Raw genomic sequence first — 144,179 nt, 5'->3', positions numbered from 1 at the left:
GGGGACACTCAACAGGAGGGAGGTGCCAGGAGAGCCGAAGAGGGACCCGAGAAGAGAAGGATCTGGGCTGCTATCTGCAAAGCCAACTGCATAGAGCAGGTAAGTATAACATGCTTGGTATTTAAAAAAAAAAAAAAAAACAAGACTTTACTATTACTTTAAATCTCAGCTTTTACATCTTTTCAAAAGGTCCAACAGCTCCACATCCTACAATTTGAAGTAGTGGTCCTAGTGACCGGCAGAGAGGCCACTGCTTAAAATTTTGGACTACATATCACTATAGTGAATAAACAATAGTGAAAAGACAAATAAATAAATACATATTAATTTAAATGATAGAGAATACATTAAAAATTGTGAAGTACATATATAATCCCACATGTGAATAATGTCCTCAGTGAGTATAGGAAAGGTTCCTCTCCACTAGCATGCAGATGCACTATACACTCATCAGACTTAATTGTTCCCTATTACGGAGTCAAATTGCGCATATAGGGAAAATCCAAGATGTCATACGTGAGGTCACAGGCATGAATTCAAACAGCTGCTGTCATCCATTCAATATGTATAAAAATAGCATATTCAAAGCTCCAGTGTTGCCATATAGATAGGGAGAGGAAGAAACACTCTCACGGTGCAGTATTTCAAATCATTTTTTTAAAAAAGAAGGTTGTATTGCACTTACAACAAAGACAGGGATCAGCATGTATTGTATAGGAATCGCCGGTCTGCACTCCACCTGTGTTCCAGCTGTATAGGAATCGCCGGTTTGACGAAACGGCGTTGGGTGGTGATTGACATACGTCATTTCCGGTCAGCTGCAACACAGGTGGAGTGCAGACCGGCGATTCCTATAAAATACATGCTGATTCCTGTCTTCTTTGATGTAAGTGCAATACAACCTTCTTTTTTAAATAAATTATTTGAAATACTGCACCATGAGAGTGTTTCTTCCTCTCCTTCTCTATATGGCAACACGGGAGCTTTGAATACGCTATTTATATACATATTGAATGGATGACAGCAGCGGTTTGAATTCATTGCTGTAAATAAATTTCACTTAAAGCATACACAGTCTGGTCCCAGTTTCCTGAGTGTAATCACGCAGATCTGGCCATCCACTGCTGCTGATTTCATGACAAATTGTGTATAATGTATACACAGTTGTGGTCAAAAGTTTGCATTCCCTTGGAGAATTGGTAATATACACTATGTACCATTTTTAAAGAAAACATGAGTGAGCCGGCAAAACACATCTCTTTTATTTGTTATGGGATTCCTATTCTGTAACTAGGTCATAGAAGAATGGCACAATCAAAATAAAACATGGAAAGAAGTAAACCAATGAAATTCCCCCTCTGTTCAAAAGTCTAAATGCCCTTAGTACTTAATACTGTTTAAAAACCCACTTTAGCTTCAATGACAGCATGCAGTCTTTTGTAATAGTTGTCCGAGGAACCAAAATTCTTGCAGGTGGTAGAGCTGTCCATTCGTCTTGGCAAAACGCCTCCAGGTCATGCAAAGTCTTTGGTCGTCTTGCAGGAGCCGCATGTTTAATTTCTCCACAGAGTGGCTATTAAGGTCAGGAGACTGTGATGGCCACTCCAAAACCTTCACCTTTTTCTGCTGTAATCACTGGAGGGTCAGCCTGGCCTTGTGCTTTGGGTCATTGTGGTGCTGGAAAGTCCAAGAGCGTTGCATGTGCAGATTTCTTGCAGAAGAATGCAAATTGTCTGCCAGTATTTTCTGATAACATACTGCATTCATCTTGCCATACATTTTCACAAGATTCCCCTTGGCTTTAGAGCTCACACACCCCCAAATTATCAGTGAGCCACCAGCATGCTTCACAGTTGGGATGGTAATCTTGTCACTATAGATCTTATTGACGCCTCTTCAAACATCATGGATGTGACCATAAAGCTCTATTTTGGTCTCGTCACCCTAGATTAGAGTGTTACAGAAGCTGTGAGGCATATCAAGGTTTTGTTGTGCATATTGTGATTGGGCTTTTTTGTGGCATTGTGGCAGTAGAGGCTTCTTTCTGGCAAGTCAACCATGCAGCTGATTTGTGTTCAAGTATCATCGTATTGTGCTCCTTGAAACCACCACACTGTCTTTTTCCAGAGCAGCCTGTATTTCTCCTGAGGTTACCTGTGGGTTTTTCTTTGTATCCCGAACAATTCTTCTGGCAGTTGTGGTTGCAATCTTTCTTGGTCTACCTGACCTTGGCTTGGTATCAAGAGATCCCCAAATTTTCTACTTCTTGATTGAACAGTACTGACTGGCATATTCAAGACTTTGGATATATTTTTATATCCTTTTTCCATCATTATAAAGTTCCATTACCCTGTTACGCAGGTCTTTTGAAATTTCTTTTCTGCTCTGCATGGCTCAGTATCTAGCCTGTTCAGTGCATTCACGTGAGAGCCAACAAACTCATTGACTAATTATACACAAACACTAATTGCAATTTAAAAAGCCGCAGATGTGGGAAATTAGACTTTAATTGCCATTTTAAGCTGTGCATGTCACCTTATGTGTCTGTACCAAGGCCAAACATTCCAGGGGAGTGGAAACTTTTGATTAGGGCCATTTTGATAATTTCTGTTATTATGATTTAAAAAGGAGCCAAACAACTATGTGATAATAAAATGGTTTCATATGATCACTATCTTTAAATAAAAGAGTTTTTTTGGCATGATCAGTCATATTTTGAATATCAATGCCAACATTTCTCAAATTCTGGCAGGGTATGCAAACTTTTTGAGCACAACTGTGTATATACACTCACCGGCCACTTTATTTAGGTCTATCTGTTCAATTACTTGGTAACCCAAACTGCCAATCAGCCAATCACATGATAGCAACTCAATGCATGTAGGCATCAAGACGTAGTGAATATGACTTGCTGAAGTTTAAATTGAGCAACAAAATGGGAAAGAAAGGGGATTTTAGTGACTTTGAACATGGCATGGTTGAAAGCGTGGATCCATCCTGCCTTTTATCAATGGTTCAGGCTGGTGGTGTAATGGTGTGGGGGATATTTTCTTGGCACACTTTGGGCCCCTTAGTACCAATTGAGCATTGTTTAAACGCCTCGGCCTACCTGAGTATTGTTGCTGACCATGTCAATCCCTTTATAACTACAGTGTCCCCATCTTCTGATGGCTCCTTCCAGCAGGATAATGCACCATGTCACAAAGCTCCAATCATCACCACTGCTTTCTTCACCATGACATTGAGGTCACTGTACTCCAATTGCCTCCACACTCACCACATCTCATCCAATAGAGCATCTTTGGGATGTGGTGGCATCATGGATGTGCAACCAACAAATCTGCAGCAACTGCGTGATGTGATCATGTCACTATGGACCAAAATCTCTGAGGGATGTTTCCAACACCTTGTTGAATCTATGCCATGAAGAATGAAGGCAGTTCTAAAGTCAAAAGAGAGTCCAACCCGGTACTAGCAAGGTGTACCTAATAAAGTGGCCAATGAGTGTATATATCTACATACACGCACAAACAATTTAAAAACAATTTAGAAAAAAAGCCTAAAATTGAGCCTAAACCATTACAGTTTCCCTTTAGGTCAGCTACTCACCTGTCATGAATTGTACTGTGTCCAGCACCTTGCAGGTCTTCTCTCGCTCCAATTTGTTGGGTTGATCTCTGTGCGGGGCTGAGGGGCTACTCCAGTATACTCGTACTTGGCACTGCCTCTTTATAAACACCCCTTCAGGTGCCACCCACAGTAGCACCCCTTTGTCCAGGTGCCGAAGCAGCTTTTTGAGCACCTGGTAGACCTCAGGTTTCAGGAGACCCATCACTTCTTGAGGAGAAGGGAAAGGGATTTCCTCCAACAGGATAGGTGAATACGGGCTGTAATTCCACTGGCATGATGACTGGGAGGCAATGCGGCAACCTTCTGCAGTTTGTGTGGTGACCTCAGTCACCAGTTTGCCCTGGTAGTACAGGCGTATGTGAAGCCAGAAGTCTGCCATAAAAAAAAAAGAAAAAATACAGTAAACCATAACAAAAATCAAAGATTAAAGTACATGTTCACCCTTAGGCTCCATTCACATATAGGCTTTTCGGATTGCAGGCAGAATTGCCACGATTCTGCCAAAGATTCCGAACCATTGCAAGTCGCAGGACGCCCAAGCAATTCCCGTGACTTGCAATGGCACCCCGAACGTGGCGCTATTTTGCCACAATTGTCGCCCAACGAATCACGGTAAAATAGCGCAAACAGAATCGCGGGACGCCCGATGCTCAAAAGAAGTACAAGAACTTATTTTGGGCGTCAGGCGTTCCGCGATTCTGTTTGCGCAATTTTACGCGATTCGTCGGTGAGAATCGCAGCAAAAACACGCCGCATTTGGGGTGCTATTGGAAGTCACGGGAATCGCTCGGGCATCCCGCGACTTGCGATGTTTCAGAACGGCCTATATGTGAATGGAGCCTTATTGAACAGCATTTTGTAACACTACCAATTCCTATTTTTCTTTATTTCAAATAAAATTGTTATTTTCCCATCTTTTTATGCTTTTTTTACATCTCAGTGTCACTCAAATAAAGTTAAAAAAAGTAAGCAGTACGATGTGTTGCACCGCTCCCTGCCAAGGTTCACATTGTCAGCTGCTCGCATAGTGAACACTGTGTTTTACCATGCTGGCTAGTGTGAATATAGCCACAATTAAAGCTACAGATTTAAAAATGTATTTATTTATTTATACCAGTATATCAGTATATAGCACCATCACTTACAGTATATAGCACCATCAATTTAAACAGCGCATTACACATACACTATATTACCAAAAGTATTGGGACGCCTGCCTTTACACGCACATGAACTTTAATAACATCCCAGTCTTAGTCTGTAGGGTTCAATATTGAGTTGGCCCACCCTTTGCAGCTATAAAGGGAGTTTAGGAGATATTCAATGTTCCTACAGGTAAGCCTTACTACAGGTAAGTTAAAAAGGGGACTTTACTTTCACTTTATCCAAAGTCATTTGACAAATAGCTCCTATGCAGTGGCGGCTGGTGCTCCATGGGCCAGGGGGGGCGGCAGACGGACTGCACCATCCTTCACCCCCCCCCCGACCCCCACCAGGCCGCTCACCAGGACCCCGGACCCGCCCCCCAGGACCCCCCACGGCTCACTCACCCTCGGCGGCGGCGGCAGCTTCAGCTTGGGCTTTTTCCACCTCAGTAGAAGCATCTCCTCCCCCATGCCCAATGGCATGGCTTCTACTTTCTGCCAATCAGGAAATAGGTCTCAGGACCCGCTTTCTGATTGGCCAGGAGGCGGATCCGTGTGACAATAGCGAATATTCATTAGCTATTGTCACACAAGTGGGTGGACTCAGGGCGCACTGCTCGGCACCCCGAGCCCACCATTTTTTTTAGCCTGTGAGAGCCACTGGCTCTCGTCACATGGCTAAAAAAATAAATAAAAAGCCCCATTTAACTCCATGCGTCTGGCGCCCTGCATGTAGATTAGGGGGCCGGACGCATGGATGGGGGGGCGGCGCCCCCAATACACCAGCCGCCACTGCTCCTATGTGGGCTTTCCATCTAACAAAACTCTTGATACATTCAGCCAATCAGAAATGCAATGACTAATTTGCTGTACCTGTTTAAACACAGGTAAAGATGCTACTTTACAACAGTTGTGAATATCCACATATGTCAGGCCCACAGCCAATGACAACAAAGGTGAGGTACTGACCTGAGGACGAAGATGACAGTTGCACAAACGCATCTTGCTCTGGTATTTCTGCCACTTTATGGTCACTATTGGGGTCCTTCATAATGAGTGCACCTGATGCACCTTATCAGGGGAACAAAAGTAATTGAATTAATGAAAGTAAAAATGAGCAGTTCCAGCATAGGAGTCTTGATTGTTAAAGCACTGGAGAGACAAGTCCTCATTGTGGGAAATGGCTGAATTGCCAACCCATTAAAAGTAAAGCTTAACTCTAGGCAAACCCCTAAATACATACCTGGGAGCAGTCCCGGGACAAGGTCATTCAGTGCCCAGTGTGAAGATGCCAAACTGGCTTCCCAAATCATAAAAGAATGTGGAAAATTTTGAATTTCAATTGGAAATCGAGGTCCCAGAGTCTGGAGGAGGAGTGGAGAGGCACAGAATCCAAGTTGCATGAGGTCCAGTGTGAAGTTTCCACAGTCTGTGATGATTTGGGGAGCCGTGTCACCTTCTGGTGTTGGTCCACTGTGTTTTATCAAGTCCAAAGTCAGCGCAGCCCTCTACCAGGAAATTCTAGAGTACTTCATGCTTCCCTCTGCTGTCCAGCTTGATGGAGATGCTGGTGTCATTTTCTAGCAGGACTTGGCACCTGACCACACTTCCAAAACTACCAATACCTGGTTTAAGGATCATGGTATCACTGTGCTTGATTAGCCAGCAAACTCGCCTGTCCTAAAACCCATAAAGAATCTGTGGGGTATTGTTAAGAGGAAGATGAGAGACACCAGACCCAACAATGCAAATGAGCTGAAAGCTGCTATCTTTTTCCAATGACCTTTGGCCACACACTCCCTGGTGGGTACCTTTCTTCAGGGTGTCCACCATTTGGTTCCTCCAGTGCGGGCTCCATTGGGATCTTAGTTTGGTGCTTTCAGCTCTCCAGAAGCCTGCCTTTGAAAATATTCTGGAGATTCCCCTGCTTACACTGTCCCTAAAGGGGGCCTTTTTGGTGGCTGTCCCTTGTGCGCAGGGTGTCGCAACTGGGGCCGTTATCCTGTCGTTCACCTTATCTGGTGATTCACAAGGATAAGGTGGTGCTTTGCCCTTGACCGTCATTTCTTCCTAAGGTGGTCTCTGACTTTCATTTGAATAAGGACATTGTGTTGCCTTCCCTGAGTCCCAGGCCTAAACATCCGAAGGAAATTGCCTTGCATGCCTTGGATGTGGTCCGGGCGATTAGGGTGTACCTGGCAGCTACGGAGTCTTTTAGGAAGTCAAACTCCCTATTTGTGCTCACAGATGGACCTCACAAAGGGTTCTCCGCTTCCTTTGCTACCATTTCCAGATGGATCAGACAGACGGTGGTTCAGGCCTATTCCATCAAAGGTCAGGTTCCTCCTTTCCCTGTTAAGGCGCACTCTACTAGGGCACTCAGTGCCTCCTGGGCCTTCTGTCATCAAGCGTCAGTGACGCAGGTTTGCAAGGAAGCCACCTGGTCGTCGGTGCACACTTTTACAAAGTTTTATAATATGTGTTGGCATCTGCGGATGCTTCCTTTGGCCGCAAGGTTTTGCAGGCTGTTATTAAGAGGACCTGATCCTCTTTGAGGGTGTATTGTTTTTTTCAGGTGGGCTCCAGTTGTTTTGGTTGAGCCCTGTCGCCTGTTTGGCTACTTTAGCCTTGGGAATTTTTTGCTGTTTCCCACCCCTCATGTTTGACACTGCTTTGGGATGTCCCAATGGTCAAAAATGACGGAGCTGTGTCCGTCAATGAACGAAAGAGAAATTTTTGACTTACCGTAAAATCCATTTCTCTGATGTTCATTGATGGACACAGCACCCAACCCTCTGTGGGGTTACTCTCCTGACACTGCTTGTAACAAAACTGAGTGACTATAGCAGGAAAAGAGAGTATACCCCCTGGGACTGCCCATGAGTATAGCCAGATTTTTTTTCTGCCTAGTGTCCTACTCCTGTAGGGGGCAGCAGAACCCAATGGTCAAGAATGACAGGAGCTGTGTCCGTCAATGAACATCAGAGAAATGGATTTTACGCAAAGTCAAAAATCCTATTTTCTTTATTGGTGTTATGTAATATTCTAATTTTCTGAGATACTGAATTTTGGGTTTTCACTAGCTGTAAGCCATAATCATTAAATTTAGAAGAAAGAAATACTTGAAATATATCACTCTGCGTGTAACACATCTATATATAATATATGAGTTTCAATTTTTGAATTGATTTACTGAAATAAATGAACTTTTTGATGATATTCTTTTATGAGTTGCACACACACACACACATATATCTATATATATATATACCTATATATATAAAAGTACAAAAATTCAGCCCAGCGCTCACTCCGAATGGGAAGACTGGCGTGCTGCTCTCCTAAGGCAGGGAACTCCAAAACGGGTACATAGAAAAGAGAAGAAGAGGAGGCGCAAACACCTAGTGCATTACCCGTGGTCACTGTTGCAAAAAGTTTAATTAAAAAATGCCAAATGCATACTCACAGACGCAGAGATAAAAACATGTTACAAGAATCCACCATGTAAGAACTGGAACAAGTCCTTCAGTCAGGACCGCTAACGCGTTTCGGGGGTCAGGCCCCCTTCCTCAGAGCTGGTCTTACCACGTGCAGATCACAACTATATATGACAACTTTAATTGCATCAATTCAATCACCCTCCCTCCCTCCTCCCCCCAGGGGAAGGTGGGCGGGATCATCCAGTGCTTCTGATATTGGCTCTCTCAGCCTTAGATGGAAGTTAACCCCTTGCTCCTCTTGACCTAGAGAACATATAGCATCCTTCATGAACTCTGTACCCTACAGTGTGCATATGTGGACACATGACCCGTTAGGATGACTGTTATTATTACTTTTACTTTTACTGGTGTGTATGTGTTCCGAGTGGGCATTTATCAACAGGAAGCTGGATGGTTAACAATACTCATGGAGACTGCACACAGTCCGCACATACCCCGCCATGATTGCCGGTCCATGTCCTCCCACTTCACGCTGCAGCGGCATCGGCAGTGTGACTGTCTCCCCCTGTTGCGCACACGTGTCCGCAGCCTCCCGATGCCTCCCGATCGGCATCGGCGTTGGTTCCGGGTCTCAGGACGCTCACACGTCATTCTGCGCCCTGGGACCCGTGTCACCACACTTCCGGGATTGTGATGCGATGTGGGGCCCGCCTCTGCTGGTTTCCGTGGGAACCTGTAAACAATCCCCACTCGTTTGTCATTTGCTGCCGCCACCTAGCGGCTGCAGTGGTGTACTGCACCCCGAAGATGTTATCTAACAGTGTTAAGTTAGTGTAAGTTTGCCTGCAGGAAAAGCAACAAACGTGGGGGTGGGAGGACCCCTTTTCATCACTGAACAGACTAGTTGTGCAGGGATAGTGTCCTCCAATACCCACCACTTCACATGAGTGTAGGGGCCAATCCCGGATCTCACTTTCAGTGCACAAAACTCATATACTCCAATGGTGTCGGTGTGACACCCACCCTTTACAACCATCATATGGCTGGAAAGGCTTCACCCAAGTGTGGTGCCTATATGAGGCCCTTTGTGTTAACCCTCTCCCCAAATTAGGAAGGGGGTATTAATTCAACACCTGATGTCACACCGGCGAATGTATAAATGGAACTCGAAATCCATAAACATGTCATCTGTTCATTCCAATCATAACTTGACCGTGTACATGAATTGTGTGCGTATACCTATAATTGTATATATATATACACACACCCATATACATGTATCGAGCACTGAATAATCACTCCCCCTCCCCTCATGGCATATATTTAAGAACAAGCATCTTATAGCTGTCACATGTACAAGTATATAAAATATGTACAAGTATATAAAATATATATAAAATGTATAAATTATGGGACTAAGGTTAGTTGGAAAACATTAGTTTGTATATGCATCCAACCCGTATAAAGTCCATTCCAATGTGGATGCAACTAAAAACAATTAAAACCATTTCTTGATTGGTCTGCTGTGGTACAATAACAGTTATAATTATAATACTTTCCATATAAAATATATTATTTAGTAAATTTATATAAAAAAAAAAACCACAGAGAATTGTGGACCAAGTCCACCCGAGGTGCTCCTGCCCAAATGATGTCTCATTTAATAGAAAACCTGACTGCTGTCACTGCCTAACACTAGGAACTCTTCAGTGAACCCCTGAAATCTCTTCCACCTCGTCCCCCCCCCTCCCTCCTCCCTGATCTCGTCATCGCTCTATATTTTTTCATGACTACGGTACTGGGAGGCGCGCGGCCTACATCAACGTATCACAGCTGAGATGTCTAAGCCCTCATTCAATCCCCTGGGAGCTAAAGAACCCAGTAGGTGAATCCAGTATGTTTCTCTACTGCACAGCTTTTGGAACCTAAGGCCGGCATCTGTGTAGCCTGTAATGGACTCTATTCCAAAGGCTCTCAGACCTATGGATTTTTTGTCATGTACATCCCGGAAGTGGCAAGAGAGGGAATGTTTGTCAAAGCCTTTGTGGATGTTTCTTTTGTGTTCACCAAACCTAGTTCTAAAGGTACGTGAGGTTCGTCCTACATAAAGAAATCCGCAGGGGCAGACCAGGCCATATACCACAAACTCGGTGGAACAGTTAATAAACTGTTTAGTGGCATGTACTCTCCCATCTATCCCCATGACCTCTTTTTTCCGGTGCCACATATATTGGCATAATCCGCAATTGGACACTCCACATCTGTAGGATCCCTTCTGGTCGAAGATGGTCTTCCACATTGGTGCCAGCTCTTTCTTGTCTGGTTTAACTCGACTAGGTGCTATGACGCTCTTCAAGTCTCTCGGTCTGCGATAGATAACCTTAGGTTTCTTTGGAATTGCTCCTGAGAGTAGAGGGTCTTTTTCTAGGATGCCCCAATGCTTTTCCAAGATGTTCTTAATAGCAAATGCCTTTTGATTGTACTTGGTGCAGAAAGTCACTTGATGGTCTTCTTTTTTATGACTATGTCTGCCTCTCCTGGGTTCCCTCCCATCAGTGTATTCCTGCCTATATTTTATATAGGCCGTATTTATACATTGGTTATCGTATCCCTTCTGTTGGAATTTTTTGAACAAGGTAGAGCTCTGTTCTTCAAAGTCCTCGAGTTTGCTACATGTGCGTCTCAGCCTGCAAAATTGTCCCAAAGGGACGTTGCGTATCCACCTGGGATGATGGTGACTCCGAGCGTGCAGATAAGAATTTCCTGCTGTAGGCTTGAAGTGGGTTTTTGATGTAATGCGTCCATCTGGTTCCGCCTTAAGTTCTAGGTCCAAAAAGATCAATTTTTCCTTGTCCACCACATGTGTGAACTGAATCTCATATGGGTTATTCTGGCAGTATTGGAAGAATCCCTCTAACTCCAAATCCGATCCGTCCCAGATAACAATTATATCGTCAATGTAGCGGGCAAAGAGAACCAGGTTCGCCCCGTAAGGGTTGTTCTTCCAAATGTACTGTTGTTCCCACCAACCCATGAACAAATTTGCATAACTGGGGGCGAACCTGGCTCCCATAGCTGTGCCCCTAAGTTGCCTGTAGAATTCTCCTACAAACGTGAAATAGTTGTGCGTCAGGGTGAAGTCGATACACCTTATTAGAAAGTCTATTTGGGTATGATGTAATGTCTGATTTTGGAACAAGAATTGTTGTACCGCCTGTAGCCCATGTTCGTGCTGAATGGAGGTGTATAAAGAGCATACATCCAGAGAGACCCATCTGTAACTCTCTTGCCACTCATAGTTGGTCAGGACTTCAAGCATATGGCCTGAATCACGTATGTAGGAAGGCAACTGCACTACCATATCCTGTAGGAAAAAATCTATGTAATTCCCCAAATTGCATGTGAGGCTGTCTATGCCCGCTATTATGGGCCTGCCTGGAGGGTTCAAAACGTCCTTATGTATTTTAGGGATGTGGTAGAAGTGGGGTATGACTGGAAAGGGTCTTAGAAGGAAGCTTTTTTCTTGTTTCGTGAGGATTTTTGTCTCCACTGCCTGGTCTAACATCTTTTTATAGACCGCCGTGTATGTGGCTGTTGGGTCTCCTGGTAGTTTCTCGTATGTGTCAGAGTCACTCAGCAGCCTGTATGCCTCTGTCATATATTGCTCCTTATCTTGTACCACCAGCCCCCCCCCCTTATCGGCCTGCCTGAATATTAAGTCAGGGTTTTTCTTCAGATTCTTTAGCGCCTCACGTTCACCTTGAGGCATGGCCGCCGAGTACTCTCCCCTGGCCTTTTGGCATAATTTGTCAAAATCCGAATAGACCATCTCATAAAATGTAGATATATAGTTGCCCTTGGCCCAGTGGGGGTGAAAAATTGACCTCGGTTTGAATGAGGTGTGTTTGATCTGTCCAATATGGATTTGGCATAATCTTTCAAATTCCATCATACCTTCATTGTCTTCCTCACACCCTCCTTCCACCCAAAGATCCTCTAGAGCACATATGGCTCCTTCTTCCAATGATTCACTCTCCAAGGCTTCTGGTCCCTGAGTCTCAATATTGTTAGATGTATTTTTGCTCTCCTTTTTAGCAAAGAATCTCTTTAGTGTCAAATTTCGTGTGAACTTGTTTAAGTCCACAAAAAGTTCAAAAAGATTCGGAGAAGCTGGAGGAGCAAAATTTAGACCCTTCCGTAATAAGGTTAGTTCTGATTCAGAGAACACTTTATGGGACAGATTAAATATTTTGATGGTATCATGTCCTTCGGTTACACCTTCCCTCTTTTTATGGTTCTTTCCTCCTCTTCTTCCTCTTCTTGTACGCCTTAACTTTTTCCGCCTGTTTTTGTTCCCCGACGGAAGGCCCTCTCCTAAAAAAGGAGAGGCTGGCTTGGATGGAGGTGACCCTGAGGGGTCGTTGTTTTTAGTGGTAGCCTCCCCCAAGGGGGTGGCTGATTGAGACTCAAAATTCTTGGGGACGGGCTCATTTGGTAGCCCTAATGCATTTTCTCCCCCAAGAGAGGTCGCCACTTTTGTGTGGGGATTGTTTACAGGTTCCCACGGCAACCAGCAGAGGCGGGCCCCACATCGCATCACAATCCCGGAAGTGTGGTGACACGGGTCCCAGGGCGCAGAATGACGTGTGAGCGTCCTGAGACCCGGAACCAACGCCGATGCCGATCGGGAGGCATCGGGAGGCTGCGGACACGTGTGCGCAACAGGGGGAGACAGTCACACTGCTGATGCCGCTGCAGCGTGAAGTGGGAGGACATGGACCGGCAATCATGGCGGGGTATGTGCGGACTGTGTGCAGTCTCCATGAGTATTGTTAACCATCCAGCTTCCTGTTGATAAATGCCCACTCGGAACACATACACACCAGTAAAAGTAAAAGTAATAATAACAGTCATCCTAACGGGTCATGTGTCCACATATGCACACTGTAGGGTACAGAGTTCATGAAGGATGCTATATGTTCTCTAGGTCAAGAGGAGCAAGGGGTTAACTTCCATCTAAGGCTGAGAGAGCCAATATCAGCACTGGATGATCCCGCCCACCTTCCCCTGGGGGGAGGAGGGAGGGAGGGTGATTGAATTGATGCAATTAAAGTTGTCATATATAGTTGTGATCTGCACGTGGTAAGACCAGCTCTGAGGAAGGGGGCCTGACCCCCGAAACGCGTTAGCGGTCCTGACTGAAGGACTTGTTCCAGTTCTTACATGGTGGATTCTTGTAACATGTTTTTATCTCTGCGTCTGTGAGTATGCATTTGGCATTTTTTAATTAAACTTTTTGCAACAGTGACCACGGGTAATGCACTAGGTGTTTGCGCCTCCTCTTCTGCTCTTTTCTATATACCTATATATATATATATATATATACCTATATATATATATATATATATATATATATATATATATATATATATATATATATATATATATACGTATATATACACCTATACACATATATATATTTATATATATATATATATATATATATATATATATATATTTATATGTACACAAACACATACACACAGGCATGTGTGTTTGATGTGTTTGAGCTTTGGGGTGCACACACGAAAGCAATAGACTGTGCACACCTATGATGTTACCTATGGGAAAATCTTTAGACAAGCATCAGTTTTGTACTGCTGGAAACAGGATTGTTGGAGGATACCAACCCCATCACTGAAGATTTTCCAAAATGATTGCTTCCTTTCAATTATACCCCCCCCCCCCCAAAAAAAAAAAATAATAATAATAATAATAATGTACAAATCCCCACACACCTGTATCTGTTGAGATCGAGATCTGGTGGGTTTCCAACCTCGGTAGTTTGGGTGGAGTATCTCTCTCTGAAGATCCTTCTCTCTTTGGTTCCACAATCTATAAGACAGGTATTCTTTAAAACAAAAATGCCAACTTGTACAGAATATTATATTATTAATGTGATTTTAGAGGAATGATCACCTGAAGTTGGTCTTCTGGAGAGCTTGGAGGGTGTTCATTAGCAGGGCTCATAGAACTTTCTTTGTGTGTGTCATCTGTAATACAAAGGAGCCATCATAACACCACTCTACTCTAATGGGTTTGTTAAGAAAGAAAATGTAAAAACATGAAAGCTGAATTTTAGGGCGAAAGCATTTGCAGTTTTGTTCAGCCAGTCTTGTGATCTAGGCACTCTTGCCAAGACAATGGAGGTAGGTAGGTCACAGACCTCCTTGTATACTTCACTAGAGCTCCAGGTCCAGTCTGTGCTTGGAAAATGAAGGTGTAGCACACTGATAATCCCTGAGCCAAGCCTACCTGTAACCATAATCTCAGACAGCAGCAGAACATGATTAGCTTAAAGTACTGACATTCCCTCTCCTTGTGCACAGGGTGAGAAGAGAGCTGCTGTGAACTTTGAGGATGAATTTATCCGCAAAGCTTGCAGTTACAGAGGTCACTGGGGACTTGTTTACTGCTTCTGCTTGTTAAGAATATGTAAACATTAAATATCCGTATCCTGGCCACAGATTCGCTTTAAATATCTCCTCTATGTATTTTTATTAGCTTCTCATAATATTTTGAGGACTAGTAGTGTGAGCCAATCAGGCCTGTATGGCATTGCAGGGTGCTGTCTATCTAGCAGTGGGAGCTTGCTGACAGAAAGAGAGAGCACATGTACCATCTTACAGGTGGCAGGAAGGCAACGCTGCCATATCCTTTAAAAGAGAGGTTCAGGATTACAAAAAACAAACATTTATACCTGGGTGGATGCCGCATCAACCTGATGCTGCATCTGTGCCCCCCCCCCCTCCCCCATACCAAGAACTGAGTTATCAAACACCGCTGATTGCTCAGTTATCAGTCTTCAATGAGCAGAGAGCCGGTGACTGGTCAGGGTCTCTGCTCTGCCCCTGCTCAGCCCAGTGCTGGGCTGAGGTGGAGGCAGGAGTGGCTGGCAGCTTGCTGGTCAGGCATTTGGGTGGATCCCGACTTTAAAGTTAGTATCTCTCCAGAGTCCTGAGTGACGTCAGAAGGAATTGCACTTCTGTGATCCCCAGGAGAAGAAGGGCCAAGAAAGTTTTGGTCCTACTTCTCCTTTAAAGCCCAACTCTCAAGTTTGTTTTAGAGAAAGTGGTAAAGGCATAATCAGGTTTTTACTGCTGTGTCCCCATGAGGGAGATTTCCCTTCACTTCCTGTCTTTTTCTGTTTTAATATTTTTTATTGATGTTTTTCACAAGGAGTAGAAAACAAATGACATTAAAGATTTCAAGCAATACACAAATTCCTGTCTGTTTAATGGGTGTCAGACAGAAGAGGAATGAGGGAGATCTCCCCGGTGGGAATGCAGAAAGCACTAAGAACAGCTTTATGTAGAGTGGGCGAGGGTTTTCATTGCTGTCTGTGTGCCCCCCTGCCACAGGGATATCCTCTGACTTCATGTCTAGGTGATGGATGTCAGACAAAATGGTAATCTATCCAACCAGGTCATGATCAATATTGAAATCCTGACCGTATTTCTAACCCTTCCCGCTGTATAGAAAATAATGACTGGAATTTAAAGTGTTATTAAACCCACAATAGTACAATGTCTGTATATGCAGTAAAGCATGCTTGTTATACTCACTGTAGAACCTAAGGGTTAACCCAGCACATTGTGTAAAAAAAAAAAAAAGGCTGTTTGATCCTATCTTCTCTAATCCTCCCATACTTTTACTGTCCCCAATTCATCAGCTGATAGAACAGAGCCTTGGAGGTAACTCTGCACATGCTCAGTTTGCTAGAAAGGTGGTTTTTTTTTTTTGTTTTTTTGTTTTTTTGGGAGGGTGCATGTGATCAGCACAGGGCCAGACACGGGATCAGGGGTCATGCAGCCTTATAGAACAGTCAGAGGAGAATGAAAGTTCTTCCTATAAGCTTTATCCAGACATTGAGTCCCAAAACTACTATATACTGCTGATGAGAAAAGGTATTTAGCAGTTTATATTTACTAAAACGATTGCATTTCTATGTTCTGTGTACTGTGGGAGACCAGATAAAGTGAATGCAGAGTGCTGGGTTTAGTAACAATTTAACTATAACAGTACTTGAGAAAAGTGGTGAAACTCTCATGGTTATCTGCTGTGTCAAGGCAGAGGGAATCACAGGACTGGCTGAACATAATCACCAATATTGTGTTTGCAGCTACCGTATATACTCGAGTATAAGCCGACACGAATATAAGCCGAGGCACCTAATTTTACCACAAAAAAACTGGGAAAACTTATTGTCTAGAGTATAAGCATAGGGTGGGAAATGCAGCCGCTACTGGACCCAACTGGACCACCACGAGACCCAAAACAGGGGCTGCAGGCATTGTGCAGGGGCTGTGGGCATGGTATAGAAGATGCCGGGCTGTGGGCATGGTACAGGAGATGGTACAGGCATGGTAAAGGAGATTGTTCAGGCATGGCACAGGAGATGGCTCAGGCATGGCACAGGAGATGGCTCAGGCATGGCACAGGAGATGGCTCAGGCATGGCACAGGAGATGGTTCAGGCATGGCACAGGAGATGGTTCAGGCATGGTACAGGAGATGGTACAGGGATAGCACAGGAGATGGTACAGGCCTGGCACAGGAGATGGTTCAGGCATGGCACAGGAGATGGTTCAGGCATGGCACAGGAGATGGTTCAGGCATGGCACAGATGGTACAGGAGATGCAGTGCTGTTGGGCATGGTACAGGAGGAGGAGGATTTAGGGGCTGCGGAGGAGTCTCACTTACCTTTCCGCCTTCCATTTAAAAATGGCACCCCCCCCCCCCTTACACCTGCATGCTTTTTCAGCCAATGGCCGTGTGTGGTAAGGCTGTTTGGTAAACCTTTCGCACCAGTTGTTTGTATGTTGGTAATTTTGTTGAAACAATAAAAAGATTTAAAAATGGCACCTCCTGGCTCCAACCACTCCCCGCGCATGCGCCATCTGCCCGGGAATAGCCTAACATGTACAGGCTTTCCCGAGCGGTGGCCGCGCATGTGCACTGACCAGGGAAAAGGTAAGTGAGACTGTGACTCGATAAGCCAAGGGGGGCTTTTTCAGCATAAAAAAAACTGCTTATACTCGAGTATATATGGTATTTGGTCATAGTTCAGCATTATCTGAGATAGGCTTGTGTTTATTCCAAGCATGTTATGGCCCCACTCTATACGTTTTCCCTATGATTTCAGGTTAGCCACGTGAGATCACAGGACCTTTCTCCTATAAATTGCTTACTGTTACTGTCTTGCGGTTCGGACACAATCCTGTAGATTTTGTAGGGTTCCCCTCCATCCTGACAGCTCTCCGGGACCTCCTGGAAATCAGGGCTCTTGTTGAGTGCGCATCTTAGTCTGGTCTTCCATACAGAAGGATCCGCCTTTGAAGACCCTTCTCGAAACTTCCCCTTATACATCGCCCAGGCCTGTAGAAGGGATGGAGATATGACCTGTAAGTGTAACACTGGTGAAATCAAAACTGTCTGAGGACTTTTTTTTTTTTTAATGTTTTAAGAGCTACATAGAAAGGCTTCAATATGTTTAGTACCAAGTTCCATCAATAAAAAATTTGGTATTCAACCTCAGGATGAAATGCTGGAGCAGGGCTGCTGTTAGAAATCATGGAGCCCCGTACAGCCTTTCTGACAGTACCCCCCCCCCCCCCCAGCCATGTGGGTGCAGGTGTACAGTACCAAACACAGACAGTGTGCATTTGAGCCGCTTACCCGCACCTGCATACCTGTCAAATTAGGACCTGTGGCTGTGTTTGTAGAGCCGCTGCGTTCCCATAGAGTACCAGGTGGCTCTAGCTGCATGAACAAACCACTCATTCCCACGGCCAGAGAATTAAGAGATTGAGGACATAGATTCCTTAATCCCTTTTTTTTTTTTTTTTTGGAGCCTCAGCTGCACTGCAGAATGAAAGAATAGGAAAAAAGTTCTGTACAGAAGATCCTTCATTCACAAACTGAAGCATAGTAAACACAGATTACTATGCTTCAGTTATAAATGAACACAGGGGCAATTATTATACATTGCTTACAGTGTTCATTCAAGAAATTAAGGGGCCAGTATATATGACTTGTGTACTGCTCCCCCCCCCCCCTGCCACTCTCCATCATGGACACCCAGCAGGTGTCCATGGGGGGACTGGAGCTTCAGGAAGGTTAGGTCTGATTGTGGGAAGGGTGATTAGAATAGCGGGGGGGGACACAATTACTGGAACCAAGCAGGAGAGAGGAGGAGAAGATGGTTGTGATGCAGGGGGAGTCACAGGGAATCGGTTCCAGTTATTGCTCCCTCCTCCCCTCCCACCAGTCTAGTGAACTGCCACAAAGCTGTGTGGGACCCTCGTTGAACATACAGAGCCACTAAACTTTCTAAGCAAAGGGCAAATTTACTGTCCTTCAGACTTTAGGAAGCCGGACTGTGGCCAGTGGGAGGAGAAAATGTCCTGGTGTCCAGTGGGAGTAAAAAATGCTCTATCTTTGTAGTCTGTGAGAAGACTAGTGCTGTTTATGTCAGTGGAAGGAATAGTGCCCCATTGTTGGAGTCAGTTGAAGGAATAGCGCCCCATCATTGGTGTCAGTTGAAGGAATAGTGCCCCATTGTTGGTGTCAGTTGAAGGAATAGCGCATCATTGTTGGTGTCAGTTGAAGGAATAGCGCATCATTGTTGGTGTCAGTTGAAGGAATAGCGCCCCATTGTTGGTGTCAGTTGAAGGAATCGTGCCCCATTGTTGGTGTCAGTTGAAGGAATCGTGCCCCATTGTTGGTGTCAGTTGAAGGAATCGTGCCCCATTGTTGGTGTCAGTTGAAGGAATAGCGTCCCATTGTTGGTGTCAATGGAAAACATTCCGTCTTATCTTTGGTGTCAGTGGGAGGAATTGTGCCCCATTGTTGGTGTCAGCAGGAGGAATGGTGGCCCATCGTTGGTATCAATGGACGGAGTTATGCCCCATTGTTGGTGTCAGTGGGAGGAATTGTGCCCTTTTGATGGGGTCAATGGGAGAAATAAACAAACATGTATCTGCTGCGCTAGGTAATAATTACAAATTAAACACAATACCTGATTAAGTTGCTGGCACAATATTGCTGGACAAAAACAAGAATAAAAAAATAGTAAAAGTGTGCCATTGCAGGGGTATTCTCCTTTCCTTAGATATTCATAAGGCTTTTGACTCCCTGTCATGGGACTACCTCTTCGACGTGTTGACCCGCTTCGGCGCTCCCTTTCTTACTCTGTTACGGGCCCTATATAGTACACCCAGGGCTGTACTTAGGCTGAAGGGTTATTCATCGGACTCTATCCCTATCTGTAGAGGCACACGACAGGGCTGCCCCTTGTCCCCTCTCCTTTTTGTTTTAGCGCTGGAACCGTTGGCCATCAAAATTCGCGCTTCACCGGACGTCCGGGGGGTCGAATGCGGGGGCGTCGAGCACAAGTGCGTCCTTTTTGCGGACGATCTTTTAGCCATTGTCTCTTCACCTGTCACGACCTTACCCAACTTATTTGCGCTGCTGGATACTTTTGCACATATCTCAGGGTTGCACACGAATCAAACGAAATCCCAGGCATTAAACATCTCCCTAGATGGTCGCACAGTGGAGATGCTGAGGAAATCTTTCAAGTTCGAATGGCGTACAGACTCACTACCCTACTTAGGCATTAATTTAACACCTTCCTTGTCTACACTGTACACGAAGAACTTCCCTCCTCTGTTTACACGCCTGAAGGGTGACATGGACAGGTGGTCGATTCAGCCCCCCTCATGGTTTGGCAGATTGTACTCCGTCAAGATGAACATCCTTCCGAGGGTGTTATATCTATTCCTCACTCTGCCAGTCGCGCTGAAACGGTCTGACTTGCTCAAATTTCAGGGTCACATCCTCTCATTTATCTGGGGGAACAAGAGACCTAGGGTGAACAAAAGAACACTGTATACCCCTAAAGCCAGGGGTGGTCTAGGGGTGCCGGACCTGCTGAACTACTATTATGCGGCACAACTGTCCCAGTTGGTGCGATTTCACTCTGAAGGGTCCCCGACGGCCTGGATGGAGTTGGAAGCTAGCTCAGTCCCTGGCCTGGCGGTCTCACATGTTATGTGGCTGTCGCCTAGGGATCGCCCTCCCATTCTGTGCCCGGCCTTGTCTCATTCCTTGGCCATTTGGGATCGCTTGTCCAGGACACGTGGCTTTAAATCCCTGCACGCCCCCTTGGCCCCCATTCTTACCAACAGCGGGTTCCCCCCAGGTCTCTCCCCCAGATCCTTTCAGTGGTGGACAAATAAGGGGCTGCTCCGCATAGCGGACTTTTGTGACCATAGGGGTATCCTCAAACGTCAGCAGTTGATAGATAAATATGCCCTGCCTGTATCTGAATATTATCAGTTTGCACAAATTGATCATTACCTGCGGTCCCTGTCTCACCTGTCCGACCTGACCACCATGACTTCCATGGAATATTTGTGCCGTAAATATGACAAACTACGGGGGTATATATCTATGATTTACAATATACTCGCGGACTCGCCTCTGAAGCTTCCTTATATGGAACGGTTGGAGACGGATGTCCAGGAGGTCGTGGAGTTGGCGGACTGGCATGCCATGGCCCAGGAGGCTTCCAGGTCTCTAGTTAATACTTCCATCATTGAGGCTAATTATAAAGTACTCCTGTGTTGGTACATGGTACCAGCCAGGATTGCATCCTTTTTACCAGGCGCATCCCCTCTGTGTTTTCGGGGTTGTGGCCAAGAAGGCACGATGTTTCATGTTTGGTGGCAATGCCCTAATGTCAGACGCTTTTGGATTAGAGTGTATAATTCCATCTACACTCTCACACATGTGAATTTGATCAAGTCCCCTCAGCAGGCCCTATTGGGCAGAAAGGTGGACGCAGCCACTAGAGTGCAGAGGCAGCTCATTACGTTCATATTTACTGCAGCGAAAATAACAATAGCGAGATCCTGGAAGTCTCCTACTATACCATTTGAGCAACTTGGGCACAAACTGAACTGGATCATGGTTAACGAGCGCTTAACCACTTAAGCCCCGGAAGATTTTACCCCCTTCCTGACCAGGGGGTATTTTGCGATTCGGCACTGACTTTAACGGACAATTGCGCGGTCGTGCGACGCTGTACCTAAACGAATTTGACGTCCTTTTTTTCCCACAAACAGAGCTTTCTTTTGGTGGTATTTGATCACCTGTGCGATTTTTTTTTTTTTTTTTTTTTTTTATCACGCACTATAAACAAAAAAAGAGCGTCAATTTTGCAAAAATAACAATATTTTTCACATTTTTTTTATATGAAATTCCCAAAAAAAAAAAAGTAAAAATCAAAATTTTTTAACCTTTTCGGCCAATTTGTTTTATGCTACATATATTTGGTAAAAAAAAAACGCAAAAAAGCGTATTTTGATTGGTTTGCGCAAAAGTTATCGCGTTTACTAACAAAGGGAAAGATTTTTGTCATTTTTTTTTTTTTTTTTAACGCGTAATGGCGGCGATCTGCGATTTTTATTTTTTTTTCGGTACTGCGACATTGCGGCGGACAGATCGGACCCTTGACTGATATTTTTGACACTTTTGGGGTTACCAGTGACATTACTGCAGTAATCAGTGCTATATATATGCACTGTTACTGTAAAAATACACTGGCAGTGAAGGGGTTAACTTTATTTGAGAGGGAGGGGCTGTGTGTGTCCCTAGGGGCGTGATTCTAACTGTGATTGGCTGTGGCTTGAGGTGTAGTTACACTGATCAACGGTTCTACATAGTAGATCCGTATGATCAGTGTCTCTACACAGGGAGAACTGACAGGCAGCTTGTTTACACAAGCTGCCTGCCTTTCTCCCTCTCCCCTGACGATCGCAGAGTGACCGGCGGACATCAGGACCGCTGGTCACACGCGCGGGGGGGTGCGTGACCACGCGGGAGCGCGCCGCCGGCGGCGCGTGCTCGCTCCCCAGACCCTCCCAGGCTAGTGACGTACCGATACGTCACTCTGCCTGTGAGGGGCTGACCGCCGCCGTATATAGTCGGGCGGCGGTCGGCAAGTGGTTAACAGCACAATTGGAAGACAAAATGTGCGGGTTTGACAAGGTTTGGGAATCGTGGATTAACTATCTCACGGGGGGTGCCTGAGAGATTCGAGGGGGGGGCGGGGCACGGGGTTGGGTCCGATTCTATTTCTTCTTTCTTCTCTTCTTTTTTCCTCCTTTCTTCTCTTCTTTTTTCCTCCTTTCTTCTCTAGGCTCTCTTTCCACTTCTCTCTCTGTACAACTTCTCACCACTGCTTATATGAGGTTTTCAGTGGTAATGTCTCCTAACGGCTTTGTTACTCCTGTTCCCGGCTTCAGGCTGGGGCAGGACTCTGCAGGGTCACAATCTTGCCACTAGCCCTGGGTTTGCATCACGAGGGGCCAAATATTTGGGTCAGCAGGACCTGTCTATCCATGGTAATGGTCTCTCCTGATACCTTATGGTTCCTGTTTTCTGTTACTTAGGTTATAGGCCTTTACCATGTTATTGTGCTGACCTCCTAGGGCCGTGTTGGCTGTTGTTTGCTACTGATGTACCACTGCTCACAGTTATTTTGCACTGATTTTTATGTGTATTTTGCACTAATTTTATGTGTATTTTGTAAAATTTTCAATAAAAATCATTGAAAACAAAAAAAATAGTAAAAGTGCAGCGTTAAAATATAACTAAAAATGATAAAAGTCCGTATCCACAAAGGTCTGTGTGAGATATCCAGAGGAGGTAATGATACTATGGTGCAGCTACGTAGAATAAGCATTAGTTGACCAACACCCGATCACGCTGCCTCTTACCCTCCAATTGAGACCCTCATAACAAAGGTCAAATATGCAGTGGGCAGCAATCCAGTGATATCTCCAGTATCAATATATCCTCTCCAACTTTCTCAAATGTTTCCACTGGGGCTTTGTAAATCTCATGAAGGGACAAAAGAGACACTCATCATGGTGTAGAAATCTCAAATAGGTTTATTAAATAAAAAGAATAACACTCACATGCTAATGGCGTAAGCTCGCATATCTGGACATAACATCCAGCATTCCCAACCAGCAAGATGGCTGCCGCATCCCAGCATGCAGTAGCGTCATGGACCTTTGTGGATATGGACTTTTATGATTTTTAGTTATTACATTTTAGCACTGCACTTATACTCTTTTTTTTTATTAATGGGAGGAATAGTTCCCCATTGTTGGTGTCACAACAGGAATTATGCCCCATTGTTGGTGTCAGTGGATGGAATGGTGCCCCAAGAGCCAGATAAAGGCATGCAAAGGGCCACAGTTTTGAGACCGTTATTATAGAGCCTTGTACTGGAGGACCGGTGTAACGTGAGAATTACCTACCCCGTGAGAAAAACCTACCCTCGTCACTTCCGGCCAGGAACAGCTGAGCAGCGCAGCAGTGCGCATGCTCACAGCCCCGGATACCTAAAGGAACAACTGAGGAGCGGACTAGTGCGCATGCGCACTAGTATGAAAATATCACGGTGTACCGTGAAAAAAACCTACCCACGCGGCAGTTACATAAAACAGCTGTGCGGCAATACGAGTCATCTCCGCTCCTGTCCCGGTCACTTCCCTGCTCTTGGCAAGAAAATATAAAAGCGGCTCTCGGCTCCGTGATTTATGTTTTCATACACCCGCCGCCGCTTTTATATTTACTTGCCGAGAGCAGGGAAGTGGCAGGGACAGGAGCGGAGATCACTCGTATTGCAACACAGTTGTTTTAATGTAACCGCTGCATTACATACAGTGCCGTGAACCGGAAGTGACGAGGGGTAGGTTTTTCTCACGGGTAGGTAATTCTCACGGAACACCGGTGCTACCCCCCCTTATCAGCTGCCCTGTGCTGGTGCACTGATCACATGATCTTTCTCTGATCCTGTCATTGGCCTATATCACATGACCCATGGTTTACCTTCTATTTTTGTGGTGTCCAGGTAAAATCTGGTATTTCTAAAGTGCTGGGGTTGGTGTACCTTAAATAAAGCTGCATCTTCTTCCTCACTATAGTTCTGTTTGGAAGCGTGCTTCCATGGGATTCTGAACCTTGTCTTCTGCTCATCCTCCCAACGAAGGCCGGGGTACTTGCCGCTGTCGATTTGAAGTATCAGCCACTCTTTTAGTCTTAGAGGATGGGCAGGCTTCTGATACATCTGGACAAAGCGTCTGAATTCTTCAGCTATACTCATTTAGGACACTGAAAAGACAAAAAAGAACCAGGATTGTGGAGGTAATCTAGATTTCTATAGTCCTTTTCCCATCAGTCCTTCATCCTATACAGACCAGCCCTAAATCATCTGACATTAAAGTAGACCTTTCTCCTGAAAATTACATTCTGGATTCCTTGCTTTTGTCATGCAGTAGGGTCTATATTGCTGTTTAATAAACAGCAAGTCTATAATAAAACCGGAAACTCTATATTCCGACCTTCTTGTCCAGTGGCGGCTGGTGCTCCATCAGTCGGGGGGGGGGGGGGGCGACAGATGGACCTGCCCTCCTCAGAGGGACCTGCCCCTCCATATCTCCTGCACCCCCCCCATGACACTTGCACCAACACATCTCTCCCCCCTGCCCGCCTGCCTGCCTGCTTACTTACCTTGTTTCTCCGGAATGACAGGCGGCGGCTTCCCCCTCAGGCTCCTTCATGTCCCTTCTCAGCGTCCGTCTCCTCCCCCCTTCTTGGCCATTAGGATGCCTTCTCCTTTTGGCCAATCAATCGGGAAACAGGTATAAGGACCCGCTTCCTAATTGGCCGGGAGGAGAATCGGTGTGGCAATAGGGAATATTCATCCGCTATCGTCACAAAATTGGGTGTGACCAGGGTGCAGCGCTCTGCGCCCCGAGCCCACCCTATTTTGAAGCCTATTAGAGACTCTGGCTCTAATCAGGTGCTTTCCAAAAAAAAAAAAAAACCCCATTGGAATCAATGCGTCCAGCGCCCTGCATGTAGATTAGGGGACCAGACGCATGGATAGGGGGGCGGCGCCCCTGCGCCCCCCAATGGATAGGCCGCCACTGTTCTTGGCCATTGTGTTACCTCAGTATAGAAAATTTGATGGACAAGGACAAATTTACTCTCATTGGAAACATTTTCTGAGAGAAACATGGAAGCTGCCATTGGTGACTTGAGAAACTGATCCTGAAAATTCTAGTTGCTTGGCTATTGTGCCAAACCTCTGGCTTCAAGACTTGAGAGGAGCTCCGGCGTCCCCCAAAAAATTAAAAGTCAGCAGCTACCTAGCTACGGATTTTTAGTATAAGGACACTTACCTGTCCAGGGATCCTGCAATGTCCAGACGCGAACCAATTCTTCAGCTTCGGGTGCAGGCACCGGGCATCTTAGGTAAGGTAAAGTTTTCTACTGCTTATGCGCAAGTCGCGCTGGACTTTCTGAATGGTCCCACCGTCTTCTGGGATTTATTTGTGTCCCAGAATGCTGTGGGGAGAAGGAGGGGCCGGATATCATCGTAGATCACCGTGGGTACTTGTCAAAACCAGGTACCCGCTACCACCTAAAAAGTGCCAAGTGTTGCAGTGGAGGGGGAGAGGGTGCACACAAGCGGAGCTTCCCCTTTTGGGTGGAGCTCCGTTTTAAGTCAGTGGTTGTCAACTTATGAGCTAAAGGAGGACCTCAAACGTGGCCTCCCAACATCACCAAAGGACCGCACCTAATGCTTAATATATGTAATGCTTGAGAGGACTTTCAGAAACTGGAGACCTAATAGAGGAAGGAAGGGTCAAAGAGTGAGGACACATTTCCAACTGGAGATTTGCTGCAGAAGACAATACGAAACTGGGACCATGTTACATGAGGTTAGTAGAGATCAATTATATTACCTTAGTGTATTCTCCTAAGCTTGGATCTAGCACTTTTCAATCTGACATTCTCTGCTGATGATCCAGCGATAAGGATTTCTTAAAAAATCGTTATTAACCACTTAAGCCCCGGAGGATTTGGCTGCTGAAAGACCAGGGCCTATTTTGCGATTCGGCACTGCGTGACTTTAACGGACAATTGCGCGGTTGTGCGACGCTGTACCCAAATGAAAGTGACGTCCTTTTTTCCCCATAAACAGAGCTTTCTTTGGTGGTATTTGATCACCTGTGCAATTTTTACTTTTTGCGCTATAAACAAAAAAAGAGCAACAATTTTGAAAAAATAACAATATTTTTCACATTTTTTTATATGAAATTCCCCAAAAAAATTTAAAAATCTAAATTTTTTAACATTTTAGGCTAATTTGTTTTCCGCTACATATTTTTGGTGAAAAAAATCGCAATAAGCATATTTTGATTGGTTTGCGCAAAAGTTATTGCGTTTACTAACTACGGGAAAGATTTATGTCATTTTTATTGTTTTTTTTTTTAACTAGTAATGGCGGTGATCTGCGTTTTTTTTTTTTGCGGGACTGCGACTTTGCGGCAGCCAGATCGGACCCTTGACTAACATTTTTGACACTTTTGGGGGTACCAGTGACATTACTACAGTAATCAGTGCTATACATATGCACTGTTACTGTAAAAAGGACACTGGCAGGGAAGGGGTTAACTTTATTAGAGAGCAAGGGGTTAAGTGTGTCACTAGGGGCATGCTTCTAACTGTAAAGGGGTGTGGCTTTTGATGTAACCACAGAGACATACGATCCTACATAGCAGGATCGTATGATCTGTGCTGTTACATCAGGGAGAATGACAGGCGGCTTTGTTTACAGCAGCCGCCTGCCTTTCTCCCTCTCCAGCAGGAGAACGTGAGTGACCGATGGACATCAGAGCCGCCGGTCACTCGCGCGGAGATGCCCGTGAATGAGCGGGGGTGGGAGTGCGCCTCCGGCGGCGCGCGCTCGCCCATTATTGGCTCGCGGGCGAGTGACGTACCCATACGTCACTTTGCCTGCACGGGACTGACCGCCGCAGTATATGTACTTGCGGCGGTCGGCAAGTGGTTAAAAACTCAAGGGGTCAATTCACTAAGGGTTAACTAACGCGGAAAAAATGTGGTAAAATAACTAATGCGGAAACAAATGTGTAAATGTTTAATTCACTAACAATTGTGCAGTTGTAACTACTGTGGTAAAGTTTCAATATTGCGGTAATTACTATATATTTTCATGTAGTAATTTATCGCATTGAGCTGGTTGCTAAGGAGCAGGCCGGGAAGCGGACTGCCGCGTCCTTAACAACAGATGACCCCCCTCTCCCCTCAATGCCTACCAGGCCCTTTGGTCTGATATTGATTTTAAGAGGGACCAAAAAAATCCACCCAAAATCCATACCAAACCCTTATCTGAGCATGCAGCCTGGTAGGTCAGGAAAGGGTGGGGACGAGCGAGCGACCCCGCCCTCCTGAACCATACAAGGCCACATGCCCTCAACATGGCGGGGTGCTTTGGGCCTCTGCCCCCTCACCCCAAAGCACTTTGTCCCCATGTTGATGGGGACAAGGGCCTCTTCCCCACAACCCTGGGCAGTGGTTGTGGGGGTCTGCAGACAGGGGACTTATCGGAATCTAGGGGCCCCCCTCCAGGTGACTGAGTAGGGGTACAATGTACCCCCTATGTAATGAGTATGGGGTACCCCTACTCATTCACCAAAAAAGTGTCAAAAAGAAATAAAAACACACACAGTTTTTGACAATTCCTTTATTAAAAAATGTAAAAAGAACGTCCCTCGATGTGGATTATCATCATTACCGAAACCCGTCGCAAAGCCAGACTCAAGAAATATGAAAAAAAAAAAAACCTCCGGCCCCGATTAAGACTTCCGACGACTGTCTGCTCTGCCGTCTGACAGTTCTTAAATAGCCAAGAGGAGGAGTCACCTGGTGGCCCCACCCCCTTGTGATGTCACCGCCCCGACATGTGCCTGCCCGCTGATGTCACAAGGGGGCAGGGCTACTCATGGGGCCGGGATCTGGGGGCCCCCTTGTTAAAGATTCAGATAAATCCCCTGCCCGCAGACCCCCACGACCACTGCCCAGGGTTGTGGGGAAGAGGCCCTTGTCCCCATCAACATGGGGACAAGGTGCTTTGTGATGGGGCCTTGTATGGTCCGGAGGAGGAGGGGGCGCTCACTCATCCCCTCCCTTTCCTGACCTGATGGGCTGCATGCTCAGATAAGGGTTTGGTATGGATTTTAGAGGGGGCCCCACACCTTTTTTTCTTTTTGCGTGGTGTTCCCCTTAAAATCCATACCAGACCCGAAGGGCCTGATATGCATTGGGGAGGACCCCCACACTGTTTCTGACAAATACCGCCAGCAAAACCCTGATGATAAATATTGCATGTTTTTTTACTCTCTGTTCCATTTGTGAATTGGACTTAAGAGCTTACCACATGTTTTTTTTGGCGATATTTACCGTCACATTTTTCATTTTGCGGTAATCACTGCATAATCATTATTTTTTTAATTCTTGTGAATTGGACTTTTTTACCGCATGCGATCATTTATGAAAATGAGTCAGGTGACCATGTTAACACATGCGGTAAACGTTAGTGAATTGACGCCCAAGATCGGTATAAGTTAATTATAAATAAAACTACTTAATTGGAAATGAAACTTGAATATTGCATATTGCATTTAATATTCGCCCTATATTTTGCTGAGTCAATATGGGAAATACTTTATTTTTCTTGTCTGTATCAAATCAATAAAAAATTATTAAACTAAAACTACAAAACACAGGGAAATGTGAACATATTGCAGAAATAAATACTGAATGAATACTGAATATGTTTATTTTTAAATTGGCCAGAAATATATTTTAAATGTGTGGTAAATGGAAGACTCAGCTTTTACTATACCCACCTTGTAAGTCCTGATATTGTAATAAATATTGCATTTATGGTGTAACTTTAGGCTCCATTCACAATTTAAAAATAAACATATTCAGTACTCATTCAATATTTATTTCGGCAATAAATGCACATTTCCTGTGTTTTGTATTTTTAGTACATAATACATTTTTATTGATTTGATACAAACAAGAAAAAGAAAGTATTTCCCATACGGCAACATATAGGGCAAATATGGTATACAGCACTGATTTCTTTTTTAGTTTTATTTTTTTTTTTAAACATGCATTAAAATCTCTAACGCTCCCTTCACATATAGGCGTTTTCAGATCGCTGGCAGAATTGCCACAATTTTGCCCGCGATTCTGAACCATTGCAAGTCACTGTGACACCCATGCGCTTCCCGTGACTTGCAATGGCACCCCAAACGCGGCGCGATTTTGCCCCGATTGTCGCCCGACGAATTGCAGTAAAATCGTGCAAACAGAATCGTGGGAAGAAGTTCTTGTACTTCTTCTGGGTCGTCAGGCGTCCCGCGATTCTGTTTGCGCGATTTTACCACGATTCGTCAGGCGATAAAATTGCGACAGTGCAAGTCACGGAATCGCTTGGGCGTTCGGCGACTTGCAATGGTGCAGAATCGCGGCAATTCTGCCCGCGATCCGAAAAGCCTATATGTGAATGGAGTGTTAAGAGATTTTAACGCATGTTTAAAAAATTAAAAAAAAAAAGGCACTAAAAAATCAGTGCTGTATACCTTATAGGGGGAAGCTGTAGTGCAGGGGTCTTCAAACTATGGTCCTCCAGTTGTTCAGGAACTACAATTCCCATCATGCCTAGTCATGTCTGTGAATGTCAGAGTTTTACAATGCCTCATGGGATGTGTAGTTCCGCAACAGCTGGAGGATCCCTGCAGTAGTGCATGGCACAGGCTGTCTATAACTTAATCCTATGCTCTGTAATTCTGTAAGAGGGGGAACTGGGAAGCTGTGGCCCTTGTGGCTGGCTGCAGGCTGAAATTGGAAGATCTTTTTACATCGGGGTCAGAATTTTGGTTATGCTTTGATTGCTGTTTCCAATATTCCTGTAATATTAATTAGGGATCGACCGATTAGCAGCAAAGCTGATATATCAAGGGCCGATATGCACTTTCCCCGATATATTGGAATCGGCCCCAGAGGTTACTGATATTGCCGATATTTCGGGAAAGTGCTGTATCGGAGTGATGACTGCAGCTAGAGACATCATCCCCAGTACCGGCGTCCATAGCCGACGGTCGGCTGTCTTGTAACGACAACCGATGTGGCTGAGAAGCCGCTCGGCTGTGATTACAAGGAGCGAGAGGGGACGCCCCTCCCTCCCGCCACCTTCCGAGGCTCGCCCGGGTCTCCCGTTCCACCGGGAGACCCGGGCAACCAGCCTGCACGGCCGCCGAAGACCCGATCAAAGCCGCATTCGGCTCTGATCGGGTCTCCATGTAAAAAACCCGGAAGTGATGTCATGACATCACTTCCGGGTACTTGGCGCCAGATTCAAAAAAATGACAGCATTCAAAACAGCCAAACTCTGCATTTTGAATGCTTTTAAGTGCAGAGGAGTGGTTTGGGGTCTTTTAGACCCCCAGATCTCTCTTCAAGGACGCCCCCCTTCCCGCCGCCTTCTGAAGCTCGCCCGGGTCTCCCGTTCCACCGGGAGACCCAGGCAACCAGCCTGCATGGCCGCTGAAGACCGGTTTAAAGCCGCATTCGGCTCTGATCAGGTGTCCATGTAAAAACCCGGAAGTGATGTCATGACATCGCTTCCGGGTACTCAGCGCCAGATTCAAAAAAATGACAGCATTCGAAGCTTGGCGTTTTGAATGCTTTTAAGTGCAGAGGAGGGGTTTGGGTATTTTAGACCCCCAAATCTCTCCTCAAGAGTACCTGTGTATAAAAAAAATGAATAAAAAAATAAGAAAAAAAAAATTAAAAAAAGCGATATCGGTCGATCACTAATATTAACCACTTTACCACCGGAGGATTTTGCTGTCTTACGTCCAGGCCACTTTTTGCGATTCGGCACTGTGCGAATTTAACTGACAATTGCGCGGTCGTGCGACGCCGTACCCAAACAAAATTTACGTCGTTTTTTTTCCCACAAACAGAGCTTTCTTTTGGTGGTATTTGATCACCTGTGCGATTTTTACTTTTTGCGCTATAAACAAAAAAAGAGCGTCAATTTTGAAAAAATAACAATATTTTTCAAATTTTTTTATATGAAATTCTCCCCCCAAAAAATGTAAAAATCTAAATTTTTTTAAATTTTTTGGCCAATTTGTTTTCTGCTACATATGTTTGGTAAAAAAAATCACAATAAGCGTATTTTGATTGGTTTGCGCAAAAGTTATTGTGTTTACTAACTAAGGGAAAGATTTCTGTCATGTTTGGTGTTTTTTTTTTTTTAACGAGCAATGGCGGCGATCTGCGATTTTTTTTTTTTTTTTTTTGCGGGACTGCGACATTGCGGCGGACAGATCGGACCCTTGACTGACATTTTTTAAACTTTTGGGGGTACCAGTGACATTACTGCAGTAATCAGTGCTATACATATGCACTGTTACTGCAAAAATGACACTGGCAGGGAAGGGGTTAATTTTATTGGAGAGGGAGGGGTTAATGTATGCCTGGTGCTTACTGACATGTGTGGGGGGAGGTGACTGAGTGACACAGGGACAGATTGCATGTTCAGCTATGCTGAACCCTGCAATCTGTCACTGTCTGTCACTTAGGAGACAGTAAACAAAGCGGGCGGATCTCCAAACTCGATTCCCCGGCGATCGGGGAAGAGCAGCGGCGATCGCCGCCGCTCCTCCCCTGGCCCGACTCCCGCTGTGAATGAATACAGCGGGAGCGAGCCTCCGGCGCCGCGCGTGCGCCGCCCACAAGGGGAGGAGTCCAGCGACATAGGTCTACGTCGCTGGACGATAACTAACCACTTTGCCGCAGTAGAGCTCGAGTGAGCGGTCGGCAAGTGGTTAATAACCGGGGCCGGAAGTGGTAGGGGAGATCTTTCCACCAGAGACCCAGACAGCATTAAAAACCTGACAGGGGCTATAACTCTTTATATCACTTTGCTAACAATAAAAAAGGAAAAAAAACCCCATTAAGTGCCTTGTATAGCAGTTTGTACGTTATCAATTTTTAATGGAACAAGAGACTTCCATTAGGCAGCACTGAGGGACGCTTTGTATTCATTCATCCAACTCTCATACAGGCACATTGCAAACAAATTCACTATTTACCGTTCTCAAGGAAGTGTTGAGCAATTAATCCGATGGTTGTTGGCCGTTTGACCGTTTGTGATTTTCCTTTCCCTAAATGCTTCAGCATTTCCTGCTTTGACACGCAGTACCTCTTCCCATTCATTTTACAGCATGAGTAATAATTTATAACACACAAGCAGTTTCTATTTCGTTATATACACCAACGACCAGAGTTAGTCATGCTATTTAAAGTGCAACTCCAGCTTAAAGGGTAACTCCGCTTTCGTGGGGGGAAAAAAAATCAGCACATAAAGGAAAAAAACAATATAGCATATACAATTGCGACACAAATCATATTGTGATTGAATGTTATTAAAAATTATCTTTCCTTTTTAATCTGCAGCTTTTGTAATTTTCTGAAAATGCAATACAATATGGCCGCCTGGAGGTGTGCTGTACACAGAATGTATACTAACCACAACCCAGAAACATAATTTCCCGCTTGTGTGATTGGCTCACTGATTTTCCCAGAAGTCTGCACTAAGATACAAGTCAGATTTCTGACATCCCCTGCAATAAAAATGTAATTTTTGGTGAGATACTCCCAATAGGAACACGTCTAAAGGGATGCAGGCCCAGCAGATTTCCTCATTAGTGCCCTGCAGCTGCCACAGCTGATAGATAATTATGAAACCACTCCCATTAGACCCACTCAGCACAGAGGAACAAACAATGATTTCTTCAGAATAAGGGCTCTTTCACACGGGCGTTCCTTTTTTTTTGCCCGATCAGTTCCTTTTTTTTTTTTGTAAGGCTCCTTTCACATGGCCGCTCCGTGTGAAAGGTCCGCTGCGGGACTTTTTTTTTTTTTTTCCACGGAGCGGATGGGATGATATGCGGACCTAATGTAAGTATATGGCACTGCGGATGTCAGCGGATGACACCGCTGACATCCGATTTTCCTTCCTTTCCGTTTTTTACACGGATGGAAAAATAGGGTTCTGTTCCGTTCCAAAAAACGGAACAGAACTGAAAGGAGGAAAATAGGGTGTCAGCGGATGGTATTCCGCTGACATCCGCAGTGCCATTCACTTACATTGATGTCCGCAAATCATCCGCAAAAAAATAGGATGATTTGCGGACACACGGAAAGCAGCGGAGCGGCCGTGTGAAAGGACCCTAACGGACACGGATGACACTTGTGTCATCCGGTCCGTATGTCCGTTTTTCATCCCATCCGTTTGCTGATGAAAAACTGACATAATGCATGTCTATGTAAATACGGATGTCTGCGGATGACACCACTGACATCCGTTTTTGCTTCCGTTCCGTTTTTTGAAAGGAAGAAAAAATAGGGTTCTCCTCGGTTCAAAAAAACTGAACTGAACTGAACTGACAAAAAACGGACGTCAGAGGATGATCATCCGATGACATCCGTATTTACATAGAGATACATTATGTCCGTTTTTCATCCGCAAACGGATGGGATGAAAAACGGACATACGGAACGCCCGTGTGAAAGAGCCCTAACAAAAGGTAGGAATCTGCAACAAAGTTTGGTAAAATCCCTGTAATGTACAGAGATCACCCAGAGGGGAATGTTTTTTTCTCAACAAAAGTGGAGTTACGCTTTAACTTTCCCCCCCCACCACCTGCCCTCCCTTAACCACTACTGGAGCGGAAGATTTCCCCCCTTAATGACCAGGCAATTTTTTTGCGATTCGGCACTGCGTTACTTTAACGAAAAATTGTGCGGTCGTGCGACGCTGTACCCAAATACAATTGATGTCCTTTTTTCCCCATAAATAGAGCTTTCTTTTGGTGGTATTTGATCACCTCTGCAATTTTTATTTTTTGCGCTATAAACAAAAATAGAGTTACAATTCTGAAAAAAATATATATTTTTCACATTCTGCTATTTAACATTCCCCCAAAAAAATTTAAAAATCTACATTTTTTAACATTTTAGGCCAATTTGTTTTCTGCTACATATTTTTCGTAAAAAAAATTACAATAAGCGTATTTTGATTGGTTTGCGCAAAAGTTATCGCGTCTACTAACTACGGGAAAGATTTATGTAATTTTTATGTTTTTTTTTACTAGTAATGGAAGTGATCTGAGATTTTTAGCGGGACTGCGACATTGCGGCGGACAGATCGGACCCCTGGCTGACATTTTTTATGCTTTTGGGGGTACCAGTGACATTACTGCAGTAATCAGTGCTAAATATATGCACTGTTACTGTAAAAATGACACTGGCAGGGAAGGGGTTAACTGTATTGGTGATCAAGGGGTTAAAGAGGAAGTAAACCCTCCTCTACAACTTGTACCTATAGGTAAGCCTATGATAAGGATTACCTATAGGTACTGTAAATATCTCCTAAACATGTACCGTTTAGGAGATATTTACCTTTAATGCAGCCAGTGACGTCACTGGCGCATGCACTCTGAAGGAACGGCAGATCGTGCCGTTCCTTCAGAGCCCCGTGCCGTGACCGTCGGCTCCCGCGCGCGTGCGCGGGAGTGACGTCACCGCGGCTCCGGCCAATCAGATGGCCGGATGCCGCGATCCCGGAAGACGGGCGACTATACATGTCGCCCGTCATACAGGTAAGCGGACGGCACGGCGGGGGCTCGTTCTAAGGTAAGTATTTCATAATGAGCTAGTATGCGATGCATACTAGCTCATTATGGGTTTCTCTTTCAGGATGTAAAGAAGAGAAAAAATTTTTTTCTCGTGTACAACCTCTTTAAGTGTGACCCTAGGGGCATGATTCTAACTGGGGGCGTGACTTGTGAAGTAATCACAGAGACATGCGATCCTATATAGCAGGATCACATAGCCTCTGTGATCACTTCAGGGAGAATGACAGACGGCTGTGTTTACATCAGCCGTCTGTCTTTCTCTCTCAGCTGTTGGAGATCGCGAGTGGCCGGCGGACATCGGAGCCGCCTGTCACATGCACTGGCTCCCCAGCTGAAAAACGGGGGCGGGAGCGTGCCACCGGCGGTGAGCGTCCGCCCCCTAGAGTCTCCTGAGCAAGAGACGTAACATAACGTCACTTTGCCCAGGAGCGGCTGCCTGCGGCGGGCGGTCGTTATGTGGTTAAAGTAGACACGTGCAACTCATTTCATTCCAAAAGTAAATTCAGATCATTTTTTGGTTATTTATGAATTCGGATGTATTTGAACATTCATTGAAATTCGTTTCATCTATTCATTTTCTAACAGAATTTAAATTTTTCAAAGCAGTTCTAATTCAGATCTGTAGAAAAAAAAACGATTGACCTATTCGAATTCTGTTTGAGGAATAGCTGGTTGTTAAGGAGCTGGTTGCCACTAAGCCGGCGGCCACATCCTTCACACCCGATGACTCATCAGCTGTCAGCTGGCTTCCCCACGGACAGCTGAACTGTATACAAAAGAATGCTGGCAATAGAAAAGTCAGGAAAAAAAACAGCGTAGGGCCCCCCCCCCCCCCCCGAATCCATACCAGGCCCTTCGGGTCTAGTATGGATTCTAAAGGGAACCCCACGCCAACATTAAAAAAAAAAATCCATACCAGACCCTTTTCTGGTACATCACCCAATGTAGATCTATCCTCAATCCCGCCGCACCCAAAAACCTCCGGCCTCGTCAAAGGCTCTCCGCTGACTGCCTGCTCCTCTGGTAATGGGCAGAGTCACCCGATGACATCAGTGGGCAACCCCGCCCCTTTGTGACATCACCGACGGGGATGTCAGAAGAAGGAGCAGGCAGTCTGCGGAGGCCGGAGGGTTTTTATTTTTTTGGGTCCAGCAGGCGGCGTGATTGAGGATTGATTTACATCGGGGGAAGAATGTTTTTTATTTTTTAATAGAGGAATTGTCATAGACACATGTACTGTCTTTATTCACTTTTTTTGGTGAATGAGAAGGTAGTACCCCATACTCATTCACATGGGGAGGGGGGGGCAGGATCTGGGGGCCCCAATGATAAAGGGGGCTTCAAGATTTCCATAAGCCCCCCCACCTGCAGACCCCCACAGCCAAAGCCCAGAGTTGTGGGGAAGAGGCCCTTTTCCCCATCAACATGTGGGCAATAGTCTGGTATGGATTTTTTTTTAACATTTTGGCGTGGAGTTTCCCTTAGAATCAATACCAGACCCGAAGAGCCTGGTAGGAATTGGGGGGGGGGGGGCGCGGGGGGGGCGCCCCCATGCTGTTTTTTCTTCTGACTTTTCTATTGCCGGCATTCTTTAGTTTACATTTCAGCTCTCAGCGGGTGACAGCTGATGAGTCATCAGTTGTTAAGGATGTGGCGGCCGGCTTCCCAGCCCGCTCCGTAACAACCAGCTATTCTTAACGCAGAATTTAAATTGGTTGATGATGTTTTGAAAACGAAACGAAATGAAACCAAACGAAACTAAACTAAACAAATCAACGAAAAAAAAGAAACTAAACACATTTTTCCATTCTGCACGTGTCTACTTTCACCACTTGCCGACCGCCCCATGCAGATTTACTGCGGCAGAGCAGCTCAGCTGCGCATAATCACATAGATCTACGCGATTATGTGCACGCAGTTTTGGCGGCGCATGTGCTGCCGGAGTCGCGCTCCAACTTAGAAACAGCGGGAGGCAGACTGCGGGAGGAGCGGGCTCGATCGCCGCCGGCCTCCCACGATCGTCGGCAAAACTGACAGGAGAGCCGTCTGGTATGAAAAACAATGTAAGTCGGCTCTCCTGTCAGACAGGCAGGGAAAGATCGTGTGATTCAGCTAAGCTGAAACACCGATCTCTCTCTGACTCTGTTCAATCCATCCCCCACACAGTTAGTAAGCACAACAGGGAACACATTTAACCCCTTGATCACTCCGTGTTAACCCCTTCCCTGCCAGTGTCATTTATACAGTAACAGTGCAATGTTATTTAGCATTGATCACTGTATTAATGTCACTGGTCCCCAAAAAGTGTCACAAAGTGTCAGATTTGTCCGCTGCAATGTCGCAGTTCTGATAAAAATCACTGATCATCGCCATTACTAATAAAAAGTCCATAAATCTATCCCGTAGTTTGTAAACGCTATAACTTTTGCGCAAACCAATTATTATACGCTTTTTTTGGATTTCCTTTTAACAAAAATATGTAGCAGAATACAAATTGGCCTAAACTAAAATTAGATTTTTTACATTTTTTTTATTAGGAATGTTTTATAGCAGAAAGTAGAAAATATTGGTGTTTTTTCAAAATTTACGCATTTTTTGTTTATAGTGCAAAAACGAAAAACCGCAGAGGTGATCAAATACCCCCAAAAGAAAGCTCTATTTAAAGGGGAAAAAAAAGGACATCAATTGTATTTGTGTTCAGCTTCGCACGACCGCGCAATTGTCAGTTAAAGTAATGCAGTCCCAAATCGCAAAAAATGGCCTGCTCATTAAGGGGGTAAAACCTTCCAGGGCTGAAGTGGTTAAAAGACGTGAGTTGACTGAGGCTCATTGACAGTGCCGGGACAAGGTCATCTAGAGCCCAGGGCGAACATGCCAAGCTGCGCCGCCCCCCCCCCCCCAGATATATGAGCATTATGTGTCAGCAAAAAATCCCCCAGAAAAACAACGAGCACTAATCTGCATACATCCCCCCTCCTCCCAAATCATCCCCCCTGCTGAAACCCCCCCTCTCTTGCCCTCCATCCTCCGAATACCCCCCAGCTCAAATGCCCCCCAAAAACAACAAATTCCGCCCTCCTAGCACAAATCCTCTACCCCTAAAATTACACAAAAGTACACCCCCCCCCCCACTTCAAATCCCCCCTGCCAGCACAAATTTCCCCCAAATCCTCCTTCCTAGCACAAATCTTCTTCCCCCCCTCCCAACAAAAATCCCTCTAAATCACCACTATTACCACCCCCCAAATTCCCCTCTTAAAACAATACTTACCCCCTGCTGCCCCTCAAATGCCCCCTTCCAACACAAATCCCCTCTCCCTCGATCTCTTTGTGGTGCCCCTCCTTCTTCACATGATATCACAGTGCCCAGGGCAGCCGTCCCTCCCGCCCACCCTTTGTCCCGGCCCTGCTCATTGGCTCTGTCTTTGCTATTTGTTAGCCTGCTGCTGAGTGAAAGGCTGATAACTGACAGAACACTAAAAATGTAAATGTACTTTTTTTTTTTTTTTTTTTTTTTTAGGGTAATCTATTAGAAAGCACCAAGTTAGTCAGGAACTGACATTATTTTAGTTGGTGACTCAGATGAGCAAATGTTTTGTTTGTTGTATAGATACATTTGCTGTAAAAAGCCCTCCTGCACTGAACTGTGTGTTTCTTGCCTAGCTGAATAGAAGTGCAGGAGAAACCTGCTTGGGCTGTTCCAAAGTGTCCCTGTCTGGTGCATGGTTTACTGCTGCCACTACCCGTTGAGCCTGTCTCCCTTACAATACATTTATTTCTGCAGTTTACTTGTAGGTGGGGTGCCGGGTGGTGCAAAGTCAATAACTCACACAGGCAGGTGCATTAAACTTGTATTGAAGAAATGCAGCAACAGATAACAACAAACCCAGTAGGACAGGGGTAGGGAACCAGGGGCATAACTACAGGGGTTGCAATCGCAACCGGGCCCCATGCTCCAGGGGGCCCATGCAGCTCCCCTGTACACCTGGATAGGAGGGCGGCAGGGGCATCATGTAGAGGAATCACTGTCCTCCTTTTTCCTCCTGTAGCTGCAGGAGGAAAATGGAGGAGATTGGTTCCTCTGTATGCTGCCCCTACCGCCCCTCCTATCCACTTCACTTGTGTTCTACTGTCTTTGGGCCCCTGTGTGCTTCCCTGGTCCCCCCCCCTACTGTGCTTCCCCCCCCCCCCCCCCACTGTGCTCCCTCCCCTCTCCTGCTGGCTGCAGAAGGGGATGGTTCACAATAGATAACCAGGAAGGGGTCGGTAAATATGTCATTTATCAGCTCCTTCCTTTTATGAATGGACAGAGTCATAGTCAGTGACATTGTAAAAAAATAAAATAAAATGATAAAAAATAATACAATTAAAATACCAAAAAATAAAAACGACTGACACCAGTGGGTGAACTTCCAGGATCGCAAAGGTCAAATCTGCGACCGGGGCCCTGGCATTCCACCACCATTGGGAGGCCCCAAGATGGCAGGAAGGGGGCCTAGTGCAGAACTTGTGAAAGGGCCCCGAAATGAGAGTAAAGGGCCCCAGGATCAGTTGGAAGAGCCCCAGCCTTAAAGGGAAGGGCCCCCGCCAGGGGTCCGGGGGGCTCTTCATGGTTTCTTGCACCAGGGCCCTGAAGGTTCTAGTTACGCCTCTGTAGGGAACCTATGGCTCGCAAGCCAGACGTGGCTCTTTTGATGGCTGCATCTGGCTAGCAGACAAATCTTTAATAAAGGGCGGCGTGTCCGGACGTAAGCCGCGCTGGATGTGTAGTCCCAGAGCTCCACTGCATCTAATAGTCAATCCAGTGCCATCCGCGTAGCTGTGCCCGGTGCCAAGGAGATTTCTGCACCCATCGACGGTACACTTTGTGGGCTACCCACCGCTACCCTCAGTTCGTCTCTGGGTGACCGGATTGCCGCGCTACGGACCCTGCGACCTACTCGCGATACCGCCGCCGGCTCGTGTGCTGTGCATCTTGCTGAGGGCCTTGGCAATCACCGCCCGGTAAGGAGACCTGCCATCCGCTCCCTGTGCCCCGACAGACACGATCTCCTTCCCCTCTGACACCCGCGGGAGCTGCCTCTCACATCCACTTCTGAGGCCTTCAGAGGCCGGCCGCCATTTTCTCAGGGCCTATACTCACCTCCATCACTCGCAGGCCTGCAGGTGCTTCACCACTCCGGCCTCATTGCATACCTGCCTGCTCTGCTCTCTTCCCAGCACTTTCACACGGCTCCATCTACTCACTGTATAGCAGCTACCCATGAATATGAATATTACATAAAGATTCCCGACCCCTGAAATATAGTGTATGGCTCTCACGGAATTACATTTGAAAATATGTGGTGTTCATGGCTCTCTCAGCCAAAAAGGTTCCTGACCCCTGCAGTAGGAGAACCACCCTGCCCGGCACACTCACAATTCAGTAGTGTGACTGGTGTAGATTCAGGCCGGAATGATAGCACCTGCTGAGAGGGGACTGAATGCGGCCTGGCTGTCTGGTCCCCAACCAGGAGGATGTCCAGAAGAGATGAGGCCCTACTCTTACCCTCTTCATCAAGAACCTTTCTCTAGCACTAATACTATTCTTTAGCACTGTCTCTTACAGGCGGGGTACCTATCCTTACTCTGTCCACTCACCAAAGCGTGCCAAAACCTGGGAGCAAGGGCCTTAAAAAAGCTATGCCTAACCCAAGATGGCTGCTTGTGTCACGTGGGATGGCAGCATCCAGTAGGACAGCTTCCCCCAGTGACCCAGGAAAACATAGAGGAATCTTCTTCTTATCGACATCCCCTCCAGCAACAGAGCAGCTGTGGGAGAGCGCCACCTGCTGTGGAGAAAGTAGACTGCAGCTGCCTACATACTGGCTTGTCTGGTGACATAATGGGTCCTACTTCCGAGACTGAGGGGCGAGTGCACATCATTCCGATCAGAACAGGAGTACTGTGAGCTCATGCTACACTGATGACAGCTTGGGCTCACAGGAAATTGTCTTAATGGTGCTGGCTATCATTCTACCCAAATGAGCTTTGTCGGCCAGCTATGGAGATTTTTTTTTTTTTTTAGTACAAGTAAAGGGTACTCTTTTGGATACCAAAAAAAAGGACAGGTGGTCAGCTATGGAGAGGATTTTTTTTTTTTTTTAGAACTCGTATTAGGAATAATAGTTGAACCCATACACAGACATGTTAAAACAGGTGACAGGGGATTGCCTGATAATGCAATTATCTGTTACCGATGACATTTGGAAACTGGACAGCTGCTCGCTCCTAGCTCAATGCACAGACACCCATCATTACTAATAGTCCACCTAGGAGGAGGATCTTCCATTTATGTTCCCTGGCTCTTGCCCAAGAAGCTGACCCAAACAACATATGCACATTACCCATGCCCTGCATTACCCAACAAGATTGCAGGACAGCTGTTCCTATGCTACAGGATTCTATCTTCATAACAACTTCTTCCTTACCCATGGTGTCATTACTGCCATTACCAAAACTCAGGGGGGGTACTACTGGTAGTCCTGTATGAGGCCCGGGCAGGGCCGTCTTTAGTATTGATTGGACCCTGGGCAAATATTTTCTTGGGCCCTATCAAATGCACTTATCAACTATTTGGGGGCAGTGCGGGCTCAAGGGGCAGCTGCTTTGGGCCCCACAACAATGGCTGGACCCGGGGCAGCTGCCCCTTTTGCCCTGTGTTAAAAATGGCCCTGGGCCCGGGCACACAGGGGGGCCCGGACAGCAGGAGGATCGGTGGGGAGGGGGGGATCAGAACAATGCCTCTCCCACCACCCTCTCGCCAGCTTTCAGCTGCTTGTCCTCCCCGCCCAGCCGGGACCAGGGGACAGCAGCCTGGAGAAGTGGTGGAGAGGAAAGATCAGAGAGGAGGTGTGCTTTGTTGTGCTCTCCGGGCTCTCCCCTCCTGTTAGAACAACACTCGTCCATGCAGCACAGGAGACAGGGTCGCATGACAAGTGTTGTTCTGACAGGAGGGGAGAGCACAGTGCACCTCCTGGCTTTGTAGTGGTTTCCCCCTGTCAGTTGGAGGGGGGAGGGGGTGTTGAGCTTACAGGAACACAGGATCAATGTCTTCCACACTGACAAAACGATGATCTGCCTTTTTTACATAGGCAGGCCGCAGGTCTGCCTGTGTACAGAACGAATGGACATCGAGTCCGCCAGACATCCTGATCGGCTCCGATACACAGAAATGCAGGATCACATATACTGTACAGGGCCGTCTTTAATATTGATTGGACCCTGGGCAAACATTTTTGTTGGGCCCTCCGAAATCCCCTTATCAACTATTTGTGGCCAGTGTGGGCTCAAGGGGCAGCTGCTTTGGGCCCCAAAACAATGACTGGGCCCGGGGCAGCTGCCCCTTTTGCCTTGTGGTAAAGATGGCCTTGCAACTGTGTGTATGTGTGTGTATATATATATATATATATATATATATACATATATTAGAGCTGCACGATTCTGGATAAAATGAGAATCACAATTTTTTTGCTTGGAATAAAGATCACGATTCTCTGCGTAACATCATCTTTTACATTATAAAAAAAAAAAATTGGAATAACTTTACTGTTTCGTTTTTTTTTTTTTTATTCATTAAAGTGTATTAATTGCGTTTGAAAGACTGCTGCGCAAATATAGTGTGACATAAAATATTACAACAATCGCCATTTTATTCTGTAGGGTCTCCTTAAAATATATAAATGTTTGGGGGTTCTAAGTACTTTTCTAGCAAAAAAAATGATTTTAACTTGCAAGTAACAAGTGTCAGGAAAAGGGTTAGTCTTTAAGACTCCATTCACACTAGCACGACTTGTCAGGCGACTTGTGTGCCCTCAAGTCGCCCCAAGTCGCTTGTCATAACAAATGCAATGTAAATGAATGAGAGCTGTCTTAATTGGCACTACTGAAGTCGTTCCGACTTCAGAAATGGGTCCTGTACTACTTTGAGGTGACTTGTATCCAACTTGTGCCAATATATTTCAATGGGAGTCGCCTCCAAGTTGGATCCTTATCTTTTGTCAAGCGACTGTGATCAGACTTTCCTGGAAGAAGAAGGAAAATTAGCCAGGCATTCCCCCCATTGCAGACATGCCTACAGTTCCTATATACCATTATCTCTGCCTGGTCTGTGTGAGTGGCACTGGTGGACACAGATAAGTGGCACTGGTGGGCAGTGGCACTGGTGGACACTGATACGTGGCACTGATACATGGCACTGATATGTGGCACTGGTGGACACTGATACGTGGCACTGATACATGGCACTGATATGTGGCACTGGTGGACACTGATACGTGGCACTGATACGTAGCACTGATATGTGGCACTGGTGGACACTGATACGTGGCACTGGTGGGCAGTGGCACTGGTGGACACATACGTGGCACTGGTGGACACTGATATGTGGCACTGGTGGGCAGTGGCACTGGTGGACACTGATATGTGGCACTGGTGGGCAGTGGCACTGGTGGATACTGATACGTGGCACTGGTGGGCAGTGGCACTGGTGGACACTGATATGTGGCACTGGTGGGCAGTGGCACTGGTGGACACATACGTGGCATTGGGCAGTGGCACTGGTGGACACTGATACGTGGCACTGGTGGGCAGTGGCGCTGGTGGATACTGATACGTGGCACTGGTGGGCAGTGGCACTGGTGGACACTGATATGTGGCACTGGTGGGCAGTGGCACTGGTGGACACATACGTGGCATTGGTGGGCAGTGGCACTGGTGGACACTGATACGTGGCACTGGTGGGCAGTGGCACTGGTGGAAACATACGTGGCACTGGTGGGCAGTGGCACTGGTGGACACTGATACATGACACTGGTGGGCACTGAGGAAATTAGTAAAAAAAAAACAGAAAAGGGGAATTAGGTCACAACACATCATAGTCTGATTGGCCAAATACAAAGTCGTCTATCATATAAGTCGCTTTAAATAATTCACAACTCGCGCGGTAAAGTTGCGGTAAAAAGTCGCTCCGACATGGGGCGCGGCAGTGTGAATGCGGTCTAAGAGGTTAAACTTCCCTCCTGCAGACGGAACGAAGAGACACATTGTATTCATTGTGTTTATACTTAACTGGGAGACTGATGTTGATGGGCATTTGCGGGAGGCTCTTTTTTTTTTCTTTAAAAGCTGTTCTCTGCTCCCTCACAGCTATGTAAAGAATCGAGCAAATGTCATGTTAAGATCGTCAGGGGGGGTGAATTGAGATCGCGGTTTTTTTACGATTAATCGTGCAGCTCTAATATATATATATATATATATATATATATAATATATATATATATATATACACACACACACACACAAGTGATCCTGTGCAGCGCAACAGCCCTGTAGCAGTAAATCGGCAACTAGTTAAGTTCATCAGCATTTGGTTAACTCAGAGGCAGCAGGCACGCTATCATGGCTCCAGCTGGCTGTGTCACAGTGCGGTTGATTTTCTAAAACTGGAGAGTGCAGCTCTGCAGAGAAACCAATCAGCTTCCAGGTTTTATTGTCAAAGTTTAATTGAACAAGCTGAAGGTAGAAGCTGATTGGTTACCATGCACAGCTGCAGCAAATTTTGCACTTTCCAGTTTTAGTAAAACAACCCCAGTGTGTCACATGACATGGCTGCTGATTTTATTACCAGCCAGAGCCTTGATAGAGCACCCCCTGTCTGTGAATTATGATACCATCAGGGATACCAGAGAGACAGACACAGCGCAATGTAGTCCATTCACAGACACCCCCAAAGCACACCTGTGTTGAAGCCTTGAAGGCGCTGACGGCCCCCCTCTGCTGGTCACTGTCAGCTGAGCTCAGCTGCCTCTCTCTGTCTGTTGCCTCCGCCACCCGACTCACAGCCTCTCAAGTCTCTTCCTCCGAGCCCCGGCTACTCCTGGGTGGGGAGTGGAGCTGAGCGGAGGAAGATCACTCCACCAGGGAAGGCAAGGGCATAGGCAGGCAGGCGGGCTGGCCGGGACTTGAGCCAAGGCAGAAGAACATGCGCCAACAACTTTGGCTGTACTTCTCCTTTGAGCTTCACTTTGCAAAGAATACCCAATCACATGCAAGAAAAAAAAAAAATAAAAACAGCATTTTTGCTTGCACATGATTGGATGGTGGAAGTCAGCAGAGTTTCATCTCATTTATTAAGCTCTGGAGTAAACGCCCTTGCAGAGTGCAACTGCATGTGCAAAGTGAACAGTCTGTTTGCCTTTAGTAAAGCAACCCCACAGTGAACAAATAAGGCTTTTACAGCACCCTGTGTTACTTTCCTCTGGCCACTACGTCTTGTAGTAATGTAGATGGCGGTGGGAGGAACCACAGCGCGCAGAAAGGGAGAAGGCGTTCGACACAAGTGTCGAATACCTGCAGTGTCCAGAGGTCTGCAACCTAGCACTATTATTATTATTATTATTATTATTTTTATTTCTTTTATTATTATTATTATTATTCGTTTTTATTTTTTATTATTTCTATTATTATTATTTTTATTTCTTTTATTATTATTATTATTTTTATTTATATTATTATTATTTCAATTATTATTACTATTATTTTTATTTCTTTTATCATTATTATTATATATTTTTTTTCTTTTTTCTTTATTTTATTATTATTATTTATATTATTATTATTATTTTTATTTTATTATTATTATTATTATTATTATTATTTCTTTTATTATTATTATTATTATTATTATTTATTCTTTTTATTTTTATTATTTATATTATTATTTTTATTATTATTATTATTACAATTATTATTATTTTTATTTATATTATTATTATAACTATTATTATTTCAATTATTATTATTTTTATTTATATTATTATTATTTTTATTTCTTTTATTATTATTATTATTTATTCTTTTTATTTTTTATTATTTATATTATTATTATTACTATTTCAATTATTATTATTATTATTATAATTATTATTATTATTTTTATTTCTATTATTATTATTATGACAAAAGTTAGTATACTTTTGCCTCTTTTACAGCCTGTTTTTTTATTTCTCCTGTAATAATTGTGTAAAAAAGGGGAAAGGGGGCTAAAATAACATATCCATTTTAGCGAACTGAACTTAATTCCCAGCAAAAAGGTTCCTGCATCGCACCCGACTTGCAGGCAGATATGCAAACTGCTGGGAGTGTCAATACAAAGTTAACGACACCCCCAAATTAGTTCACATGTCGCAGTCCAAACTGTCAATTCAGACAGAAATCGGATCATATAGATGTAAACACCCATGCGATCCGATTCTGATGCAGACCAAAAAAAGGGTCCTGCTAGGCTTAGGTCTGAATGTGATGCCAATTCAGCCATACAATCTGATTATGGCTGAATTTGCATCGCACAGACATCGCATGTGATGTGCAGAGCAGTGTGGTGCGAATCACATGCAATATCTGACATCGCTATAGTGTGAACTGGCACTAAAGTCCGGTTTATATACATTGACCGCCTGCCACCATCATGGATAGAATAAGTCCCGGTTCACATTGTGGCAACTTGTCAGGCGACTTAGCTGCCTGACAAGTCGCGCTCCATTCAGTCAGTGCAATGGAACCGTTCTCAACTCAAGTCGCTCCGACTTAGAAAAAGGTTCCTGCACTACTTTGGGGGCGACTTGCATTGACTTCTATTAGAGAAGTCGTTTGCGAGGCCCGCTGAAGTCACGCTGCACGGGGCGCCTTCAGAGTTGGGCGACTTTGAAGCCCCCCCAGTGTGAACCCAGGCTTACACAATTATAATACACGTTACAATCCAGTTCTATCAAATTAAAAATATATATATTTTTTTTAATTTTTTAAAATATGAGACAGTCCTGTATTTTATCATTCGTTTCCACGAACAATGGGTAAATCAATGCAAGTTTCTTTCAACCTCAGTGTCACACTTTATTGACGAGCTGCAAGTCGCATGCAGTATATATCATGGAAACTTTGCTGATTTTATGAAATTCATCACAATTGCAGATTTACAAATGAGTTTGCTTTTGTCTGGTTGAACTCAGCCCAATTTATCAAGACAATATTTTCACCCCCCCCAATTTATCAAGACAATATTTTGACCCCCCCCCCCAATTTATCAAGACAATATTTCCACCCCCCCAATTTATCAAGAGAATATTTTCACCCCCCCCCCCAATTTATCAAGACAATATTTTGACCCCCCCCCCAATTTATCAAGACAATATTTCCACCCCCCCAATTTATCAAGAGAATATTTTCACCCCCCCCCCAATTAATCAAGACAATATTTTCACCCCCCCCCAATTTATCAAGAGAATATTTTCACCCCCCCCCAATTAATCAAGAGAATATTTTCACCCCCCAATTTATCAAGACAATATTTTCACCCCCCCCCCATTTATTAAGGCAATATTTTCACCCCCCCCAATTTATCAAGACAATATTTTCACCCCCCCCCAATTTATCAAGACAATATTTTCACCCCCCCCCCCCCCCCAATTTATCAAGACAATATTTTCACAAAAAATACACTAAAATCATTATTAGTGGACAGAAACATAACAGAATTTTAAGGAGAAAACAAATGTATAATTTCTTTTCAAACATGTTAATAATTTTTACAAATATTTTATTTTACAATTTTTTTAAATTATTTATTTTATTATTAATGTTTAATGCTTATTTTTTTTTACATTTTCTTTTTACTGGACAGGGAAGCCTGCTGCAGTGCTGTGGGGGGGGGGGGGGGTGCATCACAGTGAAACAGGGGGGCACACAGGGAGGAGAGGGGGGCATCACAGTGAAACGGGGCACAAGGGGAGGAGAGGGGGGCATCACTGTGAAACAGGGGGCCACACGGGGAGGAGGGGGGCATCACAGTGAAACAGGGGGGCACACGGGGAGGAGGGGGGCATCACAGTGAAACAGGGGGGCACACGGGGAGGAGGAGGGGCATCACAGTGAAACAGGGGGCACACGGGGAGGAGGGGGCATCACAGTGAAACAGGGGGGCACACGGGGAGGAGGGGGGGCATCACAGTGAAACAGGGGGGCACACGGGGAGGAGGGAGGCATCACAGTGAAACAGGGGGGCACACGGGGAGGAGGGGGGGCATCACAGTGAAACAGGGGGGCACACGGGGAGGAGGGGGGGCATCACAGTGAAACAGGGGGGCACACGGGGAGGAGGGGGGCATCACAGTGAAACAGGGGGGCACATGGGGAGGGGGATAAGAAGCAGGCAGAACAGGGAGGGGGATTGGTGTCGGAGAAGCAATTACAGGAACGATGCCCTGTGTCTGTGTCTCTCCCTGCAGCAGCTGGAAGCTGGAAGGAGGAGGAACTGGCTTTCAGCTGCTGCAGAGACCTGCACAGGGCATCCTTATGTATTTGCCCCCCCCCCGCCCGACTGCACCGATTCCCCATGCTGTTGGGGCCCCCCTGTGTGCCCGGGCCCCCTACTGGAGGACTGGTGGTCCCCCCCTATCCGCGACCCCGATGAGTAGGTACCTGAAAATGTTCTAGTTTGCTGAATGTAGCTTGTAAAATACATTGCTGAAATTATATTGGTGTTAGGAAAATTGCTGGTAGAGCCAATCACCAGAGAAGGGGGAGGCAACCTCAGCACTCCAGCTATGGTGAAACTACAAGTCCCATGAGGCATTGCAACACTCTGACACCCACCGTGTTCTATCAGAATAGCGCTACCTATCAGATTCTGCTACCGGAAGTTACGTAAGGACTAGAACTTACTGCGCATGCGCCATGCGTTCCAACATGGCCGCTATGCGTTTCAAAAGGTTTCCTAATGTGACAGAACACGAAGCAGAGGACATCTTCCTACACCCACACAAGTCCTGAATTTTACATTTATTTTAGCAGTAAACTTTCCTTATAGACTGAATCACAATATTACATTTGTATGATTATTGTAATATAATACATATATATATATACCGCGACCGAGTGAAATAGTTTATTTCACTATATCCACTTTATGACCGCCCACCGCAGAAATACTGCAGCAGATAGCGGCTCCTGGGCAAAGCGATGTAGGTCTACGTCACTCGCTCTCAGGAGGCTGTAGGGGGCGAGCGTGCGCCGCCGCCGGCGCGCTCCTGCCTCCCCTCGTCAGCGGGGAAGCCGATGCGTGTGTCAGGCGGCCATCTGACACCCGCGATGGTTCCCCACTCGCTCGCTCTTGGGAGTCTAGGGGGCGAACGCTCGCCCCCGCTCGTCAGCGGGGAAGCCGATGCGTGTGTCAGGCGGCCATCTGACACCCGCGATGGTTCCCCACTCGCTCGCTCGCTCTTGGGAGTCTAGGGGGCCAACGCTCGCCCCCGCTCGTCAGCGGGGAAGCCGATACAGCGGGCAGGCGGCTCCGACACCTGCGATCATTCCCCGCTAAGAGAGAAGAACGGTCGGCTGTTGTAAACACAGCTGACTGTTCTTCTCCCTGCAATGATCATAGAGCCCCTGTGATCCTTCTATATAGGGTCACATGTCTCTATGGTCATTTCAGAAGCCACCCCCCCCCCCCCCACAGTTAGAATCACTCCCCTAGGCTCACACTTAACCCCTTGATCACCCATAGTGTTAACCCCTTCCCTGCCAGTGTTATTAGTACAGTAACAGTGCATATGTATAGCACTGATTACTGTAGTAATGTCACTGGTCCCCCCAAAAGTGTCAAAAATGTCAGTCAGGGGTCCAATCTGTCCGCCGCAATGTCACAGTCCCATAAAAAATCATCGATCGTCGCCATTACTAGTAAAAAAAAAAAAAAATGACATAAATCTTTCCCTTAGTTTGTAGACGTGATAATTTTTGCGCAAACCAATCAAAATACGCTTATTGGGATTTTTTTTTTTTTACCAGAAATTATGTAGCAGAAAACAAATTGGCTTAAAATGTTGAAAAAATTTGATTTTTACATTTTTTTGGGGGGGGGGGGGGGGGGTGTTATATAGCAGAATTTTTTATTTTTTTTTTCAGAATTGTCGCTCTTTTTATGTTTATAGCGCAAAAAATAAAAAAATCGCACAGGTGATCAAATACCACCAAAAGAAAGCTCTGTTTGTGGGGAAAAAAAAGACATAAACTTTATTTGGGTACAGCGTCGCACGACTGCGCAATTGTCAGTTAAAGTAACGCAGTGCCGAATCGCAAAAAAATGGCCTGGTCATTAGGGGGGGGGGGGGGAATAATTGTATAATACATAACAGTATGTAAGGGGGTGAGGATTTATCTATGGAGGTTGTTTATTCATAGAAGGTAGGGTGAGCCATGCTTGCTATCTTATGGAGTTTCTTTGAGTAACCCCTAATTAAATAGGCCAATTAAAAGGAATGGCTTGAATAATTAACCTTAACCAGCTGGAGATACTGGGAGGATTGGGGATTTTCCAGGTCAATGTAATTGACTTTTTTTTTGCATAAGGACCTCATTCACATTTGCTTTCTGAAGAGCATTCTGCATTTGGATCTCTCTTCAGCATCTGAGAGGCGGTGAGGAGGCAATACATTTCTTGCTTTAGGGACAGTTCACCTACACTATATTACCAAAAGTATTGGGACGCCGGCCTTTACACACACATGAACTTTAATGACATCCCAGTCTTAGTCTGTAGGGTTCAATATTGAGTTGGCCCACCCTTTGCAGCTATAACAGCTTCAACTCTTCTGGGAAGGCTGTCCACAAGGTTTAGGAGTGTGTCTATGGGAATGTTTGACCATTCTTCCTGAAGTGCATTTGTGAGGTCGGGCACTGATGTTGGGCGAGAAGGCCTGGCTCTGATGGGGAAAAGACAGGGATGACGGGGGGAAGGAGAAGACAGGGAAAGGAAAGGACAGGGATGACTGGGGGAAGGAAAGGACAGGGATGACGAGGAAGTTAAGGACGGGGATGACAGGGACAGGACCAGGATGACGGGGAAAGGACAGGACAGGGATGACGGGGGGAAGGTAAGCACAGGGATGATGGGGAAAGGACAGGAATGACGGGGAAAAGAAAGGGATGATGGGGGAAGGAAAGGACAGGGATGGCAGGGGGGGGGGAGGAAAGGACAGGAATGACGGGGGGGAGGAGGAAAGGACAGGAATGACGGGGGAAGAACAGGGATGACGGGGAAAGGACAGGAATGATGGGGAAAGGAAAGGGATGACGGGGGGGAAGGAAAGGACAGGGATGATGGGGGGGAAGGAAAGGACAGGGATGACGGGGTAAGGACAGGGATGACGGGGGGAAGGAAAGGACAGGGATGACGGGGGGAAGGAAAGGACAGGGATGGCAGGGGTAAGGAAAGGACAGGAATGACGGGGGAAGTAAAGGACAGGGATGACGGGGAAAGGACAGGGATGACGGGGAAAGGACAGGGATGACAGGGAAAGGAAAGGGATGACGGGGGGAGGAAAGGACAGGGATGGCAGGGGTAAGGAAAGGACAGGGATGAAGGGGGGGGAGGAGGAAAGGACAGGAATGACGGGGGGAAGTAAAGGACAGGGATGACGGGGAAAGGACAGGGATGACAGGGGGGAAGGAAAGGACAGGGATGACAGGAAGGAAAGGACAAAAGAACAGGGGTGACGGGGGGAAGGAAAGGACCGGAATGACTTGGGAAAGTAAAGAACAGGAATGACGGGGGGGGGAAGAAAAGGACAGGGATGACGGGGGTAAGGAAAGGACGGGGATGACGGGGTAAGGACAGGGATGACGGGGTAAGGACAGGGATGATGGGGAAAGGACAGGAATGACGGGGGGAAGGAAAGGGATGACGGGGGGAAGGAAAGGACAGGGATGACAGGAAGGAAAGGACAAAAGAACAGGGGTGACGGGGGGAAGGAAAGGACAGGAATGACTGGGGAAAGTAAAGAACAGGAATGACGGGGGGGAAGGAAAGGACAGGGATGACGGGGGGAAGGAAAGGACAGGGATGACGCGGGTAAGGAAAGGACAGGGATGACGGAGTAAGGACAGGGATGATGGGGAAAGGACAGGAATGACGGGGGGAAGGAAAGGGATGACGGGGGGAAGGAAAGGACAGGGATGACGGGGGGAAGGAAAGGACAGGGATGGCAGGGGTAAGGAAAGGACAGGGATGACGGGGGGGGGGAGGAAAGGACAGGAATGACGGGGGGAAGTAAAGGACAGGGATGACGGGGAAAGGAAAGGGATGACGGGGGGAGGAAAGGACAGGGATGGCAGGGGTAAGGAAAAGACAGGGATGACGGGGGGGGGGGGGGAGGAGGAAAGGACAGGAATGACGGGGAGAAGTAAAGGACAGGGATGACGGGGAAAGGACAGGGATGATGTGGGAAGGACAGGACAGGGATGACAGGAAGGAAAGGACAAAAGAACAGGGGTGACGGGGGGAAGGAAAGGACAGGGATGACGGGGGGAAGGAAAGGACAGGGATGACGGGGTTAAGGAAAGGACAGGGATGACGGGGTAAGGACAGGGATGATGGGGAAAGGACAGGAATGATGGGGAAAGGACGGGGATGACGGGGAAAGGACAGGGATGACGGGGAAAGGAAAGGGATGACGGGGGGAAGGAAAGGACAGGGATGGCAGGGGTAAGGAAAGGACAGGGATGACGGGGGGGAGGAGGAAAGGACAGGAATGACGGGGGGAAGTAAAGGAAAGGAATGACGGGGAAAGGACAGGGATGACAGGGATGACAGGAAGGAAAGGACAGGGATGACAGGGGGGAAGGAAAGGACAGGGATGACAGGAAGGAAAGGACAGGGATGACGGTGGGAAGGACAGGACAGGGATGACAGGAAGGAAAGGACAAAATAAAAGGGGTGACGGGGGGAAGGAAAGGACAGGAATGACGGGGGGAAGGAAAGGACAGGAATGATGGGGGGAAGAAAAGGACAGGGATGAAGGGGGGAGGACAGGACAGGGATGACAGGGGAATATAGTGTATGTGTGGGGCCGGTTTCCCTACGTTTTTTCGAAGGAGTCTGGTGCGATTTTGTTCACTGGTTCAGGTGCGATTCAGGTACTAGTATTCCCATCTGACCTGGACTAAAAAACGCACAGGACTCTTTTTAAAAATGCACCTCAGCTGGCCCGCAGATATGTGAACCGACTCCATAGAGTTCACGTCATGCAAATTGGATGCGGTTAAAAATGCAGCCAATTCCAATATATGTGAACCGAACCTTAAAGTAGAACTATAGGGAAAACTTCTGTTTTCAGTTTGGATAGAGCAGGGAAGGATTATAACCCCCGCCATCTGTGTCCCATTGCAGATATTTCTCTTCACTTCCTGTCTCATAGCCAATCAGGAGATGAGAGGAAATCCCTGCAAATTAGGGGAATTCCTTGGGAACCCCCAGATCACCAGAACTAGTGTCCCCACTGGAAGATTTCCCCTCTATTACTGCTCTGGCGACAACCCAAAATGTGGGGTTTTCTTTTAGTTTCAATGATAATAGTAAACAGGACAAATAGAGAGGGATCCTCCTTAATGGGGGAACAGACAGCAATAAAAACTGACAGAGGGTCCAACACTCCAAAAAAATGTTTTGCATTTTATTATACTTTAACTCCTTGAGAGCCAGTTCATACCAGAATGCGGTGTGGGAAACCCTTTTGTCCCATGTGAGTTTCCCACACCGTGTTAAAAACGCACTGCACTTGCGATCTGCAGTGGGTGTCAGTGCAATACTAACAACATCCCAAACGCACGTTGCAAATGCAAATGCGCTTCTCCAAATCAAACGGTACAGAAGTAGCATGCGATTCAGTTGCTCTGTGTTTTGTAAAGTAGTACATGCACTACTTTTGCTGCGATCCGGCGTGATTTCAGCCACGTCCAATGAATGGGCTGAAATCATACTGCATCCGGATAGCATGTGAATCGCACAGGGCGTTCCTGTGCTATTCACGGAGTGAACCGCCCCTGATCGCCGCTCTACCACTCCGCAGCCGTGTACATTGCATGCGGCTGTAGGGGCGCTTTCAGAGCGTTCCCATTCACCCAAATGGGTCACACTTAGCGGGTGCTATGCCCAACAAAAGCGACAGGGCGTGTGATTCCTCCTGCGCCCTTATCGCCGCACTACAACCCCGCAACCACATACATTGCACGCAGTTGTAGGGGCGCTTCAAGAGCGGCCCCATTCACCTGACTGGGTCGCCCTCAACGGACGCAATGCCCAGCAAAAGCGACAGGGTGTGTGATTCCTCCTGCGCCCTTATCGCCGCACTACAACGACGCAACCACATACATTGCACGCAGTAGGTGCTATGCCCGCCAAAAGTAACAGGGTGTGTGATTCCTCCTGCGCCCTGATCTCCGCATTACCACTCCGCAACCGCGTACATTGCACTCAGTAGGTGCTATGCCCGCCAAAAATAACAGGGTGTGTGATTCCTCCTGCGCCCTGATCGCCACACTACCACTCCGCAACCGCGTACATTGCATGCAGCTGTAGGGGAGCATGCAGAGCGGCCCCATTCACCTAAATGGGACAGGGTGCCTCTTGCACTCTGATTGTCGCACTACCACTTCGCAATCACATACATTGCACGCAGTTGTAGGGGCGCTTGCAGAACAGCCCCATACATTAGAATGTTTCACACTCAGCAGGCGCTATGCCTAGCAAAAACAACGGGGTGTGTAATTCCTCCTGCGCCCTGATCACGGCACTAGCACCCCATACCTGCGTACATTGCACGTAGTTGTAGGGGCGCTTGCAGAGCGGCCCTATTCACCTGAGTCGCACTCAATGGACGCTATGCCAAGGGACAGGGTGCGTTAGTCCTCCTGCGCCCCTGATCGCCGCACTACCACCCCACAACCATGTATATTGCACACAGTTGAAGGGGCGCATGCAGAGCGGCCTCATTCACCTGACTGAGTCGCATTCAATGGACGCTATGCCCAGCAAAAGCGAAAGGGTGTGTAATTCCTCCTGCGCCCTGATCACGGCGCTACCACCCCACAACAGCGTACATTGCACACAGTTGTAGGGGCGCTCTCGGAGCCAAAAGCGACAGGGTGTGTAATTCCTCCTGTGCCCTGATCACAGCGTTACCACCCCACAACCGTGTACATTGCATACAGCTGTAGGGGCGCTCTCGGAGCCAAAAGCGTCAGGGTGTGTAATTTCTCCTGCGCCCTATATACGGCGCTACCACCCCACAACCGCGTACATTGCACACAGTTGTAGGGGCGCTCTCGGAGCCAAAAGCGACAGGGTGTGCAATTCCTCCTGTGCCCTGTATACGGCGCTACCACCCCACAACCGCAATAGCCAATATGACAGGGTGTGTAATTCCTCCTGCGCCCTGATCACGGCGCTACCACCCCACAACCGCGTACATTGCACACAGTTGTAGGGGAGCTCTCTGAGCCAAAAGCGACAGGGTGTGTAATTCCTCCTGCGCCCTATATACGGCGCTAATACCCCACAACCGCGTACATTGCACACAGTTGTAGGGGCGCTCTCGGAGCCAAAAGCGACAGGGTGTGTAATTCCTCCTGAGCCCTGTATACGGCGCTACCACCCCACAACCGCGTACATTGCACACAGTTGGGGCGCTCTCGGAGCCAAAAGCGACAGGGTGTGTAATTCCTCCTGAGCCCTCTATACGGCGCTACCACCCCACAACCGCGTACATTGCACACAGTTGGGGCGCTCTCGGAGCCAAAAGCGACAGGGTGTGCAATTCCTCCTGTGCCCTGTATACGGCGCTACCACCCCACAACCGCGTACATTGCACACAGCTGTAGGGGCGCTTGCAGAGCAAAAGCGAAAGGGTGTGTAACTCCTCCTGTGCCCTGATCACGGCGTTACCACCCCACAACCGCGTACATTGCACACAGCTGTAGGGGCGCTTGCAGAGCCAAAGCGACAGGGTGTGTAATTCCTCCTACGCCCTGTATATGGCGCTACCACCCAACAACCATGTACATTGCACACAGTTGTAGGGGCGCTCTCTGAGCCAAAAGTGACAGGGTGTGTAATTCCTCCTGTGCCCTGTATATGGCGCTACCACCTCACAACCGCGTACATTGCACACAGCTGTAGGGGCGCTTGCAGAGCCAAAGTGACAGGGTGTGTAATTCCTCCTGCGCCCTGTATACGGCACTACCACCCCACAACCGTGTACATTGCACACAGTTTTAGGGGGCGCTTGCAGAACGGCCCCATTCATTTGAATGGTTCGCACTCAGCAGGTGCTATGCCTACCAAAAACAAAAGGGTGTGTAATTCCTGCTGCGCCCTATATACGGCGCTACCACCCCACAACCGCGTACATTGCACACAGCTGTAGGGGCGCTTGCAAAGCCAAAGCGACAGGGTGTGTAATTCCTCCTGTGCCCTGTATGCGGCGCTACCACCCCACAACCGCGTAAATTGCATACAGTTGTAGGGGCGCTTGCAGAGCCAAAGCGACAGGGTGTGTAATTCCTCCTGTACCCTGTATACGGCGCTACTACCCCACAACAGCGTACATTGAACACAGTTGTAGGGGCGTTCTCGGAGCCAAAAGTGACAGGGTGTGTAATTCCTCCTGTGCCCTGTATACGGCGCTACCACCCCACAACCGCGTACATTGCACACAGCTGTAGGGGTGCTCTCGGAGCCAAAAGGGACAGGGTGTGTAATTCCTCCTGCGCCCTGTATACGGCGCTACCACCCCACAACCCCGTACATTGCACACAGCTGTAGGAGCGACAGGGTGTGTAATTCCTCCTGTGCCCTGATCACGGCGCTACCACCCCACAACCGGGTACATTGCACACAGCTGTAGGAGCGACAGGGCGTGTAATTCCTCCTGCATCTGTAAAGCTTATCGGCTACAGCATGCATACACCCCTGGCCGCTGCGTCTGCAAGCTAAAGGGGGTGGCGTTAAAAACTTGGCTCATCCGTAAGGTTTTACCGCCCCCTGCTAGTGTGACCGAGCTCCTAAAGAAAAGGAGATGAAGTCATGGTTTTTGTACTCCCTCATCTGTGAGGTCCCCCAACATTGAGCCCGGCTCCATTTATTGGCACTGAAAGATTTTCAGAAATAAACTCAGAATGGGCAGGCCGTATGTACCAACTTTGCATGTAGGACACATGGGTGCGTCCGCTCCCCCCATGCTGTGTGCTTTATGGGGGGTGTAGTATTTCCTATGCAGATATTGCAGCTAAATGATTTTTATTCCTAAAGGAAATAAGTAAATTCATATACAGGTTAGGAATATTTTTCCCATGACTTACCTGTATCTAATAATTCGTCTCCACATGTCTCAGCAGGAATGAGATTTGCACAGGACCTCCTCCTTGTCTTCTGAACCTCACAACTTCTCTCCATTCATGCCCCTTATAATTTCCCCCTAAACCCAGCGCTTTGGGTACAGCCCTCCTCACTGACTCTCCCTCCTTACTGACTCTCCCTATAATAATCCCTCTGCTCTTGTATCTGATTGCTGCTTACCTTTTCCATGTACTTGGTCAGCTTGCCTTCTCCCCCACTTATGACGAGAGTGAAACTGATACTTACATCTACACTTTGCTTTCAGTTTCCATCTTCGCATGGCATGATGTTCATAGTTCTCTGCGCACATAAAAAAAGGCAGTCAGGAAAAAATAGTTTACGGTGACGGAGATCTGTTTTTTTAGTCTCATGCTACTCATGATAAATAAAAATTACAACTGTAAAAAAAAAACAACTATATACAGTGCCTTGCGAAAGTATTCGGCCCCCCTGAACTGCAACCTTTTGCCACATTTCAGGCTTCAAACGTAAAAATATAAAACTGTAATTTTTTGTGAAGAATCAACAACGAGTGGGACACAATCATGAAATGTAACAAAATTTATTGGATATTTCAAACTTTGTTAACAAATAAAAAAACTGAAAAATTGGGCGTGCAAAATTATTCAGCCCCTTTACTTTCAGTGCAGCAAACTCTATCCAGAAGTTCATTAAGGGTCTCTGAATGATCCAATGTTGACCTAAATGACTAATGATGATAAATAGAATCCACCTGTGTGTAAAGTCTCCGTATAAATGCACCTGCACTGTGATAGTCTCAGAGGTCCGTTTAAAGCGCAGAGAGCATCATGAAGAACAAGGAACACACCAGACAGGTCCGAGATACTGTTGTGGAGAAGTTTAAAGCCGGATTTGGATACAAAAAGATTTCCCAAGCTTTAACCGGTTGCCGACTGCTCACAGTATATTTACTGCGGCAGTCAGCCCCGGCCAGGCAGAGTGACGTAGGTCTACGTCGCTCGCCTGTCACTCCTTTTAGAGCCAATAGCGGGCGAGCGCGCGCCCGCTGAGGCTCGTTCACAGAGGAGCGCGGGCGCGTGACCAGCGGACCCGATGTCCGCCGGTCACACTACGATCACCGGTACAGCGGGAGAAAGACAGAGCGGCTTATGTAAACAAGCCGCCTGTCATTCTCCCCTGTGTAAAAATGAAGATCAGACGGTTCTACTATGTAGAACCGATGATCTTTGTTTTTACACTAGTAGCCATGTCCCACCACAGTTAGAAGCACGCCCCTAGGACACACTTAACCCCTCCCTGTCCAATACAGTTAACCCCTTCCCTGCCAGTGTCATTTTTGCAGTAACAGTGCATATATATAGCACTGATTACTGCAGTAATGTCACTGGTACCCCCAAAAGTGTCAAAAATGTCAGTCAAGGGTCCGATCTGTCCGCCGCAATGTCGCAGTACCGCAAAAAAAATCGCAGATCGCCGCCATTACTCGTTAAAAAAAAAACACCAAAAATGACAAAAATCTTTCCCTTTGTTAGTAAACGCGATAACTTTTGCGCAAACCAATCAAAATACGCTTTTTGCGATTTTTTTTTTACCAAACATATGTAGCGTAAAACAATTTGGCCGAAAATGTTAAAAAATTTAGATTTTTACATTTTTTTGGGGGGGAATTTCATATAAAAAAAGTGATAAATATTGTTATTTTTGCAAAAATTACGCTCTTTTTTTGTTTATAGCGCATGATCAAAAAATCGCACAGGTGATCAAATACCACCAAAAGAAAGCTCTGTTTGTGGGGAAAAAAGGACGTGAAATTCGTTTAGGTACAGCGTCGCACGACCGCGCAATTGTCCGTCACGCAGTAAAAAATCGCAAAAAAACCCCTGGTCAGGAAGGGGGTAAAATCTTCCGGGGCTTAAGTGGTTAAACATCCCAAGGAGCACTGTGCAAGTGATAATATTGAAATGGAAGGAGTATCAGACCACTGCAAATCTACGAAGACCTGGCCGTCCCTCTAAACTTTCAGCTCATACAAGGAGAAGACTGATCAGAGATGCAGCCAAGAGGAGTCCTTTGTAGTGCATTAGCACATCTCTCCCAGCAAGGAGTGTTGTCTCCAAGGGTTGGAGAGGCTGGATTCACCCCTTTTTTATGGATAGTGTAGGACCCACTGATAATGGGGTACTTTGACGCAGTGGTGGGCTTGAGCACGATATGGTCATATGGTGGGACCAAATCCCCATTTTTATTTATGGATTGTCTCCATATTTGATAGTCATTTCTTTTGCATGTGTGCGCTATTTTTTTTTTTTAATATACATGTTGCTTGCTCCATAGCTGCACCGGCTTTAGATATACATGTTCAGGGTTTGCTCCCCCAATTTTTTGCTTGTTTATGCAGCCAAGAGGCCCATGATCACTCTGGATGAACTGCAGAGATCTACAGCTGAGGTGGGAGACTCTGTCCATAGGACAACAATCAGTCGTATACTGCACAAATCTGGCCTTTATGGAAGAGTGGTAAGAAGAAAGACATTTAAGATATCCATAAAAAGTGTCGTTTAAAGTTTGCCACAAGCCACCTGGGAGACACCAAACATGTGGAAGAAGGTGCTCTGGTCAGATGAAACCAAAATCAAACTTTTTGGCAACAATGCAAAACGTTATGTTTGGTGTAAAAGCAACACAGCTCATCACCCTGAACACACCATCCCCACTGTCAAACATGGTGGTGGCAGCATCTTGGTTTGGGCCTGCTTTTCTTCAGCAGGGACAGGGAAGATGGTTAAAATTGATGGGAAGATGGATGGAGCCAAATACAGGACCATTCTGGAAGAAAACCTGATGGAGTCTGCAAAAGACCTGAGACTGGGACGGAGATTTGTCTTCCAACAAGACAATGATCCAAAACATAAAGCAAAATCTACAATGGAATGGTTCACAAATAAACATATCCAGGTGTTAGAATGGCCAAGTCAAAGTCCAGACCTGAATCCAATCGAGAATCTGTGGAAAGAACTGAAAACTGCTGTTCACAAACGCTCTCCATCCAACCTCACTGAGCTCGAGCTGTTTTGCAAGGAGGAATGGGCAAAAATTTTCAGTCTCTCGATGTGCAAAACTGATAGAGACATACCCCAAGCGACTTACAGCTGTAATCGCAGCAAAAGGTGGCGCTACAAAGTATTAACTTAAGGGGGCTGAATAATTTTGCACGCCCAATTTTTCAGTTTTTTATTTGTTAAAAAAGCTTGAAATATCCAATAAATTTCATTCCACTTCATGACTGTGTCCCACTTGTTGATTCTTCACAAAAAATTACAGTTTTATATCTTTATGTTTGAAGCCTGAAATGTGGCAAAAGGTCGCAAAGTTCAAGGGGGCCGAATACTTTCGCAAGGCACTGTACATACTTTTTGATGTGCACCTAGGAAAATATTTCACTTTTATGAGTTTCAAGTTCCTCTGCTATTTGACTCTTACCCTATACTTTATAGTGATTGTTACCCCAAAACTTCATATTCCTGATATGTGTCTGCTGTACCATTGTATGAGAAAGTCTCCTGTTCTCTTTGTATTGCTTCCTTCATGTGAAATCCCTGCTGTTCCTGCCAGTCCCTCTGCTTTCCTATTACAAAACTGACCACACTAAGCAGGAGAACACACAGTGGTTAAGCTGGGAACTCAGTGTGCTCTCTTCCAATGATCAGACTTGTCCTGACATGCCCCTGCTGCACAGCCAATCACTGGGAAGCTTAGTGTGCTTCTGCTTCTTTTCTCCCCCCCTGCAGCTGAGAACAGAGGGAATGTGATCCAGGCATCCCAACCTGCAAAAACTAATTTCAGGGAGGTGGCACTCCACGTGGCCGACGCCGCCCCCCCCCCCCCCCTCGAGCTGTCGCAACCCCCCCCCCCCCCCCCCGCACTAATTTAACACAACTAGAGGTTAACTTCTTCTGAGAGATATTAAAGGAGCAATCTAACCACCATGACCACTTCAGTGATTTGAAGTGGTGATGGTGGGAGGAGTCAGAAACACTGCACATGCTGGGATATTTACAGTTATGTGTTGGGGGATAGTTGCACCCCTAACACATATGACTTAGGCAGCCAGAAAATGTCATGTCCTTATTCATGAGTAAGTGTAGGAAATAGTGCGCTCAACAAAAACCTCATACATTAAAATTCTGCGGTCCCAGCTGACGCCTTGTGAGAAGAAACGCGTCGGGGGGAGCTGCCATGCCGTCACACCACACGGTCCGCACTGCAGGCGGCCGCGTTCTTCAGCAGGAACCGTTTTTTGCGTGTTTCACCTGTTGCCATGTAAGTGTATTTCTTGTTTCAATAAATTGTTGTCAAGGTTAATGCACTATTGGTGCTTTATTTTCCTATCTCTGGGGGGGTTAAACACTTGATAGGCACCACCATCTGCATATGCGAGTCTAGTATGCTCCTGTGAAGGGAAGAGCCCCATATGTCCCATGAGCTGGAGCCAATTCCGTGTACCATCCGGACTTAGGAATTTATACACCAACCTTAAGTCTAATACTTTTGTCAATATAGTGTTGATGAGCGAGTTTTGGGGGTAGGAACTTGACTGGCCTGCACAGAGTCCTGACCCCAACCCAATAGAACACCTTTGTGGTGAATTAGAGCGGAGACTGCGAGCCAGGCCTTCTCGTCCAACATCAGTGCCTGACCTCACTGGAAGAATGGTCAAACATTCCCATAGACACACTCCTAAACCTTGTGGACAGCCTTCCCAGAAGAGTTGAAGCTGTTATAGCTGCAAAGGGTGAGCCAACTCAATATTGAACTGGCCTGCACAGACTGTGAACCAGGCCTTCTCATCCAACATCAGTGCCTGATCTCACAAATACGCTTTTGGAAGATTGCAGAGGGGGGGGGGGCATACTCAATATTGAACCCTACGAACTACTGTAAGACTGGGATGACATTAAGGTTCATGTGTGTGTAAAGGCAGGCGTCCCAATACTTTTGGCAATGTACTGTATGTATTTCAACTTCCTAGTTAGCTGCCAAAGGGAAACCCAAAGGAATTGGGACTTTTCATGTGCAAGTCATTAAATAAATATACACACTGAAAAAACCAACCAAGGCAATAAATAAACTCTATCTTTTCCAAATATTTATTTTGCCCAAAGGGGCAAATAAGGCAAATAAGATCATTGAAAAAAAACAGTAAGTGCCAGTTCACACTGGTGCGATGCAGGAACCCTACGAATCCCGCATCGCACCCGACTCGCAGGCAGTTCACACTGCCATATGCGAACTGCTGGGGGTGTCAATACAAAGGTAATGACACCCCCAGATCAGTTCGCATATCGCAGTGCGAACTGTCAGTTCGGACATGAATCGGATCGCATAGATGTGAACACCCATGTGATTCGATTCTGGTGCTGACCAATAAAAGGGTCCCGCATGACTTGGGTCTGAATGCGATGCAAATTCAGCCATACAATCTGTATGGCTGAATTTGCATCGCACAGACATTGCATGTGATTTTCAGAGCAGTGCGGTGTGAATCACATGCGATGTCTGAAATCGCTATAGTGTGAACCGGCACTAAGATTGCATTAACAGAGGTTGGTACATTCAAATTCACCCTAGAGAAATAAAGATCATTTTTATTGATGTGGGCAGGGCTCTAGTGTGGCCCCTGACATCACTAAAGGGCCTCACATAAAGTTCAGTAGATTTTCAGTGTCTGAGACAGCAAACACAATGTGATATAGTCAAAGAGTATGGGCAGGATACAGGAGATGGTCAGAGACTGAGGGCAGGATACAAGAGATGGTCAGAGGCTGTGGGCATGATACAAGAGATGGTCAGAGACTGAGGGCAGGATACAAGAGATGGTCAGAGACTGTGGGCATGATACAGGAGATGGTCAGAGACTGAGGGCAGGATACAAGAGATGGTCAGAGACTGTGGGCATGATACAAGAGATGGTCAGAGGCTGTGGGCATGATACAAGAGATGGTCAGAGACTTTGGGCATGTTACAAGAGATGGTCAAAGACTGTGGGCATGATATAAGAGATGGTCAGAGACTGTGGGCATAATACAAGAGATGGTCAGAGACTGTGGGCATGATACAAGAGATGGTCAAAGACTGTGGGCATGATACAAGAGATGGTCAGAGACTGTGGGCATGATACAAGAGATGGTCAGAGACTGTGGGCATGATACAAGAGATGGTCAGAGACTTTGGGCATGATACAAGAGATGGTCAAAGACTGTGGGCATGATATAAGAGATGGTCAGAGACTGTGGGCATAATACAAGAGATGGTCAGAGGCTGTGGACATGATACAAGAGATGGTCAGAGGCTGCGCACATGATACAAGAGATGGTCAGAGACTGCGGGCATGATACAAGAGATGGTCAGAGGCTGCGGACATGATACAAGAGATGGTCAGAGGCTGCGGACATGATACAAGAGATGGTCAGAGACTGTGGGCATGATACAAGAGATGGTCAGACTGTGGGCATGATGTAAGAGATGGTCAGAGACTGCAGACATGATACAAGAGATGGTCAGAGGCTGTGGGCATGATACAAGAGATGGTCAGAGGCTGTGGGCATGATACAAGAGATGGTCGGAGACTGTGGGCATGATGCAAGAGATGGTCAGAGATTGCAGACATGATACAAGAGATGGTCAAAGACTGAGGCATGATATAAGAGATGGTCAGAGACTGTGGGCATGATACAAGAGATGGTCAGACTGTGGGCATGATGTAAGAGATGGTCAGAGACTGCAGACATGATACAAGAGATGGTCAGAGGCTGTGGGCATGATACAAGAGATGGTCGGAGACTGTGGGCATGATGCAAGAGATGGTCAGAGATTGCAGACATGATACAAGAGATGGTCAAAGACTGAGGGCATGATACAAGAGATGGTCAGAGGCTGTGGGCATGATACAAGAGATGGCCAGAGACTGTGGGCATGATACAAGAGATGGTCAGGGATTGTGTGCATGATACAAAGGATGGTCAGACACTGTGGGCGTGATACAAGAGATGGTCAGGGACTGTGGCCGTGATACAGGAGATGGTCAGAGACTGTGTGCATGATACAAGAGATGGCCAGAGACTGTGTGCATGATACAAGAGATGGTCAGAGACTGTGGGCTTAATACAAGGGATGGTCAGAGACTGTGGGCATGATACAAGAGATGGTCAGAGACTATGGGCATGATACAAAGGATGGTCAGAGGCTGTGGGCATGATACAAGAGATGGTCGGAGGCTGTGGGTATGATACAAGAGATGGTCAGAGACTGTGAGCATTATACAAGAGATGGTCAGAGACTGAGCATGATACAAGAGATGGTCAGAGACTGAGCATGATACAAGAGATGGTCAGAGACTGTGATCTATATAAATAACGTACAGGATTTATACAGTATAGGGGCAACAGTTTACAGTATAAAGGGGGAAAGTACAATTATGATACAGTTCAATACAGAAGAAATAGGAGGGCCCTGCTCATGGCGCTTACAATCTAAAGTAATACAAGAGATGGTCAGAGACTGCAAACATTGTCAAAGACTGTAGACATAATACAAGAGAGGGTTAGAGACTGCAGACATGGCACAGGAGATGGTAAGAGACTGTGGACATAATACAAGAGATGGTCAGAGACTGTGGACAAAAGACAAGAGATGGTCAGAGACTGTAGACATAATAAAAGAGATGATCAGAGACTGCAGACATGGCACAGGAGATGGTAAGAGACTGTGGACATAATACAAGAGATAGTCAGAGACTGCAGACATGGCACAGGAGATAGTAAGATACTTTGGACATAATAAAAGAGAATTGTCACAGATTGCAGATATGGTACAGGAGATGGTAAGAGACTATGGACATAATACAAGAGATGGTCAGAGACTGCAGATATGGTAAAGGAGATGGTAAGAGACTGTGGACATAATACAAGAGATGGTCAGAGACTGTGGACATAATACAAGAGATGGTCAGAGACTGTAGACATAATAAAAGAGATGATCAGAGACTGCAGACATGGCACAGGAGATGGTAAGAGACTATGGACATAATACAAGAGATGGTCAGAGACTCCAGATATGGTACAGGAGATGGTAAGAGACTGTGGACATAATACAAGAGATGGTCAGAGACTGCAGATATGGTAAAGGAGATGGTCAGAGACTGTGGACATAATACAAGAGATGGTGAGAGACTGCAGATATGGTACAGGAGATGGACAGAGACTGCAGATATGGTACAGGAGATGGTAAGAGACTGTGGACATGATACAAGAGATGGTCAGAGACTGCAGATATGGTACAGGAGATGGTCAGAGACTGTGGACATAATACAAGAGATGCACAGAGACTGCAGATATGGTACAGGAGATGGTCAGAGACTGTAGACATAATACAAGAGATGGTGAGAGACTGCAGATATGGTACAGGAGATGGTAAGAGACTATGGACATAATACAAGAGATGGTCAGAGACTCCAGATATGGTAAAGGAGATGGTAAGAGACTGTGGACATAATACAAGAGATGGTCAGAGACTGCAGATATGGTAAAGGAGATGGTAAGAGACTGTGGACATAATACAAGAGATGGTCAGAGACTGTGGACATAATACAAGAGATGGTCAGAGACTGTAGACATAATAAAAGAGATGATCAGAGACTGCAGACATGGCACAGGAGATGGTAAGAGACTATGGACATAATACAAGAGATGGTCAGAGACTCCAGATATGGTACAGGAGATGGTAAGAGACTGTGGACATAATACAAGAGATGGTCAGAGACTGCAGATATGGTAAAGGAGATGGTCAGAGACTGTGGACATAATACAAGAGATGCACAGAGACTGCAGATATGGTACAGGAGATGGTCCGAGACTGTAGACATAATACAAGAGATGGTGAGAGACTGCAGATATGGTACAGGAGATGGACAGAGACTGCAGATATGGTACAGGAGATGGTAAGAGACTGCAGATATGGTACAGGAGATGGTAAGAGACTGTGGACATGATACAAGAGATGGTCAGAGACTGCAGATATGGTACAGGAGATGGTCAGAGACTGTGGACATAATACAAGAGATGCACAGAGACTGCAGATATGGTACAGGAGATGGTCAGAGACTGTAGACATAATACAAGAGATGGTGAGAGACTGCAGATATGGTACAGGAGATGGACAGAGACTGCAGATATGGTACAGGAGATGGTCAGAGACTGTGGACATAATACAAGAGATGCACAGAGACTGCAGATATGGTACAGGAGATGGTCAGAGACTGTAGACATAATACAAGAGATGGTGAGAGACTGCAGATATGGTACAGGAGATGGACAGAGACTGCAGATATGGTACAGGAGATGGTCAGAGACTGTGGACATAGCACAAGTAATGGTCAGAGGCTGCTAACATGCTGCAGAAGTCTGTCAGAGACAGTGAATGTACTATAGCAGTTGCTGGAGACCTGGGACATGCTTCAGGAATCCTTCATAGACTGGAGACATATTACAGAAGACTGCTGGAAATCACTGCTATATGTTGTAGGTAATATGGTGACGGGACCATAAGACCCACACAAAGAGTACGGAAGGGCCACAGGTTGGGCACCAGGGCCCTAGAGCATTAACACAGAAACAACTGCATACCATAGCCACAGATACATCCCAGAATGACATCCAAGCTTAACAAAGGTGCAAAAATATGCAGCATCCCAAAATATAATGTTCATGTCTGGGGGTAAAGACAAGAGACACTGCTCGACACGTTTTGCAGGATGACCTTCTACATCAGGAGGCTTTGTTGGACAGTAATAGGTTGTGCTTTGTGTTCACCCAATGTACCATGGAGCAGGTGGTCATGTTGACCTCCACAAAAAATGTGTCAATTGCAGCAGGGTATAGGTAATTCCTAATGCCAGATTGATTAACCGCTTGCCGACCGCCGCACGACTATTTACTGCGGCGGTCAGCCCCTCACAGGCAAAGCCTGTGAGGGTCTCAGGAGCGAGCGCGCGCTGCCGGAGGCGCGCTCCCGCGCGGTCACGGGCCCCCCCCCCCCGTGCGTGTGACCGGCGGACCTGATCGTCCGCCGGTCACTGGCGATCGTCGGTGGAGAGGGAGAAAGGCAGGCGGCTAATGTAAACAAGCCGCCTGTCATTCTCCCCTGTGTAGAAACAATGATCATACGGTTCTACTATGTAGGACCGTTGATCACTGTTCCTACACCTCAAGCCACAGCCAATCACAGTTAGAATCACGCCCCTAGGGACACACATAACCCCTCCCTCTCAAAAAAAGTTAACCCCTTCGCTGCCAGTGTAATTTTACAGTAACAGTGCATATGTATAGCACTGATTACTGCAGTAATGTCACTGGTAACCCCAAAAGTGTCAAAAATGTCAGTTAAGGGTCCGATCTGTCCGCCGCAATGTCGCAGTCCCGCAAAAAAAATCGCAGATCGCCGCCATTACTCGTTTAAAAAAAAAAACACCAAAAATGACAAAAATCTTTCCCTTTGTTAGTAAACGCGATAACTTTTGCGCAAACCAATCAAAATACGCTTTTTGCGATTTTTTTTTTACCAAACATATGTAGCAGAAAACAAATTGGCCGAAAATGTTAAAAAATTTTGATTTTTACATTTTTTTGGGGGGGAATTTCGTATATAAAAATGTGAAAAATATTGTTATTTTTGCAAAATTGACGCTCTTTTTTTGTTTATAGCGCATGATCAAAAAATCGCACAGGTGATCAAATACCACCAAAAGAAAGCTCTGTTTGTGGGAAAAAAAGGACGTCAAATTTGTTTAGGTACAGCGTCGCACGACCGCGCAATTGTCAGTTAAAGTCGCACAGTGCCGAATCGCAAAAAGTGGCCCGGACGTAAGACAGCAAAATCCTCCGGTGGTAAAGTGGTTAAAACAGAAACCGCCACAGATACATCCCAGAATGACATCCAAGCTTAACAAAGGTGCAAAAATATGCAGCATCCCAAAATATAATGTTCATGTCTGGGGGTAAAGACAAGAGACACTGCTCGACGCGTTTTGCTGGATGACCTGCTTCATCAGGAGGCTTTGTGGGACAGTGATAGGTTGTGCTTTGTGTCCACCCAATGTACCATGGAGCGGGTGGTCATGTTGACCTCTACAAAAAATGTGTCAATTGCAGCACGTGATAGGTAATTCCTAATGCCAGATTGATTAAAACACTGATCCGGTGACTGCAGGGGAACAGTGCCCAACTTATCTAAGGTTGAGGTGGGGGGGGGGGGGTAGTAGTGTCTGGAGGCATATTTGTCTGCCTACTTAGCTTTTTGCCTGGAGTTCAGCTTTAAAATGAATGTGACTTAGTGAGGGGACATGTTTTATAACAAATTCAGCTCCCTGTCTACCAATCCTATGATAGCTGTTACTTTGGAGCCTCCTAAAATGGCAGCTGATGTAGACTTGTTCACCATAATGATGGTTGGTTCCCTCATTTTGGTCTGATCTATACTATATTGTCAAAAGTATTGGGACGCCTGCCTTTACACACACATTAGCTTTAATGGCATCCCAGTCTTAGTCCGTAGGGTTCAATATTGAGTTGGCCCACCCTTTGCAGCTATAACAGCTTCAACTCTTCTGGGAAGGCTGTCCACAAGGTTGTCTATGGGAATGTTTGACCATTCTTCCAAAAGCACATTTGTGAGGTCAGGCACTGATGTTGGACGAGAAGGCCTGAAAAGCAGTCTGCGCTCTAATTCATCCCAAAGGTGTTCTATCAGGTTGGGGTCAGGACTCTGTGCAGGTCAGTCAAGTTCCTTCACCCCAAACTCGCTCATCCTTGTTTTAATGGACCTTGCTTTGTGCACTGGTGTGCAGTCATGTTGGAACAGGAAGGGGCCGTCCCCAAACTCTTCCCACAAAGTCGGGAGCATGAAATTGTCCAAAATGTCTTGGTATGCTGACGCCTTAAGAGTTCCCTTCAATGGAACTAAGGGGCCAAGCCCAACCCCTGAAAAACAACCCCACACCATAATCCCCCCTCCACTAAATGATTTGGACCAGTGCACAAAGTCACTCATTCATGTCTTTATGGACCTTGCTTTGTGCACTGGTCCAAATCATTTGGTGGAGGGGGGATTATGGTGTGGGGTTGTTTTTCAGGGGTTGGATTGGCCCCTTAGTTCCAGTGAAGCGATTTTGTCAGCATACCAAGACATTTTGGACAATTTCATGCTCCCAACTTTGTGGGAACAGTTTGGGGATGGCCCCTTCCTGTTCCAACATGACTGCACACCAGTGCACAAATCAAGCTCCATAAAGACATAGATGAGCGAGTTTGAGGTGGAGGAACTTGACTGGCCTGCACAGAGTCCTGACCTCAACCTGATAGAACACCTTTGGGATAAATTAGAGCGGAGACTGTGAGCCAGGCCTTCTTGTCCAACATCAGTGCCTGACCTCACAAATGCACTTCTGGAAGAATGATCAAACATTCCCATAGACACTCCTAAACCTTGTGGACAGCCTTCCCAGAAGAGTTGAAGCTGTTATAGCTGCAAAGGGTGGGCCAACTCAATATTGAACCCTACAGACTAAGACTCGGATGGCATTAAAGTTCATGTACGTGTAAAGGCAGGCATCCCAATACTTTTGGTACGATAGTGTATTTTATGCAATAATCAATAGATTTTTATCAATGAACTGACTGAGAAATGCTGTGCAAATATTGGCCCCTCCCTTCTTTTATCTGGGGATGTGGCTTTATACAGCGGGGAGGGGGGGGGGGGCAGATAACATCAAGGAAGTCTACGCCAGCGGAGTCCCGGGGAAATATTTTCTCATGAGGAATCTTGCCGTTAGTTATAAATAATGCCAACACAAACAGTCTTACGCCTTACACCTCCAGGTAAGAAGAAGTCATTGTGACAACCTAATTCGCTGTGTTTAAATAAAGTTTGAAAGGCGCTCGTTTCCCATTATAGAAAGGATCAGCAGATAATTGAGGGCCAGGTAAAGTCTCAGCAGCCTCCATGCAAGCAGCTGGTAGAACAGCTTAACCACTTAAGCCCCGGAAGATTTTACCCCCTTCCTGACCAGAGCCTATTTTGCGATTCGGCACTGCGTGACTGTAACGGACAATTGCGCGGTTGTGCGACGTCACGCTGTACCCAAATTAAATTGACGTCCTTTCTTTTGGTGGTATTTGATCACCCGTGTGATTTTTATTTATTTTGCTATAAACAAAAAAATCCGACAATTCTGAAAAAAAAAAAAAAATATTTTTCACTTTCTGCTATAGGACATTCCCCAAGAAAAACAATTTAAAAATCAAAATTTTTTAACATTTTAGGCCAATTTGTCTTCTGCTACATATTTTTGGTAAAAAACAAAATCGCAATAAGCGTATTTTGATTGGTTTGCGCAAAAGTTATCGCGTCTACTAACTACGGGAAAGATTTATGTCATTTTTGTTGTTTTTTTTTTTTTTTACTAGTAATGGCGGCGATCAGCGATTGTTTGCGGGACTGCGACATTGCGGAGGACAGATCAGACCCCTAACTGACATTTTTGACACTTTTTGGGGAGCAGTGACATTAATACAGTAATCAGTGCTAAATAATATGCACTGTTACTGTATAAATGACACTGGCAGGGAAGGGGTTAACACGGGGGGGGGGGGTGATCAAGGGGCTAAATGTGCTCCCTATTGTGCTTACTAACTGTGTGGGGGATGGATTTAACAGAGGCAGAGAGAGATCGGTGATTCAGCTTAGCTGAATCACACGATCTTTCCCTGCCTCTCTGACAGGAGAGCCGCCTGCTTTGTTTACATAGGCAGGTGGCTCTCCTGTCATTCTAACTGAAGATCGCAGGAGGAGCGGGCTTGAGTCTGGCGCAGCGCGCCCCCGAAACCGTGTGCACATAATCACATAGATCTACGTGGATCTGCCTCTCTGACAGAAGAGCCGCCTGCTTTGTTTACATAGGCAGGCGGCTCTCCTGTCATTCTAGCCGAAGATCAAGGAGCGGGCTCGACTCTGGCTCCCGATGTGTGTAATCAAAGCGGGAGTGCAGCGCGCCCCCGAAACCGCGTGCACATAATCACGTACATCTACCTCTCTGACAGAAGAGCTGCCTTCTTTGTTTACATAAGCAGGCGGCTCTCCTGTCATTCTAGCCGAAGATCGCGGGAGAAGCGGGCTCGAGTCTGGCTCCCGCTGTGATTAAACAATGTGGCGCACCGCCGAAACCGCGTGCACATAATCACGTAGATCTACGTAGATCTGCATCTCTGACAGAAGAGCCGCCTGCTTTGTTTACATAGGCAGGCGGCTCTCCTGTCATTCTAGCCGAAGATCAAGGAGCGGGCTCGACTCTGGCTCCCGATGTGTGTAATCAAAGCGGGAGCGCAGCGCGCCCCCGAAACCGCGTGCACATAATCACGTAGATCTACCTCTCTGACAGAAGAGCTGCCTTCTTTGTTTACATAAGCAGGCGGCTCTCCTGTCATTCTAGCCGAAGCTCGCGGGAGAAGTGGGCTCGAGTCTGGCTCCCGCTGTGATTAAACAACGTGGCGCGCCGCCGAAACCGCGTGCACATAATCACGTAGATCTATGTAGATCTGCATCTCTGACAGAAGAGCCGCCTGCTTTGTTTACATAGGCAGGCGGCTCTCCTGTCATTCTAGCCGAAGATCAAGGAGCGGGCTCGACTCTGGCTCCCGATGTGTGTAATCAAAGCGGGAGCGCAGCGCGCCCCCGAAACCGCGTGCACATAATCACGTAGATCTACCTCTCTGACAGAAGAGCTGCCTTCTTTGTTTACATAAGCAGGCGGCTCTCCTGTCATTCTAGCCGAAGCTCGCGGGAGAAGTGGGCTCGAGTCTGGCTCCCGCTGTGATTAAACAACGTGGCGCGCCGCCGAAACCGTGTGCACATAATCATGTAGATCTACATAGATCTGCCTCTCTGACAGAAGAGCTGCCTTCTTTGTTTACATAGGCAGGCAGCTCTCCTGTCATTCTAGTCGAAGATCGTGGGAGGAGCGGCACGAGTCTGGCTCCTGCTGAGTCTAATCACAGCAGTAGCGGCGCGCCGCCGAAACCGTGTGCACATAATCATGTAGATCTACATAGATCTACCTCTATGACAGAAGAGCCGCCTTCTTTGTTTACATAGGCAGGCGGCTCTCCTGTCATTCTAGCCGAAGATCACGGGGAGGAGCGGCACGAGTCTTGCTCCCGCGGGAGCGCAGCACGCCACCGAAATCGTGTGCACATAATCACGTAGATCTACGTGATCATGCGCAGCTGAGCTGCCCTGTCGCAGTAAATCTGCGTGAGGCGGTCGGCAAGTGGTTAAAGCCACAATTGATTTTTTTTTACCACTCCTTTATACTGGGTTTTGAAATGAACAAATGCAGAAAATGAGAAATTAGATGAAAGGTTTAGCACTGGGAAACACTTTTGAAAGATAAAAAGTGTTCTTTATATACAACTATATAGATCAGACCGAAATGAGGAGGACACAGAGGGGCTTTGTTCCAAATCAGGGACAGTCCCTTGAAATCAGGGACAGTCCCTTGAAATCAGGGACAGTCCCTCGAAATCAGGGACAGTCCCTCGAAATCAGGGACAGTCCCTCGAAATCAGGGACAGTCCCTCGAAATCAGGGACAGTCCCTCGAAATCAGGGACAATTGGGAGCTATGGTAAAACGAAAAGAAAAAAGCTGTACAGTTTTTTTTACTGTGAGAGTTTTATCTGTAGATCTCCGCCATGTCTTCATACAAACAGCTGCTGGCCCTGCTTTACGCAGAAGTCATAAAAGAAAAAACATAAGTACTTTCCAAGATCTGGTGGGAGAAGATGTGCGCCAACGTCATCATTCAGAGTATGAGAATTTAGAAACTGAATGAGGAAGAAAATCCACACCAACACTAATAGAGGGAGAAATCAAACACGGAAACTCATTGCAATCCAACCTACAGCTTTGTCTAAAGGCCAGTTACCCTAAAATATATTAAAAATAGTAACATATTAACCCATTCCTGCCTAAGCCTTTTTCTGACATAGTGGCTCGTTATCGTCTGGCGACGTAGACCTACGTCACCAGACATTCCCCTCTCTCGGCGCCGCCGGAGGCTCGCTCCCGCTGTTTTCAGTCACAGCGGGAGTCGGGCCAGGGGAGGAGCGGCGGTGATCACCGCCGCTCTTCCCTGATCGTCGGGGATCGAGTGTGGAGATCCGCCCGCTTGTGTAAACAAAGCGGGCGGATCTCCTAAGTGACAGGCAGGGTCAGATTGCAGGGTTCAGCATAGCTGAACCTGCGATCTGTCCTTGAGTCACACAGTCCCCTCCCCACACACACGTTAGTAAGCACCAGGCATACATTAACCCCTTTATCACCAATAAAAGTTAACCCCTTCCCTGCCAGTGTCATTTTTACAGTAACAGTGCATATGTAGAGCACTGATTACTGTAGTAATGTCACTGGTACCCCCAAAAGTGTCAAAAATGTCAGTCAAGGGTCCGATCTGTCCGCTGCAATGTCGCAGTCCCGCAAAAAAAAATCGCAGATTGCCGCCATTACTAGTTTAAAAAAAAACAATAAAAATGACATAAATTTCCCATAGTTAGTAGCTGCGATAGCTTTTGCGCAAACCAATAAAAATACGCTTATTGTGATTTGTTTTTTTTACCAAAAATATGTAGCAGAAAACAAATTGGCCTAAAATGTTAAAAAATTTTGATTTTTACATTTTTTTTTTGGGGGGGGGGGGGGGGGGGATTTCATATAAAAATATGTGAAAAATATTGTTATTTTTTCAAAATTGTCGCTTTTTTTTGTTTATAGCGCAAAAAGTAAAAATCTCACAGGTGATCAAATACCACCAAAAGAAAGCTCTATTTGTGGGGGAAAAAAGGATGTCAATTTAATTTGGGTACAGCGTCGCACGACCATGCATTTGTCCGTTAAAGTAACGCAGTGCCGAATCGCAAAATATGGCCTGGTCAGGAATGGGGTAAAACCTTCCGGTCATAAAGCGGTTAAAAATACGCTCATTGAGAATTTTTTTGTCAAAGACATGTAGCTAAATACATTTTGGCCTAAATATATGACAAAAATTGAATATATTGAATATTTTTTAACTGTCAAAGTAGAAAAATATTATTTTTTCAAAATTGTCGCTTTTTTTTATTAATATCGCAAAAAATGAAAATCGCAGAGATGATCAAATACCACCAAAAGAAAGCTCTGCTTGTGGGGAAAAAAGGACATAAATTTTGTTTAGGTACAGTGTTGCATGACCGCGCAATTGTCAGTTAAAGTCGCACAGTGCCGAATCGCAAAAAGTGGCCTGGACGTAAGACAGCAAAATCCTCCGGTGGTAAAGTGGTTAAAGCAGACTTCCACTCAAAAGTGGGACTTCGGCTTTAAGTGGTCCTGACCCCCTGACATGCCACATTTGGCATGTCATTTTTTTTTTGGGGGGGTACCTAGTTTTAACAGGTACTCACTCCCACTTCCGCTCGGGCCGCCTAGGTGGCTCGGGTGGAAGTTCTCCTCTCCCCCTCCCTCTCTGCAATCACAGGTCCCCCGAAGATTGCCCAGGCCCTTCAGGATGCACAGCTCAACCATGCGCATGCGCAGTGCGCACCTGGCTGTGAAGCCGCAAGCACACTAGAGATGCTGGCGCCACGGGGAGAAGACAGGAGAGATCTGAGACTCCTGCTGGCCGCATTGCTGGACCGTGTGACAGGGGAGTGTGTGTTCATTAAAAGTCAGCAGATACACTTTTTTAAACACAAAAGCCAGCGGAACTTTGCTTTAAAATCTGTATTTTTTGCTAGAAAATTACTTAGAATACTTAGGGGTTGTAATAATGCTAGGGGGGTGTCTTTTGTTGCTGGGGGGGTTCTACCGTTGTGGGGGGGGTCTATTGTGGTTGGTGGGGGATCTCTTGCTCTGGGGTTCATATGTTGCTGGGGGTGATCCACTGTTGGGGGGGATCTATTGATGCCGGCTGCTGGGTTATCTATTGTTGCCAGCAAGGGTCTATTGTTGTTGGTGGGGGGTCTTTTGTCTTTTGCTCTGGGGTTTCTTATGTTGTTGGGGGGCATCCACTGTTGGGGAGGTATATTGGTGCTGGCTGATGGGGTATCTATTGTTTCCAGCAGGGATCTATTGTTGTTGGTGGGGGATCTTTTGCTCTGGGGTTCTTATGTTGCTGGGGCTGATCCACTGTTGGGGGGGTCTATTGATGCTGGCTGCTGGGGGATCTATTGTTTCCAGCAGGGGTCTATCGTTGTTTTCGGTGGGGGATCTTTTGCTCTGGGGTTCTTATGTTGTTGGGGGGTATCCACTGTTGAGGGGAGGTATATTGGGGCTGGCTGATGGGGGATCTATTGTTGCCAGTAAGGGTCTTTTGTTGTTGGTGAGGGATCTTTTGCTCTGGGTTTCTTATATTGTTGGGGGGGGGATCCACTTTTGGAGGGGTATATTGGTGCTGGCTGCCTGGGGATCTATTGTTGCCAGCAGAGATCTTTTGCTGCTATGGCAGATCTATTATTGCTGGTGGGAATCTATTATTACTGGGAAGTGTATTTTGTTCTTGGAGGAGGGTATATTGTTGCAGGGAGGTCTATTGTTGTTGGGAAGGATCTATTGTTTCTGGGGGGATCTATCTATTATTATGAAACCATTCCATACAAGCAGGGGAGGACTGGGAAGGGGGGCAGGGTGGCAAATGCCCCCCGGGCCACTCTGCTGCCAGGTAAAAAGGCCACACTCAGGGCTGGATTAATATAGGGTCCAGACACTGTATACAGCTACAAAATGTTATATTTGCAGAGCTGCAGTGGAGCGGTATGAGTATGCAGAGCGCGCTCCTGCACCCGGCTGGCAGAATACTAACACAGTTACTTCCCTGTCAGGCAGAGTGACCTCTGCCCGACAGGAGCTTCCTAGGCCCCCACCTGGCGTGATGTCATGTATTTTTGTTAAACCTCCTTTATTGCTATTAACATTAAATTGTTACCACATTGCATCAAGTTTGTCTTGCTTCATAACATCAATATCCATTATAAAACCGGGTGGGCATGGATGGTGAGCTGATTCAATGGTTCAATGGGCCACGTGACTGGACTTGCCCCCCAGGCCTAAAGCTGCCAGCCCTCCCCTGCATACAAGTAACTTAATACCACAAAATAATACTTGGCTCTGTATTCTCTAAATGGAGTGGTACTAGGAGGTGGATAGGGTGGAGACAGGGGGCCGTGCTCAGATGTAGGACAGGGTGGAGAGAGTACCTGCACCTATTCTTTGCCCTGCCCCCAGCACTTCTAGCTGCAGCCATCTTCAGTAAGGGAAGATGATTTATGTAGCATTCACTTCCTGGAATCCATCTGCCCTTAGCTCTGGCATGCACTCAGGAGGGTGTGCTTAGCTGAGAAAGCCCCTCCTCCAGATGAATTTAAAAAATGTCCATGGAGACTCCTGGGATGTATTTTATGTATATAATGTTATTTTGGTCTAGGCCAGAAACTACAAAGTAACTGAAGAAAATAAAAAAATGAAAACAAGCAAATATAACACACTTTCCTATTCTATCTATTTCCTATCTATTTACTAAGGCTATGAGCATATGGATTCAAATTATGTATGTTGATTGGGAGAGTTTAGTTCCCCTTTAGTCAGTTGAAGTCTCAGTATAGCAATTTTAATTATTTTATTTATTTTATTTATTTAGTTATTTTTTGTACAATTGAAGTGCTAAATGACTTTGTTAAAGAATATTTACTATTAGATTACGCTATACTGTACTATTAAATTTAGTTTCCTATTTGGAATTCTATGTAAGGGGGCTTCATTGACTTCTATTTAATCAGAACTGCTCTTCCTGGTGCCAACATGGCAGCACACGTCACATGTGGTACTATGCTGCCATAGATTGGCGCCAGGTAAGAGAAATTAAGGCAGGTGTTTGATACAATTTTCCATTTCTCCCCATATTATTAAAAAGAACTACAAAATCACTTTGCACTTTAACCGCTTGCCGAACGCCGCAAGTACATACACTGCGGCGGTCAGCCCCGTGCAGGCAAAGTGACGTATGGGTACGTCACTTGCCTGCGAGCCAATAGGGGGCGAGCGCGCGCCGCCGGAGGCGCGCTCCCACCCCCGCTTGTTCACTGTGATCCCCGCGCGTGTGACCGGCGGACCCAATGTCCGCCGGTCACTCGCGACCGACCGGTAAAGAGGGAGAAAGGCAGGCGGCTAATGTAAACACAGCCGCCTGTCATTCTCCCCTGTGTAAGTGCAGAGATCATACGATCCTGCTATGTAGGATCGTATATCTCTGTAGTTACACACACAGCCACATCCCATAACAGTTAGAAACACGCCCCTAGGGACACATTTAACCCCTGCATCTCCAATAAAGTTGACCCCTTCCCTGCCAGTGTCATTTTTACAGTAACAGTGCATATGTATAGCACTGATTACTGTAGTAATGTCACTGGTAACCCCAAAAGTGTCAAAAATGTCAGTCAAGGGTCCGATCTGTCCACCGCAATGTCGCAGTCCTGCAAAAAAAATCTCAGATCGCCGCCATTACTCGTTAAAAAAAAACAACAAAAATTACAAAAATCTTTCCCTTAGTTAGTAAACGCAATAACTTTTGCGCAAACCAATCAAAATACGCCTATTGCGATTTTTTTTACCAAAAATATGTAGCAGAAAACAAATTGGCCTAAAATGTTAAAAAATTTTGATTTTTACATTTTTTTGGGGGGGAATTTCATATAAAAAAATGTGAAAAATATTGTTATTTTTGCAAAATTGACACTCTTTTTTTGTTTATAGCGCAAAGGTAAAAATCGCACAGGTGATCAAATACCACCAAAAGAAAGCTCTGTTTGTGGGAAAAAAAAGGACGTCAAATTCGTTTAGGTACAGCGTCGCACGACCGCACAATTGTCCGTTAAAGTCACGCAGTGCCGAATCGCAAATTAGGGCCTGGTCAGGAAGGGGGTAAAATCTTCCATGGCTTAAGTGGTTAAAAAAAGATCAGAATATAATTTCCCTAAAAAAAAAAAAAATAATTTCTATGAAAAAAAAAAAATATATATATATAATATAAATAAATATAAATAAGTATAACTTCCGGGGCCAATTTCGATATATTGGGGAGAGTGCATATCGGTCCTCAATATATCGGTCGATCCCTAATATATATACAGTATATATGTATATATATATATATTTTTTTTTTATATGGATATTTAATAGGCGCCAGTGCAATAATATATACTAATAAAATGAAAATAGTTAATTCTATGAAAATGTACCATGTGAAAATAATTAATATTTTAATATTAATTAAATAACATATTAATACATTTAAATATTAAACTTTTAATTGTGAATTTATAATATGATTATAATTAATTGTATTACTGTAACAATAATAATATTAGTGATGGCAGTAATATTAGTTATTATTACGTTCCATTCCATAGATTACACACCGCTTTTCCCTTTCCACCAAAATACAATGCTGCCAAAAGCAGCCCAGCCTTCTCGACCTGTAGGCAAACCAACAAAATGGCGGCCGCTGTGCGGCGACAACTCTGCAGCGGAGACGCACTTCCGGCACAGCCCCAATCATGAGGCGCGTAGGAGCGGTGGGCTGGGCTTGTGTTTCCATGGCAGCCGGGCAGCCACGCTAATGCACGGGCTTGTGTTTGTATAAGCGGGGATCCCGGGAGGAGAGACATGTCCAAGGGGAAGGTGAGCTGTCCTTCTGTACGGTTATCAGATACCATGTGAGTCTATTACTGCGGGCCAGTCTGAGTGTGGAGGGATATGAGCAAGTCACATGACTCTGACCTGGCTGTATTGGGTCATGTGACCAGCCTAGATTATGTGACTTGGTGGGGTATGGATTTTCCTGCAAGGATCATATTATTATTATTATTATTATTATTTATTTTTATGAATGCTTCTCATAGTACACACATCTGTTTAGCAGCCATGCTAGGATGATTGCCCAGACCCAAATAAGTCCCCATAATTGATTGTTAGGTGCTGTACATTGCTGGGAGCAACATTCATTTATTGAGGTTCAGTGAGACAATGTCCCTCTGATGGGGGAAATTCTGAGCTGTTTCTTCAAGGGGACACAAATATAACAAGGCTGGGCGTCTTTGAGATAAGGATACAGGTGTGCAAGCTAATATGAAATTTAGTAAGCAAAATGTTTTTGGCTGTAACTTCAGACAATTGTTTTTTTTTTTTTTAATATTTGATATTGAGGAGAATGGTAAGGGGGCGCTGTTGCTGTCTGTGTCCCCCTGTGGTGAGATCCCCCACCCCTTCCTGTCACAGTGACCACATATGAAATGTATTAGTATATTAATCCTTTTTCCTTTCATCATCATTTCATCCTCCTTTCCTCTTCCTTTTCTTTTACCTTTTTCTCTCTTCTTTTCCTATCCTTTTTCCTCTTCCCTCTCCTTTCCCCCTTCCCTCTCCTTTCCCCCTTCCCCCTCCTTTCCCCCTTCCCCCTCCTTTCCCCCTTCCCTCCCCTTTCCCTCTCCTTTCCCCTTTCCCTCTCCTTTCCCCTTTCCTTTCCCCCTTCCCTTTTCCTTTCCCCCTTCCCTTTTCCTTTCCCCCTTCCCTTTTCCTTTCCCCCTTCCCTTTTCCTTTCCCCCTTCCCTTTTCCTTTCCCCCTTCCCTTTTCCTTTCCCCCTTCCCTTTTCCTTTCCCCCTTCCCTTTTCCTTTCCCCCTTCCCTTTTCCTTTCCCCCTTCCCTTTTCCTTTCCCCCTTCCCTTTTCCTTTCCCCCTTCCCTTTTCCTTTCCCCCTTCCCTTTTCCTTTTCCCCCTTCCCTTTTCCTCTCCCTATCCTTTCCTCCTCCCCCCTTCCTGTGCTTTCCCCTTCCCTCTCACTATCCTTTCCCCCTGTCCACTCCCCCTCCCTTTCCCTCTTCCCTTTCCCCTTCCCTCTCCCTATCCTTTCCTCCTCCCCCTTCCTGTCCTTTCCCTCTCCCTGTCCTTTCCCCCTTCCCTCTCTCTATCCTTTTCCCCCCTTCCCTCTTCCTGTCCTTTGCTCTTCCCTCTTCCTGTCCTTTGCTCTTCCCTCTTCCTGTCCTTTGCTCTTCCCTCTTCCTGTCCTTTGCTCTTCCCTCTTCCTGTCCTTTGCTCTTCCCTCTTCCTGTCCTTTGCTCTTCCCTCTTCCTGTGCTTTCCCCTCCCCTATCCTTTCCTCTTCCTATCCTTTCCTCTTCCTATCCTTAACTCTTCCCTCTTACTATCCTTTTCCATGCACTCTCCCTATTGTTTCCTATTCATTTTCCCCTTCCATTTTCTCTTCCCTCTTCCTTTGCCATTCCTCTTCCTTTTTTCTTTTCCCTATTTTATTCCCTTTCCCTCTTCTTTTGGCCTTCCCCTCTCCCTTTCTTTTTTCCCCTTTTTTCCTTTTTCTTTTTCAACTTTTCCCTTCCCTTTCTGTCTTTGCCTTCTTTTTCCCCTCTTCGTTCCTGTGTTCCCTTTCCGTCTTTTTTACTCCACCCCCCCCCACCCCCCTTTTGTTTTTTTCCCCTTCCTCATTCCATTCTTTTCTACATTCTTTTCCCTCCTGTTTTCACTCCCTGATTTTGATTCCCCTTTCCCTCTTCCATTTATTTTCCCACTTTCTTTCTTTTTCCCACTTTGGTTTCTTTTCCCTTTCCTTTTACTTCTTCCTTTCGTTTTTCTTTTCTTTACACTCTTCCTTTTTTTTCCCCTTTCTTTCTGTTTCCATCTTCCATCTATATATATATATACAGTAGGAAGTTTAAATTGAGGTGTTTTTATTGCCCAATCAGTAACTGCCATGTTTGTTACCAGGTTGTTGCAGCCAGAGCTCAGTATGGATACCAGCGCTCCAAGGATCGGTAAGGAGGAATACATCATGTGATATTATTAGGCTTCATTCACATATTGGCGCCTCGGACCGCGGGCAGAATCGCTTTATTCTTCCTGCGACGCCTGTCACCCTAAAAAAGTACTTTTTTGGGGCGAAAGGCATCCCACAATTCTGTTTGCGCGATTCTACTGTGATTGCTGCCCAATGAATCATGGTAAATTCGCGTAAACAGAATTGCGGGACGCCTGTCATCCAAAAAAAGTACAAGAACTTCTTTTGGGCGATAGACATCCCGTGTTTCTGTTTGCTTGATTTTACCGCAATTCGTCGGGCAACAATAGTGGCAAAACCGTGACGCGTTTGGGGGGCCATTGCAAGTCATGGGAATCGCACGGGCGTCCCGCGATTTGCAATGATTCAGGATCGCGGGCAGAATCACAGCGATTGCCTACGATCCGAGAAGCCAATATGTGAACGGAGCCTTAGAGCTGGGTCTCGCAGGTCATTCACACACTCTCATTGTGTTTTGTATCAGGGAGCCCCGATCCTGCATCCGATACAGGTGTGCACTCATTAACACCATTGCAGATGTGCTGAGGCAGCGGCCAGGCTGGACGGAAGTGAAGGAGTAAGTTTTTGTTACAATTTAAATTTTCTTTTACTAAAACCCAGGATTGCAACCAAAACTTTTTTTTCCTCTTTCGTTCATTGACGGACACCGCTCCTGATCTTCTTGACCATCGGGTTATACTGCCCCCTACAGGAGTAGGACACTAGGCAGAAAAAGAACTTGACTCCGCCTATGGGCAGTACCAGGGGGTATACTCCCTCTCTCTGCTATAGGTACTCAGTTTTTTTCTGCCTAGTCAGGAGTAAGGACCTAGTTCCTTGCTGGGATCTCTGGTCCTGGCAATTTTTTCTTTTTAGATAGATTTTTTTCCTGTGAGATCTACAATCAACTGCCAGACACGGGGGACGGCTGGATAATCTAGATCCAGTAGTCACCCCAGTCTGGCCAGCGAGCGCATGCATTCCTCAGCTCTGCGCTAGGTCGGGTGCAACACAGCCCTACCGGACGGGGCTGGCCTACGAGGTCGCATACGACCAGGTCCAGGCCTACGTCGCAGCGTTTCTCCTTGCCGACAGCCCCCCATTTAGGCGAGGAGGTTCTGCCTGGAGCGGTGCCCACCTGGTTCCTGGTATGGTGAGTAGCTATCCCCCCCTTTTCCTCCTGGAGGGTTTTTGGGTGGACGCGGGCCCCTGCCCCTGGGGTTGTCAGACCCCTGGTTCCCCTCCTTCCTGTTAGTCCCCCCCCCTTAAATCTAATGGTCCTGTGGGTCATCTATGCCCCCCCATCCCCCCTCCAACTATACTGGGGTTGTATGGTGGTCTGGCTACCTCCTTGGGCTGGGGCAGGGTGCTGTACTGGGGATAGGGATGGGGGGTACGCCACCAGCGAAAGGGTGAACGGCTGTGGGGGGGGGCTGTATTTGGTGGGGGGCTCCTTCCACTGCCCTCTCTTCTTGCTCTGTGTCTTGCCTGGGCCCAGAGGTCCCTCCTGGGTCCCTGGGATCCCTGTGGAGCCACCATTTTGTTGTAGCCTATTTTCTGTATGGGTTGGTGGCCATGTTTGTGTATCCGGGGCGGCCATTTTGCGTTAGTCCGGCATTGAATTGAATGGCGGCCATTACTGTGGAGCCTGTGGATGGAGTGCTTTGAGCCTGGTGCTGCTGGTGACTGCCTGGTGAGTCTGGTGGGGTCCTCTCCCTCTCTTTGCTGCAGGATCAGGGGCTGCTCTATGGCTGACCAGCGGGTGGTTTTACCAGCGCGGTGGGGGTGTCCCTTCTAATAAAGGGTAATTGGGCTGCTTTACAGGTGCACCTACGGCTTTCCTGCGGGTTAGCTGCACTGATCCATAGACACACACAAGTAGAGATGCACCGAAATTTCAGCTAAACATATCGTCCCTAAATGGTGTTATCTGCATTTTGCCGATAAGAGAAAAAATTGGCAATAATGGCGCTGAAAACGGATGTGATTTTTGCCACGATTTTATGGCGATTTTACAGCAGTTTTTGCTGCGATTATTTATTTTTTTTTACCACGTTTTTTTACTGTGCTTTATAGTGTGTTTTTCTTAGTTTATGGGTTTTAAAAACTGCATCAAAAATGTAACATGGGTGCGGTATTGCTGCGTTTTTTCATAGCATTTCAACGGGGAGGTGCGTTTTTTAGTGCATTCTTTTCTTTTTTTTTTTTTTTTTTTTTTACTGAGCAAAAATGCATCAAGCAGGATTTTTCACCCCACAACAGAAGCGGAACGGACCAGTGTGATCAAATACATGGAATTTAAAGGGATGCATTTTTCTGGCGGTAAGAGTTCCAATAATGGCCGACAATAAAATCCTATTTATTATCAATTCATATTTATTTAAATTCATGATTTTAATTAAAAAGTCAAATATAATACAATTATATATACAAATGTATAAATATTTTTCAAAAACGATTGTTTTTCGGTTTTCAGCCAAGTGCATCCTGCATTTTCGGTTTCAGTTTCGGCACCAAAATTTCCATTTACCCACAAGATGTATGAGAGGTCTATATAGGGCTTAGTGCAGCTAATCCGCAGGTGCACCCGTGGGTTGCACATCAGTGTGAAAGCAGCCTTATAGGGAGCTAAGAAAAGTAAGGGCTTGTTTACATTTGCTGTTTGGGGGGGCAGTAAAACCCCATAGTTCATTGTGGCCCGCGTCCGCCTAAAGTTACTATAAAGTCTTGTTCTTTTATTCTATAAAAATAACAAACATGTTCTACTTCCCTGCTCAGTGCAGTTGGTTTTGCACAGAGCAGCCCGGATCCGCCTCTTCTCGGGTCCCCCCCCCCCCCCCCGCTGGCTCTCCTGGCCCCTCCCTCTTGTTGAGTGCCCCCACAGCAAGCAGCTTGCTCTGGGGGCAGCCGAGCCACGGCTCCGTGTATCCATTCAGGCACAGAGCTGCAGTTAGCCCTGCCCCCTCTCTCCTCATTGACTAACTGACTTTGATTGACAGCAGCAGGAGCCTATGGTGTCTCAGTCAGTCAGGGGGGAGAGTCCCCGATGGCTGAGGCACTCATGGACATTGCTGGATAGAGATGGGGCTCAGGTAAGTATGAGGGAGTCTGCTACACACAGAAGGTTTTTTTATCTGAATGCAGAGAATTCATTAGGATAAAAAAAAACCTTCTGCCTTTAGAACCCCTTTAAATAGTCCTGTAACTTCTTCCCGTTCATGTTCTATAGCCAAAAGACGGCTACACCGCGGACCTTAATTGCCGGAAGGGCGTCCATGTACGTCCTTCCATGCATGAGCTGCCTGCGTGTTCCCTGCGGAGCGCACGCGGCTCACTCTGTGATTAGCGAATCCATGAGACTCGGCTGATCACAGATCGGAGTCCCGGCCCCTTACCACGTGATCAGCTGTCAGCCAATGACAGCTGATTACGCGATGTAAACAGCAGCAAGTGATCAGCTTTACTTTCTCCTCACGCTGGCTGCTGTCAGAGGGACATCGGTCCCAAAGAGGGGGAGCATCTGTGCCCACCAGTGCCACCTTCCAATGCCCACCAGCGCCACCTATCAGTGCCCACCATTGCCACTTATCAATGCCCACCAGTGCCCCATCATCAGTGCTGCCTATCAGTGTCACCTACCAGTGCCTATCATTGCCCATCAGTGCCACCTATTAGTGCCCTTCAGTGCCGCCCATCTGTGCCACCTATCAGTGCCCACCAGTGCCACGTTATCAGTGCAGCCTATCAGTGCCCATCAGTGCAGCCTATCAGTGCCACCTCATCAGCGCACATCAATGAAGGAGAAAAATTACCTGTTTGCAAAATTATATAACAAACTATAAAAACTGTTTTTTTTTTTTTTTCTCTATAAAATTTTTAGTATTTTTACTGAACCCCAGTAGTGATTAAATACCACCAAAAGAAAGCTCTATTTATTTAAGAAAAAAAAAATGTAATTTGGGTACAGTGTTGCATGACCGCGCAATTGTCATTCAAAGAGCGACAGTGCTGAAAGCTGAGAATTGGCCTGGGCAGAAAGGGGGTTTAAGTGCCCAGTAGGCAAGTGGGTAAAAAGCTTGCGCACCCCTGAAATAGAACCTCCTTTGGGAGATTTCCTTTTACTTCCTGTCTTTATGATTAATCGACAAGAACCCGAACCGGCATCTCCCCAAAGGAGACAACAAACTGCAATAAAAACTTTTCCTAATTTATTCAAAACCAGAAAAAGATATCCTGGCTGCTGTTCCACTTTGGACCACGAGTATCAGAAGTGTCGGTGCTGCAGGTTACAAATCAGCTGCCTGTAGTTTTGCTAGTTTTACATTAGAGCTTTGAACAAAGGTGGGGGTTATCAGGGCTGGTTTGGAACTGCATTGTGTGTACTGGCTACTTTATCTTTTGCTAGCAGTTTGTATTGTCTATTGTTTTTTTCTTTTTTTCCACTGATTTTTTGTAATTTGCCTAAATTGATGCAGAATGTCCAACGTACATTACATATGGAAGAGCTTGAATTTTTTTTTTCTTACAGAAGTTTAACAGTCAGAATTCTGGGTTTGAATGTCAGAATTCTGAGATTACAAGTTTGGACCATGCTAACATTTTTTAAACACAATTCTGAGATTAAAAGTCAGAATTCTGACTTTTAAACTCAGAATTCTGACTTTTAATCTCAGAATTTTGTGTTTTAAAAGTTTTGGACCATGCTAAAATTTATTAATCTCAGAATTCTGACTTTCAAACTCAGAATTCTGTAAAAAAAAAACAAATTCAAGCTCAGAAATCTTTGAAATTGTTTTTATGATGGACCCAAGGGCTCTTCCATACATATGGAAGAGCCCTGGGGCCATCATAAAAAAATTTCAAAGATTTCTGAGCTTGTAAATTTTTTTTTTTTTTACAGAAGTTTGAAAGTCAGAACTCTGGGTTTGAATGTCAGAATTCTTGAGATTAAAAGTTAGAATTCTGACTTTGCAAGTCAGAGTTCTGAGATTACAAGTTTGGACCATGCTAAAAAAAATGTAAACACTATTCTGAGATTAAGGCACACGGGACGTTTTTAACGCTGCTGTAAGCAGCGTCAGGCGTTTTCTTTTTGCAGCCTAAAAACGCCCCTCGATGTTATTCTATGGCCTCATGCACACTCAGACGTTTTTGAGCTGTAAGTGGCTTAGGCGTTTTTAGGCTGCAACAAGAACCCACCACCTGCGCGTTCTGAGGACCAGCGTTACAGCGTTAAAAACGCTTGACGCTGCTAAAAGCTGAATAACTTTGCTATAACGTTGCTTAGCGTGCGTTAAGCCACGTTATACGTTTTTTTTTCTTCCATTCAAAATCAATGGTTCCCTATGGGAGCCTATTGATTTGAATGGAGGTCGCACCCTACCCTTATCCGGGCTGCATGCTCGGATAAGGGTCTGGTATGGATTTTGGGGGGGACCCCACGCCGTTTTTTCGGCATGGGGCTACCCTCAAATTCCATAACAGACCCGAAGGGCCTGGTTTGGAACCTTGGGGGGGACCCCACGCCGTTTTTTTCCCATTTTGGCATGGAGTTCCCCCTCAAGATTCTCACAGCGCAAGTCGCCCCGCAAGTCGGATCCGACTTGCGGTGTTGCGGTGCGACCTCCATTCAAATCAATAGGCTCCCATAGGGAACCATTGATTTTGAATGGAAGAAAAAAAAACGCTGCTAAAAGCAACGTGGCAAAACGTGCAATAACGCCAATGGAAAAAGCTACTGAAAGCACGTTTTTACAGCTGCTTTTTCCGGCGTCAGAACTAACTTTGACGTACGTTTTTTCTAACGCCCCGTGTGCATGGGGCCTATAAGTCAGAATTCTGACTTATAATCTCAGAATTTTGTGTTTAACAGTTTTGGACCATGCTAAAATTTATTAATCTCAGAATTCTGATTTTCAAACTCAGAATTCTTTAAAAAAAAAAAAAAAAATTTCAAGCTCCGAAATCTTTGAAATTGTTTTAATGATGGCCCCAGGGCTCTTCCATCATTACATTATGTGGTAAGTAATTCTAATTTTTACTCCAAAATGTTTCTCCAGTGATGGCGAATGGGACTTTTATTGGTGCGATGTCGGTTGGCTGCGGGAGAACTTTGACCATATTTACATGGAAGAACATGTGCGCATCTGTCACTTCCGCAACCACTATGAGGTGACTGACCTTTTTCTACTCCTGTCATTTTAAAGGAAATGGGATAATGTCAGTATTGAGCAAAATAATCGTTCAGACTATATGTATTGTTTTTCCAGAGCAGATGGGTGATCACCGCCATGTCATGTGACCTCCATCACATTGGGGTCTGTAGTTTTCTGGTCCTATGGAGGCAAAACTGTTGCCAGGTTTTCTTGCCTGCCCAGCTTTCTTCAGGCTGCTGTGAGCTGCACTGGTCACTAATGGCAGTTATTTTCAGCAATCCTATTGTTCTGTACCCATAGGGGCTCCTTTTTGTTTACAGATTTCATATGGCAAACAGTCAACTCTGAAAAAGAAAAGACTATTGAAATCGTAAGAATTATTATTTATTTTTATTTTTTTTTAATTATAATTTTTATTTATTTAAATTTCCAACAATTTTACAAAATGCTTAAAGAATATTACAGAGTAGCAAATAACACAATTTTCCCCTTTTAAATCTCCCCGCCCACCCCCAACCCCTCAGAATTGGAGAATTGCAATGATTTACTATATCTTCTCCCTTAGGGCTGGCCCAAGAAATTGTGCTGCCTGGGTCCAAGAATGAAATGCTGCCCCCCACCCCCTCAAAAAAAAAAAAAAAAAATCACGCATACCAAATGGCCATTCATTATTTTATATCATGATAATTAAATTTATCAGGAAGTCCTATTTACATGCAAAAGCACCTTGTCTATATGCATCATTTTTTAGGGGTTGCATTGCGTTATGGGAGGGGGGTTAAGGGGCTGCGTTGTGGTGGGGGGGTTAAGGGGCTGCGTTGTGGTGGGGGGGTTAAGGGGCTGCGTTGTGGTGGGGGGGTTAAGGGGCTGCTTTGTGGGGTATAGGGACCAAAAAAAACCCAATAAAAACAGTAATACCTTTTATTAAATATGAAATGTAGAACATATTATATTTACGGCTATTTTCTTCCATACCTCACCAGTGGACCGGTCCACCAAACACCTGTCTGTCCTCAGTCCTCCTGTGTCCACCGTAGCCACCGCCCTAGAAGATCCAGTCTTCCCTGCGTGAGATGGAGTGCGCTGATCAGGGCTGCTGATAAGGCAGTACAACTGGTCCAATGGTACTGGGCCCAGACCTCATCAGCTAAACAGGGGGGCCCGGGGCAACTTTATTGTTAATTTCTCCCTAAACCAATAAATAGTTTTTACTAGACCACATCCCCGCTCCTACTTGTTTACAAGGGCTTAAATTCAATTCCCCTGGGTCCCATCAGGTCAGTAGGGGGCCCAGGAAGTGGGACTTCTCCAAGTTTTGCAGCGTAGAGGTGTAAAGTCATGCCGCTGTTTCACTGCACCCCAGGTGGGTGGGTGGGGTGTAGACTGAGTTAGGGGGGCCCTGCCAGGAAGGCTGTACAGGGCCCCACGATTTCTAATAGCAGCCCTGGCGCTGATGTCTGACGTCATTGCACACATTACGATCACACGAGGGACGTTCCCCGGAGGTGACGCTCCACCTCCTCATACTCATCAGGGCAGCGACACACAAAACTGCTGGAAATAAAATATCTTGGGTGTCAATTTGCTGCACCTCTCAAAGTGCTGCCTGGGTCCAATGGGCCCAGCAGGACCCATGGTAGGGCCAGCCCTGCTCTCCCTTATTTCTTTTTGTGTTGAGTTTTTCATTTAATATTTTTGAAAATGAAAACTGACATCTTAACAAGAATTTGATGTTGAATCATTAAAGTGATTGAAGTCTCAAGGTATTTCACCTTAATGTATGCTATGCATTAAGGTGAAAAACCGTCTTTGCTGCAGCTCCTTTATACATAAGCCCAATCTGATCCAGCAATGTGCATGAGTCTCTCTCCTCATTGGACAGATTGATAGCAGTGGGAGCCATGGGCTCCTGCTGCTGTCAGTCAAATCCAGTGACACGGGAGTGCTCCTACTTGTCGGCCCCGCCCCTAGGGGGTGGAGCTTGCGTGGCCGACGCCGACCATCTCTCCGGTGATATACACTACTGTTTTGCCATATCAGCAGGCATGGCTTAGTGCCCCGGAAATGTGAGTTGACTGTAATTCATTGTAATAAAGCCTATTGGGTTTACTAGCAGAGAGCACTAGATTTTGCCCTATTTTTTTCAATCATATGTCCCGTGATTCCCGGAGGTGAAAAGCTGGGAGGTCATTTCCAGGAGCCCAACACCCTTATATATGCATTTGCTGGCCCGTTTGGGTCCTACATGGAGGTGAGAGGCTAATTCATCTGGTGGAGGGATCTCACTTATTGGTGTTCATTTTCCACTTTATTGTCCACAAGATTGGATTCTTTATTTGGACACTTTACGCACATTTTATTGTATTTGAGCACGAGCACTGTTGAGTGCCTTATGGACTCGATTTATTTTATTAATATATATATATATATTATCATCACTTTAAGAGTTTTTCTTTTTGTGTAATTTTGGCGCATCACGTTTTTTGTATGTGTATATGTATGTGTATATATATATATATATATATATATGTATGTGTATATATATATATATATATATATATATATATATATATATATAATTAAAAAAAAAACAGTGACTGAAATTATTACAAAAAGAAAACATTGGAAGAAAAATGTAAAAATTGTCCCCTTACATCCAGATTTCCAACTTCCTATAGGTCCCAGTTATGTCACTGGGCCTCACCGCAGCATTCTGGGAAAGCTAATGATCTCAAAGTGGTTCTAAAGGCAGAACGTTTTTTACCTTAATACATTCTCTGCATTAAGGTAAAAATCCTTAATGTAGCCCCACAGCCCCTCCCTAAATACTTACCTGAACCAATTTCGATCCAGTGGTGTACACATGAGCAGAGGCTCCTTCGAGCTCTCTCTCACCTCATTGGCTTAGCCACAGCAGTGGAAGCAAATGGCTCTTGCTGCAGTCAATCAAAGCCAGTGAGGAGGGAGAGCAGGGGGCGGGGCTGAGCTTGTGCTCTGTGTGTCTTATGGAAAAAAATAGCCGGCTTGGGAGCGTGCATGCACAAGTGCCCCCACAGCAAGCCGCTAGCTGTGGGGGCACTCGGGGGGGGGGGGGGGGGCAGGAGCGCCAGCGGGGGACCCAAAAAGAAGAGGATCGGGGCTGCTCTGTGCAAAACCATTGCACAGAGCAGGTAAGTATAACATGTTTATTATTTAAAAAAAAATGTTTTAAGGCTTCATTCACACATGCGGCTGAGGGGGCAGTAAAATCAGGCAGTTGAGCTGTGAGTTTACCAACCCCAACTGCCCACCTGAACACTAACATACAGCCAGTTATGGCACATGGTGAGGAAAAACAGCATGACCAGGTCTTTTTATTCTGAGAGAATAGGTGTAGGAAGTTCCCCATCTTTTGAGTCACCCCTTGTCTCTGCCACCTACCAATCTACAAGCACTGTCCCATGGTTTCACCCCCTACTCACCTCCCAGTACCCCCCCCCCCCTTTTAAAGAATACAGAACCACGTATCATTTTTGTGGTGCTAAGTAATTTATATAGAATGTGTAAATGATAACAAGAAAGGCAGTAAAAGCAACAGTAGATCTCTCACACAGCAATAGACCCCCGAGGAACAAATGCACACTAGCAACCATAGATCCCCAGCAGCAGCAAAAGATCTCCCAGCAACAAGCATCAACAGACTCTCCAGCAGCCAGCAACAATAGACCCCCTCTTAACAGTAGATCCCTCACAGCAGCAATTGAGTGCCCATCAGAATAAGACCCTCATCCCAGCAACAATGGGCCCCAATTCAAAAATGGATTCCTATCAGGGACAATAGATTCCCCAGCAGCCATCATCAATGGACCCTCTAGCACCCCTTGCCAATTACATACATTCAGTGCTGGAGGTACCGGAACGGCGTTCCCCCGCGTTCTCGCTGAAAAAATGCCCTGGGCATGACACTGCAATGTCGCTACCAAACACAACTAATGCAACCGCACTGCAACTGTTTACAATGCATGCTATTGTGGTGCAGTAGTACGGCAATTATAGGGTTAAATCAGGTGGCAAGGAGGTGACATATCGCTCCCCCCCCCCCTTCCGCCTGTCAAATGCCTCTGAAAAGCAATCTGAATGTGGATCACTTTTCAGAAGAGCGGCAGTCCCTGCATTACATGTGAACAAGCTCTAAATCTCAAGACTATACGATCCAGCACAGTGTTTTGTCAAGGTCTTTGGGACCCTTAGCTTTTCCAAGATCCCCACCAAAAGGCCCAAAGTTGTCACCAGGCCTAGGCAAGTATGCTGTAGTTTTTTTTTTTTTTTTTATCTGATCCATTTTTTTATAGCATTCAATTCGTGTTTTTATTTTTTTAGGTTGCATGCAAACCTTGAGTTTTCATTTATGGTTTACTATAAAGTGGTAGAAATCCACCCAGTCAAAGTTCCCGTTGCTTTTTTCCTCCAGCTGACCCGCAAAAACTTCATGGTTAAAAATCTGAAACGTTTCCGGAAGCTTCTTGAGAGGGAGTCGGGGAGGCTGGAGGCAGCAAAATGTGACTTCTTTCCAAAGACGTTCGAGTTGCCCTCCGAATATCATCTGTTTGTTGAGGAATTCCGCAAAAATCCTGGAATCACCTGGATCATGAAGCCTGTAAGTTTTGGTAGGTGGGTGAAAGAGAATTGAGCAAGAGTTCTTCCATTTTAGTTTTAGAAGACATTTTGTGAACATTGAGATATTAGTGTGTCATGAACAAGAAAGAACATTAGTTAGATCTCAGTGTCCTTCGTTCCCTCTTATCTTGTTGTTCCCAAGACAATAGCGCTACAGATCCCAGTTCATGCTGGGACTTGTAGTCCTACACTTTTGGGGGATGTGACCTCCCCAAAAGTGAAGGACTACAGGTCCCAGCATGAACTTTGAGATCTAAGGGGGTCACATCCTAGAATCTCAGGGGTTTATGCTGGGACTTGTAGTCCTTTAATTTTGGAGATAGTCACATCCTTGGTTCTAAGAGATTCATGCTGGGACTTGTAGTCCTTCACTTTGGGGGTGGGGGGTCACATCCTTAGATCTTAGGGGTTCATGCTAGGATTTGTAGTCCTTCACTTTTGGGGGATGTGACCTCCCCAAAAGTGAAGGACTACAGGTCCCAGGATGATCCCCTCAGCGCTGAGGATGTGACCCCCGCCCCCAATAACTAGTGAAGGACTACAGGTCCCAGCATGAACTGTGAGATCAAAGGGGGTCACATCCTTGGATCTCAGGGGTTTTTGTTGGGACTTGTAGTCCTTTAATTTTGGAGAGAGTCACATCCTTGGATCTAAGAGATCAATGCTGGGACTTGTAGTCCTTCACTTTTTGGGGGGGTCACATTCTTAGATCCCAGGGGTTCGTGCTGGGACTTGTAGTCCTCTAGTTTTTGGAGGGAGTCACATCCTTAGATCTAAGAGGTTCATGCTGGGACTTGTAGTCCTTTGCTTTAGGGGGGTCACATCCTTAGATCTCAGGGATTCATACTGGGACTGGTAGTCCTTCAGTTTTGGGGGTGGGGAGGTGTCCCATCTTTAGATCTCAGGGGTTCATGCTGGCACCCTCCCCAAAGTTAAGGATTGCACTTGTTATCCACTTTAATCTACAGAGAGGAAGAGGTAGCGCTCTTATAGGAAGAGGTGGCGCCTAAAGAGGAAGGGGTGGAGTTTACAGATGAAGGGGTGAATCTTAAACAGGAAAGGGTGGGGAAAATTTAGATGGGGGGACGCCTGATTTTAGTTTTGCCTAGGGCAGCACAAAACCAAAACACACCACTGAGTTTGACAGTTTAGTTGAGGACACAAGCAAATGTACAGTTAGCAACCTCGGCATCCCAGGAATGTAACTGTTTTTTTTTAAACCATTGAATGGATGGGTTTAGTTCCACTTTATGATTTAGCCCCTGTTCATGCTTGCACCTATTTGAAAAAGGTTCCTGCACTATTTTTGGCGATTTTGTGTGTGGCTTGCATTTACATCTGTGCATGGAGTCGCACCAATTTCAGCAAGCCTCACATGAAATCGCACTGACCGGCGGCTTCGAAATTGTGTTGAAGTAGCCCCGATTTCAAAGCTACATTCGGTGTGAAGCCAGGCTTACAGCTGTTCAGCAAGAAGAAATAGGAGCAATGCTGGAGGCACTTTACATCACACACTCATTTTGATGTTTTATTAAGTTGGTGTGGATAAAGTTCCACTTTAGGATAAAGAGTGGTTTTCCTGACATCAAGCACAGTTGCATTGTTTGCTAATTAACTGTAGCAGTTGGTTTAATTTGTTGCTGCATTGGTGCTAATTAACTGTAGCAGTTGGTTAAATTTGTTGCCTGAAATTGCTCTTTCATCTGCCATATTTTGAGATTGCAACATTGTTTTTTTGTTTGTTTTTTTTTAATGCAGTTTGATGCCTTTTTTTTTTTTTTTTTTTTTTTAAAAAAAAAAAAAAAAAAAAAAAAACTTCTTCCTGCAGGTGGCGAGGTCACAAGGGAAGGGAATTTTCCTGTTCCGGAAGCTGAAGGACATTATGGACTGGAGGAAGGTAGCACCTAAGCCTATTTTATGGCAGGGGTGAGGTGACATCTCAGTTTGGATAGTGACAACTTTGCATATAAATTGTTTTCCTTTTTTCAGGACGGGAGTCGTGCTGACGACCAGAAAGATGAAATCCCAGTGGAAAATTATGTGGCTCAGCGTTATATAGAAAATCCATATCTAATCGGAGGTGTGAAAAGCTGAAGCTTTTGTTTTTTGTTTGGTATTGTTGATTTGCTTGTGGTCACAATGGAATAAGATACCAGTTACTAAGGCCCCTTTCACACTTGTGTGACCTAAAAGTCACGTGATTTTACTGCGGTTTTGCACCGTTTTTTTTCCCGCAATTTTGACTGGACTTGAAGCAATGCCTATGTCTATGGACCTCAAAACGCGTTAAAATCGGCCCAAAGTAGTGCAGGGACTACTATGAAGTCGTTGCACCTTGAAGTCATACAGATATGAATGGTACTCATTGGAAATCATGGAGTACGACTTGTTATGCGACTTTGCAGTCCCAAATTGCAGGACAAGTCGCACGAGTGTGAAAGGGACCTTAAGAGGCTTTCTCTTAAAAAATGTAGAGGGGCAGAAATACACTATATTACCAAAAGTATTGGGATGCCTGCCTTTACACGTACATGAACTTTAATGGCATCCCAGTCTTAGTCCGTAGGGTTCAATATTAAGTTGGCCCACCCTTTGCAGCTATAACAGCTTCAACTCTTCTGGGAAGGCTGTCCACAAGGTTTAGGAGTGTGTCTATGGCAGTGATGGCGAACCTTGGCACCCCAGATGTTTTGGAACTACATTTCCCATGATGCTCATACACTCGGTACTGTTGTTGAGCATCATGGGAAATGTAGTTCCAAAACATCTGGGGTGCCAAGGTTCGCCATCACCGGTCTATGGGAATGTTTGACCATTCTTCCAGAAGCACATTTGTGAGATCAGGCACTGATGTTGGATGAGAAGACCTAGCTTGCAGTGTCCGCTCTATTTCACCCCAAAGGTTTTCTTTCGGGTTGAGGTCAGGACTCTGTGCAGGCCAGTCAAGTTTCTCCACCCCAAACTCACTCATCCGTGTCTTTATGGACATTGCTTTGTGCACTGGTCCAAATCATTTGGTAGAGGGGGGATTATGGTGTGGGGTTGTTTTTCAGAGGTTGGGCTTGACCCCTTAGTTCCAAAGAAGAGAACTATTAAGGCGTCAGCATACCAAGACATTTTGGACAATCCCATGCTCCCAACTTTGTGGGAACAGTTTGGGGATGGCCCCTTCCTGTTCCAAGATGACTGCGCACCAGTGCACAAAGCAAGGTCCATAAAGACATGGATGAGCGAGTTTGGGGTGGAGGAACTTGACTGGCCTGCACAGAGTCCTGACCTCAACCCAGTAGAACCCCTTTGGGATGAATTAGAGCGGAGACTGCGAGCCAGGCCTTCTCTCCAACATCAGTGCCTGACCTCACAAATGTGCTTCTGGAAAAATGGTCAAACATTCCCATAGAAACACTCCTAAACCTTGTGGACAGCCTTCCCAGAAGAGTTGAAGCTGTTATAGCTGCAAAGGTTGGGCCAACTCAATATTGAACCCTACAGACTAAGACTGTGATGCCATTAAAGTTCATGTGCGTGTAGAGGCAGGCGTCCCAATACGTTTGGTAATATAGTGTAAGTGAAAGGGGCAGTACTTGGGCTTATTCTGGGTTTATTCATATGTCTTCTAAGCATAAATTAATATAGACAATGTTTTCATTCACAGGAAGAAAATTTGATCTTCGTGTTTATGTTCTTATTACTTCGGTGAGATACATTTAGTGTTGGATTCATTATTTGTCACAAGATTTGATTTTAGTCATCCAGTGCTCATGTCTGTACACTTACTGTCATGTGAAGGTGTCATTCCCAACTATCTTCATCTGCTCTGATCTCGTATGGCCTGGCCTCTCTGCAGATGGTTTCAGGCAGAGCTTTGGCAAGCCCTTCCCATAACGAAGTGATAAAGATCGTAGCCTTTTGCTCACTTTTCTAGATATTCACTTGTTCTGTGTGTGCTGCCATGTAGGCATCAGAAAAGCAACTTCATCATCTTCTATGCATGTCCAATCTGTAGTCCGTTATCCATTGCTCATGTCTGGCCTGCTATCCTTTACCCAGTGCAGAAACAAGGCCATCTAGAACCCAGGGTGAACATGTCAAACTGTGACCCCCCCCCCCTCCCTCCCAAGATGTATGAGCACTACTAAAAATACCCCTCCCGAAAAAAAAAACAACAAAAAAAACGCAATAATCTGCATGCTTACCCCCAAAAGATAAACCCCACTCCCATCACAAATCCACCCCCCTGCTGAAAATGCCCCTCCAAGCACAAATGTTTGCCCCCCCATCACTGCTCTCCTTAAATCCTCCCAGCACAAATTCCACCCTCCCCTTAAAAAAAACACTCCTCCTAGCACAAATCCTCTACTCCTCAAAATCCCCCCCCCCCCATGCCCTTTCCTAGCACAAATCCCCACCTCCCAATTTTCCCTCTTAGCACAAATACCATCTGATCATCCCTACTAGCACAAATTCTCCACCCCACCACCAAAAAATGTACCCTCCCAGCACAAGTCCCCTCTACCATATCACTTCTAGCACAAATCCTCTCCAGCCCCCCGCCCCAATCACCTTTCCTTGCAACCCCCCTCCCAAATGACCCCTCCTAGAACATTTAATATGCCCTGCTGCCCTTAAATTCCCCCACCCAACACAAATCACCCCCCCCCCCCTCTTCCTGCCACATTTCCCTTCCTAGAACATTTCTTCCCCCCACTCAACACAAATCCCCTCCCTCAAGCTTCTGGCAAGACTTCTACGCAGGATCAAGGCAGAAGGAATTCCGGTCATCTTAGTGGCCCCGGACTGGCCTCGCCGGGCTTAATACACCTATCTGGTGCGGCTGGTCGCGGATGTTCCTTGGAAGCTTCCTCTCAGGGAGGATCTGCTGTCCCAAGGACCAATCTTCCATCCTGCTATACAGTGGCTGGCTTTAATGGCGTGGCTATTGAAAGCCAGGTGCTGATGAATAGTCGGTGATTCCAACGCTGTTAAAAGCTAGGAAATCTACTTCTAGGAAGATCTACCATCGTACGTGGAAGATGTACATTGCATGGTGTGAGTCTCTTGGGGTTCATCCTCGCTCATTTTTCCGTTGCTTGGATCTTGACCTTCCTTCAACGGGGGGGGGGGGGGGGGGGTTAGCAGAAACTGGCCTTGAGTATTATCAAGGGTCAGGTGTCGGCCTTAGTGGTCTTCTTTCAATGGTCCTTGGCCACATACTACTTGGTGCGTACATTTTTTCAGGGAGTTAGGCACTTGACCCCTCCAGTGCGGTCTCTGTTGCCGCCTTGGGACCTCAATTTGGTTCTCTCAGTCCTCCAGAAGCCTCTTTTTGAGAATCTTCAGGAGATTCCCCCACTTACGCTGTCCCAGAAGGTAGCCTTTTTGGGGGCTCTAACCTCTGCTCACAGGGTGTCGGAATTGACAGCGTTATCCTGTCGTTAACCTTACTTGGTTTTTCAGTGATAAGGTGATTCTTCGCCCCTGTCAGTCGTTGCTTCCTCAGGTTGTCTCTGATTTTCATTTGAATGAAGACATTGTGTTGACTTCCCTGTGTCCCAGGCCAAAACATCCGAAGGAAATTGCTTTGCATGCCTTGGATGTGGTCTGGGCGATTAGGGTGTACCTGGCAACTACGGAGTCTTTTAGAAAATCAGACTCACTATTTGTGCTTACGGATGGGCCTCCGAAAGGGTTGTCCGCTTCCTCTGTGACCATTTCCAGATGGATCAGACAGACGGTGATTCAGGCCTATTCCATCAGGGGTCAGATTCCTCCTTCCCCTGTCAAGGCACACTCTACTTGGGTGCTTAGTGCCTCCTGGGCCTTCCGTCATCAGGCATCAGTGATGCAGATTTGCATGGTGGCCATCCTGGTCGTCGGTGCTCACTCTCGCAAAGTTCTATAAAGTGGATGTTTTGGCATCTGCGGATGCTTCCTTTGGCTGAAAGGTTTTGCAGGCTGCTGTTTAGAGGACCTGATCCTCTTTGAGGGTGTATTGTTTTTTTTTTCCAATGAGCTCCAGTTGTTTTTGTTTAGCTCTTGTTTACGTGGTTGGCTATAGTTAGCCTTGGGAATTTATTTTTCGCTGTTCCCACCCCTCATGTTTAACACTGCTTTGGAACATCCCAGCTGTTAAGAAGTTTAGGAGCTGTGTCCATGAATGAACAAAAGCGAAAATGGGATTTTTGACTTACCGTAAAATCCATTTCTCTGATGTTCATTGATGGACAGCACCCACCCCTCTGTGGAGTTGTAATTCTTCTGACACTGCTTGTAACAAAACTGAGTGGCTATAGCAGAGAGAGGGAGTATACCCGCTGGGACTGCCCATAGGCATAGCCAGACTTTTTTTCTGCCTAATGTCCTACTCCTGTAGGGGGCAGCATAACCCAATGGTTAATCAGATCAGGAGCTGTGTCTGTCAATGAACATCAGAGAAAGGGATTTTACAGTAAGTCAACTATCCCATTATTAATGTTTCTCTTTTCAATCTGCTTCTGTCATTGCAGTATATTCCTCTAAAAGCTTGGCTGTACCGGGATGGCTTTGCGCGATTTTCCAACACCCGCTTCACTCTAAGCAGCATCGATGACCAGTGTATCCTTTCTATAAGTGTCATTGTAACTGTCCTCCCACCAAATGCCATATTTTTTAATCCCCGTCTGATTTTTTTTCTTTTTTTTTACTAGCCGAACGCCAGCTCTGTAAACAGGTATGGGGGTGATACCTGCAGCTGCAGGCATCACTCTGGTACACTGAATGGAAATGTACACCACTCAGGTGAGGACAATCCATCCCTCAGGCAACCAGGGGCAAGTCCAGTCCGTGGTCTGGATCCACTCAATGTAAACAAAAAAGAGGTTTGACCGCACTCCAGTGGATAAGGATAAAATGATCCTTTAAGATTGTAAATCCAACAAGACAAGACAATTGAGCCACAGACAGTTGACGAGTTTCACGATTCAAGATTGCTTACTCATAACTGGCAATACACCCTTGCACCGACCTATCTGTGGCTCGATTGTCTTGTTGGATTTACAATCGCAGATCGCCGCCATTACGCGTTAAAAAAAAAAACAACAAAAATGACAAAAATCTTTCCCTTAGTCAGTAAACGCAATAACTTTTGCGCAAACCAATCAAAATACGCTTTTTGCGATTTTTTTTTTTTTTTTTTTTTTACCAAACATAGGTAGCATAAAACAAATTGGCTGAAAATGTTAAAAAATTTAGATTTTTACATTTTTTTTGGGGGGGAATTTACTATAAAAAAAGGGAAAAATATTGCTATTTTTGCAAAATTGACGCTCTTTTTTTGTTTATAGCGCGTGATCAAAAAATCGCACAGGTGATCAAATACCGCCAAAAGAAAGCTCTGTTTGTGGGAAAAAAAGGACGCCAAATTCGTTTAGGTACAGCGTCGCACGACCGCGCAATTGTCCGTTAAAGTCACGCAGTGCCGAATCGCAAAATACCCCCTGGTCGTTTAGCAGCCAAATCCTCCGGGGCTTAAGTGGTTAAAGCGGAGTTCCGGGCACAAAAACGATATTTTTTTTTTGTGCCCCTCCGCTAGTTCGACATTACCTGAAAATGAATTGGATAGTTATTTTTTTTTTTGTTTACTCACCTTTTAATTGAAGATCGTAAATACTCACCTCAGAGTACTTCCTCCCTCGGCGCCGCGCCGGCTTCAGCTGCCCACAAGAGAGATGGAAACGCTGTGGAAGAAATTTTATAAGTAAGTATTTCTTCTAAAAGGTAAGTGCGAACCGGGACAGATCAGAGGCTAGCCATTGTGGAATGTGCTAGCCCTGACTGTCCCGGGGGTATGTTTATTAAAAAATTACTTCTGTGCCCGGAACTCCGCTTTAACCAGTTGCCGATCACATGCCGACTTTTTACTGCGGCAGTGTGGCTCTCCCAGGCAAACTGACGTAGGTCTACGCCGGTCGCTTGGAAGCAACCAGGGGGCGAGCGCGCTCCCACCCCCCGCTCGTCAGCGGGGAATACAATGCAGCGGGCAAGCGGCTCTGATTGCCGCTCGCTCCCTGCTGAGAGAGAAGGATGTTCAGCTGTTTTAAACACAGCTGACCGTTCTATCAGGAATGATCACAGAGCTCCTGTGATCCTTCTATATAGGATTACAGGTCTCTATGGTCATTCCACAAGCCACGCCCCTAGGTACACATTTAACCCCTTGATCACCCACGGGGTTAACCCCGTCCCTGCCAGTGTCATTATTACAGTAATAGTGCATATTTTTAGCACTGATTATTGTAGTAATGTCACTGGTCCCCCCCAAAAGTGTCAAAAATGTCAGTCAGGGGTCCGATCTGTCCGCCACAATCTCGCAGTCCTGCAAAAAATCGCAGATCACCGCCATTACTAGTAAAAAAACAAAACAATAAAAATGACATAAATATTTCCCGTAGTTAGTAGACGCGATAAAGTTTGCACAAACCAATCAAAATACGCTTATTGCGATTTTTTTTTTTTTTTTTTTTTTTTTTTTTTTTTTTTTTTTTTGTAGCCGAAAACAAATTGGCCTAAAATGTTAAAAAATTTTGATTTCAAAAATTTTTTTTTGGGAATGTTTTATAGCAGAATGTGAAAAATATTGTTGTTTTTTTTTTTTTTTTTTTCACAATGTCGCTCTTTTTTTGTTTTATAGCGCAAAAAATAAAAATCGCACAGGTGAAGAAATACAGCCAAAAGAAAGCTCTATTTGTGGGGAAAAAAAGGACATCAATTTCATTTGGGTACAGCGCCGCACGACCGCGCAATTGTTCGTTAAATTAACACAGTGCCGAATCACAAAATATGGCCTGGTCAGGAACGGGGCAAATCCTTCCGGTCTTAAAGTGGTTAATAAAGGATCATTTTATCACTGGAGTGCATTTAAACCTTTTTTTTCAATCACTCCGGTACAACCACTTGAAGCCAATGACATACAGGTACGTAATTTGGCGGAAAGGTGTTACGTTACCATCAGAGTTGTATAAAGTACTCAAAACCCATACTTGAGTAGAAGTGACTTGAGTAAAAGTACAAGTGCTCGATCAAAAAGTGACTTGAGTAGAAGTGGAAGTGCTCGATCAAAAAGTGACTTGAGTAGAAGTACTAAAGTATTCAACATTTTTTGTACTTAAGTATTGCAAGTCGTTTTTTTTTTTTTATTTTGCTACTCAAGTACTGAAAGTAAAAGTACCAGTAGTTTTGAAAAAAAAATTGCTACTCAAGTACTGAAAGTAAAAGTACCAGTAGCTTTGAAAAAAAAAAATGCTACTCAAGTACTGAAAGTAAAAGTACAAGTACTGTGTTATGTAGTTATTAAAGAAAGAAGTCAAAAGTTTGAACATCATATTGTTTTTTATTATTTCAAATGCAGCTTTTATTTATACATACAGTAGCATTTATTGTCGTATGCGCTGATAATACACATGTTATGAGCTTCATGAAACCTGCCATCTACTGTTCTGGCAGTGGTAATTTTTATAATAGTAACGAGTAACTATGCAGCACAAAAAAAAAAATATTGGAGTAGAAGTATTGAAATCATCGAAAAAATGTAGTGAAGTAAAAGTGGAAGTAGGAGAAAAAAATTCTACTCTAGGAAAGTACAGATACCGCCTTTCGGTACTTAAGTACAGTAGTGAAGTAGTTCTACTTAGTTACTGTACATCTCTGGACTTACCATTGACATCCGCAGAAGTTTGCATGAACAGAGTGCAATTGTGATGTGGTGCCGGAAACACAGAGGAATCGCTGCGGATCCCGCACCGCATTAGTGTGAATCAGGGCTGCTATATTATTTCAAAAGATGCACTTGCTACAAATCCACCATACTTGCCCTTTAAATCCAGGAAGAGCGAACACATTGAGAGCGCAGCGCGTTGCTAGTTTAGGCTCTAGAACAGATGGGGGGAAATCGAAACCTGCTTTAGATCAGATCCCTGATGAGATTAGTTTTCTACGAAGGTATTGATCATTAGAAAAAACAACGTGAGCGGTATCACATTGTTCCTGGCTATTTGGTTATTTGCTGTCGCTTGTGTCTGAGCCAAGCGGGCAGCTGGCAGCACCCAGGCGCGTTCGTGAAACATGCGGTGAAACCGGCTGCTCGCTGCAGAATGACTCACACACAAACCTTCGCCAGAATACTTCTTGAGAAATCCAACTTTAAACATAAAAGGGGATGTGTTTATCCAATTCAGGATATCCTGGTAAAGGTTAAAAAAAAATTCTTAGTTCCCAAATAAAGATATTAAAAACCTGGCAAGAGTGTTTGTACAGAATACGGTGCATCCGGAAAGTATTCACTAAATTTCGCTACATTTTGCGTGTCATGGCAAAGGCTGTGCATACTTATTTATATACATGTGATTTTTTTTTTTTCGTTTTTTATTTTTATTACATGTTCAAAGATTTCAAACAAACTTCTTTCACGTCGTCATTATGGGGTATTGTTTGTAGAATTTTGAGGAAAATAATGAATTTAATCTATTTTGGAATAAGGCCGTAACATAACAAAATGTGGAAAAAGTGAAGCGCTGTGAATACTTTCCGGATGCACTGTATCTCTGGAAAGCAGTGTTTATATCTAAATTGTCCCCTTTTAACCACTTAAGCCCCGGAGGATTTGGCTGCTCAAAGGCCAGGCCCTATTTTGCAATTCAGCACTGCGTGACTTTAACCACTTAAGCCCCGGAAGATTTTACCCCCTTCCTGACCAGGGGGTATTTTGCGATTCGCCACTGCGTGATTTTAACGGACAATTGCGCGGTCGTGCGACGCTGTACCCAAACGCATTTGACGTCCTTTTTTTCCCACAAACAGAGCTTTCTTTTGGTGGTATTTGATCACCTGTGCGATTTTTTGATCATGCGCTATAAACAAAAAAAGAGCGACAATTTTGCAAAAATAACAATATTTTTCACATTTTTTTATATGATATTCCCCCCCAAAAAAATGTAAAAACTCAAAATTTTTTTACATTTTTGGCCAATTTGTTTTCTGCTACATATGTTTGGTAAAAAAAAATCACAATAAGCATATTTTGATTGGTTTGCGCAAAAGTTATTGCGTTTACTAACTACGGGAAAGATTTTATGTCATTTTTATTGTTTTTTTTTTTAACGCGTAATGGCGGCGATCTGCGATTTTTTTTTTTTTTTTTTTTTTTTTTTTTTTTTGCGGTACTCGACATTGCAGCGGATAGATTGGGGGTACCAGTGACATCACTACAGTAATCAGTGCTATACATATCCACTGTTACTGTAAAAATGACACTGGCAGGGAAGGGGTTAAGTTTATTGGAGAGGGAGGGGTTAAGTGTGTCCCTAGGGGCGTGTTTCTAACTGTCATTGGATGTGGCTAGTGGTGTAATAGCACAGATCAACGGTCCTACATAGCAGGACCGAGTGATCTGTGCTTTTACACAGGGGAGAGTGACAGGCGGCTTTGTTTACATTAGCCGCCTGCCTTTCTGCCTCTCTACCCGACGATCGCGAGTGACCGGCGGACGCGCCGGCTTCGTCGGGTACGAGCGGGGGCGGGAGTGCGCCTCCGGCGGTGCGCGCTCGCCCCCTATTCGCTCACAGGCTAGTGACGTACTGGTACATCACTTTGCCTGGGAGGGGCTGACCGCCGCCGTATATAGTCGGGCGGCGGTCGGCAAGTGGTTAACGGACAATTGCGCGGTCGTGCGAAGCTGTACGTAAATAAAATTAATGTCCTTTTTTTCCCACAAACAGAGCTTTCTTTTGGTGGTATTTGATCACCTGTGCGATTTTTATTTTTTGCGCTATAAACAAAAAAATAGCAACAATTTTGAAAAAATAACTATTTTTCACATTTTTTATATGAAATTCTCCAAAAAAAAAATCAAAAAATTTTAACATTTTAGGCCAATTTGTTTTCTGCTACGTATTTTTGGTAAATAAAAATCGCAATAAGCCTATTTTGATCGGTTTGCGCAAAAGTTATTGCGTTTACTAACTACGGGAAAGATTTGTCATTTTTATTGTTTTTTTTTAACTAGTAATGGCGGCGATCTGCGATTTATTTATTTTTTTTTTTTTTTTTTTTGCGGGACTGCGACATTGCAGCGGACAGATTGGACCCCTAACTGAAATTCTAGACACTTTTGGGGGTACCAGTGACATTACTACAGTAATCAGTGCTATAAATATGCACTGTTACTGTAAAAATGACACTGGCAGGGAAGGGGTTAACTTTACTGGTGAGCAATGGATTAAGTGTGTCCCTAGGGGCGTGATTCTAAATGTCAGGGGGGCGTGGCTAGTGAAGTAATCACAGAGACATGCGATCCTATATAGCAGGATCACATAGCCTCTGTGATCACTTCATGGAGAATGACAGACGGCTGTGTTTACATCAGCCGTCTGTCCTTCTCTCCCTGCTGCGGGAGATTGCGAGTGGCCGGGGGCGATCTGAGTCCCCGGTCACACGCGCTGGCTGCCCTGGCTCCCCAGGGAACGAGCGGCGCGCTCCCGCCCCCTACAGTCTCCTGAGCGAGCGACGTAGGGCTACGTCGCTTTGCTCAGCAGCGGCAGAGTGCCACAGTAAATGTATGGTGGGCGGGGTTAAAGTGGTTAAGCTGTACTACAGGTTTGCTGATAGGAGGAAAGAGCAGAGCAACAGAGAGATGAGCTCATCAGTCTGCTGCGTCTCTTTTCACTTGTCCAATCATTGGCTGTTGGGGGAGAGACTAGACCTGTAAGCAATGGTGTACTGTATTTTGGTTTTGTGCTGCCCTAGGCAAGACTAAAGTGCCCATCCCAGCCACTTTAAAATTGCACACGCCCGTGCAACGGCGACAAACAACGTACATTTTACTATCCATAGGCGATGCTTTAAAAGCCTTTGCAGTTTACCACTTTAAAATTACAGATGAGGTCTGGTGCTAGAATTACTGCCCATGATCTGCCATTCACGGTGATATCTCACATGTGTAGGACGATCGCGGTTTGTGTGCCTGCGGGACCGACATGTGCTTTGGCCTTTGTGTGGGAGGATTTTTAATTTTTTTTTATTATTTTTTTTCTATTTTTTTTCACTGTTGGTTTAATTTTTTTTTAATCTCTTATTGCTGTCACAAGGAATGTAAATATCCTTGTGATAGAAACTCTTTATGGAGAGATCTGGGGTCTAAAAGACCCCAAATCCCTCCTCCTGCACTTAAAAGCATTCAAGACACCATGATCTGTGTTTTTGAATGCTTTCGATTTTTGAAAACTGGCACCGATGGATTAAGAATAAACCAGAAGTGATGTCCTGTTATCACTTCCGGTTTACTTTTCCAAAAAGCCGATCCCGGCTTTGCTTGGCTGTCCGGCCGACACCTTGGCTAGCCGGAAGACCCAAAGCGACCAGCCAGTGTGTCCGCCGGCTGGCTGGACAGCCACGCAAAGCCAATCAAAGCCAATCCGCTCTTTGCTTGGCTGTCCGGCCCACACACTTGCTGGCCGGAAGACCCAAAGCGACCAGCCGGTATGTCCGGACACACCGGCTGGCCGGACAGCCAAGCAAAGCCAATCAAAGCCAATCCGCTCTTTGCTTGGCTGTCCGGCCCACACACCGGCTGGCCGGAAGACCCAAAGCGACCAGCCGGTGTGTCCGGACACACCGGCTGGCCGAACAGCCAAGCAAAGCCGATCAAAGCCTATCCCGGCTTTGCTTGGCTTTCCAGCCAGCTGGCGGACACACCCCGGCTGGTCGCTTTGGGTCTTCTGGTGGGATGGGAGAGTCCAAGAGAGCCACAGGAGGTCCCCTCCCGCTGCTTATAATAGCAATCGAGCAGCTAGTAAGCCGCTCTGATTGCTATTCTAAGAAAGCCGATCCTCGGCTCTAAAAAAAAACAATACTGGAGTGATGCCGGCAGCTGCTGCCTACAGGTGCCGCTCCTCTGAAAAATGCCGCCCAAGGCGAAGGCCTTGTTTGCCTCGCAGTAGATATGCCCCTGCCTGTAAGTATTACCAAACTGCTTCAGAGAACAAATCGGGTCTCCTGCCTCTGTACTGGGTAACAGAGCTATGTAAATCTCAGGACTGAAATGGATGGACTGAAATTCCAATCGTCTGGCAGATAACTCAGCTCACATATATGTGTTTATTTTATGTATATAGCTGTTTGCCTGGGGCTTAGCTTTAAACCAACTCTGCCACTTCCTGTTAAATCAGGTTGGATCTTCGCTCTCTTCTGCTGTCAAAGAATTTTGTGCATCTCACACGTTTCCTGGGTGTGTCAGATGCCGGTTTCCCTGCTGTGGTGTCCTGTAGCGAACTGGGGTTTGGCAGATGGAACCACAGAGAATATTTTTAAATGTAGGGAGTAAACCTGTGCTTTGTCTATTTAGGGCAAACCAATAGCCTTTCATGCCTCCCATACCCTCCCCAGTAGCAAATACTCCTCATTTATTTGTCTTTATGTTCTGGAGATTGAGTTTCGGCCCCTTTCACACTTTTGCGACTTGTCCTGAAATTTGGGACTGCAAAAAACAAGTCGTTCTCCATGATTTCCAATGTGAGTACCGTTCATATCTGTATGACTTCAAGTAATCCCAGCACTACTTTTTTTAATGCGTTTTGAGGTCCAAAGACATAGGCATTGCTTCAAGTCCCGTCAACAAAATTGCCGCAAAATCGCGCAATTTGTAAGTCGCACAAGTGTGAAAGGGGCCTTTACCACTTAAGCCCCAGCCCTATTTCGGACACTTTTTGTTCACAAGTTAGAATCAGTATTTTTTCCTAGAAAATTACTTAGAACCCCCAAACATTATATATATTATTTTAGCAAAGACTCTGGAGAATCAAATGGCAGTCATTGCAATATTTTTTGTCACGCGGTATTTGCGCAGCGGTCTTAAAAACAAAATTTTTTTGGAAAAATTACAAAAAATCACATTTCACTGCTTCTAAAAAATACTAAACCATAAAGTTAGCCCATTTTTTTTATATATTGTGAAAGAAGATGTCACGCTGAATAAATAGATACCCAACATGTTACGGTTTAAAATTGAGCGCACCCGTGGAATGGCGACAAACTACGGTCAATAGAGATCTCAATAGGCGACGCTTTAAATTTTTTTAACGGTTACCAGTTTAGAGTTAGTGTGTAGCTCTTTCTTTTAAAGGAATGCTCACGCTCTGGTGATCGCGGCGATACCTCACATGTGTGGTTTGAACAGCGATTTCATTCGCGGCTCGACTTCCATATACGTTTTTCTTTTGTGCGCGAAATAATGGTGACGGCGGCGGCTAAAATTTTTATTTTTTTTCCTATTTATTTATTTATTTAACTTTATTACAGGTTTTAAAAAAATAAAAAAATAAAAAAAATCTGATCACATTTATTGCTGTCACAAGCAATGTAAACATCCCTTGTGACAGCAATATGTAGGCAATGTTCCCTTTAAACTGCGCGCCTGCGCGGCAGCGCAGTCTAAATGACGGTCCCGCGCAGTACAATGTCAGACGGCGCAGCCACGCAGTGCGCCGCGAGAGCCCGCCCATTGTGTTACAATAGCGAATGAAAATTCGCTATTGTCACACGGATCCTCCTCCTGGCCAATCAGGGAGCGGGTCCTCCCGCTTCCTGATTGGCCGAAAGGCATACCACCCCCATGCCATTGGCCGAGGTCCGAGGAGGAGGCGGGAGGACTGAGAAGATGTAGGGACGCGGGAGCCGGGACTAAAGAGAAGCTGCTGTGACTCGTCGACTCGTGAGGTAAGTGCACGGGTCGTAGGTGGAAGATTTTATCATTGTTTCCTCTTCTGTATATCCAATGCAAAATTATTTACAGGTTCTGGTAAACCTCACTTCCTTACTCAGGGTTCTTGGGTATCTGTAAGATCTGACACTGGTTAAAATATTTATACAGTGCATTCTTTACTAAGAGTTCATTAAACATTTCTGTGCATTGCTATGTTCAGTATATTATACACACTTGCTGTGTGGTGTTGCAAACGGTTTCTACACTGGTGGGTGAGCCAGTGCTCCCATCACCTTTTTTAACATTTGGGAATTAGCGAAGGCTTTTTTTTTTTTTTCTATGGTAAATACACCAGTGGTTTTCCAAAAATAGTTTGTTGCCAGCATGTGCTGCTGTGGCTGGAGCTTACACAAGGCTGCAAATTGTCTCCCCACCCCCTGGGAGGGCACTAGGCCGATTGCCAAGCTCCAGGGTTGTCACACGCACCTCCATACCCAGAAGTACTGCACTTATCTGATGTTCCAATACTCTTCTCCCATCTATCGATCTGTACACTTTTAAAGTCCATACATCAGTCCCCATAGTTTGAGTAGCAGCAAAATTCTGCCAATAGCTAGCAGTCATTGGTCAAAACTGTCATAGGATGGCACTAGACCAATCACCAGGGATGTCACCTGCACCTTCATACCCAGAATTACTAGGTTTTTTCTCCACTCCTGTTAGCTAAATGGAGCAGTGGGGATTCGGGGGGGGGGGGGGGGGACGCTGGCATCTCTGCAATGTATTGGGGCATTGCTGTGGTACTCTGCAATGTATTGGGGGCACGCTGGTCACTCTGCATTGACATCCCCCCATTGCTCAGTCTAAAGTTTGGTGCTCAGAAATTTTTTTATTTGCTCAGCACAGTAAAAAATTAGAGGGAACATTGGTGACAGGTACTCTTTATGGAGGGATCGAGGGTCTAAAAGACCCCAAACTCCTCCACTACACTTCCATGTATGCAAAACGCCGAAAACTGCGTTTTTGCATACAGCCATTTTTTACATTTGCTGCCTTTTGCAGCACAGTAACCTGGAAGTGACGTCATGGATGCCACCTCCGGGTTACGTCATCGGAGACCCGATTGAAGCCGCTTTCGGCTTTGATCGGGACTCCATCCAGCCGGCTGACGTGCCGGCTGGGTGCTCGGGGCTCCCGGTGGGACGGGAGGCCCGGGCAAAGTCACGGAAGGCGTCCCCTCCCGCTCACCCGGGTAACGATCGAGCGGCTCCCGAGCCGCATCGGTCGTTACGGACGGAAAGCCGACCGTTGGCTGTAAACCATGGTACCGGGATGATGCATCATCCTGGTATAACCCCGCAAAGTTACCCAACGTATATATACGTCAGTTTGCGGTAAGTGGTTAAACCCACAACATTAAAATCAGTGTGTATATGCAGGAAAGCATGCTTGTTATACATTGTTACTGCTCTGCGCTGTGTAAAAAGGCTGTTTGATCCTGTCTTCTCTGATCCTCCCCTTCTATTACTGTCCCTAATCCATCCGCTGATAGTACAGAGCCTTGAAGGCACTCTGAACATGCTCAGTTTGGTGTATTGCTAGAGAGTATCGATGGGCTCGGGCATGTTCGGGTCAAGCCGGCACTGCACACCGCCACAATAATAGGCAGCATTTATATGTGCAGCTGCCGGTCGGGAAACTCCTCACTGCGTATGGTTGGCGGTGTGCAGTAAGGGCTTCCTGGCGCACTCGATTCAAACACGATTGAGCTCATCACTACTAGAGTTCTTTCTTTGGGGGGAGAGTGCATGTGATCAGCACAGGGCCAATCAGCACTGTCCAGACAGAGGGTTAGGGGCCATGCAGCCTCATAGGCCAGTCAGGGGAGAATGAAAACACTTCCTACAAGCTATAACCGGACGCTGATAGAAGTTACAAGACTGCTATATACTGCGAAAAGGTATTTAGCAGTTGATATTTACTAAAATAATTGCATTTCCATGTTCTGTGTACTGTGGGAGACCAGATATAGTGACTGCAGGCTCCTGGGGAGACCAGATATAGTGACTGCAGGCTTCTGGGGAGACCAGATATAGTGACTGCAGGCTCCTGGGTTTAGTAACATTTCAATATTGTTGTGGATCCTGCTGCTAATTACAAAAATGTGGATACAAATAAGGATATCATATAGGTGGCTAGTTTAAAGTTTTCTGGAGGTTCTCTTTAACTTAGATGAGGGTAATCAACCAATGCCCTAACCAGTGCTTTTTTTTCTCGGAGAATAGGTTCAGGAACCCCCCCTCCTTCTGAGTGACCCCTTGTCTCCACCCACTACCCACCTCTGAGCACTGTCCCTTGGTTCCATCCTCTACCCACCTCCCATGCACAACATAATACCTCACCCAGCAACAAAATATCCACCCCAGCAACATCAGACCCCCCTCCAGTAACAACAACGGCTCTCCCAGCAACCAGTATCAATAGATCAGCCAATAATAGACCTCTACCTCAACAGGAGATCCCTACCAACAACATAAGACCCCCCCAGCAACAAAAATCCCCCAGCAGCAACAAAAGACCCTCACACAATAACAGATCCCTACCAGTGACAATAGATCCTCAAGCAGCAAGCATCAAGAGACCCTCCAACACCCCTTGCTATTACATACATGCATACATACATACATACATACATACATACATACATTCAGTGCTGGAGGTGCCGGAACTGCGTTCCTGCTGAAAAAAAAGCCCTGGAGCTAACCAATAAGTGGATTGAAAGGGGAATATAGATGTGCAAAAGAAAGTAATAGCAGCCAATTTTTGTAGTGTCACCAAATACAATAAATATTATACCATAGAAAAAAATCAGCGCTATAATAAGCAAATAATATTATTGAAATAGGGACAAACATAGAATGTGTTCAAATCCAATAGTGTGCATAAAAACATGCTAAAGCCTCGTACACCCGCAACGAATTTCCTCCGACCGGTCGTCCATCTTTTTGTCCAGAGTGGTGTCTGTTCGTTGGAATGTGCTCTAGACTGCACACTAATTTTGTCGTCCGTCAGAATCCTACTTCAGAAGTGATGTCATGTGTTGGTTTGCTTTCTTTGTGTTCTTTCTTCTCTGAGCATGCCTAGTCTTGCTCATAAGATTTTTCCCTGTCGAAATCTGTACTGACTGCACGAAAATCGGACGTGTTTTGACAGAGGACAAAAATTATATAGCCTGCACACCAGGATTTTTTCGGCCAAAAAGTCGGAGTCGGTTGTCGAAAGCACCATACTAACAAGCCGAAAATCGGCAGATCGGTCGTCGGACGAAAATTACGAATTTCGACTCGTGTGTACGGGGCTTAATATGTGAAAAAAATCACACATGAATAGTGAAATAAATATTCTCAAAGAAATAGTCTATAGGAGAAATATTCTCAAAAAAATAGTCTATAGTGAAAATCCATACATGAGTGAGAAGAAAGGGTCACAATTGTTAAAAGTCCAAACAAAATAGTGACGAAAATCAATAGTAAATCAATAGTAAAACACGTGTCTTCTGTGCAAAATCCCAGGAACCAACAGGCACTTATCCACCTATAAGCCACTCACCTCAATGAATCACATTCATAATACTCCCAAGATGGAAACAAATCCTCCACAGCGTTAGTAATCGGCTCATGAAAGGCAAGCAGACATCTCCATAGTGTAATATATCAAAATAGACATTTATTAAAAAATGTAGCAGCTTACAATTAAAATTACGATAATTGATGGACAATAGGTGAGACCGCGGGGTCCCCAGTTGATGTGGTATCTCTAAATGTGGAACTTCTGGTCTCGGACGAAAACTGTAAGTGACGTCACCCTGCTCCTCCCGACGCGTTACGTCACAAACACGGGACTTTATCAAGGGTTGGAGGCTGGGTGACAATTACCGAGCCTAAATAGCAGAGCAGTCATCATGGAAACCACCTAGATTAGAGTAATAACTCCTGATTAAGTGCCGGTTCACACTACCGCGACTTGTCAGGCGACTTGGTTGCCCGACAAGTCGCGGTCCATTCTGTGCTACGGGAACCGTTCTAATAGGAGCGACTCAAGTTCCTGTACTACTTTTGACAGAAGTCGGAGCAACTTGCACGGACTTCACATAATGGAAGTCAATGCAAGTCGCGCCGAAGTCGCGGTGCACGCCGACTTCACAGGTCGCCCCCGAAGTCGTGTCGCCATAGTGTGAACCGACTCTAACCCTTACTGAGCATAAATAAGATAATCTAAACATGGTAGAGAAGTCCAATAAAAACGTAATAAGAGGAAAAAAATGTCAATAATAAAGAGTATATATAAATACATATAAATATCAATCTATCCAATATACTACGTGACGTAGGAAGAAAGTCCCAATAGAACATAAATATATATTATGGTTGATCTAAAAATTATAAACACATTAGATATACCATAAAAAACCAGTATGTAAAAATACATATACAAATACTCTTTAACTTAGCAATACAGATATACATTTGACCAATGTGGCTGTGCAGAAAACAGCGCCGGACTATGACCCAGAGAAGGTGAGAGAAGAATCGTTATTCAAGGGACTTTTTGTATCAGTGCTATGCAGACAGCTGATGAGAAATCCCCGTTCACCTGGAAAAGCAAAAAAGCGTACTTTGTACCCTACCCAGGCATGCAACAGCTTCATATTTTGTTCCTCCACTTTTAGCAGCACTTCACTTCCCCTTCACTCCATTCAGCCACCAGGCTCAGTATTTGGGGGACATGCGACTCACTCCCTTTACTATCGTATATCAGCATAGATGATTGGCCTAGCCCCGTCACATGGAATTGGAGAAAGAGTCCTCCATCTCATAATTAGAGTTGACAAGGCATCTTCTATGTGCTCCTGGTGGCTGAATGGAAGGATAGGTGAATGAAGGTAGATGAATACAGTGGGGAAAATAATTATTTGATCCCCTGCAGATTTTGTAGGTTTGCCCACCTACAAAGAAATAAAGGGTCTATCATTTTTTATCATAGGTGTATTTTAAGTGATAAAGACAGAATATCAACCAAAAATCCAGAAAAAACACATGATACAAATGCTATAAATTAAGTTGCAGTTCAGTGAGTAAAATAAGTATTTGATCCCCAAGCAAAACATGACTTAGTACTTAGAAACCCTTGTTGGCAAGCACGGAGTTAAGATGTTTCTTGTAGTTGGTGACCAGGTTTGCACACATCTCAGGAGGGATTTGGTCCACTCTTTATAGATCTTCTCGAAGTCCCTAAGGTCACTTGGCTGTTGTTTGGAAGCTGAAGTTTCAGCTCCCTCTATAAATTTTCTATATAACTAAGGTCTGGAGACTGGCTAGGTCACTCCATGACCTTAATGTGCTTCTTCTTGAGCCACTCCTTTTTTGCCTTGGCAGTATGTTTTGAGTCATTGCCATGCTGGAAGACCCATCCATGACCCATCTTCAGTGTTCTGGCTGAGGGAAGAAGGTTCTCATCCAAGATTTTACAATACATGGCCCCGTCCATTGGCCCCTCAATACAGCAAAGTCAGCCTGTATCCTTAGCAGAGAAACAGCCCCAAAAATGTGCATTTATTAATTTTTTGCATTGCAACCGCAATCTGTGTTGCAGGTGCAATGCTCAGGCTTCTGCAGACTATTCTGCCCATATGGAGGTACAGATGTGTGGGGCTGGGAGTGCGGTGATGTCATTGAGATCTACGAGTCCCTCTGCCATGGGGGCAGATGGGTCTTATAGTCTTCCAACTGCAGATTCATGTAAAAGGATCTGTGAATGAATGATGCAGCTGTGTGGGCTCCGCCCACAAATTTGCACCTATTGAAATTAAATACAAGATGCTGTGTGGAGAAAGGATCCTGCAATTCAAGTAAGGTGGGTGCCGCGGAATGTGACCATTTTTCATGTTATACCCTAAATATGGTTGTAAAATGAAACGTGGTCAAAAAGGTGGCCTTTAAGCCAACCTTTTGCGTTATGCCACACAGGCAAAGCTCAAGTTCACTTTAAGGGTCCTATCACACAGACTTTCCACCCGGCGGACTCTGTTTTGCTCAGCGGGGATCGATCCTCTGATCTCTGCTGAGCAGGCGGATGACAGGTCCGTCTCTGCTTACTTTGCAGAGACGGAGCTGTCGGAGCCCTGCTCTCCTGTGAGAGATCAGATGAAAACGGACCGCCTGTCGCTTTTCATTCGATCCGATCCTCCAGATGGATAGAACATAAGGTTTCACTTACAGGATCGGATAGCAGCGGGTGTCAGCAGACATAACACCACTGACATCCGCTACCCCATAGAAGTACATGGAGCATCCGATCAGCTCCGCCTGAAAAACTGACAGGCAGACCTGATCGGAAAGATGTGAAAGGGGCCTTTGTCTTTTTTGATAGCTAGTCAGCAGCTAGCAGGGCACACTGGGGTTGATTTTACTAAAACTGGAGAGTGCAAAATCTGAAGCAGCTGTGCGTGGCAGCCAATCAGCTTAAAACTTCAGCTTATTCACTTAGTCAACTGTCAGTTCCCAATGCATCTCTATGGGCGAAATCGGATGGGAACAGACCATTGATCCGTTCTCATCCGATCCAATCCAATGGACAGATGGAAAATAGGGTTTCCATCCATCCAGATTTGACGGATCGGATGGGATTGGATGTCAGCGGACATGTCTCCGCTGACATCCGATGCCCTATAGGGATGCATGGGGGGACCGTTCAGATCCGCCAAAAAAACGGACAGGCGGGCCTGTGTGAAAGAGCCCTTAAGCTTTGACAATAAGACCTGGAAGCTGATTCCTTTCTATGCACAGCTGCACCAGATTTTGCACTCTCCAGTTTTAATAAATCAACCTCGCTGTGATTTCTAGCTTTTCAAGAGCCAGCATTGCTTTGTTATTTAATGTAATATATATTGCCTGTGGCATTGCCGTTTTCCACAGGGGTGTAAATGGATGATCCAACAACTGCGTCACTACCTGACTACAAAACATGGTCCAGAAGCAGTGGAGACTCTCTTCCAAAACATGGATAACATCTTCATCAAAAGCCTGCAGAGCGTCCAGAAGATCATCATCAATGACAAACACTGCTTTGAACTCTATGGCTATGACATCTTACTTGATGAAGATCTTAAACCGTGAGCACACACACTTTTTTTTTAGTCAAGGACAAATAAAGCTTTGCTTTTAGACTACCTATGTCTGATTGAAACCTAAGCCCTCTCCTAAAGGATGAGTCAATAAAGCCTGGTACACACGATCAGATTATCGGACAAACATTTGTCAGTTTTTTTTTTTTTTTTTGCATGCTAGTCTCATATATAAAGTGAAGAGGTTACTCAACCTACAAAAATTCTCTTCTACGACAGAACAGAACTTCAGAAGTGATGTAATGTGTTGAATTGTTTTATAACGTATTCTTTTGTTTTCGAGCATGCGTAATCTTGCTCTTACGATTTTCTTCAGATGAAAAAGAGAATCGGATGTTGGGTTCGCGTACAATAAAAATTTTATAGCCGGCACCTTCAGGTTTTGTTGTCTAAAAAGTTGGAATCAGCTGTTGAAAGCACTATACCAGGGGTCTCCAAACTTTCTAAACAAATGGCCAGTTTACTGTTCTTCAAACTTTAGATGGGCCGGACTGTGCCCATTGGGCTTCGAAAAGTGGCTGTTGTCAGTGGAAAAAAACAATGCCCCATTGTTGGTGTCAGTGGGAGGAATTGTGCCCTATCGTTTGTGTCATTGGGCTCTATTGTTGGTGTCCTTGGGAGAAATTGTGATCCATCGTTGGCATCATTAGGAGGAATTGGACCCCATTGTTGGTGTCATTAGGAGGAATTGTGCTCCATCATTGATGTCAGTGGAAGGAATTGTGCCCCATCGTTGGTATCATTAGGAGGAATTGGGCCCCATCGTTGGTATTATAAGGAGGAATTGGGCCCCATCGTTGGTATTATTAGGAGGAATTGGGCCCCATTATTGATATCGTTAGGAGGAATTGGACCCCATCGTTGGTGTCATTGGGTGAAATTGTGGCCCATCGTTGGTGTCATTGAGAGAAATTGCGCCACATCGTTGGTGTCATTGTAAGAAATTGTGCCCCATCGTTGGTGTCATTGGGAGAAATTGTGCCCCATCGTTGGTGTTAGTGGGAAGAATTGGGCCCCATCATTGGTGTCATTGGGAGAAATCGTGCCCCATCGTTGGTGTCAGTGGAAGGGATTGTGCCCCATTGTTGGTGTCATTGGGAGAAATTGTGCCCCATCATTGGTGTTATTGGGAGAAATTGTGCCCTATCGTTGGTGTTAGTGGGAAGAATTGGGCCCCATCGTTGGTGTCATTGAGAGAGATTGTGCCCCATCGCTGGTGTCATTGAGAGAAATTGTGCCCCATCATTTGTTTTAGTGGGAAGAACTGGGCCCCATCATTGGTGTCATTGGGAGAAATTGTGCCCCATTGTTGGTGTCAGTGGCAGGGATTGTGCCCCATTGTAGGTGTCATTTGTCCCCATTGTTGGTGTCAGTGGGGGTATGCCTCACTGTTGATATCAGTGGATGAAATAGTGCCCCAAGGGCTGGATAAAATCAAGCAAAGGGCCGCACTATATCACTGATCACTGCACTATACTAACGATCAGACAACCGGCTGATCGTTCGTCGTATGAAATTTTACTTCCAATTTTCTTATCGTGTGTACGGGCCTGTGCACTACCCTTCTCATGACTGGCAGTTAGGGTAGCTTGGTCATGAAAACAGCGATTTTTGGTCTGTACAGAGAGGGGCTTCATACAGACCCAACCATTGCAATCAGCAAAATTCAAAATAGAGGGGAGGTTCAAGAGGACACAGCAAAGTAAAGAATCACAGACAAAGGAAGGAGGGATTAGGGTAAATGGAAATTACACTGCCTGGCCAAAAAAATAAAGTCGTCATCTGGAATTAACTAAGCAACTTACTAAAATAAGCATGCAGTAACCATCCTATTGGATAGTCACTGCATGTGCCCAAGGAATGAGGTCAGCTGACTACCTGAATATTCTGAATGACCAGGTTATTCCATCAATGGATTTTTTCTTCCCTGATGGCACGGCCATATTCCAAGATGACAATGCCAGGATTCATTGGGCTCAAATTGTGAAAGAGTGGTTCAGGGAGCATGAGACATCATTGTCACTTATGGATTGGCCACCACAGAGTCCAGAACTCAACTCCATTGAGAATCTTTGGGATGTGCTGGAGAAGGGTTTGCTCAGCGCTCCGACTCTCCCATCATCAATACAAGATCTTGGTGAAAATTTAATGCAACACTGTACGGAAATAAATCTTGTGACATTGCAGAAGCTTATCGAAACCACGCCACAGCGTATGCATGCCGTAATCAAAGCGAAAGGCGGTCCAACACGTGTGACCTTCTTTTTTTTGGACCAGGCATTATATAAAAAAACAAGTTTGTTCAGCCGATATGTCACAGGTAAAACTATGATAAAAGTGCATGAAAAGGGGGGGATACGTAATTATAAAGTTTTGTTAGGGCTGGTCATGTCTCTTGTCATGTGATCCCTAATTAAGGCAAGGATCAGAGTTTGGATTGGCTGAGGCACCTTTTCTTCAGAGATCATGTGATCTTTACCCACTTTCAGACCGGAGGATTTGGCTGCTCAAAGACCAGGCCCTATTTTGCGATTCGGCACTGCGTGACTTTAACGGACAATTGCACGGTCGTGCGACGCTGTACCCAAACGAAATTGGTGTCCTTTTTTCCCACAAATAGAGCTTTCTCTTGGTGGTATTTGATCACCTGTGCGATTTTTATTTTTTGCGTTGTAAACAAAAAAAAAAGCAACAATTTTGAAAAAATAATATTTTTCACATTCTTTTATATGAAATTCTCAAAAAATGTAAAAATCAAAATTTTTTAACATTGTAGGCCAATTTGTTTTCTGCTACATATTTTTGGTAAAAAAAAAAATCGCAATAAGCATATTTTGATTGGTTTGCGCAAAGTTATTGCGTTTTACTATTTACGGGAAAGATTTGTCATCTTTGTTTGTTTTTTTTTTTTTTTTTACTAGTAATGGCGGCGATCTGCGTTTTTTTTTTTTTGCAGGACTGTGACATTGCGGCGGACAAATCGGACCCCTAACTGACATTTTTGACACTTTTGGCAGTATATAGCAGGATCACATGACATCTGTGATAACTTCAGGGAGATATACGGACGGCTGTATTTACATCAGCCGTCCGTCCTTCTCTGTCAGCGGCGGGAGATTGCGAGTGGCCGGCGGCCATCGGAGCCGCCTGTCACATGCACTAGCTTCCCCGCTGACGAGCGAGGGCGGTAGCACGCCTCTGGCGGCGCGCGATCGCCCCCTAGCTCCTCCCAGGCGAGCGCCGTACATGTAAGGGACTTTGCCTGAGAGAGCCAGACTGCCGCCTTACATCTGCAGCGTGCGGTCGGCAAGTGGTTAATGCCCAGGTCTTCATGAATGCATCCAGCACTGAAGACCACCTGAACCAGGTTTTCCCAGGAAAGGTAATTATTTTAGCCTGTTTTGTATGGATTACCTAAATGGATTACCATTAGGGTGGAGGTTCTCTTCAGGCTTTAAATCTCAGTATCTGCCAACAGTGTACTTTTTTTTTTTTTATTCTGATGCATGCAGACTGTTTGCTTTTTGCAGGTGGCTCCTGGAAGTCAATGCCTCCCCTTCCCTGACAGCCAGCAGCCAAGAGGACTACGAGCTCAAGTGTCACCTCCTGGAAGACACCCTGCATGTGGTAGACATGGAAGGCAGGTGAGGTGTCTGCACATGTGAAACTAAAGTCTTGTTTTTTGTTCGTTAAAAATAACAAACATGTCATACTTACCTCCTCTGTTCAACCCCAATCCTCCTCTTCTTGGGTCCCTCTTCGGTGCTCCTGGCCCCTCCCTCCTGTTGAGTGCCCCCACAGCAAGCAGCTTGCTATGGGAGCACCCGAGCCACACCTCCCTGTGTCCATTCAGAGACAAAGCCAAGGCCCGGGCCCCTTTCTCTCCTTATTGGCTGACTGACTTTGATTGAAAGCAGTGGGAGCCAATGGCGCCATGCTGCTGTCTCAGCCAATGAGGAGGGGAGTCCCGGGCAGCCTAGACACTCCTGCAACATGGCTGGATCTAAATGAACCTCAGGTAAGTATTAAAGGGGCTGAGGGGGGCTGCTGCACACAGAAGGCTTTTTATCTTAATGCATAGAATGCACCTTCTGCCCTTACTATCACTTTAATAGACTATAATTATTTAAAAAACAGTGCAACGCTATTACATAATATTGCACATACAGTGGAGAAAATAATTATTTGATCCTTTGCAGATGTTATAAGCTTGCCCGCTGACAAAGAGATAAAAGGGCTATAATTTTTATTATAGGTGTATTTTTAAAGGATAGAGACCTAATATCAACCAAAAATCCAGAAAAAACACATGATACAAATGCTATAAATTGAGTTGCAGTTCAGTAGGTAAAATAAGTATTTGATCCTCTACCAATCAACAATAATTCTGACTCCCACAGATTTGCTACAGTATGTGCTCATGTGGTACAAAGATTAGTCCTGTCTAAAGCCTCGTACACACGCGTTGAAAATCGGCAGGGGATTTTCGTCCGACGACCAATCTGCCGATTTTCGGCTTGTAAGTATGATGCTTCCGACAACCGACTCCGACTTTTCGGCCGACAAAAATGTGCAGGCTATAAAATTTTTGTCCGCCGTCAAAACACGGCCGATTTTCGTGCAGTCAGTACAGATTTCGACAGGGAAAAATCTGATGAGCAAGTCTGGGCATTCTCAGAGAAGAAAGAACACAAAGAAAGCAAACCAACACATGACATCACTTCTGAAGTAGAATTTTGTCGGGCGAGAAAATTTGTGTGCAGTCTAGAGCACATTCCAACCAACAAAACACCACTCTGGACAAAAGACGGACGATCGGTCGGCCGATAATCGTTGCGTGTGTACTAGGCTTTAGAAGGTGCTCCTAACAACAACTCATTATGTGTATAAAAGACACCTGTCCACAGAATCTTTCTTCCATTCAAACCTCACCATCATGGGCAAGACCAAGGAGCTCTCAAAGGACATCAAGGACAAGATTGTAGATCTGCACAAGGCTGGAATGAGCTACCAGACCATCAGCAAGAAGTTTGCTGAGAAGGAGACAACTGTTGGAGCGATTATTCGCAAATGGAAGAAATACAAAATAACCATCAATCGCCCTCGGTCGGGAGCTCCATGCAAGACTTCGCCTAAAAGGGTAAAGATGATCATGAGAAAAGTGAGGGATCAGCCCAGAACTACACAGGAGGAGCTTGTGAATTATCTCAAGGCAGATGGGACCTCAGTCACCAAACAAACTATTGATAACACAATACGTCGTCATGGATTGAAATCCTGCAGCGCCCGCAAGGTCCCCCTCCGCAAGAAGGCACATGTACAGGAATGTCTGAAGTTTTACCAGTGAACATCTAAATGATTCAGAGAAGGATTGGGAGAAAGTGCTGTGGTCAGATAAGACCAAAATTGAGCTCTTTGGCATTAACTCGACTCGCCGTGTTTGGAGGAAGAAATGCTGACTATGACTCTAAGAACACCATCCCTACAGTCAAGCACGGAGATGGAAACAATATGTTTTGGGGCTGTTTCTCTGCTAAAAGGTACAGGCTGACTTTGCCACATTGAGGGGCCAATGGATGGGGCCATGTATTGTAAATTCTTGGGTGAGAACTTTCTTCCCTTAGCCAGAACACTGAAGATGGGTCATGGATGGGTTTTCCAGCATGACAATGACCCAAAACATACTGCCAAGGCAACAAAGGAGTGACTCAAAAAGAAGCACATTAAGGTCATGGAGTGGCCTAGCCCATTTCCACACCTTAATCCCATGGAAAATATATGGAGTGAGCTGAAACTTCGAGTTGCTAAGCGACAGCCATGAAACCTTAAGGATTTAGAGAAGATCTGTAAAGAAGAGTGGGCCAAAATCCCTCCTGAGATGTGTGCAATCCTGGTCACCAACTACAAGAAACGTCTTACCTCTGTGCTTGCCAACAAGGGTTTCTCCACCAACTACTAAATCATGTTTTGCTTGGGAATCAAATACTTATTTTACTCACTGAACTGCAACTCAACTGATAACATTTGTATCATGTCTTTTTTTCTGAATTTTTGGTTGATAATCTATCATTTAAAATACACATGTATTTTTATCTATGATAACAATTATAGACCCTTTAATTTCTTTGTAAGCGGGCAAACTTACAAAATCTGCAGGGAATCAAATATTAATTTTCCCCCTCTGTATGTGAAATCTTTTAATCAGGAAAAATAAAATAAAAAAACATGAGATAATTACTAATCAATTGTGACCTATTGGTCATCATCCAGTGTCCATATAAAGTCCACAAAAAGGGAAAATGTGTTGTTCAAGTGTGCAAAATAGAAATAAATATGTGCCCCCAGAGACAGGACCACACTCCAGCTTCTTACCAGATCCTATTGACCATTATGAACATAAATGTTCAATCAGCACATGAGGGTTTAATATCTCCAGATGGTTAACATGTCTTCTCCATGGAACAAAAGTCAGGGTATACAGCCAAAAAAAAAAAAGAATCTCAAAGAAACTATTTTTTTTTAAAAAACAAAGTGCGCACTTTCAAAAGCTAAAAACGTCTAAGTATATATCATCTGGTAGCATTCCTATGGGCAAGCAGTATGTCTATCCACTTGGCGTGTGTGGTGATGTAATTTGCATGGGCCCCATCCTACGTGTTTCGTCACAGATGATATCATTAAGGGTGGCGTGTGTGGTGATGTAATTTGCATATGCTCCACCCTACGTGTTTCGTCACAGATGGTATTGTTGGTGATTTCCTTTATGCCCAACCTAGATACCTTAAGTGTATATATAATAAGTCCCTGACTTATGGTCTGTTCTATGTAAAAGAAAAGTAGAGCTCTGGAGAATACTTTATCCTGTTCAAAAAAACACATGCAACCAGTGTTCAGTCAAAAGCATTCTTAACTTTATTTGGAGCGGGGTAAGTCTTATACAGAAAATCCACAGGAAATACAATTGGGAGGGGGTAGAGTGCTCTCAGAAGTTAAACAATGGGTTAATACAGAATGTTCGTTAGAAATTGCAAAATGTGCCTTGTCTAGACCCTATGGCCCTAAATAACAATTGAGGAAGTTAATGTGTGAGAATGTATCTTTATCTAAAGTGTCAGGACACTGAAAACACATCGGGTGATTTACTTAGGTCATTGTTCGTGTTAACTAAAGACTTAAAGTAACCTTAAACTGAAATAAGTCATTATAAGTCAAAGCTACATTTAAAATGGTGTGACACAGGTCAAGCATTAGAAAATGGTTGCCAGCAACTAGAAAGAGGTCCTGTCATTCCCCTTCAGGTATCATTAGGGGTGGCGTGTGTGGTGATGTAATTCGCATAGGCTCCACCCTACGTGTTTCGTCACAGATGATATAATTAGGGGTGGCGTGTGGTGTTGTAATTCGCATAGGCCCCATCCTACATGTTTCATCACAGATGGTATCATTAGGGGTGGCGTGTGTGGTGATGTAATTCGCATAGGCTCCACCCTACATGTTTCGTCACAGATGATATCATTAGGGGTAGCGTGTGTGGTGATGTAATTTGCATATGCTCCACCCTACGTGTTTCGTCACAGATGATATCATTAGGGGTAGCGTGTGTGGTGATGTAATTTGCATATGCTCCACCCTACGTGTTTCGTCATAGATGATATCATTAGGGGTGGCGTGTGTGGTGATGTAATTCGCATAGGCCCCACCCTACGTGTTTCGTTACAGATGATATCATTAGGGGAAAAGGCTGAGAGCATGTGGTAGACATGGAAGGCAGGTGAGGTGTTTTCACATGCATTTGATAGACTATAAATAATTAGTCTTTTTAATGGAGTCCTGGATAAGAGAAAACTTCAGCAGGGGTTCTAACGCTCCCCCAATACCCTGAAAAAAAAAAAAATCAAAGCTTTTGCTGAATTTATACATTCATTTGTCTGTCTAATTGTTTTTGATTTTGACATACTTGCGATAAAGTGTTCATAAAAAAAAAAAAAGTTTTATCTTTAAGTTTGATAGAGTAGAGTAGTGTTTATATCCCTGCCCCACTCGGGTTTTTACTGCTGTCAGTCCAAGCCGATACAGCGAAATGGACCTCCATTTAAAAAGATTACAAGCTTGTAATGTACTCTGCACTGTGTTCACCCAGATTAACCGGGAAGGAGAAGAGAGTCGGAGGATTTGACCTCATGTGGAACGATGGTCCTGTGTCTCGTGACGATGGACAACAAGATGTCCTCAGCAATGGAAACTTTGTGGCGAACACACACTTAGGTAAGAAAAAAAAAAAGAGAGAGAAAGCTCTATAGCTAGAGATTTAAAGAATAATTTAACTTAAAAAAAAAAAAAAAAAAGGTAAAAAATGTGCATCTATTTTTTCTTTTTTTTTTGGAGCCTTTAAAGCAGGGGTGTCAAACCCAATTGCGGGCCTCATCAGCATTATGGTTGCCCTCAAAGGGCCAGTTGTATCTGTATGTATCAGATGTCAAAAGCCCCCCACTATCAGAAGTGAAAAGTCCCACACCCTCCCTTACATCACAGTGCACCCTCTTTACCTTGTGCTGCTTCCTGGAAGAAGCTGGGTAGATGGAGCTGGGAAGCAGAAAGTGCAGGGTCTGGAGGAGGGCTGGAGTTTGCTGAATGCTGAGACCAGCAGAGGCAGAGATGAGGTGGTGCTGCAGCTAAACAGAGAGGTACAGAATCTGTATGAGGAGTTCTGTCCTCTCTGCTGCCGACTACTGAGACAAGGTAAGGACAGAGATGAGGGGGTAGCTGCAGGAGAGGTGCGAGAGCCACATGAAATTGCCTGGAGGGATGCATTTAACATGTGCTGTAAAGCATTAGTCTCCTGCAGATCTACCAGTTTATCTGTGTGCCTGCCCATCCTGAATGGGCAAGCAGATGTGGGAGAGCTGAGTGAGCAACGGCTGCAGCATTGAGACCAGGTTACATATCCCACCCTAAAATCAATTGGAATATGTAACCTGTTCCCAAATGTGAACTTCTCCTTTAACCTCCCTGGCGGTATTTCCAAGTGTGGCTCGGGGTTATTTTTCAGTACCAAAAGCCGTTACCCGGAGCCACACTCCTGATTACCCCAGAATCCCACTCCCCTTCCCTGCGATCTCCCGCCACCCTCCCCCGTCGTCCTCACACTCTCTCCCCGCTCTGTGCTCGGTTGATGGCAGCACTTGCCTTCCAGTTCCCTTCCCTGAGAGCTTTGCGACGCAGGGGGGTGGAACCGGCGGCAAATTCAAAAATGTAAATACACCAAATGAGATGGTGCAAAGCTGTGATCCTAACGGATTACACTGTATCATACCATTTCACCACAGGATTTCACCTGGTGACTTTTCCAGTGCCCTGCCTGTGCTTTTCCAGTTATTTGTGCCTGGAAAATAGAGAATGACCATGGCGTCCAAAAAGCATTTTTTTGCGCAAAAGCGCTTTTAGACGAACTGGAAAACAGCGACAGCGAAACTGAGTTACCTGAAGAACTGAGCGATAGCGATCCATGGGAAAATTCGTCATCAGGTACGGAAAGTGAGGACAGCGACGATTCTGATGTCTCTTTCTGGCACATCGCTCCTCTGGAAATTCTGAAGAATCATTTGATAAACTTCCCAAATTCCACAAGCGATGTGCCAGAAAGACGACAGAATCGTCGCTGTCATCACTTTCCGTACCTGATGACGAATTTTCACACGAATCGCTATCGCTCAGTTCTTCAAGTAACTCAGTTTCGCTGTCGCTGTTTTCCAGTTCGTCTAAAAGCGCTTTTGCGCAAAAAGAACGCTTTTTGGAAGCCATGGTCATTCTCTATTTTCCAGGCACAAAGAACTGGAAAAGCACAGGCAGGGCACTGGAAAAGTCACCAGGTGAAATGGCATGATACAGTGTAATCCGTTAGGATCACAGCTTTGTATCATCTCATTTAGGGCTCTTTCACACGGGCGGTCCGATCAGATCCGCCTGTCAGTTTTTTAGGCGGATCTGATTGGATCCTCCATGCAGCTCTATGGGGCAGCGGGTGTCAGCGGAGACACCTCCGCTGACACCCGCTGCCATCCGCATCCGATCCTGTCCGTGAAATCTGGACGGATGGAAACCCTATTTTTCCATCCGTTCAGTAATCGGATCGGGTCGGATGAGAGCGGACAGGCGGTCCGCTCTCATCCGATCCCCCATAGAGAGCAGCGGGGGCTGAGACACCTCCCTCTCCGCTCTGCAAGCGGAGACGGAGCTGTCATCCGCCGGCTCAGCGGGGATCGCGGATCGATCCCCGCTGAGCAACACGGATCCGCCTACGGAGGCGGACCGTGTGAAAGAGCCCTTAGTGTACTTACATTTTTGAAATTGCCGCCGGTTCCACCCCCCTACATCGTAACACTCGCAGGGAAGGGAACCGGAAGACAGGTGCCCGCATCGGCCGAGCACACAGTGGGAGGACAGCGGGGGAATCGCAGGAGAAGGTGAGTTTTAAAAATGTAAAACAGATTTCCATGCAAAACAATGAACCGCTTTTAGCACAGAAATCCTGACCTAATCAGACCGCCAGGGAGGTTAATCTCAATGGGAATAAACACTGCCACCTTTCTGTTTTCAGGCTGTGTCAATGACCGGAAGACAAACCTCAGACAGATACTGAAATCCACGCACACGAAGAAATCCTAGATTACCGAAGATCTTCCCCTGTACAGGGAATGTAAATAAAGTTTATATCTTTTAATTACAATATGTGTGGTCATAACTTTATGCAGGGTGTCGCTGGCAGAAAAAGGATCAGTGAATAGAATGGTTTCTGCTTCTACCGTGTCCCTCCCTTGTTGGCCAAAACACGGCTACATCTCCCCCGGCAGGAAGCCTCACTGCCATAACAGCAGACGGGAGATCCTGCTCATTGCCTCTTGCTGCAAGATTGATTATGTGTCTTGGGCCTAGGAGAAACAACATTTCTTATTGGCTGATGTTAATATAACCCCTTCAACCTTCAATACCGGGCACTTTTACCCCCTTCCAGCCCAGGCCAATTTTCACCTGCCAGAGCTGTCACACTTTAAATAACAATTGCGCGCTCATGCAACACTGTACCCATATGACATTTTTATATTTTTCACACAAATAATTTCTTTTTCTGGTATTCAATCACTGCTGGGTTTTTAATTTTTTTTGCTAAAAAAAAGAAAATTTGGAAAAAAAAAAAAAAAAAAAAAGGAAGAAGTTTCTTAGTTTCTGTTAGAAAATTGTATAAATTAGTAATTTTTTTCCTTCACTGATGTGTGCTAATGATGATGCGGCACTGATAGGTGGCACTAATGAGACAGCACTGATGAGGTGGCACTAATGGGCACAGATTGGTGTCACTGATGAACACAGATTGGCATCACAAACTGTCAATGACTGGGATCACCGATGGGGCTGCACTGATAATCACTGATGGGCACTGATATGCAGAACTTGTGGGCAATGATAGGCAGTACTGATTTGCATCATTGATGGGCACAAATTGGCATCAATGCTGGGCACTGTTGGGGCTGCACTGATGATCAGGGACTACTCCAAAACAAATTTGCGATGCATAGCACCTTTGCGCCTGCGCAAAGAACCAGAGCCCCCCGACCACTCCTTCCATGGAACTCACACTTGGCATCCCCACTGGCTAAGGCTTTGCTGCCTTATAACACTGGGGTAGTCCAAAAAGTAATGCAAACAAAAACAAAGAAAGGGCGCACCGGTTTAACGCATTATCCTCACTTTTACCTTTTATTAAAGCGGAGTTCCACCCTAAAATACAAGTTCCGTCCATCTTCATGCCCGGGGTCACCTGGAAAACAAATGGATAATCGCAATTTTTTTTTTTTTTTTTTTTTACTTACCTTGTTTAGAAGAAAATATACTTACCTTACTTCCTCGTCCTCCCCTCGGCGGCCACGGCGAGTCGTCACTTCCTGGCTTGCAATGATTCCTGGGAGCTGAACGTCATCGCTCCCAGGAATCAATGCACCTGCACCGGCCCCGATGTCAGTTCCGGTGCAGGCGCCGTCATACCTTGCTAAACAGCTTCTGGGCATGCCCAGAAGCTGTGCAGGGATGGTGCTGCAGCCCCGGAAGTGACGACGGGGCCGGTGCAGTGCATCGTGGGACCGAAGAAGATGGAAGAGGACGCAGAAGAGGACGCGCTGGCTTCAAGCTGCCCACACCTGAGATGGCAGCGTTGGACAAGACATTTTCAAGGTAAGTATTTCTTCTTGCAGGTAAGTGCAACCCGGGACAGTTCAGAGGCTATCCATTATGGAATGTACTAACCCTGACTGTCCCGGGGGTATTTTTATGTATTTTTTTTTTTTTTTTTAGGTGGAACTCCGCTTTAATTAAGCCTTATTGAGGATAATGCGCTAGGCCCGGTGCGCCCTTTCTTTGTTTTTGTTTGCAGTACTGATGATCAGTGCCCTGATTACCTATACAGGTCTCCCCTGTGAGGAGATGCCGCTGATTGGCTCTCCTCTCCTCACACTCTGTCAGTGCGAGGCGAAGAGAGATGATAAACAACACTTCCCGTGTTTACACGTGATCGGCTGTGATTGGACACTGATCATATGGGTAAAGAGCCGTTTCATCAGCTCTTCACCAAGATTGGCGACACTGGGGCAAATGAGAGGGAATCCCACCCGCCCGCCATCATTTTACTATACAACGAGCGGGAGGTGGTTAAATAAAGACGTTATGGAACAGTGGGAGGAGCATTTAGAAGGAGGAGGAGGAATGTACGGTAACCATAATAGCCAATGGAAAAATCACTTAGTGTAGTCTGAAAAATAATTGCTTATTTTAATACAGAACATAAATAAAACATTAGCAAAAATCTTATAAACATGATATCCATATACAGCATAGTAGTATATAAAGGTTAACTGTCTTTTTAGCATTCCATCTGTTATTCGTCCAGCACTTTCTTAATTGCCTTCAGTTCGTCTGGGTCCAGTGCAGTCAGGTTGAATCCTTTCAACTCAGGCTTTCCTGCAGATGATAAAAAAAATAAAATAAAAAAACGCTGACCTAGCCACTTCCGGACCGCCCTATAGCAGATTTATTGCTACAGGACGGCCTTCCTGTTCTGGATCACGTATATATAGGTGATTCTGCACTTCAGCTTACAGGGGACGCGTGTGCAGGAGCCGCTTCTGTGGTGAGCACCAAAGCACTGTGCTGCTTCCAACTCTCCCAGTCTAAGCTCTGTTTTACAGGGGATTGGAAGAAGCTGATACCAAGTTAAATTCAGATCCTTATATTACTTGTATTTTTAAAAATACATTTTGGGCCCATTTACCATAATTGCAGTGCATTCCTTTGAAATGAAAGGGGTTGTAAAGTCAGAAGGTTTTTTTATCTTAATGCATTAAGATAAAAAATGTTCTGTGTGCAGCAGCCCCCCTCGATGCTTACCTGAGCCCCTCTCAATCCAGCGATGTCCACGACTGTCTCAGCCATCCGGGACTCCCCTCCTCATTGGCTAAAAACAAAGCAACGGCGCCATTGGCTCCCGCTGCTGTCAGTCAGAAAATCAGGAGAGGGAGGGGGCGGGGCCGAACCACAGCTCCATGTCTGAATGAATACACGGAGCTGTGCCTTGGCTTGGGTGCCCCCATAGCAAGCTGCTTGCTGTGGGGGGCACCTAAATAGAGGGAGGGGCCAGGAGAGTTGAGGAGGATCCGGGCTGCAAAACCAACTGCACAGAGGAGGGAAGGATAACATGTTTGGTATTTTCATTGGCTAAGACATGGCAGCTGCTCCATTGGCTCCCGCTGCTGTCAAAGTCAGCTAGCAAATCAGGAGAGAGAGGGGACGGGGCCGAACCACAGCTCCATGTCTGAATGGATACACAGAGCTGTGCCTTGGCTTGGGTGCCCCCATAGCAAGCTGCTTGCTGTGGGGGCACCTAAATAGAGGGAGGGGCCAGGAGAGTTGAGGAGGATCCGGGCTGCAAAACCAACTGCACAGAGGAGGGAAGGATAACATGTTTGGTATTTTCATTGGCTAAGACATGGCAGCTGCTCCATTGGCTCCCGCTGCTGTCAAAGTCAGCTAGCAAATCAGGAGAGAGAGGGGACAGGGGGACAAACTGCAGCTCCATGTCTGAATGGATACACAGAGCTGTGCCTTGGCTGGGGTGCCCCCATAGCAAGCTGCATGTCTGAATGGATACACGGAGCTGTGCCTTGGCTGGGGTGCCCCCATAGCAAGCTGCTTGCATGTGGGGGCACTCCAAAGGAGGGAGGGGCCAGGAGAGCTGAAGAGGGACCTGAGAAGGCAAGGATCCAGACTGCTCTGTGCAAAACCAACTGCACAAAGGAGCTGTGCCTCGGCTGGGGTGCCCCCATAGCAAGCTGCTTCCTGTGGGGGCACTAAAAAGGGAGGGAGGGGCCAGAAGAGCCGAAGAGGGACCCGAGAACAGAAGGATCTGGGCTACACAGAGGTAGTAAGTAAGTATAACATGTTTTTATTTTTTCAATAAAAATAACAGACTTTACAATCACTTTAATGGACTGCCAATACAGCACAGCATCCTGGACGTCCCAAAATGTTTAACACACTGCAAAGCAACGCACTTTGGTGTGTTTTAACACATTTGCATTGCCTTAGTGCACTGGGGTGCCATTACTGCAACAAAGCATGTCACATGCATTGTGGTAGCCTGCATTGCCGCAACACAATAGTGTAAATGGGCCCTCAATGTTGTATTCAATGAATGCAAAGCTGCAATAACTTGTGTCCTTTTTTTATTTCTATATAGAGTCCAGCTTTAGGAGAATAGGGAACCCTGAGCTCCTGGTTCTGATTTCAGTTATTCCTTGTCATACACTCACCTTGTGCTTCATATAGCTGGTTTACTTTTCCCTTCAGCTGTGAGCGAATTGTATTAATTTCCTGATCCAACTGTTCCTGATCTGTCAGAGACATTCATTCATTTTTATTATTCCAATCTTCTCACAATCCTAACACAACTAAATTCTCTTTCCATCCAGCTCACCTCTCTGAATCATCTCCTTGGTTTTGTTTTTCGGCAGCTCTATGAACATACTGCCAAAGCAAACGGTCACCGTCTCTGCAAAAGAGAATACACTACAGTCAGTGCATGGATGGGATTTATCAGGAATGCGTGCAGAAAACCTTTTTTATTATTCAGGCCCTAGAAGAACACAGTGAAGCCTCAGCTTTTTGTCCTTTAACCACTTAAGCCCCGGAAGATTTTACCCCCTTCCTGACCAGGGCCTATTTTGCAATTCGGCACTGCATGACTTTGTACCTAAACGAATTTGACATCCTTTTTTTCCCACAAACATAGCTTTCTTTTGGTGGTATTTGATCACCTGTGCGATTTTTTGATCATGCGCTATAAACAAAAAAAGCGCGTCAATTTTGCAAAAATAACAATATTTTTCACATTTTTTTATATGAAATTCCCAAAAAAAAAAAATGTAAAAATCAAAATTTTTTAACATTTTCGGCCAATTTGTTTTATGCTACATATGTTTGGTAAAAAAAAAAAAAATCGCAAAAAGCGTATTTTGATTGGTTTGCGCAAAAGTTATCGCGTTTACTAACAAAGGGAAAGATTTTTGTCATTTTTGGTGTTTTTTTTAACGAGTAATGGCGGCGATCTGCAATTTTTTTTTTTTTTTGCGGGACTGCGACATTGCGGCGGACAGATCGGAGCCTTGACTGACATTTTTGACACTTTTGGGGGTACCAGTGACATTACTGCAGTAATCAGTGCTATACATTTGCACTGTTACTGTAAAAATGACACTGGCAGGGAAGGGGTTAACTGTATTGGAGAGGGAGGGGTTAAGTGTGTCCTAGGGGCGTGTTTCTAACTGTGATGGGACATGGCTATTGGTGTAAAAACAGATCAATGGTCCTACATAGTAGAACCGTCTGATCTTCATTTTTACACAGGGGAGAATGACAGGCGGCTTGTTTACATTAGCTGCTTGCCTTTCTCCCTCTCCACCGACGATCGCCGAGTGACCGGCGGACATCGCGCGCCCGCTATTGGTTCACAAGCCGGTGACAGGCTAGTGACGTACCGGTACGTCACTTTGCCTGGCCGGGCTGACCGCCGCAGTATATGTACTTGCGGCGGTCGGCAAGCGGTTAAAGCAGTGGTCCTCAACTCCGGTCCTCGGGGCCCACCAACAGGCCAGGTTTGCAAGATAACGAAATTAAAGCACAGGTGATCTCATTTGCTGCTCAGTGATTGCAGTATTCTAGTCTGCATCTCCCCAAGGTAATACTTAAAATCTGGCCTGTTAGTGGGCCCCAAGGACCGGAGTTGAGGACCACTGCTTTAAAGGGTAACTCCACTTTCATGGGAAAGAAAAATAGCAAATAAAGAAAAAGCAATATAGCGTATACAATTGCGACACAAATCATATTGTCATTGAATGTTATTAACCGCTTCTGGACCGGAAGGATTTGCCCTCTAATGACCATGCCATTTTTTTGCGATTTGGCACTGCGTTACTTTAACTGACAATTGCGCCGTCGTGCGACGCTGTACCCAAATAAAATTGATGTCCTTTTTTCCCCGCAAATAGAGCTTTCTTTTGGAGGTATTTGATCACTTCTGCGACTTTTATTTTTTGCACTAGAAACAAAAAAACGCGACAATTCTGAAAAATAAATATGTTTAACTTTCTGCTATATAATATTCCCAAAAAAAAAAAAATTTAAATAACATTTTTTCATCATTTTAGGCCAATTCGTATTCTGCTATATATTTTTGGTAAAAAAAATCCCAATAAGCATTTTTAATTGGTTTGCGCAAAAGTTATCATGTCTACAAACTAGAAAGATTTACCGTATATATACTCGAGTATAAGCCGACCCCGAATATAAGCCGAGGCACCTAATTTTACCACAAAAAAGTGGGAAAACTTATTGACTCCAGTATAAGCCTAGGGTGGGAAATGCAGCAGCTACTGGACCCTACTGGACCACCATGAGACCCAAAACAGGGGCTGCGGGCATCGTGAAGCAGATGCAGGGCTGTGGGCATGGTACAGGAGATGGCACAGGAGATGGATCGGACATGGCACAGGTGATGGTACAGGCATGGCACAGGGGATGGTACACAGGCATGGCACAGAGTGTACAAGAGATTCAGTGCTGTGGGCATGGTACAGGAGAATGTCATGTACCATGCCCACAGCACTGCTGGAGGAAATGCAGGGGCTCACTTACCTGTAGGTGAGGCGCCTTACATTTAAAAATGGAGCCGCCGATGCTCGGGAAAGCCTGTTCACGTTCAGCTATTCCCGGGCAGGCGGCGACATTTTTAAAAGGTAAGTCAGACAGTGACTTGAATATAAGCCGAGGGGGGCTTTTTCAGCATAAAAAAAACATGCTGAACTCGAGTATATATGGTGATGGCAGCGATCAGCGATTTTTTAGCGGGACTGCGACATTGCGGCGGACAGATTTGACCCCCTAACTGACATCTTTGACACTTTTGGGAGGACCAGTGACATTACTACAGTAATCGGTGCTAAAAATATGCACTGTTACTGTAATAATGACACTGGCAGGAAGGGGTTAACCCAATGGCAATCAAAGGGTTAGGTGTATGCCTAGGGTGTGTTTTTCTAACTGTGGAGGGGATGGGCTTGTAAAATCAATACAGGGACCTGTGTTCCTAAATAGGAAGAACACAGGAGCTCTGCACTGATTCCTGAGAGAACAATGGTGTGCTGTACTTACAACAGCAGACCGCTGTTCTCTCTTCACAGGGAGCGATCGCGGGTGCCCGGCGGTAATCATGTGCACCGGCCCCGTGCATTGGCTTCCCTGCTAGCGAGTGGGCACGCGCCCCCAGGATTGCTCCAGCGAACCCCGTACAGGTACAGCGATTTGCGGGAACCTGCCGCCATATATAGGCGGCGGCTGGTCGGCAAGTGGTTAACGTGACCCTCGAATGACTAAACAAATACTGTATATATGAACTGTCTGAACTTCAAGATGTCATTTTTTGCAGCCACTCCTGTGATTCCCAGGGAGAAGAAACAAAGATTATTCCATCTGTACATAGCCTTGTGTTGATTATCAACACAGGGCTCTGGGCTGTGATTGGACGCAGCCGATCAGCAGGTCCCAGCCTTGAATCCTTGTTCAGGACCTGCTGACAACATCCTGCTGTGTCTAATCACAGCAGGGGGGGGGGGGTCGGTGGGCAGGAGCGTGCGAGCCCTGTACCCGGAGGAGGTTAGTGACGTATGGATGCGTCACTATGCCTGTAAGGGCCGCCCATAGTGCATTGTGGGCGGTCCTGAAGTGGTTAAAAAACATAATTAATATAGCATATATAATAACTTCACAAGCCATGTTCTAATGTAATGTTATTAAAAAAATCGCCTTTCCCTTTTCAATCTGCACTTGTAATTTTCTGTAAAATGTAGGCAATATGGTGGCTTGGAGGCGTACTGAACATGGTTTATAGAAAGCCCCCAGAAATGTAATTTTCTGCTTGTGTGATTGGCTCACTGATTTTCCCAGAAGTCTACACTAAGATACAAGGTAAAATTTTGTCACTCTCTGCAACGAAAATTTAGTTTATGTGAGATACTTCTAAAGGGACGCAGACACTGCAACCTTTCTAATCAGAACACTGAGAGTGCACCAGCTACATATAACAAACCATAACCTCCAATTCAGAATCCGTATGCAAAGGACATAGTGGAACAAACCACTTCTTCTCCACAGCAGAAAAAGGTAGGACTCTGCAACAATGTTTTGTTAAATGAATTGCAATGTCCATTGGTCACCCAGAGGGGAATTGTTTTTTTCACAACAAAAGTAGTTAGAGCTGCACGAATCTGGATAAAATGAGAATCACAATTTTTTTACTTAGAATAAAAGATCATGATTCTCTCACCATTCACGTCGTAAACATCTTTCACATTATACAAAAAAAATTTGGGCTAACTTTACTGTTTGTTTTTTTTTTTTTTCTAATTCATTACAGTCTTTTTTTCCCCAAAAACTGTGTCTGAAAGACCGCTGCGCAAATACCGTGTGACATAAAAAATTCAAACGACCACCAATTTATTCTCTAGGGTCTCTGGTAGAAAAAAAAAAAAAAAAAAAAAATATATAACATTGAAGTCTATGGCGGTCGCCTCCGGGTCGCCCCAAAGAAGCTCCGGACCCTTTTTCTAAGTCGGAGCGACTTGTGTCGCTCCTATTAGAACGGGTCCGAAGCTTCCCTATGGAAGGCGACCTGTGAGGCGACCTGTGAGACGACCAGGTCGCCTTAGTGTGAACGGGGACTTAGGGCTCTTTCACACGGGCTTTCCGTATGTCCGCAAATCATCCTATTTTTTTGCGGATGATTTACGGACATAATGTAAGTGAATGGCACTGCGGATGTCAGCGGAATACCATCCGCTGACATCCGATTTTCCTCCTTTCAGTTCTGTTCTGTTTTTTGGAACGGAACAGAACCCTATTTTTCCTCCGTTCAAAAAACGGAAAGGAAGGAAAATCGGATGTCAGCGGTGTCATCCTCTGACATCCGCAATCCCCATAGACTTACATTAGGTCCGCATATCATCCGCAAACGGATGGGATGATATGCGGACCTATGGAGTGGATGACAGAAATGTCATCCGCTCCGTGAAAAAAAAAAAAAAAAAAAAAAGAACCGCAGCGGAGCTCTCACACGGAAAGCCCGTGTGAAAGAGCCCTTACAGACAGAAGTTCATCCCTTTGATCTACGAAATGATACAATGTTTATAGTTATCTCTCAGCACTAAGCAATGTTGATAAACATTTGCCAGAGGCTCTTTTTTTCTTGACAGCTGTGAGTGAGCAGAGACAGCTCTGTCTGCACTGTATAAATCGTGGAAATGCCAGATTAGGATCATGAGGGGAGTTGAATCGAGATTGCGATTTTTTTAACGATTTATAATGCAGCTCTAGTTACTCTTTACAATTATTTCAGCACTAGGATAGCCTGTCATATCTACAGAACAGCAGCAGGTATGGATTTGCTATGAGGTTTCCATGATTCTTGCAATATATACAATGGAAGATTTTTTTTTTTTTTGCCCAAATAACATTGGTGTTTCACTTAAAATATTCTGGATGAAGGTGGTTCGGTGTCACCTGATTTATCGGTGTCTTTGCTCAGAGCCCTCAGAGCCTCTCTGTTCTGGTTTCTCTTGATGTCCAGGTCTATGATCTAGAAGGAGGAGATGTCATTCATGAATTGAGAGCTTGGTAACAAAACCCAATGCTGCTTGTGTAAAACATGGCAAACACATGGCTGTATAGCTGCTGCACTACAAGTACCATTATGTGTTGGCATTGCATGCTGGGCCAGTAAGAACTGGGATTCTGATGCTTTACATTCTGTACAGCACTATAGCCTTGTGTCCAGTGCCCATGACATGCAATAGGATATGCAAACTGTGGCTCTCCAGCTGTTGCAAAACTACAAGCCCCATCATCCCTCTGCCTCTGGGTGTCATGCTTGTGGCTGTCAGAGTCTTTCTATGCCTCATGGGACTTGTAGTTCTACAACATCTGGAGGGCCGCAGTTTGCATATCCCTGTGACACTCACTGGCCACTTTATTAGGTACACCTGTTCAATTGCTTGCTAACACAAATTGCTAATCAGCCAATCACATGGCAGCAACTCAATAGATTTAGGCATCTAGATGTGGTAAAGACAACTTGCTGAAGTTCAAATTGAGCATCAGAATGAGGAAGAAAGGGGAATTTAAGTGACTTTGAACGTGGTATGGTTGTTGGTGGCAGACGGGCCGATCTGAGTATTTCTGGGATTGTCACAAACAACCATCCCTCAGGTTTACAGAGAATGGTGGGAAAAGGAGAAAATATCCAGTGAGCAGCAGTTGTGTGGAGGAAAATGCCTGGTTGATGTCAGAGGAGAATGGGCAGACTGGTTCCAGATGATAGAAAGGAACAGTAACTCAAATAACCACTCGTTACATTTAGGGTATCCAGAATATCATCTCTGAATGCACAACACATCAAAGCTTGAAGCAGATGGGCTACAGCAGCAGAAGACCACACCGGGTGTCACTCCTGTCAGCTAACAACAGAAAACTGAGGCTACAATTCGCACAGGTCACCAAAATTGGACAACAGAAGATTGGAAAAACGTTGCCTGTTCTGATGAGTCTGGATTTCAGCTGCAACATTCAGACAGTAGGGTCAGAATTTGGCTCATGGATCCATCCTGCCTTGTATCACCGGTTCAGGCTGGTGGTGGTGTAATGGTGGGGGGGGGGGGGGAATATTTTCTTGGCACACTTTGGGACCCTTAGTACCAACTGATCATCGTTTAAACACCACAGCCTACCTGAGTATTGTTGCGGACCATGTCCCTCCCTTTATGACTACAGTGTCCCCATCTTCTGATGGCTCCTTCCAGAAGGATAATGCACCATGTCACAAAGCTCCAATCATCTCACCACTGGTTTCTTCACCATGACAATGAGGTCACTGTACTCCAATGGCCTCCACACTCACCACATCTCATCCAATAGAACACCTTTGGGATGTGGTGGAACGGAAGATTCACATTATGGATGTGCAGCTGACAAATCTGCAGCAGCTGTTTGATGCTATCATGTCACTATGGACCAAAATCTCTGAGGAATGTTTCCAACACCTAGTTGAATCCATGCCATGAAGAATGAAGGCAAAAGGGGGTCCAACCCGGTACTAGCAATAAAGTGGCCGGTGAGTGTAAATATGAAGCTTTCTTGTTCTCCCTTCCCTTATATAGTGCTGACATATTCTGCAATGCCCTACATCAGGGGTCTTCAAACTATGGCCCTACAGTTGTTCAGGAACTACAATTCCCATCATGCTCAGTCATGTCTGTGAATGTCAGAGTCTTACAATGCCTCATGGGATGTGTAGTTCTGTAACAGCTCCAGGGCCGTAGTTTGAGGATCCCTGCCCTACAGAGTCCATAGAGCTATTCACATCAGTGTCTTCCCTGGAGTGCAGAAAGGTTACAGCTGACGTTTCTGACTTTCCTCCTTCCCTATTTTATAACAGTGATGGTATCATTGGGTTTCTGTACTTCTCTGTGCAATGCAGGCAGATCATGGCTGGTGGGAGGGGACAGCAGGGTGCTGCACATGGCTTCCTGAAAACATCACAGCACCCGGCCTCAGTACTCCACTCAGGAGTCTTTAAAGTAGAACTATGGGCAAAACTTTTTATTTAATTTTGGATAGAGCAAGGGAGGGTTATAACCACTATCAGATATTTTTCCGCCATCTGCGTCCCATTGGAAAGATTTCCCTTCACTTCCTGTCCCATAGTCAAAACAGGAAGTGGAAGGAAATCCCTGCAAATTAAGGGAGTTCCTTGGGGACCCCCAGGCCATCAGAACTAGTGTCCCCATTGGAAGATTCCCCCTCTATTACTGCTCTGGGGACAACCCAAAATTTTGGATTTTCTTTCACTTTCAATGATAATGTTAAACAGGAAAAATAGAGAGGGGGACTCTCCTTAATGGGGGCACAGACGGCAATAAAAACTGACAGCGGATCTAATCCCTCTCCACTCCATCCAAAACTAAAACAAAATGTTGCCTTTAGTTATACTTTAATCCTGATGCAAACAGTGGGCGGGCTCTTGGGAGGAGTTATGCAAATAACATAATGCCTTGATTGGCAGATGTCAGTCTGGAGAAGTGGCTGCTCCTGGGCAGGCTGTAGATGTATGGGTAACACCCACATGTGATGACCGAAAGAAATCCAATAAATGAAAGAGGAGAAAAGTACTAAAGGATGCTTGGAATTTTCCAGCCAGGAAATGAGGGGGGTTCTGACTTGCTGCAGCTTCTAATGCACAATGTGAAAAGCTGACAGTGTGCAGTGAAATCAGGGAAACCCATTTCAACCCCCGGTTCACATCAGTGTGATGGCAGACATCGCATGTGATTCGGAGCACTCTGCAAATCACATGCGATGCGAATTCAGCCATACAGATTGTATGGCTGAATTTGCATCTGATTCAGACACAACTCGCACAGCACACCTTTTTGGGTCCGCAGCAGAATCGGATCGCATGGTGGTTCACACCTATGCAATCCGACTCATGTCCGAAATGACAGTTCGCACTGCGATATGCAAACTGATCTGGGGGTGTCGTTAACTTTGTATTGACACCCCCCAGGGATTCGCATATGGCAGTTTGAATTTACTGCGAGTCAGTGTGATGCGGGAAAGGATTTCCGCATCACATATGTGTGAACCGGGACTCAGTCCAGGAGAGGAGCCGGTGCAACTGTGCAAGACTGAAGGGAAGGCCGGAGATAAGGTTAGACTCTGTGTCCCCTTTGTGCCCATTCCCTATGTTTCCTGTCCCAGTGACAACCCATCCAAAACAAAAAGTGGGTGGGATTACACTTTTATATTTCAACCTGCTTTAGGGTTGTGCAATCAAATTGCAGAACCTGGAGGAAACCTTCACAAACTCCATGCAGGGGGGCGGGGGATCTACCGGGAACTGAAGCCAAGGACACCGAATATGCAAGATAGCAATGCTGACCACCGAACTGCAGCACTGACCAACCCAAAAACACATTACAGCCTGTGCCAGACTGATCAGATTAGTGAAATGATAGTGGGGTGACATGCTATCAATATATAAATAAATATATATATGTGTGTTTATCTTAATATTTTAATATTTAGGTTAACAATAGAAATATAAAGCATCTGTCTATATTTAATGATTCTTGCAGTGGAGAAATGACAGGTGTAATCTGATTGTCTAAATGTAAACAACACCACGTGTTCCCTCCACTCACCTGCCTTCTGTCCCCCAACACATCCTCAGCCTTCCACTCCACCTCCTGCAGGTGCCCCAGCACTCTATCCATCCCTTCATGCACCTCCATCCTTCCCTCTGCCACTGGACGCGCAATATACACGTCTCTTCCTCCAAGGATCAGCTATAGTAAAACCTGTCTTCGTTTTCCTCCTGTTTTCCTACGGCGTCGCGGCCATGTTTCCGAAGCCAGCTATCTTCTCTTCCCAAAGGCGGCCGGCCCTGTGAAAATGGCCGCCGCTCCGGAGACGGATTACTTACGCAAGTTGGTGCTCTAGCGCCTGGACATTCTCATGTAATGCAGGAAGCGCGTGTCGCGCTTCCTCAGGTTGCTATGGGAACGAGTTGAGCTATATAAATAAGAATGGGCGGGATTTCTAGGCCTATTGCTTTTTTAATGGCTCATTTCAGTCCATTTTGTCAGGTTCCTTCACTGTGTCACTGGATATGCTGGTTCTTGTAGTTCTTCAGCTTATTGACAACATTTTTAAAGTGAGCTTACCTATAGAAAATATAAATAAGTTCTGGAGAATCAGCTACTTGGTGAACAATGGCTAAGAGAAATATGGGGGCTGCCACTGCCAACCTTTCATAATGGGGGCCACCTGGCTTAAAGTGACCCTGTCAGCCAAGGTTACCCCATACCAACCTTTCATAATGGGGGCCCCCTGACTTATAGGGTCCCTGTCAGCCGAGGTGTGACATACCAACCTTTCATAATGGTGGCCCCCTGACTTAAAGTGGCCCTGTCAACCAAGGTACCACATACCAACTTTTCATAATGGTGGCCTCTGACTTAAGTGACCCTGTCAGCCATGGTTCCGCATACCAACCTTTCATAATGGTGACCCCCTGACTTAAAGTGACCCTGTCAGCCAAGGTACTGCATACCAACTTTTCATAATGGTGGCCTCTGGCTTAAAGTGACCCTGTCAGCCACGGTACTGCATACCAACTTTTCATAATGGTGGCCCCCTGACTTAAAGTGACCATGTCAGCCTTGGTATGACATACCAACCTTTCATAATGGTGGTCCCCTGACTTAAAGTGATACTGTCAGCCACAGTACCGCATACCAACTTTTCATAATGGTGGCCCCCTGACTTAAAGTGACCATGTCAGCCGAGGTACGACATACCAACCTTTCATAATGGCGGCCTCTAACTTAAAGTGACCATGTCAGCCTTGGTATGACATACCAACCTTTCATAATGGTGGTCCCCTGACTTATAGGGTCCCTGTCAGTCGAGGTACGACATACCAACCTTTCATAATGGTGGTCTCCTGACTTATAGGGTCCCTGTCATTCGAGGTACGACATACCAATACCACAAGCCACCTCGGAGACACACCAAACATGTGGAAGAAGGTGCTCTGGTCAGATGAAATCAAAATCAAACTTTTTGGCAACAATGCAAAACGTTATGTTTGGCGTAAAAGCAACGCAGCTCATCACCCTGAACACACCATCCCCACTGTCAAACATGGTGGTGGCAGCATCATGGTTTGGGCCTGCTTTTCTTCAGCAGGGACAGGGAAGATGGTTAAAATTGATGGGAAGATGGATGGAGCCAAATACAGTACCATTCTGGAAGAAAACCTGATGGAGTCTGCAGAAGACCTGAGACTGGGACAGAGATTTGTCTTCCAACAAGACAATGATCCAAAACATAAAGCAAAATCTACAATGGAATGGTTCACAAATAAACATATCCAGGTGTTAGAATGGCCAAGTCAAAGTCCAGACCTGAATCCAATCGAGAATCTGTGGAAAGAACTAAAAACTGCTGTTCACAAACGCTCTCCATCCAACCTCACTGAGCTCAAGCTGTTTTGCAAGGAGGAATAGGCAAAAATTTCAGTCTCTCGATGTGCAAAACTGATAGAGACATACCCCAAGCGACTTACAGCTGTAATCGCAGCAAAAGGTGGCGCTACAAAGTATTAACTTAAGGGGGCTGAATAATTTTGCACGCCCAGTTTTTCAGTTTTTTATTTGTTAAAAAAGTTTGAAATATCCAATAAATTTCATTCCACTTCATGATTGTGTCCCACTTGTTGTTGACTCTTCACAAAAAAATACAGTTTTATATCTTTATGTTTGAAGCCTGAAAAGTTCAAGGGGGCCGAATACTTTCGCAAGGCACTGTATGTATGTATGTATGTATGTATATATATATATATATATATATATATATATATATATACTGTACGTGATTTTTCCCAGAATGGCTGCCCTGTAGCAGTAAATCTGCTATGGGGTGGTCGGGAAGTGGTTAATAGAGCGCCAGCTTTTGCTTTTGTTGCTCTCCGTGGCTCTGTTAGAGAGATTGCCCCTCAAATCCTATTTTGGTGGAGGGAAAGGAAGGAAAACCTCAGCAAAATATAGACGGCAACGAAAATTCACTTTTTTTTTTTTGTGTGTGTAATGTAAGGGAAGGCTAGAGCCTCTGCCGGCTTTTCATTGCTGTTCCTTTCGGTATTTTCCCTCACTTCCTGCCTGGGTGACAACTTGCAGGAGAGTAAGTGAGGAAAAACCTCAGAAGTGGATCGACCGCAAAAAAAAATGCTCTTTACCTGCTGCCAACATGGCAACCTACAACCCACATGTATGCCGCTATGGATCAGTAACAGGAAAGGAAAATTACGGTAAGTATTTGACACAGTTTTCTTGGTGCCAAGAAGGCAGCACACATGCGGTAGCATGCTGTCATGGATTGACAGCAAGAAAGGAAAACTAAGGTAAGCCTAGGTTCACATGTGTGTACACGTTTGCATGCACACATCGTGGGTACAGCAGCCCATTAATACTGCAGCAAATCTCGGGTCAGCCTGTAGGAGATGCCAGTATTTTGAAATTTGTCTTTTAATAAGGTTGTGTTGTATTGAATGTTGTGATAATCCTCAGTGATTGTTGCTGGTCATCAGCTTTTTTTAGTCTTACTATTAAAGAGTAATTGTGTACGTGATTGAGCAGAAGCCTTGTTAAATGCTCTGTGTAAACAGGTTTTTGAGTATCCTCTTTCCAGAATGCGGTTTCTCAGATCAACAGCAGCACTTTTAAATTTGTCATCGCTGCAATTGCAATGTAGTCTGAGATATTGGGAATAGGAAAAAGAACGGAGAAGTGGTTGGGGATGTAAACTATTTGCTCGAAGTATGGCATTACCAGCCGAGGGTTTGCGAAACAGGTCAGTCACAAGGAGGCCTCCCGATGCGACTTCTACTGTTGTGTCCAAAAATAAAATTTTTGATTTATCAAAAGCCATTGTAAAGCTCAAATTGTAGTTGTTAGAATTCATGGTGGTAAGACACTTGTGTAATAATTCAATTGGACCATCCCACAACAAGAAGACATCGTCTATGTATCTTAACCATAGTAAAATATGTTTTGAAAAATCAAAAAATTCCTAAGATAACAAAAATTGACGTTCCCATTCCCCAGGTACAGATTGGTATAGGATGGGGCACAGCAAGTCCCCATCGCTACGCCTTGTACCTGGAGGAAATGGGAACCATCAAACATAAAAATATTGTTGAATAGAATGAATTTCAACAATTTTAGGACAAAGTCAAACAGTTTTTCAGGGTGTACATTGCTTTGATCAAAAAGTCTTTTGACAGCTGCCAATCCCTTATCGCGAGGTATAGAGCGATAAAGTGCATCTACGTCAATAGTAACTAGGACCGTGTGTTGGGAAATCGTAATACCTTCGATGGACTGAAGGAAATGGGAAGTATCCTTAATACTTAAGACTAACAACGAAAGGTCTTAAAAAACGAAAAAACTGTCTACCCATTTGCTTGCATTTTCGGATATATTCCCATTCCCTGAGATCATGGGTCTACCTGGGAGTCAACCAAAGATTAGTGTATCTTTGGGAGGGCATAAAAAACCTGGGGTACGAGGGTGTGTGGTATAGAAGAAAGAATGAGTTTGGGTGGTGATGAGTCCATCACGAAGACCAGCATTAACCACTTTAGAACCGCTCACAGTAATACTACTGCGGCAGAGTGGTTCGTTATCGTCCAGCTACGTAGTATTAACGTCGTTGGACACTCCCCCTTCTGGGCGGCGCTTGCGTGCTGCCGGAGGCTCGCTCCCGCTGTTTTCATTCACAGCGGGAGTCGGGCCAGGGGAGGAGCAGCGGCGATCGCCGCTGCTCTTACCCGATCGTCGGGGATCGAGTCTGGAGATCCGCCCGCTGTGTGTAAACACAGCGGGCGGATCTCCATAGTGACAGGGAGTGACAGATCGGACTGTTCAGCATAGCTGGACATCCGATCTGTCCATGACTCACACAGTCACCTCCCCCCCTACACGTCAGTAAGCACCAGGCATACATTAACCCCTCCCTCTCCAATAAAATTAACCCCTTCCCTGCCAGTGTCATTTTTACAGTAACAGTGCATATATATAGCACTGATTACTGCAGTAATGTCACTGGTACCCCCAAAAGTGTCAAAAATGTCAGTCAAGGGTCCGATCTGTCCGCCGCAATGTCGCAGTCACGCAAAAAAAATCGCAGATCGCCGCCATTACGCGTTAAAAAAAAACACCAAAAATGACAGAAATCTTTCCCTTTGTTAGTAAACGCAATAACTTTTGCGCAAACCAATCAAAATACGCTTATTGCGATTTTTTTTTACCAAACATATGTAGCATAAAACAAATTGGCGAAAATTTTTTAAAAAAATTGGTTTTTACATCTTTTTTGGGGGGAATTTCATATAAAAAAATGTTAAAAATATTGTTATTTTTTCAAAATAAACGCTCTTTTTTTGTTTATAGCGCAAAAAGTAAAAATCGCACAGGTGATCAAATACCACCAAAAGAAAGCTCTGTTTGTGGGAAAAAAAGGACGTAAATTTCGTTTGGGTGCGGCGTCGCACGACCGCGCAATTGTCAGTTGAAGTCGCACAGCGCCGAATCGCAAAAAGTGGCCTGTACGGAAGACAGCAAAATCCTCCGGTGGTAAAGTGGTTAACAAGAGAGTAGAACCGTGCATTGGATCTTTCAATCCAGGCTGGTGACAGTTTTGTACCATTCCTGGTTGTTAAGAATCTTAAAACACATCCTTTTGTAATCTTTATTGTTCATTATAACGGTTTTCCCTCCCTTATCAGCTGGCCTAATCACGCTGGACCCATCTCCAGCCAACTCATTGAGAGCCAACTGTTGTTCATTTGTGAGGTTGTTGGTACTGGACAGGCAAAAAAGGATGGCCTCAATTGCTTTAGTGATGCGTTCTAAAAAAAGCTGCCACTTGGTTATTGGAGTAAACAGAGGGACATTTTTGTGATTATTTTCTTCAACTGGGAGGGGGCCTACTAGTTTGTGCTGCCGCCATTTTGTCCCTTGTATTTGGGATCTATGAAGGGTGATGGAGGGCAGTTCCACCTTGTTC

General features: G+C 45.4%; 3 protein-coding genes across 3 annotated transcripts in view; 1 reads left to right on the top strand and 2 right to left on the bottom strand.

Moving 5' to 3' along the window:
- Positions 1 to 57,332, bottom strand: part of LOC309566295 (interferon regulatory factor 4-like) — a 63,589-nt gene extending 6,257 nt beyond the window's left edge. The window contains exons 1-7 of the mRNA XM_082271400.1: positions 57,178 to 57,332; positions 24,246 to 24,466; positions 17,467 to 17,653; positions 14,195 to 14,268; positions 14,014 to 14,110; positions 5,745 to 5,846; positions 3,610 to 4,002 (exon numbers count right to left, since the gene is read on the bottom strand). Of these exons, the coding sequence (XP_082127526.1) occupies positions 3,610 to 4,002; positions 5,745 to 5,846; positions 14,014 to 14,110; positions 14,195 to 14,268; positions 17,467 to 17,653; positions 24,246 to 24,458 (1,066 nt within the window). The 5' untranslated portion in view covers positions 24,459 to 24,466; positions 57,178 to 57,332. The remainder of the gene's footprint in view (positions 1 to 3,609; positions 4,003 to 5,744; positions 5,847 to 14,013; positions 14,111 to 14,194; positions 14,269 to 17,466; positions 17,654 to 24,245; positions 24,467 to 57,177) is intronic.
- Positions 57,333 to 78,906: 21,574 nt separating this feature from the next.
- Positions 78,907 to 125,769, top strand: TTLL9 (tubulin tyrosine ligase like 9). Its single transcript, XM_082272625.1, has 14 exons — positions 78,907 to 79,011; positions 81,109 to 81,155; positions 81,663 to 81,755; positions 87,238 to 87,349; positions 91,784 to 91,969; positions 93,818 to 93,886; positions 93,979 to 94,069; positions 95,645 to 95,685; positions 98,496 to 98,583; positions 112,238 to 112,296; positions 114,694 to 114,890; positions 118,433 to 118,546; positions 123,043 to 123,167; positions 125,500 to 125,769. Exons 1-14 carry the CDS (start codon positions 78,997 to 78,999, stop codon positions 125,565 to 125,567), a joined length of 1,305 nt encoding a protein of 434 aa, XP_082128751.1. The 5' UTR covers positions 78,907 to 78,996; the 3' UTR covers positions 125,568 to 125,769.
- Positions 125,770 to 127,807: 2,038 nt separating this feature from the next.
- Positions 127,808 to 138,883, bottom strand: PDRG1 (p53 and DNA damage regulated 1). Its single transcript, XM_082271420.1, has 5 exons — positions 138,752 to 138,883; positions 135,057 to 135,132; positions 129,922 to 129,996; positions 129,758 to 129,838; positions 127,808 to 127,910 (listed from the first exon to the last, which is right to left on the bottom strand). Exons 1-5 carry the CDS (start codon positions 138,839 to 138,841, stop codon positions 127,828 to 127,830), a joined length of 405 nt encoding a protein of 134 aa, XP_082127546.1. The 5' UTR covers positions 138,842 to 138,883; the 3' UTR covers positions 127,808 to 127,827.
- Positions 138,884 to 144,179: the final 5,296 nt, after the last annotated feature.

The sequence above is a fragment of the Pelophylax lessonae genome, assembly GCF_965119305.1.
Source record: "Pelophylax lessonae genome assembly, chromosome: 11".
NCBI lineage: Eukaryota > Metazoa > Chordata > Amphibia > Anura > Ranidae > Pelophylax > Pelophylax lessonae.
This window is presented reverse-complemented; position numbering and strand designations above follow the sequence as displayed.

Bases quoted from the DNA above. Each gene is read 5' to 3' on its own strand.
- TTLL9 (XM_082272625.1), top strand. The intron at 93,887-93,978 runs GTAGCACCTAAG...TCCTTTTTTCAG, and splicing joins ACATTATGGACTGGAGGAAG to GACGGGAGTCGTGCTGACGA. The intron at 123,168-125,499 runs GTAAGAAAAAAA...TTCTGTTTTCAG, and splicing joins TGTGGCGAACACACACTTAG to GCTGTGTCAATGACCGGAAG.
- PDRG1 (XM_082271420.1), bottom strand. From the start codon at position 138,841: ATGGAGGTGCATGAAGGGATGGATAGAGTGCTGGGGCACCTGCAGGAG. The intron at 135,133-138,751 runs GTGAGTGGAGGG...TCCTCCTTCTAG, and splicing joins TGTTGGGGGACAGAAGGCAG to ATCATAGACCTGGACATCAA. The intron at 127,911-129,757 runs GTGAGTGTATGA...TATCATCTGCAG, and splicing joins CCAGCTATATGAAGCACAAG to GAAAGCCTGAGTTGAAAGGA.